At 37.1% G+C, this 144179-nt stretch overlaps 6 protein-coding genes and 2 long non-coding RNA genes across 15 annotated transcripts in view; 7 read left to right on the forward strand and 1 right to left on the reverse strand.

Annotated features, from left to right (window-relative positions):
• Positions 1–1635: 1635 nt before the first annotated feature.
• LOC113071513 (interleukin-21 receptor-like) lies at positions 1636–9099 on the forward strand. Its single transcript, XM_026244857.1, has 8 exons — positions 1636–1788; positions 2109–2232; positions 2460–2568; positions 2714–2910; positions 3453–3598; positions 3686–3936; positions 4829–4922; positions 6911–9099. Exons 2-8 carry the CDS (start codon positions 2130–2132, stop codon positions 7598–7600), a joined length of 1590 nt encoding a protein of 529 aa, XP_026100642.1. The 5' UTR covers positions 1636–1788; positions 2109–2129; the 3' UTR covers positions 7601–9099.
• Positions 9100–9880: 781 nt separating this feature from the next.
• On the forward strand, positions 9881–13784 carry LOC113071514 (interleukin-21 receptor-like). The gene is made up of 9 exons (XM_026244858.1): positions 9881–10606; positions 10868–11012; positions 11101–11215; positions 11351–11517; positions 11601–11752; positions 11973–12141; positions 12247–12334; positions 12462–12546; positions 13181–13784. The coding sequence occupies exons 2-9, from the start codon at positions 10946–10948 to the stop codon at positions 13661–13663; spliced, it is 1326 nt and encodes a 441-aa protein (XP_026100643.1). The 5' UTR covers positions 9881–10606; positions 10868–10945; the 3' UTR covers positions 13664–13784.
• Positions 13785–20529: 6745 nt separating this feature from the next.
• On the forward strand, positions 20530–43459 carry LOC113071515 (3-phosphoinositide-dependent protein kinase 1-like). 5 transcript variants are annotated; one of them, XM_026244861.1, is made up of 15 exons: positions 20530–20641; positions 36221–36445; positions 36675–36717; positions 36811–36948; positions 37068–37212; positions 37309–37406; positions 37684–37759; positions 37850–37918; positions 38329–38425; positions 38515–38688; positions 39820–39900; positions 40126–40322; positions 40631–40688; positions 40879–41031; positions 41976–43459. In XM_026244861.1, exons 1-15 carry the CDS (start codon positions 20618–20620, stop codon positions 42081–42083), a joined length of 1686 nt encoding a protein of 561 aa, XP_026100646.1. In that variant the 5' UTR covers positions 20530–20617; the 3' UTR covers positions 42084–43459. The 5 variants fall into 5 exon arrangements, with proteins under 5 accessions (XP_026100646.1, XP_026100644.1, XP_026100645.1 ...); XM_026244859.1 differs by lacking the exon at positions 20530–20641 and having other exon boundaries at positions 35775–36445; XM_026244860.1 differs by lacking the exon at positions 20530–20641 and having other exon boundaries at positions 35776–36445; positions 41991–43459.
• Positions 43460–45047: 1588 nt separating this feature from the next.
• On the forward strand, positions 45048–55190 carry kctd5a (potassium channel tetramerization domain containing 5a). Its single transcript, XM_026244865.1, has 6 exons — positions 45048–45395; positions 47103–47211; positions 47384–47475; positions 47957–48052; positions 51183–51308; positions 53024–55190. Exons 1-6 carry the CDS (start codon positions 45174–45176, stop codon positions 53051–53053), a joined length of 675 nt encoding a protein of 224 aa, XP_026100650.1. The 5' UTR covers positions 45048–45173; the 3' UTR covers positions 53054–55190.
• A 3040-nt stretch (positions 55191–58230) lies between these two features.
• LOC113071517 (ubiquitin carboxyl-terminal hydrolase 31-like) lies at positions 58231–79495 on the forward strand. Of its 2 annotated transcripts, XM_026244866.1 has the most exons (17): positions 58231–59825; positions 62161–62298; positions 63716–63810; positions 63893–63985; positions 68244–68379; positions 68635–68782; positions 69450–69624; positions 69795–69906; positions 70041–70135; positions 70503–70580; positions 71549–71678; positions 72420–72539; positions 73261–73486; positions 73595–73753; positions 74825–74977; positions 75128–75160; positions 75247–79495. In XM_026244866.1, exons 1-17 carry the CDS (start codon positions 59298–59300, stop codon positions 76746–76748), a joined length of 3921 nt encoding a protein of 1306 aa, XP_026100651.1. In that variant the 5' UTR covers positions 58231–59297; the 3' UTR covers positions 76749–79495. The 2 variants fall into 2 exon arrangements, with proteins under 2 accessions (XP_026100651.1, XP_026100652.1); XM_026244867.1 differs by lacking the exon at positions 75128–75160 and having other exon boundaries at positions 58232–59825.
• Positions 79496–81450: 1955 nt separating this feature from the next.
• Positions 81451–84154, forward strand: LOC113071518 (uncharacterized). Of its 3 annotated transcripts, XR_003280106.1 has the most exons (4): positions 81451–81584; positions 81922–81999; positions 82093–82402; positions 83406–84154. It is a non-coding gene; the product is annotated as an uncharacterized LOC113071518 (long non-coding RNA). The 3 variants fall into 3 exon arrangements; XR_003280107.1 differs by lacking the exon at positions 83406–84154 and having other exon boundaries at positions 81849–81999; positions 82093–83389; XR_003280105.1 differs by lacking the exon at positions 83406–84154 and having other exon boundaries at positions 82093–83389.
• A 3291-nt stretch (positions 84155–87445) lies between these two features.
• On the forward strand, positions 87446–88069 carry LOC113071505 (uncharacterized). Its single transcript, XR_003280104.1, has 2 exons — positions 87446–87498; positions 87961–88069. It is a non-coding gene; the product is annotated as an uncharacterized LOC113071505 (long non-coding RNA).
• Positions 88070–135851: 47782 nt separating this feature from the next.
• Positions 135852–144179, reverse strand: part of LOC113071519 (heparan sulfate glucosamine 3-O-sulfotransferase 2-like) — a 22691-nt gene continuing 14363 nt past the window's right edge. The window contains exon 2 of the mRNA XM_026244868.1: positions 135852–136957. Within this exon, the coding sequence (XP_026100653.1) occupies positions 136339–136957 (619 nt within the window). The 3' untranslated portion in view covers positions 135852–136338. The remainder of the gene's footprint in view (positions 136958–144179) is intronic.

Genomic DNA, 144179 nt, shown 5'->3' on the forward strand with positions numbered 1-144179 from the left:
AGTGAATTTTTATTGAAGTTTATTTGTATAACGCTTTTTACGATACAAATCATTGCAAAGCAACTGTACAGAAAATTAAGTTTCTACAATATTTAGTAGTAGTTTATCAATCAGTAGACTGTCAGTTTGTGTGCATATGACAGAAATTTTCTGACAAAAATAATACAAGACATAGTCAACCAAAGTAATGCAATGGCTAGTAGTGCACAGTGTAGATGATAGGGAACGATTCAGACAGTGTAAATATGCTTTCGATTGGTGCAAATGAGATCTGGTTACACATTGTTTCACACAAACTGCGGCAGCGCACATCCAGACATTGGTTCCGGTCCAGAGATGCGATTGCATGGGGCATTTCATATACGTGAGTCAGCATTTATTAAATACTTTTTCAACTACAATGCTTCATCATGATTATGACCACTATTTGTTTTTTGTTGTTGTTTTTTTACTAAGAGTTTCGTATTGAATCTAAGGGTAATCTATTATGCTGCGGCTGTCAAATGAGGCTTTACCGAGCTCTACGTTCCTGGCCCGAGCATAATCAAAATGCTATGAGCCACTTTAAAAAGGGGGCGGGGCTGCTTGGTATGTCCTGCCGTCTCTTCCTGTTTCAGTTTAAATTACATCACCACATAGAATTAAAGCTGCTTGTTTTGAGGCACTTCAGGGCACCTTAAGAGTGCGTCCCAAATTTCGTAAGTACTGGATGTCTGGATGTGCGCTGCCGCAGTTCGAGTGAAACAATGTGAAACCAGACCTCATTTGCACCAATCGAAAGCATATTTACACTGTCTGAATTGTTCCCTATCATCTACACTGTGCACTACTAGCCATTGCATTACTTTGGTTGACTACGTCTTGTATTATTTTTGTCAGAAAATTTCTGTCATATGTCATACTATTCTATGACGTTTTTTAGTATGAATAGTGCGAGTAGTGCGTTCACGCTGAAATATACAAAAATAAAAAGTTTTTATTAATGCACTTTAAAAACCCGGACAATGCACTAAAATAACAACAACAACAACAACAAAAAATTATAAAACTTAGTGTTTAATGTCGGACACTTCATGCACTCAATTGTTTTTAATTATGTAGCAAAGTGGGAGGGGCTATCATACTCCAATTATGAATGACAAAATAACCTTTGATAATTCAAACACTACATGGTTGAGTACATAGTGCATAAGCTCAGAGTGTATGGTACGTCATTTGGGACGCAGCTTTAGCTCTTAAGCGCACATGTATTCTTTTTGTAAATATGACTGAGGAGATAACAATTAAAGTCTAATGTTTCAAACATAATGTAATTGTTGACAGTGTTTTGTTTAATTCGGTATTGCACATCAGCACTGACACCACAATATAAAATGTCACACATCATCACTGCTTTTTCATTTATATTTATTCAGTGTTGTTTAATTCATGCCAAGCCATGATTTATCTGTAATCAACCGTCCAGACCCCCCTAAAATCAGAATTTTATGACACTGCACTTTTATCAGGCCCTTGAGGACAACACCTACATAACAGGAAATACCCTTAATTGGTCTCACCAGGGGCGGAGCATCTGGAAATAGGCTCTTGTTTAACCACAACCACATCCCTCATGTCATATTTTCGTCACAAGCACTCTGACTGTGCATGTTGATCGGTAGATTGGCATGGTATAAATGTCAAGAGTTATGCTATGTACGACTGGTGTTTGATTGAGAACAAAAGAATTGAATATTTTCACTCCGATTTGAGATCTTTGTAAACAGATTCAATGGGAACAATATCAAGGTAAGTTTTAATGTTCCTCTACTTCTTTTATAGGCACTTTCGAGCATCTTTTTGAACTCTACAATATCTTCTTGTTTAATACAAATATGTTGATCAAAGACTAAACCACGTATTGAGGCTTAAGAGGAAAAATATTTCGTACATTATTGTCATGTCGTACATTTTATATGTATAAAAAAATGTAAAGTGTGTGTTATTTTTTTTATATATTTTTTTACTTACATTTGCTGTTGTTTTAATGTTTTGGTTAACTTTAGAATTTAAATGACAACAAATTAAAACATAACAGAAGTACAAAAACGTATGTACTTATTTTGCAGTTTGCATGTGGACTCTTTACAATGCATTTGAGCAGGGCTGACCGCAGATTTTTTCCCTGTTCCTACATGATGGCTCTATGGCAAGCCATAGCTTTGCTTGGGATTTGTGGACTTATTAAGTGCAGTAAGTGTATATTTCTTGCAATACATACATCCCTCTTGTCTACATCAACCATCTTATAAAACAAGTGCAGACGTAGCATTTATTAAACACGACACCCTCAAAAGGATGTAGCAGTAAAAGTGATTTAGCTGGGTGTCCTTTGACCTATTCAGGTGTTGCTTTGAGGAGAAATGGTACTGTTTATGTAGCTCGATTGACCACATTTCCTCTCACATCACTGTTTGCAGATGATGGCGTGTGCAACGTGACCTGCACCACAGACTTTATCTCCATGCTCAACTGCTCCAATTCTGACTCGACAGGAGCAGCTTCTTGTCATGTTGCGGCAGATTGCAGGTACAGATCTAGCACAACGTGTTCTTACTTGAAGTCAGAATGTGACTCATTTTGCTGGAACCTAGTCTAGACTGTTCATTGTTTTTAAACCGCCAATACAATTGAGCTACATGTTATTTAATTGGCACATTTTCATGTTTTCCAGGGATGAATATTATGCTACAAATGGGAGCTGCACTATCAAAGCGCCACAGTCCTGGTGCACAATGGAGCCAGAGGATATGGAAATGATAATGTCCTATGATACTAATTGCTCTATCATAGTCACACAAATAACCAAACAAGGCAATTTGGAGACCCCCGCAAAGAGTCACTCAGAAAATATTGTTTTATACAGATTTGGTATGTCCTGATATCTACTTGGTGTAAACGTCATATCCGCCTAATTTTTTAGAGCGTGTGTGAGCTTTTGTAACTCGGAGACTTCCGCTGTCGATTGCTTCAGATAATTTTTTTTAGCAGCACAGAAATGATGTTATAATGCTGTACACAGCAAACTGTTCTTTTTTATCGAACTATTTTTGTGGTTAGTGAATCAGAATTCTTGAATGTTCACCAAAAAAAATACCTTACTTCTGCTTTGCATAATGCAGTGGATACAGGGAGATCCAAATGTTCAAGAACGCCAGTGCTCTCATAGTATTTGGTTTATCCTCTTTTGACAAAATGTTCTCCAGCATGATCTGTTCCGAAGAGCAGTCTTGAGCTTAATGAACATAACCTTTTTGGTGTCAAATGTAAAAATCCTAAAACATTCTGGTTAAAATGAGAGCTTGGTACAAGATTTTGAATGCGATTTCAGGCTTTTTGGACCCCACTGTAATTTAATAGTCTTGGTTACTTGTGTACAGTGCACTAACATTGGTTTTCTTTTTGTTTCATAGTTAAACCACAACAACCGTTCAACCTAAATATTACAAAAATTGGTGGAGATTATAACCTAACTTGGGATGTGGCTTATACAGAAAACTTTCTGTATAAAGACTTATACTACACAGTACGGTTACGAACTAAAAGTGACCCAGAGAAGGTAAAACTTGTTTATTTGTGTGTTATTATATGCATACTATAAAATCTTTAACTGACATTTTCTGAATACGGTGTGATGCTTCCTCAGACGGCACAAATTTACGTCCTGCAGCAGGAACAACAATCATTGGTTATCAGCGGTGAAAAACTCCTGCCAGGAAGGCAGTATGTAGCAGAAGTTCAGGTTGCAGTGCATCCTTCAACTTTTCCATCCATGTGGAGTGAATGGAGCAACAGTGTCGAATGGACATCTGACCCTTCACAGTCAGAACAGTTCTATTTCCTGCTGTTGGCACTTCCTGTTTTGATGGTGGTGCTGCTTGTGTACAGTGGGAAATTGTGAGTATCAATCTTGCTTTATTTTGTCTAATATTTCACTTTGTTTCAGTTCAGATATGCGTTAGGCTGAAATAAATGACCTTTCTCAGTACAAGCTGTTTACTCGAGAAAGTCCAAATTAAAATCAAGAAGTCTGGCTCCTTGTAAAGGCCATGAGGCACATTTAGGGAATTGTACAAATTGCAGAAGTGAAGCAAACTCAAACCTGTTTTGTTATGACTGTTAGTCAGTTTATGAGTCACATGAGTCACTTTTATTATCTGTAAGTCATACATCTGTGAAGCCCGTATTAACCTTTAAAACGATCTAGATCAGTTCACTCATTCCTAAAAATTTAAAAGATGATGTACTGAGATGATATCCCACAAAGTGGCGGCCTGAATAAAAGACTACAGACGAGTGTGATCTTACATTTCGATAGTGCCTCCTCTAAATGAGTTTTCCAGTAATCGATATGACGCACTTACCGTATATGAATAGTTCTTTCTCACCTCCCACGTTCACGAAAACCACAACAGCAGCAGATATGTTTTTGCAGACGGTCTATTTTCATGTAGGCCAAAAACTGGAGGAAGTCGAACGTACAAGCTCTGCAAGCGGATAAAGCTAGATGTTTCTCATGACAGCCACGGTTTCCATTTCTTTTTTAGGGCACCCAATCAGCATGTGTTTTTAGCAGAGTTTGGATTTGCCGCATTTTTGTAGTGTGCATAACTGATTCGGCTACTTTCACATTTTAATGCTGTGTGAAGCTGCTTCCAAACAGTCTCTGTTGTATAAAGCGCTATAAAAAATAATGCGGAGTTGATTTTGTGTCCTAGAAAAGCAGCCTGTTAATGCACCCACCAAACTACACTTCAGCCCTGTAACATTTGTCTTTTTGCATCTACAGAGGGGCCATCAAAAAGCTGTTCTTATGGCAACACATCCCAAGCCCTCATGAGTACTTCACACCACTCTACAATTCACATCAAGGAGACTTTAAGGTATGCTTTCTTTTGACTTTGTGTACATTTCTGGTGCACAAGCAGAAGTCTCTGTGTGCGTGTGTGAGCACGATAACATGTCTTATCAGGGGACTTTCAGAAGTGCGACATGCTTAACCTCACTTGCAAGAGGGGAATGTGACATTTGTCAAATGAGTCAGACTGTAGGGGCTTCAAAGGAACAGGAGGGCTCACTTAACATTTGGCTGAGATTGCGTTAAACATGAAAACTGAAAGTAGCAGTTTTCCCCTCTAATGGAAAGTACTATGAGTTCAAACCTAAACTCTGATAAGGTGGGTAGTTATAAATAGTTGTTTTTAACTAAAGGGGAATTTAGTGAACATTCCGCTGGGTAGGCTAGAGTAAGCTGAAAGTACTACCCTTTATCTCAGACTTGGCACAACAAAAAAATAATAAAAAGGTTTGAGAGCTACTTCTTGAGTTATTTTTGTCCCTCTGAGGACTTTAGTAACTCTGACAAGATATTAATAGAAACAGCATTTCTGAGGAGTTTGAGGATTTCTTTAAATCCTAAGCGTTATGAAATGTGGCCGTATCCTGAACCTGCAAGACTTGTGACACCAGCTTTGTTTCGGTAAAACTCTTACTGAGGAACTGTGGCAGTTGTATGATTTTATTTTATTTTTTTATAACTGCAATTGAACAAGTTTTCCGGTAGGGGTCAGTAACACGCTGCATCAACAACAGCGAGGTCTGTGTGACATCAAATCGAAGGTTTAAAACATTGTCATCTTTATTATTTTTTTAAATATATAATTCCAAAAGAATTTACTTAAATATAATTAAATTAAATGACATATAATTATAATTAAAATAATTTTACATACTGTGTCAAAACAGTAGTGTTCGTGGGATAAGTGTTTTTGATCTACTCTGTGTTTGCTCTAAATTGTTCCATGACACCGTTCCATTTTCCTACCGTTCTTATTATAAAATAGATTTCTGAGAATATGATACAAACTGACTGATTAAAATAACTGAACGTTGATTTTTTTTTTTTTTTACCTTGTGTTATTTTATTTATTTAATGTGTCGTTGTACAGTTACGTGTTTAGAAAATTTGTTTTCATTCTGAGTGGACCAAACACTCGACAAATGTTGCTTTGTGATTTATGAATTAATGTGTTAAGGAGCATTTACTAGCCATTCATACGGATGTAAAATCATTTAATGAATTAACTTTTTTATTTTTTTTTATTTTTTTATTAACACATTTTTAAAAGTCAGGAAATGATGGTTAAGTTGATTACGGAAGTCATTTGCATTATATGCAAGTAGGCGTCGTTTGTGACTAAGTGGTTTGATCTTAATCTGTGTTTTAACAAGTTAATTTGTTCCTGGGTTCATAAGTTCATTTGGTTTAGAATTTCATACAGCTTTAAGATATGTAATTTATATATGGAAAGTCTTAAATGAATGCTCATATTGAGCAAGGATGCATCAGATTGATCAAAAGCGACATTACTAACATTTATAATTTTATATATATATATATATAATTATTATTATTATTATTTATTTATTTTTTTCATCAAAAAGTCATTCACGGTTCACCACAAAAGTTTTAAGCAGCACCAATCATTCCAATAATAATAATAATAATAATAATAACAATAAATGTTTCTCATACGGCAAATCATCAGAATAAATTCTGAAGTATCACGTGACACTGAAGGCTGGAGTAACGATGCTGAAAATTCAGCTTTGAAATCATAAGAATAAATTACATTTTATAATATGTTCAAATAGAATAATATTTTGAAATATTGAAATACAAACTGTATAAATGCAGCCTTGGCGAGCATAAGAAACTTCCTGAATCCAAACTTTTGAATGATAGTGTATATATTTCACACCACTCTTCGAGATGAAAATGATTTTAAGAATTAAACTGTGTTTAGATTTTTGAGAGGGGCATACAGAAATGTATTTTTATGACAAAGGATCTTCTTGTGTTTTATTTCAGAGGTGGGTCGGACCAGTCCTGACCTTCAACAGCTTTGATGTCCTTGAGAAGAGCACCACTCTGCAGGTGCTTTGTGAGAAGCAGCAGAATGACAGCTCAGAAGAACCTGCTAACAGGACCGGCGAGCGGGACTTTGGTCCGGCGGGTCAAAACTCATCTAAACTCTACTTCCACGGCAGCAACAGTCAAGGCCTCGCACACTCCGGCGGCCACATATCGATGGACACCGTTACGGTATCAGGTCAGGAGGGCGTCATGGCTGACTGGTCCAGTGATATCCAAAGGCGGAGCCTAGAGGACTTCCTCAATGACAAAGACGCCGATCAGAGAGCGGCTGAGATGAATGACAGACAGCCTCTTGTACCGGACGGCAGGAGGAGTTTACAGGGTTCAGACTTTGATGACTGGCATCTACAGGAGCACGATCTGGAGAACATGGAGCAGGTCTCGCTGGACTCCTTCGGTTCTAATGAGCAGTCCGATGATGGCTACCCACAAATGGGTTTGGATTTGGACACCATAGACAGTGGATTTCTGGAGTCTGATTGTTCCAGCCCCTCTGCGTTCGATGGGAACGAGCAGATCGATACTTCATCGCTGGATGGCGTGGGACGCTCCCATTCAAATTATGTCAAACAGTGGGTGGCTTTTACATCAGTTCAAGTTGATGCCCAGAGCAATGGAAAGTAGCTGTTCGTGGGAGTTTCTATTGCTGCAACAAACTAAATCACAGCTGAATAATAGACGATAGAAAGTCAAAGAATCTACAAAGTGTTTGAAGACTTCACTAGTCGGACCTAACTTGCGCACAATGTGTTTTATTGCACTGAACTGTATTTGTGGCATAAATGGACTCATTCGACATCAGCTGTGTGATCATTCACAGGACATTGCTCTACATTAAGACTGCAGGACAGTATGTGTGGCTGCATCTCAATTTGCAAACTATCATTCCTTTAGGTCTATAGACTAGTCAAGCTAGTGCCATATTTAATATGACAGGATTGGAAACGAGGCTGTGAGAGAATTCAAAGAATTGTAGTGTTGTTTAACAATATAACAATTGTTCAACTGACGGAAAACCATTTTTTAGTTGACAACATTTCTAGAAAACAGTTTCAAAAGTTGTGCATTGTGAAAAAGACCTGACCTATGACCTTTTATACAGTGTATGTGACATTGGACAGTATGTAAGCCTGTCCTTCACAGCTTCGTTTCGATCTGTGTTACATTTTATATGGTGTCTAACCTGATTCAGTTCTGTAGTCAGAGGTTGTGCTACTAATAATAATTATTTGTCACTCTAATGGACTGGGTTGTACTTTTTCTGTCAGACTCTATTTTTATATCTCAGTAAAATATTGTTACACTCGATATATTAATGTGACTGTGTCACAAGAACTTCAGAATCCCATGAATTACACTCTTCAAATCCTACTTTTGAAATCCTACTACATTTTAAAACCTTTTTCCTTCTCTTGGACTACTGGAGTCCATTTTTGACTGAGAGTAAAAGGAAGAAAAAAAAAACCTGAAGTAATGGTGAGAAAGTTAAAGATAAAAAATATTTATAGGCCTAATTGCATTTTCAGATGTATTACAACCGTGAGATAAGAGGTCACAGCAAATAAAGTCACAATTACATGCAATAACATCTCTGATTTAAAACCAATGCATAAAAAGATATTTGTGACTTTATAGCTCAGATTCACAACAAATTAAATCGTAGTTGTTTTTTAAATAATTAATTTGTACTCTGAGGCAGGATTCCATGATAAGTGTCCTGGCCCGCTCACACCAAGAATGATAACTGTAAAATTCTAAAAATCATTTTACATTTAAGAGAATTCATACCACAGCTATAACAATAACATTTATAGTGGTACGGTTCCACTTTCAGAATGATATTTTCCATCTGGTGAACAATAACGGCATTGACAGCCAATCAGAATCCATCGTGCTCTAACAAGCTCAGGCATTTTAAAGTGCAGTCGACAGAACTGCAGCATGCTTCTATAATGAAAACAACTTTATTGTGCATTGGCGTGGATGCTAATATAGTTAGCATTCTGGGTGTGAATTATGTAAAGTATTTTGAATTATCATTATGCATTTACAGTTTTGCCAAATTAACCACACAACATTTAGTGTGCAAGAGTAGAATTAGTGCATGCCAAAATCATAATACATTTTATTTGTATTTTTATAATAAGTTAAAGTTCAAGATTCGTTCGCTTGGAAACCCCATACTAATCAACTAATATTCAGAGTTTTTACAGAATGTGTAAACATGTTTGGAACCTAAGATAAGTAACACATATAGCTACATGCTAACACAAATAATACACAACAGGAGTCTGTGGTGATTTTATGATGTGGTGTTATGTCAGTACTGGCATATCATCTTACTACAAACTCAGCTGCAGCTCTGTGCTTTCCCAGCAGCAGTTGAAGTAAATTCATTTGGCATGTAGCAAAAGTATGGGACGTGAGGTGCAACCAGTGTTTAGGTACTGTTTATCTAACGAGGTTCTTCTGTCATTGCACACAATGTTGCAGTTATCAGAGCTTTCTCTGAGCAAGATAAGGCATGTTTCAGACAGATCTACAAAATGACAGCCTCCTGATAATACTACGGGTATTTCTACATTTCAGATCTTTTGTACAAATCGTTAGTTCAGGAGACAGATGAAGAATTTAGAATTGTTTTGGGGATTTTTTTTTTGTCAAGTGCTTTTTAACCTTTGCATTTTTCCATTAATGCTCTGATTTTCATGAAATGATTCATGCACTTTATTTTAATGATAACATTATTTATTACTAAGGAAGCAGACACTTTGATATTTGTAGGTGATTACAAATGTTATTTGCAGCTAGAATGGAGGGTTTGAAAGCAAACTTACATTTCCTTTTCAGCCTTATTACTGTACAATTTGTTTGTTTAATAGGCTATTCAGCCAAATAAGTATTAACAAGTATTAACTTTTGCTTATATAAGAAAAATCGGCTTGTATAGCAACATTTGTGGCCTTATTTTTCTAACTGTATATGCAGGATCTCTTTTAAAACGTTTTCTGCAACAGCTGAAAGTGAAAGAAGAAAAAGACACCGTGACATACAGTAGAAAGCCACAAATGAAGGTTCACATTTGTAACATTTAATCTCTTAAATCACTGCGCTAAATGTCAGCTGCAGTCATTTATAGAATCAGTCATACATGGGGAAAGTCACATCGATATGTTTCTGACTGGAAATGTTTCAGATGCATTATTCATACAATTTAGTATAATAAAAAAATAATAAAGAATTATGTTTAGGCCTATTCAAAATGCATTCAGATCCTCCCTCTGATATAATACCTGTATGCGAACTCTTTTGAGGGCAAACTTTCTCAATGCTACAGTTACATGATGTTGTTTATATGGTTTAAAATCTCCTAAGTGAATGTGTTAACCTGCAAAAGTTCATTTATTGTGAAAGTTTAGTGTGTAATTCCATTCGTGGAGTTTGGTGAAGTGAGAACCTTGAGATACCATCTTCACTAATGAGAGATTTTTTGATAAAATTTGAGGTTAAGACCTCCTACATAAACAGGAACTTCTCTGTATATAAAGTCATGTTGATGCCCTTCACTGCCTCAGACTTCAGCTTTCATGCTTTTATGTAATGTTTCTCTAATGCTTCAGAATAAATTAGGTGAGTTAATATGAGTCTTCTTTCAAATTTGAGCGTACACATATACTTGATTTTTAAGCATCTGGGTGTTTTGACTTTTGCAGTTTATTCTCATTAGAATGAACATCTGATTATGTATCACTTAATAAATGGAATCTGAGGGGGTTTTATATCGAAGGTTTAAGATGAATCGTTCTTGTATTCCTCACCTGTAAGTCGCCTTTAATGTCTTCTAAATGAATAAATTGTTGCATTTATGCTAAACAGTTCATGTCTTGTCAGTTGCATGTGCGGAGTTGTGTGAGTTCTGGCCAAGCTGAAGTCTTGAAGAGCGCATTCTTACAGTTTTGTTAAAGAACAATGAGCCCCACTGGGATTTTCAGCATTTTCTTGGCTTTTTCAGTTCAGGCTAAAGCCGCTTCACAGGGTAAATCATGTTTCTTAAATCTGCAGTTTTAGTCACAATGGATTTCTGAAAATGCATGACCTTTTCTCTGTTTTATATCTGACAAAAGAGTACATCTGTGAGACAGATTACTGGCATACCATCATCTGCTCTTTAAAACTACCAATCACATCCACTAGAAACTCATCATACTGGCTAGAGGCTCATTCCATCAGCAGCAAACAGTAAGCATGCTCCAGTTAATCATTGTCTCTTTAGTAAATCATTTACTATTTTTCAGGTGTTTTTTTTTTTTTTTTTTTTATGCGAATGAATGTGTGCACTGCGAGAACTTCCTAAACATGGATTTTCACACACAGGAATTATAGATGCCAACTTCAGAGAGTACATGAAGATCACATCTGCAATATCACAGTAGAATCAGGCTTCAGGAGTCTTGATATATATTCTATGAAACTTAATTATTTTGAAAATGGAACTGTGAATTCATTTCTGTTGGATGCTTATTTTGAGCCAGTAACAAATAGTGAGTATTTGTATGTAATCAAAGAAAAAAGTGATCTGCACAGTTTATATTTCACATACATGATGCTTCTCTCTATTTCTCAGTTAAACCAAAAGCCCCATTTGATCTGACGTTACAATATGCAAATGGAACGTATCATTTCTTTTGGAAGAGTGGATATGAAAATCATACCTACCGAGATGCTCTACCTATCAAATATGAATTAAACTACTACAAAGACGGAGATCCCACAAGTGTAAGACTGATTATAGTGATGATTCAATTATGAATGTCTTCCATTCATAGGACATGTTCTCTGAGAACATCCTCTGTTTCACCCACATCAAAGAAACATATGTGACACCATCTTTCTGGGTATTCCTGTTGTGAAAATTGGACAAAAGTGTCAGCTAAATGACTAAGTGTAAAATAAATGTGTTCTACGAATGGGTTAACATTGACATTTTTTCTTTAAGGAAGTCAGTGTTCAACTAGACAAAGAAATGATTAAGATTGAGGAAATGAGGTTTGATCCAGACACTATGTACACTGTGATGGTGAAGAGTAAGATAGATGACAGACGGACCTACAGTGGAACGTGGAGCGACTGGAGCAGTGCTGTGAAATGGAAAACAGCATACAGAGGTGAATACTGCGCTAGCTACTGCTTTATATGTCCACTCTCATTTCTAATATATCTGTTAACGTAAAATCTCAATCGATCAATGTTTGCTCTGTTGATTGTACAAGATGAGCCCAGTCAAGACATCACGATTGTCATTGGAATGTTTGCAGTGGCTGGACTTTTAATTCTGCTTATGTCCTTTCTTGCTGCCAGGTAATTGTTTATCATATTCTGCTATTGCAGTTTTTATTGCGCAATTGTGAAAAATAAGATATAATGAGGAACTCAGGTGTCACAGAGAAGATAGATGTGAATATTGTGTGATATTTATGCATTGCAGATTTAAGATGAAAGATATTTCATGGGTGCCAACACCAGAAACGTACTTCCAGCCACTTTATCAAAAGTACCATGGCAATTTTCAGGTAATATTTCACACTTCAAATAGACCAGGGTTTCATAACCAGGGGTTTAACCCCTTTGGGGTTTCATGAAATGACTCAAAGGGGCTTGTGAGAGAGTGGGTACTTTATGTTGCAGGCTGACATGATACTTCAGAGATTATTCTAATGTTGCTCAGGTTTTATCAACTGGTGCTCAGTTATTAATGGTTGCTATTATTATCAATGTTAAAAAAAACTATTTGATATTTTTATGGAGCATTGTAAGATTTACCCCAGGATTCTTTGATCCTTTGTTGAAAAAAAAAATGTTTTTTAACATTTTAAATGTGTTTACTTCCATTTTTTATCAATTTAATTAATCCTTGCTCAAAGTATTAATTTATATAAAAAAAAACAGCTTACAAAACTCACTTACAACTATAAAGCAAAACTGTTTTCAACATTGAGAATAATCCGAAATGTTTCTTGAGCAGCAAATCGGTATATTAGACACTGAAGACTTGAGTCATAATGCTGAAAATTCTGCTTTGATATCACAATGAATAAATTACATTTTAGTCTTATAGAAAACTTAATGTAGTTTAAATTGTATTATTATATAGATATATCCATAGATTCAGATCATACTAATGTTTGTCCTGCTTTTTTTCCCAAGTGTTGGGTTTTGGCAAAAACTCCTTTAGAAGATTTTCAAGTTACGGAAGACTTTTCAAAAATCGACAAGATTTCCGAGGTCTTTACCACACTACAGGATCAGGTCGAGTCAATGGGCATGTATCCCACAGCACAATGCCACACACCCTATGTGGGCCCCACAGCTGAGGTCTGGGCCCCGTGCCAAATGCCTGATACGCGCAGTGAGACAAGCATCCCGTGTGAGGAATTTCCTTTGTTCTGCGAAGAGTTGCCTGATAAAGTGGAAAACCTGTTCCAGTCTCTGAACTTGTGTCTGAGTGGGGATGTTCTGTCTCTGAAGGACTCCACTCTTAGTCTTGAGTGTCTTAACGGCTGCGAGACTTCTGAAGCAGCGGTTATCATTAACCCGGTGCCTGCGTGTTTCAAACAAGACTACTGCACTCTTACCAACACTCCCACAGGCCCCGTTCCCACCTTCACCAGAGATGAACACCGCCAATGATTAAATGCAGGAAGATATTACACCACGGATTTCTGTAGATATGTAGACATTTTAAATTGATACACTCTTAAAAATAAAGGTGCTTAAAACTTTCTTCACAGCAATGCCATAGAAGAACCATTCAGTCAAAGGTTCTTTAAAGAACCATCTCTTTCTTCCCTTTTTATCATCTGAAGAACCTTCTTTCGCGACAAAGAACTTTTTTTTTTTAAACATAAAATTTCTTCTGATGTTAAAGGTTCTAAATTAGACCAAAAGGTTATTTTATGGCATCGTGAAGCACCTTTTTTAAGAGTGTATTAAATAAATTTAATGCTGATCGTTTATTAACTTTTGAAGTATGACTGTATATAATTTATGTTCTAGAACTAAATGCACAGGCCTTTTCAAATAACATAAACAAGACATTCTCACACTGTACCTAAATGAAAACAAGTTGTTCATTGGTGAATTAGCTGTTATACTCCCTCTACTACTTCAGTTGAGGTTTGAGTTTTTGTGTGACCTACTTATATGATTTTGTGTCTTTCATTTTCTTTCATTCCTTAAGCAATATTGGCATTGAATGTATTGTGTTTCCATTTGGGGTATTTTTACTGAGAAGAAAATAATATGTTTTTCATGTGGTTAAGACTGTTAAAGGCAATCCTGAACTGAGTGCAATTTCACCAAGAAGAATAGAAAGATTTTAGCAGTTTAAATAAATTTAAGTAAACTTTACCAGGGTAAATAACCATTTAGTTAAATAAATACTAAATGTATGAAATGAAAACTATAAATATACACCTCTTCATATAAAATTTGTTATTACTGTTACTGTTATTACCTAACCATGCAGTCTGCATTTACAGGCATTTAGAAATTGGGTCATTCCGAAAACCTCAGTGAATTTAGTTGTGGTGCTGTGATAGGATGCCACATTTGCAATAAGTCAGTTTGTGAAATGTCATTCCTGCTAGATATTCCAGTGTCAACATCTACGTACCCTTACTTCTAGTGAAGGGACAGCATGAAATTCAGGTTTTTTCTATATTTAATTGCTATAATTGTGTTACTGGTGCATCTACCAACCCAGAAAACGAAATAATAACAACCCCCCCCCCCCCCCCCCCCACCTTTTTTTAAGCCTTTCTCTCTAGGCTTGTAAAAAAAAAAAAAAACACTAACCACTCAGATTTCTCTTTTCTGTGACATAAAAAGAGGATCTTATTATAATACCACCACTATGGAGTCAATTTAACGCCGCATATATACACAAAAAAAATTTCATTTTGCAAACGAAAATTAAAGTATTGAGGAAAATTAATTTGCTTTTTGCAAACAAAAATTAAGAATTGCATAAATGAAACAGCGCGAAAGCAATGATCTTGCAATACATATTTACCATGGTCATATCTATTAATTTATTTGCAACGCTGCTTTTATTTTGCGTCTCAGTCTAGTTTGAGCTTGTGATACCATTTTCCCTTTGCGCTTCACTTTTCTGCACGTCTCTCTTTGTGGCATTGTTTTGACGTGGGGGCGGAGTCAAGGGACGGGGGCGTGTACAACATGCCTCCCTGGAAGTGACATCATCGGCCCGAGAACCAGCTCACTGATTCAGGTTCTGTCATGATGAGCGAGACTTTCGAGTGCATCTTTTCTTTTTATTCAATAGCATTAAAACATTCATGTTTTCATTTCATTTACTTTATTAACAAATGTATGTGTATTAGCAGCGTTTGCTCGCGTTAAAAAAGTTGTTAACATGAACATCTGCTGTTTATTTCTCTCGATGTGCACACTTTTATAGCATTAACATGTGTATTGTCTCATTTGGTTAACTGCAAATGTTTGTTTAAAATCTCTTAACTTGTGGGAGGACGCCAGCGCACAGAAGCATTCTTTGCTCACATAAAATTTAATTTTTTTTTGCATATATATACGGCGTTAAATTGACTCCATACACCACCCCTTAATCTGCAAGTTTCCATCCACAGCAACAACTTTGTGTTTTCACAAGTGACAACAGTGTGCCCAGTTCTAGCGACATGCCGAAAGTAAGAGTGAAGCATGCTCTGTGTTTGGCTGCACAGACGAGTACAGAACACTATTTAGAGACCCATCCTCAGAGGATACAAGAGAGCAATGGATTTATTGATTTATTTACCTTATATTTTGCTGCTGCCACACAGATCTAATTTAAACATGCAATTTTTTCCCAACTGTTACAGACATAACCAACTGTTTTTGTATGTCATGTTTGTTTTTAACATAAACTTGCAATAAGACGTGAAAGAGAACTTAGTTTAGTTCTCACATGCCATGTCACAGCTGCTTTTCACAGAAGCTTCAGATATGTGTGCACAGAAAACCCTATGTCAGAAGTTTAAACTGATTTAAAATGCATGATTTCAGTGTGATAGATATGATAATCAAAACAAAACAAATGTTTTTAGCAGATTATATGATGTATACGCTATAAAGAGTGCATTGACCCTCTGATCTGGATACAGACTTTATCTGGTGGCTACGGTGAGCCTGGAATAAGAGAGAAACAGACTTATATTAGCGTAGATGCAGTGGTGTAATGTAACCAAGTAAAAATACTTCATTACAGTACTTAAGTATTTTTGGGAGTATCTGTACTTTACTTGAGTTAATATATCTTAGCCAACTTTTACTTTTACTCCACTACATTTCCTAATTACAATTTATACTTTTACTCCGATACATTTCCCCAAAGCATATTAGTTACTTACTACAAAACAGTCAGAAGAACACGGACTGCAGGAAAGCAGGTTTGTGACGAATCAGTGGTCTGGCGTTTGCAAGGTCTACTCATAAAAACACCTCTGCTCATGTGCAAACAAGTGTGCGCACCGAGCACAACCACGGATAATTTAATTTCCAACTGAAGTCGAGTGAGGGGTGTGCGATACAGCATCGTCTGTGATAATATGGTAAGTGTTGTTGTAATGATGCATCTGATGTTATCAAGTAGGCTATCATCAAACCATACACAGAGTGAACGCACATTGATTTATTAGTCTATTAAAACTCAATATTCCAGGGATTCTAAATTGTAGACGGCAATAATTTTAATAATAATTTTTCTGTGTTTTCTATATTTATATAATTTACCGCATAGAGTACCGTTTTTCTGCACATGCATTAACACATTTAATAATAATTTTATACAAGTTCAGTAAAGCAATAAGTGACTTACATTTTAGACATAATATTGCTTGTTGTTCTCAATTTTGCTAACGAAAATACTTCCAAACAAAGATCACAGGACTGTTTTGCATCCCTGAGTGATGGACAGTGTTTTCTTATGAATCAGCTTTTTGAATGAATCGGTTGAATAAATGATTCAGTGATTCACTCATTAACATGGTCAATGATTTGTTTCTGAATGAATCAGCTGTTTGAATGAATTAATTTGTTTTCACCTACTGGCGGTTGAATAATTAAATTATTTCAGATATCCGTATTTACCGTTTGCCCATTTATGCATCTGTAACTGCAGGTTAAATTCATCCATGCCCCACTGAAATACATTAAATTGTAGGCTAAATGCTATTTCAGATGCAGATTTCAGAAATGTTATCTTATGAAAGACACTAAGTACGGATGAAGTGCTTGTAATCCTTACCCAAAAATACAAAATGGAAGAAATAGTTAAAACTGAACACAATCTTGCTACTCAAGCTATGAAAATGTATATATATATACATATATATATAGAGAGATCCCCCCCCACCCCGAAGATGGAAGACCTGTTGAAGCACCTCACTGGGGTGAGCATCCGCCAGCAGAAGATCATCTAGCACATGGCCTCCCGACAAGGGGAAACTGATCGCGAGCTTGCCGCACTGCGCATTGCCGCTGCCCCACGAACTGCGCTACCTGACCCCCGTGCCCAGGCTGCACAGCAATTCCCAAGATGACGGCGCATGATGACATCGAAACGTTCTTCCAAATGTTTGAGACGATCGCCACCCGGGAGGCATGGCCCAGGGATGAGTGGGCACGGATTGTGGCGCCGTTGATGACGGGAGAGGCACAATGGGCGTACTTTATTCTTACCCCCGAGCGGATTGGTTCAAATGAGGACCTGGAAAAGGAGATCCTAGGATGGGTTGGATTATCGCCAATTAGTGGAGCCCAACTCTTCCATGACTGGACCTACAACCCAAGGCAGCCGGCCCCTGCTCAAGTCACCGACCTCTCGCGCCTCGCCCAACACTGGCTACTGGCCAGGGGTCCCATCCCACACCAGGTAGCGGAGCGCATAGTAGTCGACCGCCTCTTTCGGGCCCTTCCCCACTCTCTCCGTCAGGCAGCCGGCATGAGGAACCCCACCAATGTCGACGAGCTGGTGGAGGCCACCCAACACTGGTAGGTTGGGGAGCGATCGGCGCCTTTTCCCCGAAGGGTGGTCAAAAGAATGTTGTGGTCAATAGTGTCGAACGCAGCAATAAGATTCAATAGCACTAATAGAGACATACAACCACGATCAGATGATAAGAGCAGGTCATTTATAACTCTAAGGAACCGTTCAGCAGCCCTGGTTACCCCCTTCTCTGTAAGAAGAATACTGTGGTTATCCTATTGCAAACTATCTCCATACCATCTCACCGAAGAATCCACGTACCTGCATCTCTCCCACTGTCTTTCAAATTACCCGTCTCAATAAACCACTGCATTCAACTAACCATCTGCACTGAGTCCATTTGTTACATTTAACAAGTTTATACAATTCTTCCTCTCCTATAGTAGAGAATGAGTGGAACTGTTCCTCAGGGGGTCTATAGTGCACTGTCTGATGTGATATTGTAGGTGACAGATGGATGGTTATCTCTAATAGCATTAATCTTGGAAGTAATGAAGTTCATAAAGTCATTAGTGCTGTGCTGTTGGGAAATGTCAACACCTGTTGATGCTTTATTTTTTGTTAATTTAGCCACTGTATTGAATAAATACCTGGGGTTATGTTTGGTTTCTTCTTAAAGAGACAAAAAAGTCATCAGATCTAGCAGTTTTTAATGCTTTTCTGTAGGGGTAGGGTACTTTCCCACCAAACAATACAAAATACCTCTAGTTTTGTTTTCCTTTAGCTGCGCTTCATTTTCAGGGCTTCTCTTTTTAGGGTGTGAGTGTGCTCATTATACCACGGTGTCAGACTGTTTTAATTAATCTTTTTTAAGCATAAAAGAGCAAACGTATCTAAAATGCTAGAAAAGAGAGAGTCCATAGTTTTTGTTATATCAAGTTGTTCTGAGTTTTTGTCTGTGCTAAAGAATTGAAATAAATCAGGAAGATTAGTTACAAAGCAGTCTTTTGTGGTGATGGTTCTATCATACTTGGAACAAGGTCTAGAATTTATAGTTTTAGCTATATGTAGTTATTATAAGAGTAATCTTGGGGGGTAGACTCATTTAAAATAATCTAATCATCAGCTTTTAGATAGGATTCTGTCAAACAGAGTGCATCTAGGTTATGATCAGTGTTCATATCATTTACAAAAGGTGCTTTCGTAGAAAGGGACCTGATATTGAATAAGCCAAGCTTTATCATTTGTTTATCCATATTACATCTGTTTATATATATATATATATATATATATATATATATATATATATATATATATATTTTTTTTTTTTAATAGAAGAGGCTTTCTTTTGGCAAGCCTTACAACATGCCATACTTGTCCCATATTTTTCAGATTGTACGGACATGAACTTTATCAGTTAACATGTTAACTGAGGCCTGTAGATTCTGCAGTGAAGTTCTTGGGCTTTCTGCCTTTTCTATAAGTATTACATGGTCTGATCTCGGGGTGAAATTGCTGGGGTGTTTACTCCTGTTAGGATTGGAGTCTGTTTGTATTCCACTTGTGAATTATCTTCATCACTCTGGAATGATCAACTTCAGTTTGTTTGCAAATTGCCATATTACTCTTCCCAGACCGGCAACAACAATTGCTTTTCTAAGATCATTGCTGATGTCTTTCCTTTCTCGGCATTGTGTTGACACAAACCTGAAGGCTCCAGATCAGCAAACCACCAAAACTTCTGCTTTTAGAGGTGCTCACTCTTGCTGATGATCAAAGATATTTGATAAGCAGTGCCTGACTGCTACTGACACTCTTAATTCCTATACTAACAGTAAGAGTTTTTGGCATTATTTTTGTTAAATAAATAAAGATGACAGGGCAATATGTCTTGTGTCTTTGTTCATCTGAAGGTTTCGTTTATAAAATGTAAGACCACCCAAGGAAGATATATCTGTTTATATATCTGTATATATATCTGTTTTCTGTATCAGGGCGTAGTACTATATATATATATATATATATATATATATATATATATATATATATATATATATATATATATATATATATATATATATATATATATATACGCCCTGATACAGAAAACCATGGAATTAAATAGAGTGTGACCGTGTCATGTGACTGCATAGGGATAGTGTAGACAAACAAACAAGCAAAAAGTAAATAAATAAATAAATAAATAAATAAGAAAGTAACTATAAATAAACGTTAAGAGGGCAAACTTCTATAAAGGTAAATGAAAGAGTGCAAATAAATACATATGTAACTATAACTTTGAGCAGGTAAACTTATATCGTGGTACATGGGAGAGCATAGCAAATGCATGCCTGCGATCACATTTGCTTCAACAGCAAAAATAAAGTTATCCACAGTATAGGCTAGCTGGAGAGATGGATGGCTCAAGGCCGTCAGAAAAGCGAAATGCGATCTCTTTTTTTATATGTCTCCCTCATTAGCCGCGCTGTGCCGCCCTCTGCTGTCTAGAGCGTGCACTGCGCTTGTCCCTCCGCCGCGCGAGCGCTTGTTGTGGTGTGACGTCAGAGCTGCAGCGGCCATCCACTAAAGCTCTGCAATGACAACATTACTGAGACATCATCCGCCTGCAGCCTTCCATGGCCAAGACCAAGAGACAAGCTGTGAGTATATGATGAAGAACACAGCACAACACTGAATGAGAGGATGTCCTGGAGCCGCATCTTCATTCACACTGTCTAAATTAGCCACTTGCTTCTTCTAGCTAAGCAGCTTAGTGTTTTGGAAGGGGTTTCACTTTTGTTAGTCTTATTCTGTAAATGTAATTCAAATAATTAAAGTAATTTGTTTGTTTAGGCGTTTTGGAAGACGAAGGGGCACGGGCTTGTATGTTTCAGCATTCCCCAATTTTTATGTTATGAAAAAATCATAGAAAAAATAAAATAAATTCCGTGCTTTAACATAGTTCATCGTTATTGCATGTAGTTATGCCATTAGTTATATACAGTGTAATTTTATTGTAGTTACTGTGCTTGTTTTTAACGTAGTTTGTCAGCTGACAGGCTAAAAACAAGCAGCAGTGCTCGTGAACATGCCAGAGGAAGTGACGCAGCAGCGCACAGTCGGTCAATGAAAAAAAAGGATTTGTTTAATTTGTTTAAGGTGTCTGTACAGTCAACTCATGAAACCGCTCTCACTAGAGACATGTTAACACTAGACAAACAACAACATGATATTTAAACGGCTGTACACCAGCTAATACAACTCAAAAGGCCACTCCGACATGATGTAAACAAATATTGCTCTTCGTTAGTCATACCTGATTATTAACACCAATTAGCCCATATGCAGATTCGAGCAGTTGTACTAGGATACAACAGTAAAACAGACTGCAGAACTGAAGAAAATTACATTGTTTTTCTTGTCAATTTAGCATTTTATGGGTGCTTTAAAATGATTGTTTTACATTTTACAGTTTACTTTTTCTAATGATATTTGTTGCACAAACTTACAAAACAAAATTTAGAAAACAACATTTTACACTTCATGGTCATGGAAAACCTGGAAGAGTCATGGAAATGGATAAAATCTTAAATAATGTAAATTTCAATAACAGATTTTCTAAAAAAATTTTTTTAGAAGCATTTAGTCTCTTTTTAGTAAATAAGTGTGTTTCTGCCACAAAAAAAAAGAAAAGAGAAAAAATAATTTATCAGTTATGCAATAAGTAAAATTAAATATTTTAAGTCATAATAAGATTCTGACAAACAGTTGAAATTATGACAAATTGACAATTATGCGGTTTTAAGTCACGGCAGTCAAATTCTGTCAAATGAAGTCATTATTTTTATCTCGTAATTTTGTCTTTTTATCTTCTCCTTATTATATCTCATAATTTCGACTTTACGTGTTATGACTTTATGTGGCAGAAATGGAATTTCATGTATTACATATTATCTGGCAGTAAATAAAAAAGATAATTTAAATATCTCATTCTAAGATTTAGATGGAAAATACACCACAGCAGTATCCACACATTGATGTTTTAAAACTTCTTATTCAGTATCACAATTTAATTCACTAAAATTTAGGAGCTAGAAGAAAAGACCCTGTAAATACTTCCACCAGATCAATAGCCTGGCGCTAATTAATACTACATTTAATTAGACTAATGCAGCTGTACTCGGAAAATTGTGTTACCACATGTGTGTTAGGTTGTTGTTTGTGTGTCCACCTATTTGATAGTGAGCCACAGCACATGCAGGAAATTCAAGCTGCATCTCTTACCTACAAATGCACTGAATAAAACAGTTACTCAGAGTCATTGTGCACAGCTGTGTGTGTGCTAAACAAGTGTTTAAACTCTCAAAGACACGATCTGACATTTGCAGCTTGTATGTCTCGAGATATTTGGCATCAACAGAGATGTTGTCACTCAGTGTCTCACAAATGTTTTAACAGCAATATGCAGACAGGCTAGACATTGTCTAAATATATGCTGTCATCTGTCTTTTTCTGTGTTTGATTAAGATTATGATTTGTTTTTTAAAAACCTAAAAGCAAGGTATTTGTCTAGACCTTCATGAATGTATATTCCTCGTCAAGGCACTTTATGACCAGGCTTACGAACTGGTTTGCTTTCACGCTTATTTTGGCAGCCTGTCAACCTTTACTATAGTGTTCGTTCATGCATACAGTGCCACTATTTGCTTTTTAAGTCACCCAATGCTGGCTGTTAAAGATGTCATGTCAGGGTATTGTATTTGTTGACTCTATCAAAACTCAACTTCCTAATGTAGTTGTAAATGTGACTTCCAGGAAAGATGTCCGTTAAGCGATCAGATTACAGCGTGATACACCATTTTGATGGCATTGATCCTGAGGGAGGTGGAGGACTTATTCCACAGCTTGTAATCATTACTGTTCTTTTAGCTATTGTGTTTATGCCACTCCCATTTATATTATTAATGTGCCATAAAGGAAGTGATGTTACCTGTTAATACTTGAAGTATCTGTTCAGTTGATCCTTATATAAACACACACTACAAGTCAAGTTTCTCATGATCTGATATACTGACAAACATAATGACTATGTGTGTATCTCTTCAGAAACCAAATATTTGAAATTTAAATAATTTAAATAATTTCACATTTATTTTTAAAATAATAATAAATAATAATAAAACTTTGGTATAACATAACTATGACAAAAAGTCATTATAAGATAAAAAGTAAAATGAAAGATTTATAAAAGTCATTAATACCGGTCAAAGTTATTAGATATGAAGTTAAAAAAATTAAAAATAAATCATAATTTATAATTTTATATCTTCTTATAATTATGGCTTAGTATTTCATAATGTTTACATTTTATGTCATAATTATGATTTACCAAAACATGAATTTATGTGGAGGAAATGTCTTTTATTTATTCGATATATAATATGACAGTACATATTTTGATCATTTAAATATAAATAGTAATAATTAAAACAAATATATGTATAGTTCTAAGAATTAAGATTATGTAGAATGGCTGTTTACCAAAAATGCATAATGCATTTTCTCATACTATTAATGACTTATTAATAGTTGATACTAAATTAATATTCTAAATAGTATTATTCTGAAATGAATGAATGAATAAAATAAATATAAATAAATAAATATTTAATAAAATAAAATAAAATAATTAGATGGTTTATAAAAATGTTTGACTGGTGCTGCACATGTCATAGATTTTCTTATTTTTTCTTTTTTTCTTAAAACAAACGATGTACAACAGGGAAAAAAAAAATCAACAGGGGTAATACAAAGAGGAAAAAAAAAAAAAATACATACATTACTAATACATACATCCTTATTATGTCAGCCATTTTCACATTTACACTGAAAATAAACTCTATGACAGCTAGAAACAAAAAAAATCTAAATAAAATAAAAATTGAAAAGCATAAAAAAAGCCTTTATTGTTCTTTGTCCCATTTTTTTGTTAATGCTAATTTTTGCCAACTATCTGATTGTGGCCTGCTTTTATCTTTTGTCATATTCTTAGTCAATAAATAATAATGTTTTAGAAACATAACAAATAATTCTAATTTAATATGTTTCTCTCTTTTGAAAATAAAATATTTACCAAGAAGCACAATGGTATTTAACCACATGTTTTCTTCTTCATACACAACCCAAATTATATATATTTGTGACATAAGTAAAGTAAGTCCTTGCTCATATAACCAAGCTGCCACCTTTTTGCGAAGAGCAAAAAACGCAAACGCCTAGATGTGTATTTGAGTCAATTAATATTGTTTTCCAAGCTGGAGAAATTGCAGATACCGTAATTTTGAACAAAAGTCTCCATATATTGAAGTAAAGGATTCATAGCTAAGAAAATCTCCTTTATCATTCAGTAAGTCATTTACAAAAAGTACATTATTATTTAAAAGAGACTGCCAGTATACAGGTTTTTTTATCTATGCAAATATTTGCGTTTAGCCACAATATCTGCTGTTTAATCTCTAATATATTATCTGGCGTAGAAAACTGAAAGCAAAACCACATAAACAAACAAGTTGATAAAAAGGATAAAGTTTGGCTATTGATGATGCACCACATTGCGCTATGAATAATTTAGATGAAAACCAGTGTTGGTTATTATATAATCGTTGGATCCAAGCACCTTTTGAAGCCATATCAAGTGTAGCAAGACTCTTCAATCCTAAACCTCCATTTTCACGTGTATTACACACATGTGTATGTTTTATTTAGTCAGTTTTACCATTCCAAATAAAATTAAAAATAACCTTTTCATATGTTTTCATGAACAATGTATCGGGTGAAGGTAAGGCTTGCAGTAAGTATGTAAATTGTGAAAGTATCAATGAGTTAATTACAGTTATTATTCCAAATATAGAAAGATATTTTAGAAAAGTAGATTTTCTTATTTAGTATTTTATTTTTAGTGCTGTTTGCAGGCATTTTAAATTCCTTCTAGCTTTTAATGTATCATAATACTATCAATATACTGTGTATATGGCATGATCTAATTTTGTGTGTGTGTGTGTGTGTGTGTGTCAAGCTCCTGCAGCATCCATATTGTCAGTTACTGGCAAAGGGACAGTCCTCTTTAGTTTCTGTGGTTAAGTGTGTTTGGCAAAGTGGTATTGGAGAAGTGCCTTATGTAGCAGGTGTCTGGAAAGTACCAGGGTTTTACACTAATAACATAACCTTTTAGAAGTTTTTTTTCTCTCTCTCTCTCTCCACACTTTTCATAGTAAACCAATGAGGACTGATCAGCTTGTTGTGGGGAAGCAGGTCTTCCTTTATTTGCATGGCTTCGGGTGTTATCTTAAAACTCAACTGCCTCATGTTGATACAGATATACCTTTATGTGTACAAAAATACATACATGCGCATGTATATATATATATATATATATATATACACACACACTGTATATAGCATAGTAGTCCAGTAAACAACATGCTCCTAATTAGATAGATGAATTATAATATTAGTCTTGTCTCTCAGGTTCCTCTTTGTGAAGATAGACACTGATAGTCTATAAATGCGACATTGCCCCATATGAACATAAAATGGCATTTACAAGTAAATAGATAAAGATATACAAGGCATTCAAAATTTCTAAATCCCTGGTAGCTCTACAGTACGTGCAGGCATTCTTCAGGTTTTAGTAGCCCAAAATTAATTTAACTAGCCCCAATAAAAAAAAGACATTGGCTAAACTTTACTTTGAACAAATCAGCATGATCAGCAAAAACTAGTAGCATATAAGTATTTAATGATTCACTAAACTTACGATGCAATGCAATTCACAATACAGATTAAACAATAGAATTTTCTTACAATTTATTTATATACAAATGTTTTTACAAAATGAGATTTAACACCAATTATAAATTAAAAGGTGTCCTTTTATTATTTCTCAGACAAAATGCTGCATATTTCTTTGTGAAATTTAAATGTTAAATAATAAAACTAACTTGAAATTTGAAAACAAATCCTAAACTAAAAGAAATCTTTTCATATAAACAAAGGCTTTGCCTGTGTTCTATTTAAAATCAGAGGCAACAACTGCATTTGAATTACTATCCAAAAATATGCTAAATACATGTTGTTTAGGTTGTATAATTTAAAAATTTGAAGTAAAAACAGAAAGGTCTGATTTTAGCTTTGCTGAATGAGACGCAAATGCCACTCTCTGACAGCAGGTGGCACTTATGGAACAGCGGGTATTTATAGACTGAATGCACATATCCAATATAATTAGTGATGGGAAGTTCCGATGATTTTAATGACTCAGATCTTTGAGTCTCATTTAGTAAAATTAATAAATCTTTTTTTCGAGACATTTCATTCATACACTACAAACAATAAAATCGCTATAAGAAACTGAAAATATTCATTGTTTACCTGGGTTTTTAGTCTATAATTAGCTCACTTTCACCTCATATCTGACTTCTTTGGATTTGAGTCGATCGTTCATCACCTGACAGCCCCATAAACTTAACCAATGCAGTCTGAGCTGGAAAGAAAATTGATAAATTAATCTCTCAAATCTTTTGAATCTTTCATTCTTTTGTCACATGATGTGACAGAGTTGGATAGAGAAAATCGTTAATTTACAAGTTTCCATACAAACGGGTGCATGGTTATTATTATTAGAAGAAGAATCAGAATCAGAATGAGCTTTATTGCCAGGTATGTTTACACATACGGGGAATTTGTTTTCGTGACAGAAGCTCCGCAGTACAACAGAATGACAGCGACAGAACATAAAACACATAATAAAAGAATAAAAAATACAAAAAAGTAGATAGTGAATGACAATATACAAATGACAATTGTAGGCAGGTATATTACAAAATGCAGTTATGTATGTACATGTGTATTATGTGCAAAATTTAAGTGTATACTAAGTATGTGTGTTAGATAAATAAAGTGTATGTGTATATAAATATAAAGTGTAGTGTGTTCACCCTTATTATCAGCTGTTCATAAGATGGATTGCCTGAGGGAAGAAACTGGTCCTGTGTCTGGTCGTTCTAGTGCTCAGTGCTCTGTAGCGTCGACCAGATGGCAACAGTTCAAAGAGGGAGTGTGCTGGATGTGAGGGGTCCAGAGTGATTTTGACTGCCCTTTTTCTCACTCTGAGAAAGTACAGTTCTTGAATAGAAGGGAGGGTTGTACCAATGATTCGCTCAGCAGTCCGGACTACCCTCTGTAGTATTCTGAGGTCAGATTTAGAAGCTGAGCTGAACCAGACAGTTACTGAAGTGCAGAGGATGGATTCAATTATGGTGGAGTAGAACTGTTTTAGCAGCTCCTGTGGCAGGTTAAACTTCCTCAGCTGGCGGAGGAAGTACAACCTTTGCTGGGCCTTTTTCACAATGGAGTCAATGTGAATGTCCCACTTCAGGTCCTGAGAGATGGTGGTTCCCAGGAACCTGAATGACTCCACTGCAGTCACAGTGCTGTTCATGATGGTGAGTGGGGGGAGTGCAGGGGGGTTTCTCCTGAAGTCCACGATCATCTCCACTGTTTTGAGGGTGTTAAGCTCCAGGTTGTTGAGAGTGCACCAGACAGCCAGCTCTTTTACCTCCTGTCTGTAAGCAGACTCGTCACCGTCCTGAATGAGGCCGATGAGTTTGGTGTCGTCTGCAAACTTCAGGAGCTTGACAGAGGGGTCCTTAGATGTGCAATCGTTGGTGTACAGGGAGAAGAGCAGTGGGGAGAGAACGCAGCCCTGGGGAGCTCCGGTGCTGATTGTACGGGTGCTGGATGTGTATTTTCCCAGCCTCACTAGCTGCTGCCTGTCTGTCAGGAAGCTGTTGATCCACTGACAGACGGTGGTGGGCACGGAGAGCTGATTTAGTTTGGGCAGGAGGAGGTTTGGGATGATCGTGTTGAAGGCCGAGCTGAAGTCCACAAACAGGATCCTCACATAAGTCCCCGGTCTGTCTAGATGTTGCAGAACATAATGCAGTCCAATGTTTACTGCATCGTCCACAGACCTGTTTGCTCTGTAGGCAAACTGAAGAGGATCCAGCAAGGGCCCAGTGATGTCCTTCAGGTGGCCCAGCACCAGTTTCTCAAATGACTTCATAACTACAGACGTTAGAGCCACAGGCCTGTAGTCATTTAGTCCTGTAATTTTGGGTTTATTAGATATGGGGATGATGGTGGAACGTTTGAAGCATGAAGGGACTTCGCACAGCTCCAGCGATCTGTTGAAGATCTGTGTGAAGATGGGGGCCAGCTGGTCAGCACAGGATTTCAGACAGGCTGGTGTAACACAATCTGGGCCCGGTGCTTTTTTCCTTTTCTGCTTCCAGAAGACCTGGCGCACCGCATCCTCGCTGATCTGAATTGCAGGTGCCCCACCTGAGAGGGGGGATGCAGGAGGTGTGAATGGTGAGAGTGCTTGATTGGAGAGGTGTTCAGGATGGGTTGCAGGAGTTGTTAATGGTGTGAACGGTTGTTTGGAGAGGGATTTGGGGCTGGTTGCAGGAGTTGTGAAGGGTGTGAATGGTTGTGTGGGGAGGCGTTCAGGGCAGGTGATGGGTGTTCTTTCAAACCTGCAGTAAAACTCGTTCAGATCGTCTGCCAGTCATTGATTCTCTACAGTGCTGGGGGGTGGTGTCTTGTAATTGGTGATGTTCTTTAGACTTTTCCACACTGATGCGGAGTCGTTGGAAGTGAACTGAGTCCTTATTTTTTCAGAATAATTCCTCTTTGCCACTTTGATCTCCTTTTCCAATGTGTATTTAGCCTGTTTATACAAGACATTGTCCCCCTTCACGTAAGCATCTTCTTTGGCCTGACGGAGCTGTCTGAGTTTTGCAGTGAACCACGGTTTGTCATTATTGTAAATTAGTTGAGTCTTTGTAGGAATACACATATCCTCACAAAAAACTGATATATGATGTTACGGTCTCTGTGAGTTCATCCAGATCAGTGGCAGCAGCTTCAAAAACACTCCAATCAGTGAGGTCAAAACAAGATTGTAAATCCTGCTCTGCTTCATTAGTCCATCTTTTTACAGTCCTTGATACAGGTTTAGCTGATTTTAGTTTCTGCCTGTAGGACGGTATAAGATGAACCAGAAGGTGATCAGAACGTCCCAAAGCTGCTCGTGGAACAGAGTGAAATGCATCCTTTATTGTGGTGTAACAGTGATCCAATATATTACTGTCTCTTGTGGGACAAGTACCATGCTGTCTGTATTTTGGCAGTTCATGGGACAAATTGGCTTTATTAAAGTCCCCGAGAATGATTAAAACAGAGTCCGGGTGATGTTGTTCTGTCTCTGTGATCTGATCAGCGAGTTTCTGTAAAGCTGAGCTCACATGCACTTGTGGAGGGATGTAAACACTGACCAGAATGAACGAGTGAAACTCCCGCGGCGAATAGAACGGCTTGCAGTTAATGAAGAGTGTTTCGAGATTTGAGCAGCACGTCTTCTTTAACACAGTTACATCTGTTCACCACCGTTCATTGATGTAAAAGCATGTCCCGCCGCCGCGCGATTTCCCAGTAGATTCTGATTCGCGATCCGCTCTAAACAGCTGAAAGTCCGGCAGATGGAGGCGTTTCCTGAGTCTGACGAGCGCTCCCGCTCGCTTCCCCCGTCTGCGCGACCTGAAGCGTTTGATCAGCGCCGCTGCTCCTCCGATAACAATGTTCAATAAAACGTCTGAATAATTGAAATCCGGAAAAACATCTTGTGGTGCGTTCTGCCGAATGTTTAGCAGTTCTTCCCTGGTGAAACTTATGGCAGGAATATAACTAAAGACAGGACAAACTAACAAAAACACAAAAACATATGCAGAGCTCGTCACGGAGGCAGCCATCCTGTATCGGCGCCAGTAGTATTATTATTATTATTATTTATTATTATTATTATTATTATTATTATTATTATTATTTACTCTTACAGCCACAACCATATCACCCTGCAGCCCAAGACTGTTCGCCCACTGAAGCTAAGTAGGGTTGAGCCTGGTCAGTACCTGGATGGCAGACCTCCTGGGAAAACTAGTGCCGCGTTTCCACCACAGGAACTTTACCCAGGAACTAGGGACTTTGGCCTGGTACTTGGTGTTTCCACTGAAGGAACCAGGAACTAAATAAAGTTATGGCTAAAATATGGCCTTCAGAAAGTCCCTGCTGGCGAGGTGGTACTTTTTCAAAGTTCCGAAACTTTTGGGGGAGCGGGACTTGGACGCTAAACATCATGATTGGTTGAGTTCATGCAGCATTGGTTGAGTTCAACCACCATTTATTCAGATCATTTTCAAAATATTACTGTTATTGTGTCATGAAATTTAATTTTTAAAAGTATTTCGGGCGAGAATGTAGTTGTTTAAAACTCAAATCTGTGGTTTATTTATAAAGACAGCGCCTATTTAAAAATGTGTTTCGCCGATCTCGGAGACGGTGAGCTCCACGCAATCAGTGAGCGCTCAGTCCTCATGTATCCGCCGAGAGCAGCCTCACCTCGGCTAGACCTTCTGATGTGTGCCGCTGTCACTGATGTCTCTTTAGTGGTAAAACATAAAATGTAATTTGTTTTGGGTAACTCTAACAGGTTATCTTTGGTCTGTATTTAATTTATCTATATGTTTAAAATGAAAATAAAAAAGGCAAATTTATATAATATTTAGTTTCATTGTAATGGCTGTATATATACACATATCCCTGAATTAAGTACATTTCTGCAACTGTTATTATGTTTAAATGAAAACGAAAGGAGGCAGAGGGGTTTGATATCCTATTTCGTTTTATTGTAAATATACAGTGAGGAAAATTGCAGTAGCCATGGTCAGCTGACTGAAGTTATCAAGTACTCTGATGTTTGCAGATGTACCGGATTTGCATCGTCGAGGACATCACACTCCCGAGTCGAATGCACAAAGTCTGAACTACCGAGGATGCACATCCAAAATCAGCATACTTTGTATTGAGAAATGCGCGCAGACATACGTCAACATTCTTTTTGCCTAATCTTCCTGGTACTTTACACCACGGTGGAACGCAGCAACAGGTCTGGGGGGAAAATAGTTCCTGGTACAAATCTTCCAGGTAATTTTGGTGGAACAATGGCATCTGTTAATGCTGGAAGAGGTGTTAGTGAGACCAGTAGGTAGAGCCCTGCATGGGCCTCAAATTTAGGCCCGAGATGCTCAGGCTCGTGTCCGGCAGCTTATCAGAATTACTGGCCCGAGCTCGCCTTTTTTCCCCCCTTCTTCCAAAACAAGCTACTGTTTCAGCTATTAAAAATAGTTTTGTATGTAATGGCAAAATTATATTTCATATTGTTTTTTTTATTAAGTTAATTTTGATACATTTTTTGTTTGTTAAATATAAGTTCCCTTTTGAATGTTCATTCTTGTTATGTATGTATGGGAAAACTAATGTTTTCCTTTCTGCTGCTGCACAAACCAATGGTGTTTCAGCCCACCAAAAGGGGCGGGGCAGACCGCTCTATAAGTCGGTCCGTAGCGCTATTCATCAGATTATTCTCTTTCAGTGAAGAGGATACTCTCTTCGCTGACTCTTCTGCAAGAAAGAAGCCATGAAGAAGCTCTTGCTCTGCTCACTGCCATGGAAGAAGCCGAAAGCAGCGACATAAGCATCACTGCAGGCATCCGGCATCCGGAGCAAAAGAGCAAATTTCCTAGAGCAAATTTCAGCATGCGTTGCTTCAAATGTCGCGCCGCAAGTGTGGTTAGTGTGGTTCGATGAAGATGTGCACAGCAAGTGCACCACCTGCCTTGGCCTCACCCACGCAGAGGCTGAGCTCGCTGATGGCTCGTGCTCTTTTCAGCTCCGCTGTTAATGGGCTCACTGAACGGTTTTCAGAGGCTCAGAAGACTTCGCAGGCGCTGCATCACTTCCTCACTAAACGCCCTGGCACCGCGGCTGTGGGCCGCCTGAAGAGCCCCGCAGCAACAGCCTCAGCCGTAGATGGAGCCAGGGATGAAACAGCAACCCAGGCTGGTGAAACGCTTTCCCTTCCCGAAGGGTCAAGGTCATCAGAGGCGTTGTTCAAACTTCTGTCCCGGACAACAAAGGTATTGGTCAAGAAATTCTCACACATATTTGCCCCGAGGATTGTTTTGACAGTGGATTTGAAAGAGGCTTACTTTCACATCCACATAGCCCCCTGTCACAGACCATTCTTGATATTGGCATTCGAGGGAGTGACCTATTAGTATGCAGTCCTTCCGTTTGGACTGTCCCTGGCCCCATGCACTTTTACGAAGTGCATAGACGCGACTCTGTCCCCTCTCAGGTAGATGAGAATCCGCTTATTGAACTACCTCGAGGATTGGCTGGTTTTAGCCAGATCAGAATGGAAACTGAATGCTCACAAAGAGCTGCTGCTCATTCACTTAGAGCGCCTTAGGTTGGTCATCAACCCATGCAAGAGCCAGTTGTTGCCTAGATGACGAAATGTCTTTCTGGGAATGGTTCTAGACTCTGCCCTAATGTAGGCGTGGATCTCGCCGGATCGGTCCCTGATAATTCCGTGATTTACGGCTTCCCTCGATCCAGGGACGACACGCCCCCTGAGGATTTTTCAGAGGCTGCTCGGCCTTATGGCCACTGTCGCCTCTGTAACTCCACTGGGCCTGCTACACATGCAGTCCCTCCAATTTTGAGTCCCACCGAGCGTCAACCTCCCACTCTCTCTCGTGAGGCTAATAAGGAAGTGACTAAAACTGCAATTCATCGACTGGCCGCTTGAGGCTGGCTGCAAAAGGGAGTCAATCCCATCGACTCCCCATGTTAAAATGCCCAACTTTACAGCAGAAAAAAAATGTTTACAGCCTGGTTAAAAAAATTATTTTAGTCTACATAGCTAATTTTGCCCTTTATGACAACTGTGAGGGGGGTGAATTTTTATATAACTCATCCGTTTAAATTATATTGAGACTTAAAGTTCTGCATAATTAAGGGCATGGCCACTTGAGTGACAGGTGGATTGCCGCTGCTGACACTGCCGTCGCACAAGGTGACCGTGGCTTCAGCTAGTAGCTCCCGAGTCTTGTGGTGACGCGCTGCCAAGATGGCGACGGCCCGCTCTGCACACTTTAGGCTTCAAAAACACACTTCAGGAGACTACGGGTGACATCACGGACACTACATCCAGGTTTTTATACAGTGTATGGTCCCACCCCACACTTTGCGGTTAAAGAGATTTCCGGTCAGGGTGGACCACCACTGTATCAGAGCTGTGGCCCCCTGGTGGACCACTCACCTGTTTCAGACAGGCGTGAGGATGGTCTCCTAAGTCTCCTGTATTCCCTCCTTTCGGCCATCAAAGGCCACCACGTCCTGGTCCGCTCAGACAGCACAACAGTGGTGTCTTATATCAATCACCAAGGTGGTCTCAGGTCTCACGCCTTATACAGATTGGTTCGTTGCCTCCTTCTCTGGGCACAGAAAAAACTCCTCACGCTAAGGACGGTTCATGTGCCGGTGAACATGAACCTGGGAGCGGACATGCTGTCCAGAGGCAAGGTAGCTGAGGCGATTGGGCGCGGCAACCTAAGACGGTACAGCGAATTTGGGAGATGAATTTGGGAGGTCTTTGGGAAGACCGAGGTCAACCTCTTCGCCTCGAAAGACAATTCTCATCGTCCAACATTTTTCTCAATACAGAGAGACATCCTAGCCCACGACTGGCTCAGAGCTCGCCTGTATGTGTTTCTTCCTATCGCCCTGATTCCCCAGATCATCAGGCGGGTCAAGGAAACCAAATGCTCCCTCCTCTTAGTAGCTCTGCTCTGGGGGAACCAAGCTTGGTTTTCAGAGGCCGGCCATTCAATAGGCAGAAACGACTTGTGCGAGGAGAATGAATCCTCCTCGCCTTCGGACTGTGCCGTGTTGGGACTTATCCATGGTCCTACGGCCCTTCTCGTTGCTTTGGCATCGGTTAAGCATGTGGGTGACTTACAAGTGCTGTCGATCAGAGCCTCGTGTCTTGAGTTTGGGCTCAATGACTGCAAGGTAATTTTGAAACTGAGAAACGGTTATGTTCCTAAAGTGCTCTCTACTCCCTTTAGAGTGCAAGTAATATCCCTATTGGACGACGAGCAGGGGCCGAGTGCTCTCTGCCCTGTTAAGGCTCTGAGAGCCTATGTGGAACATTCTTAACTGTTTAGGCAGTCTGAACAACTGTTTGTTTGCTTTGGAGGCCACCAGATGGGTCTGCTGGCTACCAAGCAAAGACTGTCTCGCTGGATTGTTGATGCAATAGCTCTGGATTATGCATCAGAATGACTGGAATGCCCTATTGGTGTGAGAGCCCACTTCACAAGGGGAATGGCCTCCTCATGGGCGTGGTCCAGTGGCATATCTATCATTGAGATCTATGCAGCCGCCGACTGGACGTCGCCATCCACTTTTGCCAGATTCTATAACTATGACTAGTTAGGTACGCAGGAACTAAACAATTTAGGGCCTTATAGGTAGTTAATGATAATTTGTAAATGATATGGAACTTAATAGGTAGCCAGTGCAGAGACTGTAAAATTGGGGTAATATGATAATATTTTCTTGACCTCGTAAGGACTCTAGCTGCTGCATTTTGGACTACCTGTAGCTTGTTTATTGAAGATGCAGGACAACCACCTAGAAGTGCATTACAATAGTCCAGTCTAGAGATCATGAATGCATGAACTAGCTTTTCTGCCTCAGAAACGGGGAACATGTTTCGTAGCTTGGCAATGTTTCTGAGATGGAAGATTGCAGTTTTTGTAAGATGGGAAATATGGTTTTCAAAAGACAAGATTTGACTGAAGTCCAGATTTTCGATTGTAGAGGAAGTAACAGTACATCCGTCTAGTTGCAAACTGTAGTCTACTAGATTCTGTGTACTGTTTTTTGGTCCAATAATTAATATCTCTATCTTATCCAAATTTAATTGTAGAAAAGTATTGGTCATCCAATCTTTTACATTTTTAACACAGTCTGTTAGCTTAGATAATTTAGAAGTTTCATCTGGTCTCGTTGAGATATATAGCGGAGTATCATCAGCATAACAGTGGAAACTAATCCAGTATTTTCTAATAATATTACCAACGGGAAACATTTAAATTGAAAATGGAGGGGGACCTACGACGGATCCTTTAACGACCCACAAGAACGACCCATCACTAAATATGATGCACAGGAGATTTCTGTTCTCCACTGTATACGTTCACTTAAAACATAACCGACTGTATTTATGAGAATACTTGAGAAAACATAGCATCTTGAGGCTACGATATAAGGATGTTGTTACCTCGACAAATTGATCTTGTGACCACGACATAATATCACGTTCCCACGAGTTATTATGTTGTGGCCAAGACAAAACTAAATGAAACGACCATGTCAGCTCAGGGCACTGCAGAAACGCGACTCTCTCAGAAACCAGCGTGTAGCTCCGAATGCACACAAATGTTTTAAAACGCATGAATGTTTAAATTGGTTTAGAAACAAGTGCAAATGATCATCTATGATCCGATTCACCCCTACAAGCGAATGAACAATGCAAATCAAGATAGGAATTTTATATCATTATTCATGATAGGGCGTTGGGCGGGGCGGCCATACATTTTGGTAGCCTGACTGGAAAACACAATAGCCCTGGGATGTCAGGCCAGCAATTTTGCGAGCCCTGATAGATTTGTTTACAAGAAATAATTCTACTGTAGTGGCTTGGATGTTTTTTAAAGTAAGCATCCAGTATTCACCCAAAAATGAAAATTTGCTGAATATGGGGTTTCCCAATTTCAGGCCATCCAAGTAGAGGAGTTTTTTTCATCATCAAAACAGATTTGGAGAAATGGATCATTACATTACTTGCTCACCAATAGATCCTTCTGAAGTGAATTGGTGCAGTCAGAATGAGAGTTTTAACAGCTGATAAAAATATCACAATAATCTGTTGCCATAGACCATAGACTCTTGTCTATCTACATTAAACTTAACCAGGGTAAATATTTAGCATTCTCTGCAGCATAAACAAAGGCAGGTGTGAGTGAATGAACGTGTGTACTCGTAATCGTGGGTGAAAACATACACAGCCCTCCCCTCTCCGGAAGCTCTACTGTACTTTATCAGCTGCTGGTTACTGCCTCCAAGGTGGTTTTGTTCCTCATTGCATATGCAGCCACATGTCTGAGTCTGTGCTATGTTTGCTCTCTGTGTGTGTTTTGCTCATTCAGTACGATGCTGCTCCCATCAAGCCTAGCGTGGTGTTGTGTTCCTATGCTTCTTCATCAATGGTAAGGACTCAGCTGAACTCCAGGTTTCCTCATTGTCTCAGTATGGAGGTCCGCGGGGGTGAGGCAAGCGCTCAGCCAAAGACATCTACCATCAAGCCTCCACAATCACGCAAGAAGGAGGATTTCAGCTTTGGGAAAATTTTAGGAGAGGGTTCCTTCTCAACAGTAGGTACAATTTTTGTTTAAGTAGCCTGCATTTCAGAAGACTTCTAAATAAAATGCAATAAAATGTTTAATACTTGTTTCATAATTAACCATTTTTAAACAGATTTATATTATTTTGGTGGGTCCAAATAGCCAGTTTAGTTAGTATTTTTGTTAGTTGAATAAAAGTAAAAGTTTACAATGGCTTCATTGATTTTTTTTGTAATAGCTGTATATATTTTAATTGCAGGTTGTGCTTGCAAAAGAACTGGCCACAGAAAAGGAATATGCAAGTAATGGGCATTATATTGTTTTAAATTTTATATATACATATATTTATATGATCGTAAATCAATGAATTAAACTGATGTACAATTGTTTTCCAGTGAAGATTTTAGAGAAAAATCACATCAGGAAAGAGAATAAAGCACACTATGTGATCAGAGAGAAGGATATATTGTCAAGCATAGATCATCCATTTTTCGTAAAGCTCTTCTTCACGTTTCAAGATTCCCATAAATTATGTATCCTTTTCAGAGTAAAACTATAGTGTTGAGCTGTGAAACTGTGAAATTAAATCAGTTGTGTGTTTGTGAAACTCATTATTACTTTGTTAAAATGTTCTTAACTTCTAATCCATCAGATTTCGCCCTCAGTTATGCAAAGAATGGAGAACTACTTAGATACATTTGCAAAATAGGCTCATTTGATGAGACTTGCACAAAATTCTACACTGCTGAGATAGTTTGTGCACTCGAGTACTTGCATGCAATGGGAATTATTCACAGGTAATTTACACTTTTGACCAACAATATGACCCTAGGAATAATTTCGTACTGCATTTTTTAAATATTCATTTGAATCTTTAAAAAAAATTTATTTAGGGACCTTAAGCCAGAGAACATTTTACTGAGCGAAGACATGCACATTCAAATCACGGATTTCGGGACAGCAAAACAGTTGTCAGCAGACAACGTTCAAAGTAACTCACCATTATTAAATATTTTGTTGAATTTTTTTTTGCTCTGATTGTTGTCTTTTCCTAACGACTGTCGTTAACTTCCTTCAACCCCCTCGTAGGTCAGGCATGAAACATTTGTTATCTGTAGATACACTCTCAAATAACATAAATATGGGACAGTCTATATTTTTTCTTTGTGCAGATTTATGAGTTGTCAGCACAGTTATGGCCCCTGAAGATATGTAATGATGTTTTGCACACCTAAATCTGCTCTTAATATCAAGACTTGTCTTTACAGCAAGAGCCAATTCTTTTGTTGGCACTGCACAGTATGTTTCTCCAGAGCTGCTGACTGAAAAATCAGCCAGCAAAAGGTTTGGGGATTTAATGTGCATTATTACTAGATTAAGATTTCAAAAAGTTGCATTGAAATTGTTTTATTTTCTGTGATATTTCTCTTTTAGTTCTGACCTCTGGGCACTGGGTTGTATAATCTACCAGCTGGTGGCTGGTTTACCTCCGTTTCGAGCCGGGTAAGTTATTGATCAGTTTAGCTTCAGTTCAATTAAACATTCAAAATAATGTGGTGATGATGCTTTGCACTTCAGCTGAAGTGCTGGTGGTTGATCACTGTTGTAATTGCAGTTTAAAAAAAACATGGTGTGAAATAACAGGAAGTGTTGGCTTTGGTGTTTATGACTTGTTTGTGTAGACAGTACAGAGGGCTTCTGAGGAAACCCCAACCACTGGGTCACATGACCCACTTGCCGTTTTGGTTACATTACAACCAATAAATTGGCTTGGACAGCCGTTAAAAACAAAACACTCAACCACGTGACTAACTTAACCCTTTCGTTTTCTCTCAGCTGATTCAGAGCTCTTGGCTGCAAACCATTCCGTTGATATTGAGTTCAGTTAGTCATTTACTTTTGTCTTTCAATAGGAATGAGTACTTGATTTTCCAAAAGATAATAAAGCTGGAATATGAATTTCCTGAAAAGTTCTTCCCTAAAGCTAAAGATCTGGTGCAGCGACTCTTGGTAAGGATCTTTGTTTCCATTACCTATCATCACTTTCAGGCCACACGAGTTATGTTGAAGCACACTCATTGTTTTCCTTCTGATTTCAGTCTTTGGACCCTAGAAAGCGGCTAGGATGTGAGGAAATGGGTGGGTTCAATCCACTGAAAGGCCACATGTTCTTTGAGACAATCTCATGGGAGAACTTGCCGGTTCAGACTCCACCCAAGCTGACCCCTTACCTACCAGCCATGGCTGAAGATGATGAAGACTACTATGGCAATGTTAGTTAGATTTATCATACCCATTATGCACAATACTACAAAATTACATATATACAGTATTTTGATTTGTTTGTTTGTTTGTTTTTGCAGTTTTTCTTTTCTTCTTTTTTGCGTTGTTTTTTTTTTCTTTTGTATACTTTTGGGTTACGTTTTGTTATGGTTTTTATTTTGTTGTTTTTGTTTGTTGGTTTATGTGTTTTGTTTGGTTGTTTTTTGTTTTGAATTTTGTTATTTGTGTTTATTTGTTTAGTTTGGTAGTTTTGTTATGATTTTTACTTAATTTTTTTGTGTCTTTTGTTTTTCATTTGGTTTTAATGCCTTTTTATTTTTTATCTTTGTTTTATGTTCATTTGGTTTTGTTTTTTATTTTGTTATTTTTGTATCTTTACTTTGTGTTTGTGTGGTTGTTTTTTATTTCCGGTAGTTGTTTTTCCTTCTTTGGTTTGTGTTTCGTTTGGTTGTTTTTTTATTTACTGGTAGTTGTTTTTGTTTCTTTGTTTTGTGTTTGTGTGGTTGTTTTTTTATTTACCGGTAGTTGTTTTTCCTTCTTTGGTTTGTGTTTCGTTTGGTTGTTTTTTTATTTACTGGTAGTTGTTTTTGTTTCTTTGTTTTGTGTTTCATTTGGTTGTTTTTAATTTACCGGTAGTTGTTTTTGTTTCTTTGTTTTGTGTTTCGTTTGGTTGTTTTTAATTTACCAGTAGTTGTTTTTGTTTTTTTGTTTTGTGTTTTGTTTGGTTGTTTTTAATTTACCGGTAGTTGTTTTTGTTTCTTTGTTTTGTGTTTCGTTTGGTTGTTTTTTTATTTACCGGTAGTTGTTTTTGTTTCTTTGTTTTGTGTTTTGTTTGGATGTTTTTTGTTGCATTGTGTTTTGGTTTTATTTAGTTTTTCGCTTAAATTGTTTTTGAAAATAACCTCATGCATTATGTTTTAAGAAATCAAAATTGATCACTTATTAAACCTATAAAAACTGGGTTACACTTCACAGCTAACATTGTTTCTCTTAAGTCTGGATGAAATCAAAATTGATCCTATTTACTTAGCACACATTAATAGTCTTGTGCAAGTTAATCCAATGAAAATGACTTTGTTTTTGTAATATCGTCAAAATCTAAAAATATGCTTCCCATCTAGAATGGTGTTTCTTCTAATGACGTCAGCTTGAAGGGTTGTGCAGAACATCCTTATACCCTCTCATCTGACCGTCAACCTGCTGTGAGCTAGAGATGGTGCTAAAGTCAAGCCCTGCCATCTATTTTGTTTTCTCATTTATTATTCTTTTTCACTCAATGTAAAATTGGCCACGAGTTCAGGTTAAATTAAAGTTACATTTTTAAGTTTCTAAAGTTGGTTAATAGTACAAATTGAGAGCTCATAAATGCAGGCTCGCTGGGTTTTTTTCACTGTGTACTGATTTGCTGTTTTATTTGAATCCCGCAGTATGAAGATCTCCTCAGTCAGTTCAGCAGCCTGCGGGTGGTCCCATCCAGCTCATCTCAGATCGTCCCACTGAGATCCTGCAGCAATATTGAGCAGTATGTCCATGACCTGGACAACAACTCCTTTGAACTGGACCTGCAGTTCTCCAGTGAAGAGAAACGACTTCTGCTGCAGAAGCAAACTAGTGGCAACCCTTGGTATGTTACAAATTCATTCAGAAATTAGTTTTCCTGCTCATAAACATTCATTCTGGTTAAATATTAAGTGACAGTGCAGTTTAAAACCACATTCATTTAGTTATTACACATAGTAATAGAGATTATAAAGGGTTGCGTGTTTATGTGCTAATAATTATCTTTTTCTATCTCTTACATTTCCTGTTAGGTTTTTATTATTGCATGTATTAAAATGAACTCTTGATCATTATAATTCTGTTTTCAACAACACCAAGTAGGCCTAAATGCCAGCATTTTATTAACATCTCCTTTTTATTTCTGTCTTAAAGGCACCAATTTGTTGAAAATAACTTGATATATAAAATGGGACCAGTTGACAAACGAAAGGTAAAACATCTTTATCCATAGTTCTTAATATTTTATGGTACCTAGAGTGAAAAACAGGTGCATGGTTTTCTTTTTTTAAAGCGTTGAATACAAAAACAAATAGCACCCTCTTTTGGCTGTAGTTGATAATGACAGTAAATGTTTTTTACCCTTTTTTTGCGTGTGTACTAATATATAATTTTTTTTACAGGGACTGTTTGCTCGACGCCGTCAGCTTTTACTGACAGAAGGGCCACATCTATATTATGTGGATCCTGTTAATAAAATACTAAAGGGGGAAATTCCATGGTCTCCAGAGTTGCGTCCCGAGGCCAAGAATTTTAAGACATTTTTTGTCCATACGGTAAAAAATCTAGTATTTTTAATATAGATACATAAGTAGTTTTATATAGATATTTCTAGAATTTATTTGTAGGCTATGATGTTACAGTTATTTGACTAATATTGCATTCACTAGAAGCTTTATGGATGGTATCAAATGAATAGTTAACTCAAAAAGGGACATTTTCTGAAAATGTACTCCCCCACCCCCAGGACATCCAAGATGGAAATGAGTTTTTTTATTCTTCGGAAACAGATTTAGAGAAATTTAGTATTACATCACTTGCTCACCAATGGATCTTCTGCAGTGAATGGGTGCCGTCAGAATGAGAGTTCAAACGGCTAATTAAGACATCACAATAATCCACAAGACTCCAGTCCATCAATTAACATCTTGTGAAGCAAAAACGTCTTGTATTTATAGGAAACAAATCCATCATTAAGAGGTTATAACTTCAAAATGTTGCTTCCCGCTAAAATATGAGTGCTTTATCCATAATATTGCTTTTTCCAGTGAAAATCTGGTCTGAATCAGGATTTGTTTCTTACAAACACATAGCTTTTCCCTTCACAAGATGTTAATTGATGAACTGGAGTTGAGTTGGAGTTTGGACTCTCGTTCTGACGGCACCCATTCACTGCATTGCATACATTGGTGAGCAAGTGATGTAATGTTAAAAGTCTGTTTGGATTTAAAAAAAAAAAAACAAAAAAAAAACAAAAAAAAAACAACAACTCATCTACATCTAGGATGGCCTGAGAGTACATTTTCATTAAATTTTATTTTTTGAGTGAAGTGTCTCTTTAAATGTATCATACTTTGATAAATGCATCATACTGAATGATTAGTAAATGTAATTTATATGACGTAGTATTAACATGGTGCTCCAAGGTTACATATCCAGAGAGAAACATGGTAATATCATGGTACTTCTTGGGACTTAATACTGCTAAATCTTTTCATAGTTTTCTCATGTGCAGCCAAACAGGACATATTATCTCATGGATCCCAGTGGTAATGCGGACAAATGGTGTAAGAAGATTCAAGAGGTGTGGGGAACAGTATATCACTAATAAGAAACTACCAGCATGCTGGGGCGTCAGAAGACCACTGGAGTCAAGGCAAGTCTTAAAGGTCTGAGTCCTTCACCATTCAACTACCAATCAGCTAGTCAACTGTGTATTTATGGGACTAGTGCATCAGTATTCCTTCTTGAAGTAAAAATATGTTTTTCTTAGTCTTTTTGGCATATTTAGTAGATGTAATATAAAATCAAAGATTAGTCAAACTCAGCAAATCCACAATCTGTACACCATATATGTGTATGTAGATATGTATACATGTGTATATATAGGAAGTATCACAAGAGCTTGGGGAAAAAACACTCAATCTGTTGACTTTTAAAAAATAATAAGGATAGCTATAGAGGACACTCAAATGATCCTACAGGTCAAGTACATATTAAATTGATACACATATCATTAATATATTTATATTTATTCTCCAAGTCATGTTGTCCACCTTTATATTATCATATTTCATGCAACTATCATCATCTGAAAAAGAATCACTTTTGAGCCGTTATATTTAGTCTGAAATGTACCCAGCAGTGGATTTATTAGTGGTTTCAGATGTGAAACTTGCACTGGGTTCCTTAAATCTGCTGTTTATATTTGATTTATTTTATACTTTGATTTGAAAGTAAGTACTTGACTAGGTACGTTACCCAGTATACACAGCAAGTGAGCAGCGACAAAAGCGGATGGCTGTCAACAGTCACGTTTGGTGGTGCCGGGTGATTCTCTTGCAGTGTAAATATGGTGTTATACCTACGGGAATTGAGCCGGGAAGAGGATTGCAACTGTAAATAAGAGCTGTGTTTGCAGAAGCAATTTCTGAACATTTTATTGTACATTTAAAAGGATGTAGGTCCAGCACAGACTAACGAAAATGCTGTAACTAAGTGAGAACCGAGCTCAGAAGTGTGTTTTCCATCTTCTGTTGTGTTTTATCCTTGCATTTTTTGAGGAATTGTTCAATCGTGTGTTTATAACACGACTAGGTTTGTCATCGAATATAACTGTGATGTACAGCTATTCAGAAAGTAACACAGTGTTACTGGATTTGCACCTTGTATAATTTTATTCTTGTATAAGAGCATTTGCTGGCAGTGGCTCAGCCTGTAGTACCTAATATATAATTTAAATTCTAATATTAAGAGATTTTAATTGACTCATGTTCAGGGGCCACATGTTGTAAATATTGAGATGTAAACCTCTTGAATGTAAATGATGGCTGTATTATTTTGTATGTGTCCTAATCAGGTCACTTAAATTATATCAGATTCAACGTTTATGCCCTTGCATATCTGTGCACCTTAATGATACTGAAGATTGTCCAGGAGAAAAATCATGCTAAGTCTCATAATAAAAGTGTATATGAAGAGTAAGATCCTTCTGCTTGTGTTTCTGACATGTGTGAGACAGCAGTGCTAAGTCAACCGCTCCCAATAGACTTTCCATGCCTTGTCCATTTGGCTCTCTCATGCATGCTGGCTGTTTAGATTTCTCAACATCTTGCATTGCTGAAATGAGATCATACCGAATGAACTCAGCTTTACAGGTTTTAGGTAAACACATACAGTAAGAGAACGCCCACAGGCTTTCCTACACAGAAAAACAACAGCTATGAGAAACACATCTCACTTTATACTGTAGCAAAAAATAAAGTGAAGTGACTTACAGCCAAGTATGGTGACCCTTACTCAGAATTGGTGCTCTGCATTTAACCCATCCAAAGTGCACACACACAGCAGTGAACACACACCTGGAGCAGTGGGCAGCCATTTATGCTGCAGTGACGGGGAGCATTCGGGAGTTTGGTGCCTTGCTCAAGGGCAACCTCAGTCGTGGTATTGCCAGCCCAAGACTCGAACCCACAACCCTAGGGTTAGGAGTCAAACTCTCTAACCACTAGGCCACAACTTCCCATAAATGCCTACTATTCACTGTACTGTGTTTTGTATTATCAGTCTTCGCGTGGCTTACTTTATTCGATGCAAACTGCAACTTAATATCCAGCGATATCATTGATTTTATTGCACAGATACTCTTTAAAATTAACTATGCTGGATGATGACATCACTGAATTCAATGCGTCTTTAACTGAAAATTTAGTGTTTACTATTGTCATTTCGCATTATTGACACACTATTTCCTATTTAATACCGTAAAGTGCTTTGACACAATCTGTGTTGTTAATTTTCAAAACCTTTAAAAGCTTTGTTCGTGTTCGGAACACAATTTAAGATATTTTGGATGTGACTGTCCCATAGAGTAAATAAAGTAAATAACACTGTCAATTTCCAGAAAAGTATGAAACACTACCTTTATCATTTTGGGAGCCTGTTCTCACAGAATAAGAAAAATTATATTGCTTTTGTAAATCATAATTATGACATAAAATTATGAATAGTCAAAATGTAGTCCGTTAAATTTTTACAGCTCTACCACATCATTTTGTCTTGTATCAATTATGACTTAGTACATCTTAATTTTGACTTGGTTTGTTTTAATTGCCTTTTTATAACAACGTTTAATCTCATAATTATATAATCTGAAAAATCGCATAGTTTTTGTTCTATTTTGACCTTCTACCTCTATTTTATAATTATGACTTTTTATCTCATAACTGACTCTTAGAATTTTGACTTTATTTCTCTTATCTTTTTTCAATTTATTTTAAGTTCACACATTTTCTTTAACCCTAAAACACAATGGCCATATTTAAGATCTACCAAAGCATTGACATCCTTGTCAGTGCACCTCTGCTTTTTTAATTACATACTTTCTTAGAACTAAAAAAGAAGAAGTCTGGGGGGTGGATGGAAGGAAAAGAGAGATAAAACAAATCCTGTAGAGTCTTAAAAAGTCTTAACAGCTTGAATTAAAAAATCATGTTTGCTTGTCAAAATTTACCGAGCTGGTGGGTGGGATTCTAGGGCATTCTTGAGTGCCGAAAGTGCGCGGTCTGGATAGTCAGCACTGTGTGTTTGGAACCTGCTGGGATGGGAGGGCACAACGGCTCTCAGACTCCACACACACTTCCTGCTCTCGCTCAGCTCCATCATCAGGGAAGGCAGTCCTCGGGAGAGCAGAGGAGGGATGGCGGAGAAGAGCCCTGACCCGAGCGGCTCGAGCGCCCGCAAGTGTCCCGCTCTTTCTCCCGGAGAGAGACTGCAGCCGTCTGCAAGCGGCTCGTCCAAATGGGTTCGTCTGAACGTCGGCGGCACGTACTTTCTCACGACGACACAAACGCTGTGCAGAGACCCGAAGTCTTTCCTGTACCGTCTGTGCCAGGCCGACCCCGACCTCGACTCCGACAAGGTGTTTACACCGCTAGCATGACAACATACATTAACCGACACCTCGCGTATCTGGGCTTTAAACAGCTCGGTAAATCTGGAAAAACTCAAAATGACGGGTCTGTAGTGTTTCATATCGTTATATCGGTGTATTTTAATATTGTAGCTAGACGGCTAGCTGGTGAAGTCACAGTGAATGGAGCTCCGCTGACTAGCTTAGCATAACGTGAACTGACAACACTTGATGTAGCTTGTCCGCCAAATAAAGTCAGAGCTAGTTAAAGCTGTATATTTTTAAATGGCATCAGGTCGTCTAAGCCTTTAATGTTGCAATATGAGAACACCTCGTCTATTATATTTTTTTATTAGTAGCGTTACACGCTTGCAAGCTACGTAAGTTAAACGTTACGTGTAAAGTGCTAACTGTATAAATTAATACTAACGTTAGTGGTGTTTTTGCTAAACCAAAAGTATCACAAACTACTAATGCTTGTCCAATTAAACTTTATATATAACTAAGATCACTAGGCTTTGTTAGTAACCGTCTGTCCGTCTAGAAACTAAGTGACTAGCTATTATCTGATTAATAAACTCTTTACATGTTGGTAACTCTTCACAAGACTCGAATTAAAAGCATTACTTAATAGGAACTAATACTGATCAATACTTTTACAGCATTTATTGTATATTTATATGTACAATTGTATATTTTCACATTTGCTAACAATTCATAATAATGTATGACAAATTACCAAGATTATTAATTGTTTATCGGTAACTTAGTAGTTCATTATATCAGACACATTGTCTTTTGCTATCTTATGTGTAGTATTACCAAAATATGAAGTATTAATACTACTGTTTATCTGAATTAACCAAGGATATATTAACTATTGTGTTAGAATTGTGTTCTAAACCAATTCAACTATTTTACTAATGTTCATCAGATTACAAAATATGAACTGTATTAATATTAATTATCCTAGTAAACCGTAACATATTTTTGCTAGACTTTACATTTCTTTTGTTTTTTTAATTGCCAGCAAAAAAAAAGGAAACTAAATAATGACATGAATAACCAAATGACATGAATAACTCTTTTAATACTTAAAACACGCTATACTTGAGAGGCAGAATAGAATTGGCAACTAAATAAACTGGTTTAATTAGTGCTAATCATTTTTAAGTGCACAGATTTTTATTATTTATCATGCCAAACAAGCATATTGTTCTTTTTAACAAATCGTCTAGTTTCTTCTTTGTGACAGAAGAAGAAATAGGTTCGCCTGGATGCTTTTAAACTTTTAAAGGTCAGTATGCATCATTTATTAAGGCAACGTCCGTTGAAAGCCGCTGCAAAGACGAAGCCAAAAATATTTCTTACAGGTTAAGAAGGTTTCATCACAAAACAGAAATTGCGTTTCATTTGCCAGTTGCTTTTGTCTGAGTGAACAAAGCGGACTTTTCCGACCTCAGTATTGATCCGTGGTAATGATGTTGTGCTGGAGATGGATCAGCGTCCCTATGGGCTCTGCAGCATGTTTGTTAAATGCCAGCCACACCTTGTCTTCACAGACACTCTTCAGTACTGATACTGATTTAAACAAAAGTTCTGGTGAGCTGCTGACTCATTTAAGCCTGATTTAATAATCCACATTTGAATAAATTATGCTTATTATGCTTAAAATATTTGGAGAAGATGTACTAACAATGCTCTTTCCTCAACCAGGATGAAACAGGTGCTTATTTGATAGACCGCGACCCCACTTATTTTGGTCCGGTGCTCAACTATCTGAGACACGGGAAGCTGGTGTTGAACCGAGGCCTAGCAGAGGAAGGTATGATGGGAATGCCATCAAGAGCTTTAAAATCTGTCTTGACTTGGTGTTAGATTTCTCATCGGCAGCTAAATTCAGTTGAAACTTGTTTGTTACATGTTCTTGACATGAAGCTGTTTTTGTGTATGATATGTGGTTTTTGATTCAATATTTAATCTGTTTCATCCGTCAGGCGTGCTGGAAGAGGCCGAATTCTACAATATCACTTCACTGATTAAACTGGTCAAAGACAAAATCAGGGAGAGGGATTGTAAGACGGCTCAGGTACGTCACATTGGGAACTTGAATGAGATATTGATTGATTTTGTTATGCTACTTTACATATCTAACAAGATTTTAAATATATTATTGTAATTATTGTTTCTTGACATGAGAGAAAGACACAGTCTTTGCTGCAATAAATTGCTATTTGCACTAAACAGGTGAATTTTGCCCCGATATTTTCAGAGATATGTTATAGAATAATAATTGAGTGAAACCCTAGTTTTAACATAAAATTTACATACAACCTATTTTTCGAATTTCATGAAACAGACGGGTTTTCCCAGATCACATCACATATATTAAAGACTTTATATATTAAACCGATTATTAACACATTTGTTCTGTTCATGTTTCATAAATGAGGCCCACTGATTTCAAACATGTTAATCAGTCAGAAAAAAAATGTAACTTTCTTTAAGCGTTCAAAAGAAGACCTTTCTTTTACATGAGTACATCTCATATGCTTTTCGTGTGTCTTCAGCTCCCTGTGAAGCACGTCTACAGAGTCCTGCAGTGTCAGGAGGAGGAACTGACACAGATGGTCTCCACCATGTCAGATGGCTGGAAGTTTGAACAGGTGATTAAAGGATTACTCTCTTGTTTCAGCTTTTTAGGAAAACCGTATAATTTTATTTGGGGATGCACAATATACCGGTACAATATTGGTTACTGGTTGATATTATTCATTTTAATTAAACATACTATAGATTAAATATACTACAGTAAGGTCCATAGTCTCAGCCTCAGACGTCATGCCCACGGACCGTTGACTAAATGTCTGATGCATACGGCACACAAAAGTGGAAACACTTCAGGAGTTTCGAAGGCGTCATCAGATTGGTAGAATTCTACAGGATTTCTGGGAGACCTGTGTCGCATTCTTTTACGTTCCGCCTGAAAATAAAGATGACGTGCCTCCAAACCCCCTCCCTAAAGAAGAAAGCCATCATGTTTACAACTGTGAAGAGTAACACAGTTGTAAAGAAGAAAGCCATCATGTTTACAACTGTGAAGTCAAGCGCTTATCAGGATCGACTAAACGTTGGATTTTCAAAAGTATGTGAAATATTTAAAGTTCCCGGCATAGGATCTTTAAAATTTATCAGTTGTTGCAGCTTAGTTGTGCATATATAAGTAATAATTTATTTTAGTAAGTTAGTGAACAATGTACAATAGCTTGCAGCTTCTAGTATGGACTGACTCCAGCTGTTGTGGTAATCAATTGTGATAATACAAAGCTACGAGAATACTTTTCGTGCGCAAAGAAAACAAAAATAATGACTTAATTCCACAATTTGTCTCCTTCACATCACCTTATAACACCACTTTGTAGAGTATCACATTTGTAAACAAGTTGTTTACACTTTGATCTGAATGTAAACAATATATCTGTGGTAATCAATTGTGTCTGTTATAGACGGGGTGTAACAACTTACATTAATATGCTGTTCTTTAAATTCAAACGGATTCAAATGTAGGGATGCTAATTTTACTATGGTTACACCAGTTTGCAAAACAATTTGTGTTCAGTGTGCTATGTGTTTTCTCTTAAAACGTGAACTAAATCAGCTCAGGTTTATATGCACTGACAGCCATCCATTGAAAATTCAAAGCAAAATCTGTAGCGAATAGAAAGTTTGCTGTCTTCCTGTGGTGTGGAGGTGGTATTAGTTTATCTATGAACCATGTGGTACAGGAGGGGTTTCCCCGGCGCAGTGAGTGAGGGGTGTGTGTGCACTCCTGACTTGCTTTTGGCTCGTTTTGATGTGTTGCCTTATGTGGGCAGCAGTAAGTGACAGAATGCCAGGCATTCCTTGTAAATGTACCTTTTAAAAACACTGTGCGTAGAAATTGCATTAGATACAGTGTTGGGTTGTTGTTTTCATCAACATTAGATGTTACCATTGATCATAAGTTGATTATTAGCCTTGATGCTGGCATGGCATTAAAAAGTGAATAAATAATAAGCTAAATGTTTGCTTTGACCTTAATGTGTTCTTAATTCACAATTTAAAGGGAAATGAAAATTCATTAATTACTCATGTCGTTCCAAACCTGAAAGACCTGAAAGACCATCTTAAGATCACAAATTAAAATATTTTTGATGCATCTGACCCTCTCATAGACAGCAAGGATCCTGTCACGATCAAGGCTCAAAAATGTAACATCAGTATAATACAAAGCTACGAGAATACTTTTTGTGCGCAAAGAAAACAAAAAATAATGACTTAATTCCACAATTTGTCTCCTTCACATCACCTTATAGCACCACTTTGTAGAGTATCACATTCGTAGACAAGTTGATTACACTTCGATCTGAACGTAAACAATATATCTGCAAACATTGCATATGTTGTTTACGTATGTGATCCTCTACGTAATGGCGCGATAGTGTGTGAAATCCGGTGTGAAAAAAAGTGTATATTATGTTTGTATAGTGAGAAATTATATTTGCTTTGATAAATGTGATGTTGTCATGAGAATGCAGTCTGAAATGTTTCGTTTTGAGATCAATATCATTTAAGGGAATCTAGGAGCAGTGGAAGATTTTCTTATTGGAAGTTTGCTTTTATTTGACTAGCATGCTAAATAGTGTTTGCTTTTATTTTTGCATATACATGCTCGTGTGGTGGAAGGTTAAGGCACAGAAACCATGTGAAGCTTTTACGCTTGAGGCGTTTGAGGGACGAGCTATAATTTGTGGTGCGGTGGGGTTAGGTGCTCAAATGAGTTCATCTGTAGTGAAGCATCTAGGGGAGCGTCTGGTGGCTCAATCTAAACGCTCACTAGAAAATGAAGAGTTAGGTCCTGTTCCAAAAGGCACCCCTAAACCCTTGCAGTCTTCCTCGGAGTCCGCACTTTCATGACATAATGGTGCTTTGACTGTTGGGTAAAAGTCGCATAAAGGCAGCAAAAGGGAGTGCTTGCGAGTAGTTCGAAAATCGATTGCACAATCGATCGGACCAACCAAAAAAAGTTTAGAAAATGAAAATAGGGAATCGATTTTAACCAAATATGTACACTATTCAATTTAAAATAATTAAACAATTAAAAAATATAGATGTAACAAAACTCATAAACAAGCAGAAAAATAAAATAAAGAAATCCAAAAGTGCAGTATGCGTTGCGAAAGCTAGATATAAAATACCAGCAATTTTACACGCCTATAAGACCCAGTGACGTCGAAAGCGACCTTTCTGCATTCACACCAAACATGAATAGAGCGTCTGGCGCGAATGGTTTCAATGTTAAGTCAGTGTAAAGACGCGTTTACGTGCGTATTGAGGTCTCGCGGCGCGGTAGACGCAAATTCGCCTCATTGCCGTTTGTTATTCTTCGCGAAACTTCATGTCATAAGAAATATTGCTGACTTGTGCGTTTCCAGCACTCTCTTTACCTTCATCCGTTATTTGACGTTGAAAAAGGAAACTTTTTTTTTTTTTTTTAGGCATGGAAAATCATTTTTTCACAAAAGTGACAACCCTAGTGAGTAAACAAAAGATTGATTGTGAATCATTTGAATTTTCTTTACATGCACATATATATATATGCATCATAGGATGCTTTACATGTGCTCTTTTACACACTATCACCACCAACAACAATATATCACTAGGAAGTGTATTTTGTATTTACATCTTATGTAGTCAAATGGGTTCACTATGGAAATGCTGTTGTCATGGGTTTTTCTTCCTTTCTCCCGCCAGTTGGTCAGTATCGGCTCTTCATACAACTACGGAAATGAGGATCAAGCAGAGTTCCTTTGCGTGGTCTCCAAGGAGCTGCACAATCAGTCATACGGCACAAACAGCGAGCCCAGTGAAAAGGCCAAGGTGAGGCTGACAGAACCCTTTCATAGTCTCTGGTGCGCTCTTCCCTCGTGCCTGGACAGAAATAGTCACTTATGCACATATCGTAAGAAAATATCCCCCAGCTCTGCTCTTCGGTTGGTCACATGCTATAACAGTACTGAAAGAGCTGATTAACCAGATCAAATGTGTTCATGCCTGAGTGTTTTGTTTCCATGCATGCCGTGCACACTGAGGATGTGGATATAGATTTTTATTTGATTTCTTGGTGAGGCATCATTTACATTTCACTTAAGCTGATAATTAGGTCTCTGCTGAATGCTGAAGGCAGTGGCGCTCTCTGAATCTCTGTTACTAATGCTCAGTTTGACGCATGCTGTCTGCCTGTACTCGTGCCTATTAGAAAGCCCTACAATTATATCCTCAGCTCACCTAGTCTGCTTTCTGATCCCAGATAATGATGGAAAACCTGCTCAATATTTAATGCTTTCCCTTCAGATGCTGCAGCATCAAGGTCCGCTTCTGAAAATCATCTATGGCTTCAATTGGCTCTGTTTCAGTAGTTTTGTGATAGTGTAATGCTGTATCAGGTCAACAGTGGTTATGCAAAGTAATAAACATTTTGGGAGGTTTCACCAAGCCATTGTCGTACACTTCCTGTGAGGGCTACACAGTCGCTCGTAAAAATAAGCAAATGCCTCACGTTTAGGGCTTGGTGATTATGGGGAACATTTTCAGGTTTTTAAAGAGGTTTAGTCTACTTTTTGATATTTATTTGCTCTGCAATGCCTTAATGTTAAATTAACTTTTTCGATCAAACTGCCATTAGCCAAAAATGTTTACAGCAATAAGCAAAACACCGTAGTAAAAAAACAATCAAGGCTTCTTTTCCACACCGTTTCTTACAATATAGAGATTTAATTTAATTCAATATATTCTAAGACGTGTTTTTTTTCTTTTTATTATTAAATCTTTACAACAATGTACTTTTTGTAATGATGCAAATAAACCTAAAACAAAGATATTTGATCCTTCATTACCATTCACACACACACACACACACACACACACACACACACACACACACACACACACACACACACACACACATATATATATATATATATATATATATATATATATATATATATATATATATATATATATATATATATATATATATATTTTTTTTTTTTTTTTTTTTTTTTTAATCAAACATTTTAATTAACTATAATATTCAGTTTGTATTGAATATTTTTAATTTAGTTTTGTTTAACTTGATCTACTATAATAACTATTAAAAAAAATGAATAAAAGTTATATAGATATAAAAAAAATCATGTACATTTCTAAAACTTGAATTTAAATTAAAACAGAATATAAAAATGAATTTGAAAATCAATATAAATTATAATGGTATCATGGCACTTGAGAGATTTTGTATTTATATACATTTTATTATATTTTATTTAAGTGTTTGTTTACTTTACTATTTAAATGAATGTTTTTTTAAGATTTATATTTTTAAACCTATATAAACTATATAAACCTATATATATACACATACATTATGGAGGTGTTTCCATCAACATTTAAGTGAAATCACTGTTGAACTGATTCACATTTCTGTGAAGAATTCTAAATCATATACTGAATAGTTAATGCCTTTCCCTGTTTTACTTAGACATGCTCACTTTCATCATCCAACCCATCTATTAACAGTGGTTCCTCTCCTGCAGATTCTTCAAGAACAAGGCTCTCGAATGTGAAACGGCTGTTTTAACGCTCTGGTCCTGCAGTTGCCAGGCAGAACGACACGCACCATATCACACAGAGAGAGAATTGTCAAGCGGAATGACAACCTATTTGGAATGGATGTTCTGTTTTTTTTAGATTCATCGACACTTGTTTGTGCCTGCACAGTTAAACCAGACTGTTGTTTCTTGACATCGACAGATCTTTCCGAATTGTTTGGTTTGAAAGGTAGGAATATGCATGTCATTAGTAAGCTGAGCAAAAAGGGCCTCGATCACGCCTGGTCCAATCATGTTTACTCAGGGTCTCTTACTGTTTATCATGTCATTTGAGAAAAAGAAAAAAAAATCTTAAAACTGTATATTATGCCAGAAAGTTAAACCTCGTTGTTTAAAATTATCATTAAGAGAGTGGAGTTTTTTAAAAAAAAAAAGTAAAAAAGTATTTTTTTGATTGAGATTACATTATTAAGGTGGATTGTGTGTAACACTGACAGGTGAGGGACAGTGGATTTTTACAGCAAGGGTTTTGTTTCAGCGTGTTTGTAAGAACAGATGGGATTATGAATTTTTTTTGACTCGTATAGTGTTAGTTTTTATACCAGAAGGGTGAAAGCCCATCCGTAACAGTTTGCCTCAAAGTTACCTCACGTTTTGGGAGGTTTTACTGCTGCTGCCTTGAGTTGGTTAAAAACAGAACAGAACAGAAAAAGTTTGTCTTCCTCCCAACATTCATTCTACTTGGACTTCGGATAAACTGGAACTATTTTTTAACGTTTTTGAGGGTGAAAAACGCCTAACGCTGTTGACTTTGTGACAGAGCTAGATTTGGTTTAATTGGAGAATTACGGCGAAGCCACGAAGGCATTCGGTCTGATTCGTTTTGGCAATACCGTTTCGAACAAGGCTTTACTTCCATGACGGCGACTGTTAATTAGTGGTGTTGTAGGGCTTATTTTGTTGACACTTTGGTAAGAGATGGAGACAGAACGGGCACTTCTAGAAGAGAGAGAAAAATTCACATCTACACAGTTTTAACACTGCAGTTCTTCATTTGCTTCAGCTTTTTGAAACTAGATTCCAAATATACATAATCCCGTAGTTTATTTAAAAACATTTTGACAATGTTGCCTTTAATAAACTTACACAAGATCAGAATTTACTGAATTTTAGTCAGGGAAGTAATGCATCACTTTGCTAGGCTTCAAGCATATCTATTTGACATCCTGTATATAGACTAAAGAGCATCATATTCAGTGCATGTTATTTTTCCTAATCCTCGCACACACACACACACACACACACAAAGGGCTTTTACTAGTGGAATACAAGCTATAATTTTTTGCAGAGATTCATCCGATCTCTTAATATTGCCTGATCGAGGCGAAGTTTACAATGCTAGTGTTTTCTAAACAATAATACCACACGTTTACTTACCTTGACTATGTGACATCACATTCTAGTTTGGTTTCAAGACCTGTATGTTTACATATCCTCTCTGTTAGCTAGTTGATAAGGTCAACCTTGTGTCTTAGCAGCTAGAGAGGAGGTTTGGATTCGTATGGGTGGAGTGTTAAGTTGCTTGCTCAGTGAGTGAAACGGCTCCATCGTCCAGGCCGTGACACTGGAGAGTGATGGTCATCACTGTGTAGGGCACTGCAGCCCTTAAACTTGTTTTTTTCATGTCCTGCCTCCAAGTTCCTGGTGGATAAAGTAGGATGTGCACACTGATGCACCGATCTCACTTCTCCTTTATGTCTTCTGGACTTTCTCAGCCACGGTCTGCATTTCACTTGCCTGTTTACTTAAACTTGTTTCTGATGGGCCCTGGTGAGTTCGTTTTTATTTTCTGAGGGTGGCATCTCACCTCAGATTTGTTTTTCTCTCTCCATTTAAAGCGTGCAATCTGCAAAATGTATTTTGAAAACGGGCAAAAGTAGACTGAATTGGCTTTTGCTCCACTTTGTCACTGCTGTTCCTATACTTATTATTACCCTATAACATGTTTTTGTATTTGTATTTTTTTATGCTTACAATTTGTGTATTCACATAGTATATTATATATGTAATTGCAAGTTACGACTGGGGAAAATGTATATGATGGTAATGCTAGAACCTGGTCAAACTAAATAAACACTTTTGAATTCTGAAACATTTCTTCTGTGTGTTTTTATCTATTTATTAATATACTGATATTCATCCTTTCTGCATTTTTCTTTATCCAGGCTTGAATGCAAAGAAATGTTCAAGTGTCTTTAGCTGTAGTGACACAACTAGCACAGCAGAGGGCATTTGTGGGTATTGGAACAATAAGCAGCCAAGCATTTTAATCTGTAAAGAATAAAAATAAAAGTATTTTACCGCTTAAAACTTTGGCATAATAAAGATGTTTTTGAAAAAAAGTATCTTATTCTCACCAAGGCAGAATTTATTTGATCAAAAACACAGTAAAACAAAGTATATTTAAAAAAGTTTAATTATTTTCTAATTGTTTTTCAAAATGTTTAGTAAATTGTCCTTAAATTTATTGAGCAAAATAAACTTTCTGAGATTAAATATTTAGATTAGCCTCTTTTTCAGAGGTGTCTTGGCCTTATTATTCTAATATGCTGATTATTATTCAACCCTATTGAATTTTCTTTTTTTTTTTTTTTTATCCGAAACCTTTGAATTTGTATCGTGGTTTCAACAACAACAAAAGTCTCCATAGATGATTATAATAAATATGTCTTAATCAGCATATTAGAATGATTTCTGATCCATCATGTGACACTGAAGACTGGAGTAATGATGCTGAAAATTCAGCTTTGCATCACAGGAAGAATTATACAATATATTAAAATAGAAATCTAATTTTATTGCAATAATATTTCACAATTATACTGTTTTTACTGTATACATCAAATATATTTCATATACGTGTGTGTGAGAGAGAGAGAGAGAGAGAGAGAGAGAGAGAGAGATAATGTTGGGAATCTGAATATTTACATTATACATATTTTTGCTAGTTCTTGAATGTATGCACATGGCAAAGAAAATGTTATTAAACTTATTAAATTGTAGTTTGTAGTGTCTTTTTCTATGTTTTTGACTGCACAAATCATTCTGCTCATGCACATCCAGGGAGCTTGTAGCAGGTGCACTTGTGCAATTTCCCATGGTATTTCAACAAGCTGCGACACGCTTGTCTGCCTTTGTGTATGTGTCTCTGCTTAACTGGGTGCGTGCTCTATTCAGCAGTGTGGGAATGCCCTGTCCTTCTGATGAGTTACTGCACTTTGACTCTTAGCAACAAGCCAGCCAATCCCTCCATACAACCTGCACCAAGCTCAGATTTCTATTGGCCAAAATGTTAGAGAAGGAATAGATTTGTTGGGGAGCTAAGCATTAGAGAAGTTGCCCAAACAGGACAGCCCGGTTGCATCTTAGGCTGATTCAAAGCCAGGTATGTAAGGAAAACCAAGCTTTTGTTGGTAAAGAAAGCTCTCCCTCGTGAGATCGCATTCTGAATGCGCTTACATATGTCATATATCTTTTTTTATGTTTAGTCATTTATCTCATGTTGTTCACATGATAAACGACTTGCCTTTGAAATAAAGGAGTCATTTTCTGCTTCTGATCTGGGATGGCGTACATTACACGGTGCTTTGAGAATCCACAGAATTATCACAATCCACAGGGAAAAAAGCAATGACGATATAAATGAACAGTCATTAAAGGTCATGCATTTTTAATATGTGGCCTATATTGAGCATCCCAGCTATTCTTTATGGGCATGCAGAAGAGGAGCGTTTTGTGTGGAGATGGAGTGTAATGGAGGATGGATGGGCTGCAGGGGAAGAGCAGAGAGCTTTCTGCCAGATTGAGATGCTGCTCTCATGTTACACCAGACCTCAGTCAAACGACCTTGAATGTGTAACAACTGGATCAGCTGTGGAGGCAGGCCAGGAGCAATGCCTGATGGGTCACACTTGGTACTCTATGTTGGTACTACATGTATTTGTACTAGAGATTCAAGAATTAAATAATTTTGAAAAAAAAAGTATATAAATATTTAAATAAATCGTATCGACATTAATCATATTACAGATAGATAGATAGACAAACAATAGTGTTAAAGTCTTGAGACGCTGTGTTTTTCAAAGGCTTGCTTCCAAACATTCAGTTTGCCATTAATTTTAATAATCCAGTGAGATTTTTGTCTGACAACAGCCATTGCTGCACACTGAGATCTGATCTGAGATCTGATCTCTTCACTATCAGTCTGTCAGGAATGACGTGAACAGACCAAACTGAGAAAGATTCAATCCAGAAGAGCTGTGACAACGTCTCCCAAGACACTTCAAGAAACCTGCCTGCAAAGCTCCCTGAAAAACTCTACGCACGTGCACTGAGGACAAAAACTGCTTTAAACACAAAGGATGCTCAAACTAAATGTTGATATAATTTAGTTAATTGATACAAATTTTTGAAAGAATCCTCACTTTACAGCATTTTTACATAAGTAGAACTTTTCACTTTGCAGCTACAGTATACTGTATTTTTTGGCATTATTTTTTTTTGGCATTTATTTATAATTAAATAAAGAAAAAATAAAGATGAAATTATCTCTGTAAATACTCTATGTGGTAAATATACTATGCAAATCCACTAAGTACAGTAGGACACTTCCCAAAGCATAAAAGTCAGTTGGGTTAAAATCCTGTTTGACAAGGTTTTTAAATGAATCTAGAACAGGTTTGTGTCTAATGTAACCGCCTCAGTGTCTTCAGATTTCAGATCCTCTCACAAGGATAACACATACAGTCTTCACATTTAGAGTCCCAGTCCGTTCAATGTCTTTGCTGCAAAGCAAAAATAATATTTGAAGGAAAATTTGTTAAATGTAAAATCTTTCTCACAAATTTTCTTAATGATTGCCCTTCTCAGAATGGATAAAAGTTTTCCTTTAAATTAACATTTAAATTGAATCGCCTTTTATTATGTCATGATTTACTTAGCTAATAATAATAATAATAATAATAGCTAATTTAATTAAGGATAATACAAATTAATAACATTAATGAAAGGAACTTATTTCATGTTTAAGGGCTACTTGAGCTTACTGGGGGACTGTGGAGATAAAAAAACAGCTTAAGTAAACTGATTTAAAACACTTTTATGTCGTGCACTGCACAGTATTGAATCTAAGCTCTACGGCTCTCTAAAGGTTGAGGAGGACACCCCAAACCATGAACACCCGGACAGTAGTTACTGCGGGGTTGTGACGTCACGGGCGCACCGCCGCCCCTGCAGTGTGTCAGTGATTTTAGTAACTAAAGCGCTCGAGGACGCGACGGCCCATCGACACACCACTTTCACGATCGGAACCCACCGGACACCAGAAGAAAACTGGGAACACGCGAAAACGTTTTGGGAGTTGTGATGCACGCCGATCTCTCGCTGGCTCGCGCGCATCTGCTGCTGTAGCGTCGGTCTCGCGCTGGATAGCGATCGCTGCGACTGTTGGATGTAAAACAGACAAACAAGCCCAAGCATCTCGGCCGAGCACGAATGCATCATATTTAGCGGTCGGAGCGTCATTGCCTGGGTGGAGTTGCAGTGCATCGCTCAATTATGCATGAAGAAGCGGCATCGGCTAGCGCCCTAGCAGCGCGAGCTAACCACTGTCCCGTGTTATGACAGTGATCTGCATGCCTACAGCGTTTGATCAGCACGCGTGGCGCTCCGGCGCGTTTGACTTTGATGCTGGTGCTAGACGCGATGGTCTCCGGTAGAAATTCACTTTTGCCCGTCATTTCATTGACACGGCAAACGGTTAGCCAGGACAGGCCTAGCTAGCCACCGTGTTCATTAGTAAGAAAAAAAAAAATCAGTTCACTGGATTAGAAACAGCATGCAAACCCTCAGTTTTTTTTACAGGGTGCATCCAGTGAGCGATTAATATACAGTGTGTTATAGATGCACAGCGAGTTAATAGCCGGGTTACTGCCAACTTGACAGGTTTTTATAATATCTGGAAAAAAAAAGTGGCAGGCGCGCGCGTCTCACAATGCATTTTCTCAAGGCAACTTCGGATTGTGTCACTGGAGCAAACGCTTGTATAACAGAGGCACTGCCTCCGGTTAGCTAGCTCTCCGTGACTTTGTGATGTGACAACATGCCAGATCTTGAGTGGATCTCTAAATAAGCAGCCAGCTTTAGCGATTGTAGCTAGATTCCCGCTGGGAAGAGAGGGGATGCCCTAAACGCTCCAAACATGTCCAGCAAAGCTTCGGGCAAAGAGAAGAAGTCCGGCTTCAGCAAGAAGCTGTTCCGCCGGGGCTCGGTGCGCTCCGTGGGGAGCTTCATGAGCAGAGTCCTGAAGACCCTCTCCACGCTCTCTCATTTCGGATCGGAGCTGCACGCGCCCGAGGGCGACAAGGACGATGGGGGGTTCACGGCCTTCAAGAAAGAGGGCAAGGGATCCGTTGCGTCGGATGACAGCGACTGCGGGGGGTTTCTCGCCGGGGACAAAATCCCCGGGGTGGCCGGTTTGAAGAACCACGGCAATACGTGCTTCATGAACGCTATTCTGCAGTGCCTGAGCAACACGGAGCTGTTCGCCGAGTATCTGGCGCTGGAGCAGTACCGAGGCGACCAGACGGACGACGAGAAGCCCAAGACCAACGGGGTCGTGCAGAGGAAGGGCGCTCCGGACAGAGGAGAGGTGACCGAGCAGCTGTCGGGGCTGGTCCGAGCCCTGTGGACCTTTGAGTACACGCCGCAGCACAGCCGAGACTTCAAAGTGAGTTCACGCGGACGAGTGTGGTGACGTCGTGGGGATATTTTAACTGTCTGCTGTAAAGCATGAAAGAGTTTTAACGTTAACCGATATGAGTCCTGAGGAAATGAATGACTCCTCTAGGGATGTTTTGATGATTCTCTTGAGTCGGATCTTTTCAGTGAATCACTTTAGCCGCTTCACAAAAGTCGTTCACGAGTTGGTTTAAATCGGCTTCGCTGATTCATTGAACTAATAATCGGAAATGCCAGTTTAATAATTCTCCGAGACATATAACTACTATAAAATTACTAGGTTTGATCAACTTATTAGAAACATACGTTAAAGTAAGTTGTCACGGATTGTGGATTGTGGTTACGTCACATAAGAATAGCTGACCCTGGAGCATAAAAGCAGTCATAAGTAGCAGGGTATATTTGAAGCAATAGCCAACAATGCATTGTATGGGTCTAAATTATTGATTTTAAGTAAAGATCATGTTCCATGAAGATATTTTTAAATTTCTAACTGTAAATATTTTAAAACTTAAATTTTGATTAGTAATTTGCATTGCTAAGAACTTAATTTCACAACTTTAAAGACGATTTTCTCAATACTTTGAAATTATTATTATTATTTAAAAAAAAAAAAATTTGCACCCTCAGATTACAGATTTTCAAATAGTAGAATCTCGGCCAAATATTGTACTTTCTGAACAAACCATACATCAATGGGAATTGGGAAGTTATTTTTTTTTTAAAGCTTTTTCTTTTGACTGCTTTCGTGGTCCAGGGTCACATTTTACCTATCTATTATTAACCAGAAATAAAAATAAAATAAATACATGAGATGTTTTAAAAAAATAAAATGGGGCTTTTAAATGAAATGTAACAAATCCAAGAGAGAAGTCAATTTAAGGGCTTTCTTGTTATTAACCAGTTTGAAAGATTTATATAAGAGTTTCACCTAGTTACACCTTTTGATACAGTTGGGTTTATATTTAAGCCATCTGCACTTACCAAAATGCAAGAGGAAATTAATAACACATTCAAAAGTGTTGTTTTCAGGAAAACTATCGAACCAGACTACCTTCACATTGAATGGTGGGAATTCAACATCCCCACTTCACAAAGTTGTTCACGACTTGGAATGAACCGGTTTGAGCAGGTCAATGACTTGCTGATTCATTGAACTGAGAATCAGATTTATAACGGGGAATTAGTAGTTTTATTAATCTGTAATAAACTATTGGAAACACTTTTCGCAAGAAGTGATTCATGGAAATGTGTCGAACTTCTTCCAAACAGTGATTATGTTTGCAATGACGTTTTGTTGGTTGCTAGTCTGCTTTAAGGTTTAAATGCAAATAGTTTCTCCTATCCCACTTTACAACCATAAGCAAGCCATTGGAACCGTTTTCATGGAAAAGTGCTTTACAAGAATTTGGGCAGCCTGTTTGTTTCCCTTTGGTTAACCCTGGCATTAAGTGGTGCCTAGGCATTATTTCAGTCCACTGCTGGTGGAGCAGAATATATGAGTTTTATTCAGTGTCATATTAACCCTGTAAAGCCTGACATGTAAAAAAAAAAAAAAAAAAAGTCAGTTGTGTGTTTATTTTTATTTTAATAGAATGGTTTACTGTAATTTTACAAAGCGTGTAACAAAAAGTTTGCATATGATTTTTATGTTATAAAACATATAGTATGATATCGTGAGAATATGACATTTACATTTATGAATTTAGCAGACACCTTTATCTAAAGTGACTTACAGTGCATTCAGTTTTTTACCAGTATGAAGCTCATGTTCAAGGAAAGAAAAAATACAAAACTACGATTCTGATTGAGAAATTTACAAATAAGCATTACTCAAAAAGCCTGATGTTTCTTATTTGATACTCACAATTGAATGATTTCTCTTAAAAATGACAAGTAAACCTACGTTTCTGCAGTCCAATAAATGTCCATCTTAAATGTTCATTAACTTCCTAAAAATCATTAGAGATTTCACAGCGAAAAGACACAACCTGAAGGCAGAAATATTGACAATTATACAGAAAGACCTTTTTCTTGCTAAATAAAATTATGAAATTATTATCAGTCATCAAGGTTTGAACACGTTGATAATTTAGAGCCCTTACTGAATCTTGTATAAAATATGATTCGGTATGCTTTAAATGGTAAAAAAAAAAAAATAGTGAATCCCTAAGAAGCACAGCTGTCAACACTAAATATACGTTTTCCATATGTGATCTTGCTTCTGTAGATTAGAAACATTCATGTCTCATTGTTCAAAACTCGACTAATACTCTCTCTCTCTGTGTGTGTGTGTGTGTGTGTGTGTGTGTGTGTTGTGGTAGAATGCTGTGGCCAGGAGTGCCCTTCAGTACCGAGGAAATGCCCAACACGATGCCCAGGAGTTCCTTCTCTGGCTCCTGGACCGTGTCCATGAAGACCTCAACCATCTTGTGCACCCTAACATCAGAGCCTCTATAAAGGTATGGCTGATATCTCCGTGAACGGACACAGTTGGGGTTTAATGACCGAATGTTTGGCTGTCTGGTCTAAAGCTGTCCCCCAGTACGTTCACCTCTTAAGGTCGGCTGAATAAGGAGACCCGTTAACCACTCCAGCTGTTTACAGAGGTTGCACAGAATGCCATTTATATCAGCAGCTCCATTAAAGCTACGGATTTCAATCGTTTAAATAGCAGAACAGGCATGTGAGGTTAAGTCACATCCTATGGCCTGTTCGGTTTCTGTTACAGCCTGAGGTGTCCTGGACAGGGTCAGCCACTTGCATACTCGCATGAGGTCTTTCAGCTTGTCCGACTGATTTAGATGTATGTTGTGGTTGCCTGGGGTTAGTGCAGAGAAGCACAAGGCTGACAGTTTCCTGGCTGACTGACTGCACTGCTCTGAAGAGCCAGATGCTTAGCTGGAATCTTAAACTTATAGATGAACGCCAATCTCTTAAATTATTAATCACTTACACTGTCGGCAGTGTATCAGGGTTTTATTTATTGACTCAAGCTCTGTTACGGTGCAGCATAATCATATGCACCTTTAATCTGACTTCTGTCAACAGTTCTTCTGTACACTTGGATTGTGTAGCTAGTGTGTTTAAATCACAGCATTCTAGACGGTTTAATTGCAAATATACTAGTACTATTGTGTTATGGGATTTTTTTTCTTAACTACACTGAATGTGTTTGATCAGTAAAAACAGAAATGTAATTTATTATTAATTTATTAAGCTGAATTTTCAGCATCATTGCTCCAGTGTCACATGATCCTTCAGAAATTATTCTAATATGCTGATTTGATGCTCAAGAAACATTTATCATTATTATTAACATTATCAATGTTGAAAACAGTTGTGCTGATTAATGTTTTTTTTGTGGAAACAGTGATACACTTTTTTTCTGGATTAGTATAAAGTAGAAAAAAATGGAAATGTTTTCATCTTCATTATAAATGTCTTTACTTTCAGTTTTTGAGCAACTGAATGCTTCCTTGCTGAATAAATAATAATAATAATAATAATCTTACTGACCCCAAACTTCTGAATTTTAGTGTATATGATGCAGTTTGTAGCTCATAACTCTCAAGTAAAAAATCAACAAAATAAAGTGTAATATTTGGAGAATTTACTTTGCCACACACCTCGTGGCAATCATATCATGTTTTCAAAAGTTTTAGGAATGGTTCTGTAGTTATGGCCCTGCTTTATGTACTTGACTTGTAATTTAGCCTATAAATGACACATTTTAGTATTTCTTTATTATTATTGTTTGATACATGACATGTAAGTCTATCATGCATATTTAATAATTGACCTTCTGTTGGCTTGTTACGAGTTACTGGTGTTAGTATATTTAAAAAGCGCCTAACATTCTCATGTTTGTCACCGTAGCCTCCAACTGAGGAAGACGGTGGAGTGTTAGAGGGACCTTCACCTCCTCTTTCAGCTGGCTCCTTTGTTCAAGAGCTGTTTCAAGCTCAGTACAGGTAATAAACACCGTCAGTCAGCTGTAAATCTTAAATGTTAGTCTTCGTTGAAATCTCTCACTGTGTCCTCTGTTGATTCCAGATCCTCACTTACCTGTCCGCACTGTCAGAAACAGAGCAACACTTTTGATCCTTTTCTTTGCATCTCACTCCCAATACCATTACCTCATACACGGTGAGTACTGATGTCAGAGAGAGTGCCCTTTAATTCCTTTCTGTGTGACAGCATCATGCTTCATCTGTAGGTTTAGACGTGAAGGCAGATTGAACGGCCGTCATGTCTTTATTAATGGCGTGAGTGATCAACAGGGGTAGGATGAATATTAAGAAATATGCTCAGACACCTGAGCTTAGATGAAGTGTTCGATTTCACGACTGTTGGAATGATGTTGTCAATTTAGTCTGCTATGGACTTTCACTTTCCATGTCATAGAAAACTAATGGCTTCATTTGATTCTTAACTAAATTTTGGGCTGGATCTGTAACACTGCTCAACCACATATTATCAACAATTATGAAACATGTTGTCACTCTGTAGTAACCATATAGATACACTACCGATCGAAATTTCGGGTTGCAATGTAATTGAATGTAGTGCTCATTATGCTCATTTTGTATATATTATTTATTAATATTCATATACAGGGTATCCGCAGGGTCTTGAAAAGTATTAAAAGGTGATTAATCAATTTTGGGAAAATTAAGACCCTTAAAAAGTATTAAGTCTTATCACGGCTTTATAAAGTCTTAAACTGTTGGACCGCTAATTCAGAAATAATACTTTCAAAATTTGAGTCCCAAAAACATTGTAAAAGTGTGTGAATTTAGTCATTTTTATGAAAAAAATGAACAGGTACTAGGGCCGGGACAACGTGTCGAGGTCATCGATGACATCGACGCAAAAAATACGTAGATGCAAAATATGCGCATCGATTCGTCGACCAGTTTTTATTTCTCTAAAAAACGCTTGCAAAACGTTTACCTTATGTGCGCTGAATATACGCTCTCTCTCTCTCTCTCTCTCTCTCTCTCTCTCTCTCTCTCTCTCTCTCCCCCTCCAAAATCATTAGAAACGATAGAAAAAGGGCGGAACGCCAACGTTTCACGTGGAGCATTCAGAGATTTTCTTCTCTCCATGACAGGCTGCTGGCTCCCACTGTTCATTTTTTTCTTTAGTTTTTTTGGAAAAGCACTCTGTATTAGCTTAAAGCCCTCAAGTTTACATTGGTTACTGTATTCTTTAAATTGCTCTAAACAAGTATTTTGGGTGACCTTTTTTATTGAATGCTAGACATCAAGTTGTTGTTATTTTCATCTGAAAGAATAATTTTTTTTCAGTAAGCTAGGCCCTATGTGTTCAGTAAGCTTGTTTCAGTAAGCTACGTGTTTTCAAGGCTTGAAGGTTTTATTGAATGCTATCTCTATACAAGTGCCAAGTAATGCATTCTTAGTCAGGCTTTTATTTTGTAATTTTAAGAGCAATAAACATATATTATAATGTTAAGGAATTCATGTTTTTTCATTCAGATATGTAAATCAACATGTATAAATTGTTAGTAGTCAATTAATGGGGAGATAATCGAAATCGAATCGGTCTGAAAAAATTAATTAGATTAATCGATGCATCGAAAAAAATAATCGCAAGATTAATCATTTAAAAAATAATGGTTTATCCCAGCCCTTACAGGTACATAAACTAGCCTATTGCGGGTGTGTTTGTAAATTGCCTCTGAGATCACCAGAGCAGGCTGGCGGGCGGAAGTTCAAAACCACAAAGTACGCTCTGGCGTTCCCAGTGCGTATTACAACGCACGGAGCTGCTGGGAACAAAATCAGAAGAACTGAGGCACATGTCAGCATGATTGTTGTTGTGGGTGGAGCAAAGTTTTTTAACTTTGCTTTGATTTACTATCCCAGCCTATTTGATTTTTTTTGTATCAGAGTGGTCTATAGTCTTTATCACAAACTAAAACTGTTACGTTAAAAGTATCACTGATGTAAATGGTTACAGCTTGAAGTGGCGGTGAGGTATTAAAAAATAATGAGATGGTCTTGGAAAAAGTCTTGAAAAGGTATTAAAATTAATTTCAAGATTTCTGCATATACCCTGATATATATATATATTTTTTTTTAAATACAGTGAAAACAATATTACATGTTAGCACAGCTTTACATTGTGTGATTTCAAAGCTGATTTTTCAGCATCATTCCTCCAGTATTCAGTGTCAGATGATCCTTCAGAAATCATGTTAATATGATTTGCTGCTCAAAACAGTCAGTATTAAAACAGTTGTGCTGCTTAATATTTTTTTGGAAACTGTAATTTATTCCCCTGTAATCTGTGATGCAAAGAAAGTTCATAATTACAGTATTTATATACAATATAAATGTTTAGTAACATTATAAATGTTTTCACGGTTACTTTTGATCAATCTAATGCATTTTTGCTGGTTAAAAGTATTAATTTCTTAAAAAAAAAGTAAATAATAAATAAATACTTTACTGACGTTTAAACCGAAGGGTATTTATTCTTTGATTATGATTTTTTTTTTGTTTGTTGAGAATTCAGAATTAAATACAGCTATATTGAGAGCATCAATATCATTGTTTACACTAGAAAATAATTTCTGAACAAAGATGTAAAAAAAAAAAAAAAAAAAAAAAAAAATATATATATATATATATATATACAAAAATACGCTTACAGTAGACGTCTATGGGGCAAGTAAAATGGATGGTTTTAAAATAAAAAGTGTAAATCTCATATTTGACAGGAACCATTAATTTGAGGCAGGACTACTTTTCTAGGGGGTTATTATTCCTTTGGATATTTCGGTCATGTTTATTTCATGTAAAATATTATTTTATAAATACCTAAGTTGTACAATATCATCCTAAAGCTACATATTCTACCAAGTTAATGTGGATATGATGATATGATATATGAAAGATTACATCTAAATTTACATTGGCAAGGTTAAGAAGTGAAACACCTCTCATTGTCTAAAACTGCTTATAGTATTTATTAATATTTTGAATAAACTTTGTATTTTTTGTTTTCATTTAAAAAAAAATTTGTGCTTATTTCTTGTATATTTAGATTTTTTTTTTTTCAAATTCAGTATTAGTCATTTTAGTGCTTCACCTTGAACTTGAGTTGTATTTAGTTTGCATCAAAGATTTTTTACATTGATTTCAGCATGTCATGGATACCTATATACTTTCACTCACAATATTTCTTCATAAACAGAAAAAATATTCCAAAGTTGCTACTTTCTCCTTGTTTTAGGTGCTAAATATATACTTTTCCCTTCAAATAATCCTCCTCTTCTGCTTCTCTCCGGAGGTGCTCTGATGCTATTTTTAGGAGGCCAGTGTAGTGGTTGATCAAGGAGTGCACTTGGTTTAATCCAAAGGCATTTTTAAGCTGCTGAATTCATTAGTACACATTAATGATTAAAGAAGCCGTAGTGTTAGAAGACAGAAAGTGATTTACAGCACACCTGCCCCTCATAGTACTGCAGAGATGATGAACCAGTGAATAATAGTCCCTGGGAGAGTAGAATAGCTGGACAGGTTTCACTTCCACATCATTATTGAGTAAAACCCTGCCGGTGCCTTCATATCATCCCTAATCCAAGAGGTTCTACATCATCATAAAGAAGAATCGGGGGTTATTTTGACCCCTTCTGCACTGTCGGCATCTCCCTGCTCTAAAAAACATTATTGCAGAGAAAGACTAGATTTGGAGCTTATGCTCTCCCAGCATGAAGAATGACCGATCCGAGGAAGAGGAAATTTCGTCTGGTAGTTCAGCGATGTGCGACTTAAGCGATAGTTGCCCTGGCCGTCACAGTCTGTGGGAGTAGATTTCATTTGCCCTCTCCTTAATTCTGTTTATCCATGCTAAGCAAGTTCTGTTATCTCTGCGTATTATTTCATAGGCCATTTATTCCCCACGCTTCCCTGATATGCCTCTTCACATGGGCACATATTGATGAAGAGTTGTTGATTTAGTCTGCTTCGCCTTCTGGGGCCACTGCACACAGCTTCTGCTCTTTAGAGATGGGTTTGCTTCCTAATGCGTTTAGAGAGGTGATCAAGCATCGTTAGAGCATTTGCAAATGCTTTCAGTCCTTACGGGCTGCTGAAGGCTGTAAAAGGATCTTAAGTAGCGTGTTACGTTGTATCAGCTTGTATTTTAAATTAATTTTATCCACACCCGAATTATAGATGAATGTAGTTGCATTAGCATTAGTCTTTAAAAAAAAACAGTTCAACCAAAATTGAAAATTGCCGTATTGTCCAAATCAAACCCATATGACTTTCATATATCTGTGGAGCCTATAGGTTTGCATTGGGTGATGCATGACCTTTCATTGTTGTGCCATTGGTTGCTTCATTAATTTGTTGTATCATTTGGCATCCCTCAGGCCTCTGTATGTGACTGTGGTTTATCAAGGCAAGTACTCTCACTGCATGAGGATCGGTGTGGCCGTACCACTCAACAGCACTGTGTCCAGACTGAGAGAGGCCGTGTCACGTGAGACCAAGATCCCACCAGACCAGGTGCAGTTTTTACCGAGATGTTATTTTGCATCGAATTCGAATGGTGTTAAGATCTCTACTGTTTCCCTGAATTCAATATTGATTCTCCATTAAAACTGAGGTGTGGACACTGATGGAGGCTCGATTGCCGTTTGTATGTTCGTCTTCCCAACATAACGTCATCAACCAAAGCCGTTTCCTGTTTGTTGGCCTTGTTTTACCGAGATGTTGAGTGTGTACCACTTCTGACCATCCGTCTCTCTTATGTCTGTGCAGTTTGTCCTGACTGAAATGTATTACGACGGTTTCCACCGCTCCTTTTGTGACGATGACGACGATCTTGATATCATTCAAGAAAGTGACTCAGTCTTTGCTTTTGAAACCCCTGAGACTTTTAGATTAGAAAACATTCGCTCTAAAAGAGGTACTCTTTCATGCATTGCACTTTGGTTATAGCTCAAAGTATACATCAGTTTTGACGCGAACGCTTAGCGTACGGCAAAACACACTTGCTTTCATAGCACTCTCTATTTGATAGCATACGCAAACACACGTGTGCTAGAAAGTTTTAATTTTGTCCAGTGTTGGTCTGCGCCATTTCTCTCCAGAATTTGACCAATGAAAATGTCTTTGTACTTGTTTAAACTAGAGTTGCTCATCTAGGTGGGTGTCTAATTCTTGTCACCATCTCCAGTAATCAGTTGTTTTTTTTTCAACTGTGAAACAATTCGGCCGGGCCAGTGTTGTCCCCTTTTGGACCAACTAATTAATGCAAAAAATAAAAAAAATAAAACTCAAGGCACATGTTGCAAGCTGAGCATACAGAGTATATGTGGTTAGAAAACTCTTAACAGTATTTAACCAATCTGTACGCAAACCCTAGCATGCATTTAAAAACCGAAGTATACTTTGGGCTTAAGAAAAACTGAATGTGTATCAAATAATCCTAATTATAAGCAATCACCATTTATTGAAACTTGAAAATGTAATGTGGGAAATTGAGCTAAAGGTAGTGCTTTGTCTTTGAGAACATAAAAGCAATTTTTGTTGTTGTTTTTAGTGATGCAAGTAACATTTTTAACCATTTCCAGGGAGCCTTCTTGCTAATCTGAATCAGAACAATTTGAAATCTGGAGTGGAGAGCAGCCGAACGCCGTCTTTCATGCAGGGTGCGCTGAATCCAGCATCTCCCAACAAAAACACTGGCTGTGAGAAAATGATTCTGCTGATCTGTAACCGAGCCTGCACTGGCCATCAAGGACGGAGGTATAATCAGTGTCTTTCCGACATGCTCACATGTTGAGTTGAAGTTCCATTATTTTTGACACAATATCTCACAGTACATGGAGAAAATGTAGTAATCTCATTATATACAATATAAGACTGCAATGTGGGATGAACTGGAAAATCAATACAGTGCTTTCTGCTTGTTGCAGGTTCGGTCTTCCGTTTGTACTGTATCTAGAGCGCACTGTGACGTGGGATGTGTTACAGAAAGAAATTCTGGAGAAAATGCGTCACCTCCTAAGGCCAGGGGTTTACATTCAGGTCACTGAAACCTCTACTTGTTGATAAATACAGGTCTTGAGAAATGCTACTTTTTTTAAGAAGTCGGTACAATTAAATGACTTTTTTGCTTGCATAAAACTTACACTTCTGACAAAGTGGATTGATGATTTTAGGTTGGACCCTTTAGTCTGCGTGTGGTCGGAGTAGTTGGAATCACATATTTGTTGCCACAGGAGGAACAGCCACTATGTCACCCCACTGTGGAAAGGTTTGTAATGCATAACCATGTGTTCAGAGTATATTTTGTGAGCTTAAACTTTAGATGCCCTGCTGACTGATTTAGAAATGTATATTGTTCTACTATTAGTGCACATACTGTAGATCATTCTTCCACAGGCAACCAGATAGTCAATACATTTATTACAACAGCATTTTTAACTACACAAACCAAAGACATTTTATTTTATGTTAGATGAATTAATGAGTGTAGCTGAAAAGTTTATCGTAACTGCTTTATTGTAATCATTGAATTTAACACGTGTAATAAAACAAAATACTACAAAGCTTGATTCTTCAATTTGTTATTTTCTCGGCAAACATCCTGCCTTTCCTTCAATCTTTTTTTTTTTTTTTAGAGCATATAAATCCTGTGGGCCCGGTGGACCTCCTCATGTTAAGATTGTAGTGGAGTGGGACAAAGAGACCAAGGAATAGTAAGTAAAATGGAGCCATAATTTATAACCTATCTATAGTATTTTTTTATTTTTATTATTTGTATTTTTTTTTATTGCAGTGGCCCCAAAATAATATTTAGACAGTTTAACCACGCTTAAAAATTGCTGAACATCATTGCATTAGATCAGGGTTTCCCAAACTGGGATTAGAAAACCCCTGGAAGTTTGCGAGTGTTCATGAGTTGATGAAAAGTTGAAAATAATTTAATCATTAAATGAAAATTAAAACGGATACATTTTCAATAATAATAAAATATATATATATATATATATATATATATATATATATATATATATATATATATATATATATATATATATATATATATATATATATATATATATATATATATATATATATATATATTTTCTTTTTATATAAATAAAAATACTTATTTAAAAAGATTAAAAAAATATATGTTTTATTTGTCTCCCTTTATTTCCCATTAACCATGAACATGCAAGTGTATTGTTAAATAATTTAAATATTATATAGAGAGTAATTCAAATAAATATTTTAGGTCAAATGTGTTTAGTTGAAGGTAAAGTTTGGCAAACGCTGCATAAAAAAATAATAAAAACATGAAGGAGCCCTTTAGATGCCACTTGGTTTAATTATTTGTTTGTTTGTCTAATGCACGGAAACTTTATACTGCTGCACACTTCCTGTATATAGTTTGTGGTAAGATCAGTTCCACAGCGGAATGTGTTGCTAAAAACTTCCGAGCAAGACATTTCAGCGAAGCCAGAAAGGAAGGGTCATTTCAAACATTTTTTGAAGTTCGACACTGTAAGTGTCAAAGGAGTTTCTTGACCACATGTGTGCATGTTTTAAACATTTTCTGGCAGACTGCTAGAGAAAATGTCCTGAAGAGATCAAATAAATATGTCTGTTGAAGTGACAGAGAGGATCGCAGACATGCTTGACTGGTTTCTGATTCCCGCAGTTTGTTTGGACACACTGAGGAAGAGTACATCCCTGATGCTGAGAGTGTGTATCTGCACAGAGAGCAGCACCATCAGCCGCAGGCCTGCACCCTCGCTCAGTGCTTCCAGCTCTACACCAAAGAGGAGCAGGTAAAGGGCTGGCATTATACACGTGCAAGTTTAACCTCCACAAAGGATCCATTTACCCAAAAATCAAAACTCTGTCATGCAGTCACTATCATGTCTTTCCAAACCTGTTTGACTTAAAAAAGGGAGAAGTTTCAAAACTAAGCCGTGCAATAAAAAATGAAAAAAGTCCAAGGTTGTCGAACAAGATTTATAATGAATAATGACTTAAATGTTTTTCCCTTCCTCACACAAGAGGTGATTTATGATGTCTAAATGTCATATTTGGAGCTTGACAGCCCTCATCCACTTTCTTTGTATGGAAAAGAGCAGCTCAGAAATTCTCTTCTGTGTTCATGGAAGAAAGTCATACAGGTTTTGAATGACATGAGAGTGAGGAATGAAGACAGACTTTTGATTTGTTGTGTGAACTATTCCTTTAAAAGAGCCCTCACGCCCCTTTAAGTTCTTGCATTTCCACTTCTCCAGAGCTGCCTTTGTGGGTGCATATGTCAGTCTTACTCCATTTCTGCTGTCAGTGCTGTTTTAAAATTGCTAGTTTTTTTGCGAACACATCTTTAACCCTGGAACCGGTCCACATATCGTATAAATATACACTGTGATTAGCCAGAGCTGGCCTTGCGCAGCTAAGGAAGGGTTTTGGAACTGGCTGTGCTTTAAGGAAAATGAAGGAACAGCCAGATTTGTAAATGTAAAACCTCTCTGACTGATTTTGTTTATGTCTGCTTCCTGTATGCTTTCCAGTTGGCCCCAGATGATGCTTGGCGCTGCCCCCATTGCAGGCAACTGCAACAGGGGCAGATCAAACTCAGCCTGTGGACCCTGCCGGATGTTCTCATACTGCACCTCAAGAGGTTTAGACAGGTGCTGTATTGATCAAATCACCTTCCCTGCACAACTGGTGCTCTCTGCATGCGTATGTGTGATGGGGCCTGTTTAAACCTATTCACTTTGTGCATTTTTTCTGATTGGATGGCTATCAAATCGTGAAAAGACCAGGTGTAAATGCCGTCCGCAATGCTTTCAAGACAGATTTAAATCCCATCGCTCAAACCACTTCAGGAGGTGGTCTAGGACACATTCCAGATTATGAAATTAAGTCACAGACACTCAACACACAATCATCCTCATTAAAAGTAGTTAGACAAACTTATCTTTCCAGGGATGATGCCACTCCCTCTTCTTTTGCGATCTTTCGTCTAGAAATTAGCTGATAATGAATAAACTGCCATGCAAATCTGTTGCTTTAATTGACGTGAACTCTGTTAAACAGTGTAGGAATTAAAGTGTAAATGGAACCGTTTTAACAAAACAGATAGATATCCGATCAGAGAAAATGCATGAAGTGTCCAGGTGTAAACAGGCCTGTAGAGTGGCCTGTGGTGAACGTTTGGATAGTATCTTAAAATCTGAATCCCACCATGGGGCGATCCTTTAAATATCATGAAGGTCTTCCTGGAGAGTTGTGTGTTAGCATTCCGGTTCACTGTCTTTGGAAAGAAAATGCGTAATGTGTGTAAATTGCTTACTAATGCGTAATGTGTGTAAATGGTTTACTAATGTGTGGACCTTGTGTTTTTTTAAGGAAGGGGACAGGAGGGTAAAAATGCAAAACATGGTCCGATTTCCTTTGATTGGCATGGATATGGCGCCTCATGTGGTGAAGAGAAGCCAGAGCAGCTGGAGCTTACCCTCTCACTGGTCCCCATGGAGGCGACCTTACGGACTTGGCCGTAACCCAGATGATTACCTTTATGACCTCTATGCTGTGTGTAACCATCATGGCAACATGCATGGAGGGCATTACACAGGTAATGCATTAAGAACTTAAGAGCTTGGATTTAGATCAAAATTTCATTGTATTACCTTCTTGACTAGTGGATTTGATATTTCAGTCCCTGTCCTTTAAATTTTAACAGCATACTGTAAGAACTCCGTTGATGGGCAATGGTATTGCTTCGATGACAGTGAGGTTCAGCCTGTAGCTGACGAGGATGTCTGTCAGCAAACCGCATACATTCTGTTCTATCAAAGGAGGACAACTATTCCCTCGTGGTCGGCAAACAGCTCTGTCGCAGGTGACTCTTGTTCCTTATTGAGTTTTGGGTTGACACAGTTTGCTGACTCATTCGTCTTGTTCATTTAGGAAGCTTGTGAAGGTGCTGGCATGTGAACCAAGTGACCCTCTTTTTCCAGCCCAATGATACTGCTTCATATTAGTACGGCACTCTTTGATGAGAGTTTTAGTAGAGCCTGATTTCATTTCAGAGAAAAATAAAATAAAAAGTACAGATAATTAAAATAGTCTGATGTACTGTCTAGACGTATCCTCCGGCTCATTTACGGAGACTAAAGTTAGAAAATGATTTGTCATTTAAAACCATGATAGAATTTACATCAGTCTCATGAGCACTTTACAGGAACAGTTCACCAAACAATGAACATCTCTCACTTTATTTCTACACTGAGGAACCCAAAAAAATATTATTGTAAATTACTCTAAGGGTGCTTTTATTATTGTTTTTATTATTTTTACTACTGTATTTTCCGGACTATAAGTCGCACTTTTTTTTCATAGTTTGGCTGGTCCTGCGACTTATAGTCAGGTGCAACTTATTTATCAAAATTAATTTGACATGAACCGAGAGAAATGAACCAAAAGAAAACATTACCATCTACAGCCGCGAGAGGGCGCTCTATGCTGCTTATTGCTCCTTTAGCATACCCCTAATAAACATAGAGTGCCCTCTCGCGGCTGGAGACGGTAATGTTTTCTCTTGGTGCTTGGTTCTAAATAAATGCGACTTATAGTCCAGTGCGACTTATGTTTTTTTCCTCATGACGTATTTTTGGACTGATGCGACTTATACGCAGGTGCGACTTATAGTCCGAAAAATACGGTAACCTAAATCTAAACCTTAGTATTTATTTTATAGCACATATGGTTTGTTGTGATCACATCTGTCCATGATTTACTGAACTCTTAACTGAATTCATAAAGTCTAAACTTAACTTCACAGGGTATTGTGTGATGTAGTTGAATGAAATGAACTCAAAGCTGATTCAGTGAAATCAGCTGTTGGGTATAGTTTGTAGGGGTGTAAATTGGATGTTTAAACTAAAACTTGGGATTTGTGTAACCCTTTTAGGCTCCACCAGCTCATCTTTATGTGAACACTGGGTTAACCGGCTTCAGGGCAGCAGGCCGCCGAGCCTGGCCTCCGGAGCCTCCTCGAGACGCACATCTCTGATCTCTTTGGCAGAGTCAGTGGAGTTTCCCGTTGATCGCAGTGAAGATGATGGTGAGGAGCTTCCTTATGCCTCTTCCTTATGCCTCATGTAAAGCTGAGTAGTACCGTATTTTGTCCTCATCTTCCTTGTGTCCTCTTATTCTGTGTATTGTGTCAGTGTTTTACTCTTTCTTTATCATGTCTTCTCTCTTGTACCTTTAGCGCTTACTAACACAGGATCTCCCGCCTTGCTCAGTTAAGACAAAACTGCATGCCAATGCTCTTTTCATTCAGTCTGGTATCAGCACATTAGTTTAAATCTCCCTGTTCTTTTTGTTTAGGAGGATTTTCAACACGGCCCTTCGTGAGGAGCATCCAGCGGCAGAGCTTGTCCTCTAGATCGTCGGTTACCAGCCCTCTGGCTTTCAGTGAAAACGGGTCGAAACCTTCCTGGTCCCTGTCACAGAAACTACAAATGAGATCCAACTCACCCTCGCGATTCTCTTTGGACTCGCGCTCCTCCCCTCCTCTCGAGAGGATAGGTGAAACTTGTGACGACAAAGTGTCCACGTCTTGCTTCGGCGGTTACAGCAGACATGAGCGTCAGCCCAGCAGTAAGGCCCCACTGGCCATGATGGAGGGAAATGGCAGTGATGAAGGCAGTGGGAAACGGATCCTAGACGAGGCCTATTGCAGAGCTCCGACACAGTCCGACAGGAAGAGCTCTAAAGGTGAGCCCATTGACAACAACAACCAGATTAATGCTGTGGACCAGAATGCTCTTGGAACGCTCACCAAAGAGCAGAAACATAAGAGCTCCGGGTCAGTGAAGAAAGCAGATGAGAAGAGCTCCAGCAAGAAGAGCTCCACCAAAGCCAAGGGGGACCAAGAGAAGCCCTCCAAGAAGCGCCAGAGCACCTCTTCTGTCACCAAGTCTCCATCCTCCCAAGTGTCTTCCAGCCCTCAAGTGAAGGGCACCAAAGCGACCAATCTAAAAGAGAAGAGCGATTCTCCCAAGAGTACCAAGGGTACACCTTCAGGAACGCCCTCCAGAAGGAAAGAGTCTTTGCAGGCACAGGAGTCTCCAGGGTCTGGAGTCACAAAGGGGAAGCCGTCCCTTACTTCAACACCCCAATCGTCTGCCTCTCCCTCGCCCACATCCAAAAAGAGTTCCTCGGTGGCTGAGAGGAACTCAGTGTCTGGCAAGAAGAAGCTGGTGGAGAGAGGCTCCAGCAAGGATTTGGCGCACACCAGTCCTCTGGCAGAGAAGTCTAGAGTCAGTGCCACCCTGCGAACATCCCAACCTAAAATTGCAGAGGTGGGCCGGCCCGAAAGGAGGCCGGTGAGAAGCTCTAGCAGTAGCTCCTCAGTCACCAGCCTGCGCTCCCCAAGCGTCTCCTCGAGAGACCTCCGCCGCAGCAGCAAATCCGAAGACAAGGGACTCTCATTCTTTAAGAGCGCACTTCGGCAGAAAGAGAATCGGCGGTCAGCTGAATTGGGTAAGACCACTATTCTCGCCAAGAAGGCTGTCGAGAGGACTGCCAAGTCCAGCAGCCAGTGCAGACTCGATGCTGAAGAGGGCGAAGGCTCCGGGAACTCTTCCCAGCAGGTCTCTCCAGAGCCGCGCTCCTGCAAGGCTGCCGCCAATGAGAAAGAGTCCTCGAAGACCTCCACCCCCAACAAACGCTCTCTCTTACAAGTGGGCAAGTCCAAGTCTTCCAATTCTGAGACTAGTCTTCAGTCTCCCATCAATGGGAAGAGGCATCTTGAAAAGATCTCATCCTCTAAAAAGCTTTCTTCCAGCATGCAATCCTCTGCACGTCCAACACAGACGCCTCAATGAAATTTTAAAAGCAGTTCCATTATTTTCTGTAATGCAGCTATTTTTTGATGTGCCTAAGAAGAATATAAAGTATATAGTATATACCTGCATTTTACTTTTCTCAAAGAAAATATGTTTTAAAAAAATATCAGAAAGCGCCTTTCTATCCTGTCATGGAACCAAATCGGTGCCTCTGGCAAGGTATGGTATATGAATCTACTACTGTTCATGACTCTGAATAGGAATGTTTTAACTTAGCACTTTGTATATATTTTTTCTCCCTTGAATAATGCTTAGATGTAATGGATACTATGTACAATACTTTTTAACTTGGTACCGTTCCTTTCTATTTGGACAAGTCACTTAGGATGAAATTAGATTCTTGCTGTATTCCTTGGAGTACTGTACCTATTCACTCCACATCTACACTTGGTGCTATTTACAGTCCAGTGTTCCCCTGGCACTGATACAGCATGAGATTGAGAAGAGTTACATCACGAAACCTGGCCGAATTTGCGACCGAAGACTTAATGGGGATCTGCAGTCAGAACAATCTCTTTGGTACCTCTCAAAGCCTGCTCTCCTACCCCAACTTTTTTTCTTTTGTACTCGAGAGCGTTTACAAGTGTTCCAGTAGCATTACTGCCCTTAATTAATGAATTAATAATTATGCGCAACAATGCCAACTACAGGCCGATAGCTGAATTGCTGCTGTATGATTGAGATCTTTTGAATGGTAAATTAGTAGAGGACAATCTTTAAATGAACAATATTTTGTTTATTCCAGCAAAACGCTGTGTGATATACTTATCTGGATATTAATGGAGGCAGTGTAAGCCCTGCATGAATTTGTTTTGTATATCTTTGTTTTTACAATGAAAGTTTAAAAGCCACATAATCATACTTGAACCATTTCATGCCCACCAAATCCAATGGCAACATATATGAGCGGTTTTCGTTTGGCTTGCTCTGAGCTGGGGTTAAACCCTTGCGCAGTGGTTTTTATCTCCCATATTTATCTGTGGACAACCAGTGCAATAGTTTAACACTTTGTAGGAGAACAGATATATGATCTTCTGTATTTGGTTAATGTTGTTGTTTTAGACACAAATTATTATAAATATCAATACTGAATACAAAATGTATTTTCTGGACTGTAATGGCTCACCACAATAGCGGGTTTAATTTTTGTTTTTTTTGTGCCAAAAAAAGAAAAGGCCTTTATTTTGCGTACTTGTTAACACTATCAACTTCACCTAAATATATTTTCTTCTTGATTTAGCTCAGATACGTTTATTTGGACTAAATCAAAATGTTATGTATGACAGCAGAAATGTAAGGTTAAGCAAGTCATTATTGTTACATTTGCATAATGGTGTCATTACGTCGGCCGCTGTTCAGCTTGCTGCCCTGTAATTAAAACATTAATCCAAGCGCTGCTGACTCCATTGTTGAACAGTTCTCATTTTCATGCTGCTTTTCGGTCTCAGAAACCCATCTCTTTCAGTACACTTTACCTTAAAATAGATAATTCAGTAATCAACCTAATGTGTAGCACGCTTCATTTTTTTTTTTTTTTTTTTTTTGCGACAGGCCCATATTGTGTGTGCACTGAAAAAGTATTTGTAAAAAGCAGTATTGCATGATTACATTTATGCATGCACTTAACTATGCAAGTAACTGTTGCTAAACAAGACGAGTCTAGATATTAATGTCGGATTTTTTTTTTAAACCGAGCATGAATTGTTTCCATTTTCTTGCTGTTTTGCACACTTGTCCAACTTTAAATTTGTTAAATATTGCGATATGAGAACATATGATTAAAGCTAATAATTTATGTATTCCAGAATTAGCAATTGGCATTGTATTTTCCCATCTTTTTTATTATTAAAACTATTATTTTAATTCATTAGCTGTTTTTTAGCGCAATACCTCCCTATTTCCATGTGATAAATTTAGTTTTTATATTTTTGTCACAGCATATTTTGGTTTTTCACATTTCGCTGGCGTGATGTGGTCTGCTCATGCTTTCACATGTAGTATGTAGGGAATGTTGTATCTTATATCAGCTATGTAACTTTATCATCAGCATTCAATCAGTGCACACAAGTCCTGCATCGCTTGCAATGCTGATACACTAAACACTTAATTCACTTTGTTTTTCATGTCATTCCATGTTTTAAGTTGTGAAGCTCTTGGACCATGAATTCATAGAAGAGCTATTACCCTCTCAATAGTCTCACTGCATATGGGATGTTTTCAATGGCTCAAGTGCTAATTTGACATGGTCTTATCAACTGTTTGGATAGGACAGATGATTTTATCATAACAAAGCTGTATCAGTCTTATGGAATAATATGCGTGCTCTTGGTTTACACACTGGACTTGAATGATTTCTCTTGACCCAGAGCAGTTTTCATGTATTGTTCATGAACTGGAACATGCTTTGGTTGGCTAATAACTGGGCTGTTATTTTACTATATGAACAACAGTCTAGGTCAACCAAAAGAGGAAAATAATATTTGGTTCAAAAAAGAAAAACCATGTAAACGTTTGGTTGCATGAGACTGCATCAAATGCTTTTTGTTAATTTATTTGTATGTTTAATGTGTATGCACTTTTTTGTTTTGTTTTATATGATTATTTTTTTATTATTATTTTTAATGTATTTCTTTGAAGAATTATTTGTCTTCATAACATTGTCTCCCAAATGTATGTTGGCGGTTGAATTATGATTAAAAAATAGACCTGCATTAGAGGTCCAACCTCAAAATTGTCCTCAAAATAATTACTTTGATTCATTTTATTTGCTTAGCTTGGGTTTGAAATTTTCTTTGCAGCTAGCACGCCATGTAATATTCAATTTTGACCACAAGATGGGGCTTTCCACCATGCTTTTAGAAATATGCAGCAATACAGAAGATTTCCTGTTAGGGAGAAACAAGTAATCCTAGACCCCTTTTAGAGGACTTCTAGCCCTTGGCAATTAACTAATTTTCTATTATAAATTTAGGTACTCGTAATGAAAATGAGTACCAATGGAATCATTGTAGTTTGAGAAAGAGTTTCATGTAAACCCAGTCATGTCTTCAAAAGTTAATCCACTCAAAAATGAATAGTATGTCATAAATTTCTCACCCCCATGTCATTCCAAACCCGTGTGAAACCTTGCATTTATCTGTAGAACACAAAAGATGATATTTTGACGAATGTTGGTAACCAAACAGTTTCGGTATCTGTTGACTTCCATTGTATTTTTGTCAGTATAGAACCAAAATGCTTTAGTTTCAGAAAAAGTAAAAGTTTATACAGGTTTGGAGTAAATAATAAAAGAATTTACATTTGTGGGTGAACTATCCCTTTAAGTTAACGCAAAGTCGCAAACAATGTTTTTAATTATTCACATGGCAGGTGCATGTTCACATTTGTAATCTCTCTGTCTAAGAAAAGCTCATGTTGTTCTGTGTGATTGCTAGAACAGCGGCCAAAATGTTTTTTTTTTTTTTTTCTCACTGCAGAGAAAGCAAAGCTATTATTTCATGTGAGGCCTCGATATAGGCTACACTTCAACCCGAGCGCACATTTTTTGAGGGCTTATCCCTCCCAGAGCATCCCAAGCCTCCAGGGACAACTACAATATTTATTGTTTGCTTTTAGCTTAACTTGACTCAGTTTCCACGTATCTCAGCAGAGGTGAAAGCTGTCTCTAAGCAAACTTCGTCGACAAGGCGTTCAGAAGCAGCAGCAGACTTAATTTATTACCATGTGCTGCATTTCAAACGCCTTTCTCTCTTTTCCCGTCTTTTTTTGTTTGCTTTTTTTAATACAGCATCATCAGCATCTCGCTCCTTTTCCCCCCTCTTCATTACAGATTCTGACAGCCATTTGTGTTAGTGAACAGCCCTGTTCTTCGGAGTGTTGTTATCATTAGCAGCTATTTTTGAGGACTGACAAGTGCCCTGGGTGTTGAGTGCAAATGCATTGCTGAATATTTCACATCTGCGAAATTCATTTACACAGTCTAGAAAGAGGATCACCCTAAGTGCTCTTTGCACCGTTTAATTCATAGATGATTTACAGATTGGAGGAGCCTCATTAATACTTTTTTGTGTCATTTTATGTTTTGCCATTAAGTATAGTTTTTCTGATAATTGTTAGTTTGAGATTTGGAATAAGCCTATAGCTTTAAAAATCTGTGACTCTGTAAACCTAGCGAGCTGTTCAACAGCACAGCATTTCTAGACAATTCTGGTACAATCAAACATCCAATATAGACAAGCAGAAGACTGGGCCCACCGAAGTAACCAAACAAAACTGCCATAACCCGGTATAAAAAACAAAAATCATGTTTGCAACAGGAACTTAGCTGTACTTAAATACGTGATCTGTATTTATGCTTTTATAAGAACAAGATGTGGCTTGAACCACAGTGCAAAACTGTTTTACTGGCAGTGTAGAAAACATTATTTAAACAAAAACGACAAAAAAAAAAAAAAAAAAGAAAATTATATTATATATAATAATATATATTACCGAATACATTCATAAAGATATATATTATTTGATATACATTTGTTAATGAACATTTATTAATATATTTAAAGCAATTGTATATAGTTTTGCCTATTTATGTTTTTTTATCTATTATAAATAAATATATAATACTGTCGTGATTACAGTGGACCTCTGCACGCTTGTTTGTTGCTGCCGTAAAGCAGTTCGTCTTTTGGCGGCTTTTCGTACCCGTTCACCAAACTACTCCCAGAACAGACGTTTGGGGTGGAGTGTGGGAAAGAAACAGATGCCATTTGCCTCGTTAGAAATCAGTGTTAACATCAGAAGAACTGATACCTCAAGGTAAGAAAAAACGAGAGCGAAAGAAACAACAACTTACAGTTGCTTTACAAAATCTCCCATACTAAAATTAACCATGGTTTACTACAAATAAAACCATGGTAATCATAAATAAATGACTCTGCTACACTAACCATAGTATGTATAGTGAAACTGGTTAAACAAATGGTAGTCGATTAATTAGTAAAAAAAAAATGTAAAAAAATAAAATAAAACCTTTGTTACTACACTTTGACTACAGTAAAACCATTGTTATGTTTCACAAAGGTATTTAATCAGAATACAGATGCTTTTTTTCTACCGTCATTGGAAAAAGTCACTTTTTACCCATATGGTGTAGTTACAACATCTACCAGCAGGAGCTAATGTGGAGCTTCCAACAAAGTTTTCCCAGCTAAGCCTTCACCACTCATAGCAGGTAGGCATCTCACAACATTTGACTCCACTGCATCACTACAAATCCCACCCAGCTGTTTATGTTCACAGTCTAATACTGTCTCCTCACTCACAGCCCCAGGCATCTACCCCTCCCCTGCTCGACCTGCACTCCAAAGTCTGTACAGGCCAGATGAAGACTGTGTTCATCGCCCTTCAGCCCGATCGTGTTGGCTAATTATGACAGTTAGTAGTGGGGATTGTGAGAGTCATTCACAGGCCATTAGAGCTCAGCCCGCGAGGTGATATCGTCTGTCACTTCCTCTATTCCCCTGCAGCGCTGCTTTGTCTGTGGCATCACTCCACATCCCACAAGACCTGAAAGAGGAAGCCTTAAATCTGCCTCGGAAGTCTTGCGCATTAGTTCCTTTCCTTTTTTTTGTGAGGTGAGTATGCGCTTTCCTGACTGTTGGGTTAATTGCACATTTAACATGATCAGGATATCTGTTGCCGGATGTGAGATGTAGGGAGCAAACCTAAATGTTCCTAACTGTTTCACATCTAACTTCAATGAAAGCAGTGAAAATAAATAAGACCATCATATTATGCTTATTTACCTTTGAAATGCAAATTTTCCATTTTACGCCACACCAAGTCAAGGGCAGAGGGACGATGAAATGATGAAAAATGTGTTGAATACCGATCAACAGAGGCCCCTTTGTGCAAGCGTTGACCTCTAACTGCAACTGCGCTAAGAAAGATAATGCATTGGTCTCATTAGAGGAACAGGAAAACTGAGAATTGTTTCAATATGACCAACAATAGTAGCTGTTAAATTATCTAGAGAACCATGGATAAAGGGTCGTTCATGAAAAGACATAAAAATTCTGTCATCATTTACTCAATCATGTCATTCCAGACCTGGATGCATTTCTTTTTACTGTTCTTTTTCTGCTATGAAAAACAGCAGTTTGCTATTGAGCTTCAAAAATGTCTGTTATTGTATTATAAAAATGGACTGAACAATTTATGTAGTATTTTTCAAGCCATTCTTCCAAGAACAGTCCTTTTGAGGCTACAAGGCTAGAGTCCTGCTCAGCATTAAACACTAGAACAAGACAGTCTAGCAGGGTTGCCAAGTCTCACCCCAAACACCACCCCCTCATAGCAGAAACTCGCTTTTGACAGAGCAGACCCCTGACAGAGGGGTAACAACATGAAAATACTACTAAATTATAATTTGGTTAATAGTTTAAATAAAAAATACAAATCTTTATATTAACTGATTTTTTTAATGCAGTACATGCAATGAGAACTGTCTATGGTCTCTCAGTGGTTTACATTATGCACCGTTTAGCATTATGCAATTAATTTACAACAAAATTACAGAAAACATATCTTAATCTACAAAATCTTTTTTTTTTTTTTTTTTGCATTACATGCAACAAGTGGACAAGTTCGGGAAGCTTTCATGAATTTGAATGTGTGCAAAGAATTGTGGGTGATTGAAGGACTTGAGAGATACACCTTATGTACCCTGCAAAACAGGGTGAATGAAGGACATGAAATGAAGAATGCCTACTAAGGATCCTTCAAACTGAGACGTCCTTCTATAGCGCTTGGTGATGTGGCAGCTTAGACTGCAGCCTTACTAAGATGGAGCCTTCTGATTGAGAAGCACCCGGTGTCTTAAGAATCACTAGAAACCTTCAGGCAAATATGTTTGAAGCAGGTTCGATTGAAGATTTGGTTAACCTGAACAGTGCCAAATTCCATCAATTGAAACTAAAGGTACGCCACAAACATTCATTGCCAAAGAAGCTGGCTTTTCACAGAGTGCTGTATTTAAGCATGTTAATAGAAAGTTGATTGGAAGGAAAAAGTGTGGAAGAAAAAGATGCACAACCAACCGAGAGAACCGCACCCTTATGAGGACTGTCAAGCAAAATCAATTCAAGAATTTGACAAGGAATGGACTGAGGCTGGGGTCAAGGCTTACAAAGGTGTCAAGAAATTTGGCTACAGTTGTTGTGTTCCTCTTGTTAAGCCACTCGTGAACCACAGACAGCGTCGAGGCATCTTACCTGGGCTAAGGAGAAGAAGAACTGGACTGTTGCCCAGTGATCTAAAGTCCTCTTTTCAGGTTCAGTACAAGAAGTTTTGTATTTCATTTGGAAACCAAGGTCCTAGAGTCTGGAAGAAGGGTGGGGAAGCTCATAGCCCAAGTTGCTTGAAGTCCAGTGTTAAGTTTATACAGTCTGTTTTATACAGTCTGTTTCTGTTTTTATACAGTCCATTGTGTCTTTTGAAAACCAAAATCAATGCATCTGTTTAATCAAGAAATCATCACAATTGAAAGAACCAAAGACTTAAACTTCAGCCTGTGTGCACTGAATTTATTTAATACACGAGTTTCACAATTTGAGTTGAATTACTGAAATAAATGAACTTTTCCACAACATTCTAATTAATTGAGATGCACCTGTATGTGATAGCATTAGGATGCACAAAGTTTTTGAATATGCACAAGATACGAGAGATACAGGGTCATGATTAACTTTCATTATACGTTAAAGGGTAGCGTGAAAATTCTGCTGAACTTCTGTTTTGTGTACTACAGAAATTCATACAAGTTTGGAACGACATAAATGTCAGAAACTAGACCGTGTTGTTGCGAGTTGAGAAATACAGCTCTTTTTAGCTTGCACACTGCTGCTGTTCCCTTTGGTTTCTCAATAGTACAAGTCAGACATCGTCTGGATCTCTTCCCATGGTGGCTCAATAAAGAAAGATAGACAACAGCCGCATATGGTTTAGCTCCACTCCAGTACGAAGAGAGGTTTTAAGTGGTGCATATGGCGTCATTTACGTACATTCACCTGTGCTCTTCTTGTTTGCACTCAATAATTTCTTTCTCCCACAGTAAAGCAGGTTACTTTAGTAATTCACCAGTGGTTTTCATCCCCTTTGTCCCCTTTCTCTGACTCGGCCCTGGAGAGTGAACAGAACTTTGTAAGAAAATCAATAGTAATTGATTCCTCCAAGGCTAGACATAGAGGGCCACTATTCAGAGCCAAGCATAGGAGCATCAGAGTGAGAGGAAGAGGACCTTGGGTTTAACATGCACACAACAAACACTGCTAAAGGTCACCAGTGTGATGCTGTTTACAGCTGCAGATTATCAAAAAGATCCAGAGCAACGGTGTATTTACAGCTTTGTGGAGATGAGCCCCAATTACCGGGAGGCTGGCTGTTTTCTAAAAGGTATTTGAAGGTGTGCTTCTGAGATCTTGGATTAGACTCTATTGTGTGTGCATGTGAAAAGTTTACTTGCCATGCTTTGTGCAACACATTCGCGTTTCCCTTTTTGCTTTATTTAATATTTTTCAACTGTCATGGAAGTCAACATGAAACTTAGAACAGATTTTCAACAAGAGAAAAATTATCAGGACTTGATTTAAACTATTGGGTAATGATTGTAAATGTGTATGTTGCATATAAAAGTGAAGTCAGACATCAATGCGAGTTGCAGTTGATTGCAGAGGGAATTTTTGGACTTCTTTATTAGTTCCTGCTGAGAAATGAGATGGTTACTTTGTCATGGAGGCTGAAGGTCAAGAGCAACTGAACTAATTTCCAATGGTAATGCTTTTTTTTATAATTATTATTTTTTTTTTGTTATTGCTAAAATCTTTGTTATAAAGTTAGTCATCGTTAATTATTTTGGGAATTAATTTCTCTGGCAGCAAAGAAATACACAGAAACTAATTGGCCATACGTTGTCTGGAACATATAGCAAGTTAACTTCTTGATCACATAGTAGAACAAAATCACAGCATTTTTTCTCTTTAAAGCTGCAGTAGGTAACTTTTGTAAAAATGTATTTGTTACATATTTGTTAAACCTGTCATTATGTCCTGACAGTAGAATATGAGACAGATAATCTGTGAAAAAAAAAATCAAGCTCCTCTGGATCCTCCCAGTGGTCCTATTGCCATTTGCAGAAATACATCGCTCCCGGTGAGAAACAACCAATCAGAGCTGTGGTCCGTAACTTTTTTCAAAATTTCAAAAATTTACAAAATGTATATAATAAGAGAGTACACCATGAATCCATTTTCCAAACCGTGTTTTTAGCTTGTCCTGAATCACTAGGGTGCACCTATAATAAGTGTTTGTATTTAGACTATTTTAGATTGCTTCGGGGGCACCGCGGCGGAGTAACCCAGTACCTTTGTGATTCTTCATTGACATAAACAGAGAGAAGTAGTTCCGGCTACGATGTTCTTCCGAAAGACACAAGCAGTTCGGTTTATTAACCGCTAGAGCGTCAAAAGTTACCGACTGCAGCTTTAATGCTTAAATGAATAGCATTTACTCATCTTCATGTCACTCTAAGGCCAGGCATACACTGTGCGATTTTGAGCCGAATTCTGACTTCTGCGACTCTTTTTTTGGGTCAGGCCGGTTTTCAGCATTTTCATGCGTCGTTTGTCGTGTAGTGTTCGTGCAGTGTACAAGGGGAAACGAGAGGCGATTAACTTCTCCTGACCAGCAATCAGTTGGTCGGATGGATTTCTGACATGTCAGAAATTTTGGTCGCCTCTCGTGAGGTATCGCACTATTGAAGCAGGGCTACGAACCGATTTTCCGCATTTCCCTCACTGCACGTGCGCGAAACCATAAACGAAACCATGGTGACACGGCGTGTAGCGTGGACTGAAGTGATGGAGGGAAAACTTGTGGAGTTATGGCAAAGAAAAATAAAAAAAAGACAACGCCTGCTTACCTCCAGTTCACGTTGCAAAATGGATAAACCATATTGGCCACGGCCTCCGAGCCACCTGCGCATCTAGATATGCCTACCCCTTTTTTTTCTTTGACATTTCAGCACACAGAATTGCGCATATCACCAAAGCAGTGTGTTTATCCTGGGAAACCATGTTTATTCAGAAACCGTCACAAACATCCCGGTTCTGAGGGATCCTACGTGTTGATTCGGTTGATTCCTCACGTATAGTGTGAGCAGTCAAATCGCAACTCGACGATCGGACCGTACAGTGAGCTCATGAAAATCGTGAGCTTTGGCTTTACATCGCAAGCGATCTACTAGTACAGTGTGAGTTGTTACCTTGCCGAAATCACACAGTGTATGCCCGCCTTAAAGCAGTGGTCTAAAACTCAATTCCTGGCGGGCCACAGCTCTGCAGAGTTTAGCTCCAACCAGCTCCACATCACACCTGTTTGGAAGTTTCTAGTAAACTTGAAGACCTTGATTAGCTGTATCAGGTGTGTTTGATTAAACTGTGCAGAGCTGTGGCCCTCCAGGAATTAAGTTTGAGACCAATGCTCTAAAGCAGGGGTGTCAAACTCAATTCCTGGAGGACCTGAGCCCTGCAGAGTTTCGATTCAACCCTAATTAAACACACCTGATCCAATTAATCAAGTCCTTCAGGCTTATTTGAAAACTACATGGTATGAATGTTGGAACAAAACTCTGCAGTGCTTCGTCCCTCTGAGTTTGACACACCTGCTCAAATGGGTGAGTAAATGATTGCTAAATTGTTATTTTGCATGAACTGTCCCTTTACATCAGTGGTTCTCAACCAGAGGGCCGGGCCCAGGGTCTCAGCACACTTCCAAGGGCCACAAGATACCTTAAAACAATTAAAAATAATACTAAGTAATACAGTAGCATTAATATAAGAAAACAACACAAAATCAAGATGCAAGCTAAAATCATATTTCTTTTTGTAGTCAGTTCAGTTTTCTTTCTTTCTTTTTTTTTAATAATAAACCAGGGTTCTCATGGTCCTATGAAGCGATCAGAACGAGTGAATCTTACATTGATGTCAAGTAGTTACATCAAGCTCATAAATAAATAAATAAATAAATAATATATTGACACTAAAAAGTTTCACTTGTGCACAATAACACCAGGCATATGTATTAAGAAAGTTAGTAGTGTGGATTTTGATATCATGTTGACTTCATGTCCACCCAGGCCTGGATACATTCCCCGACTATCAATTTCCTGTCTGCCACTTTCTCTTTCCTCAAGTGACTGTCATTCCCTTAGTAGAGTGATGTGAAGAGTAAGAGATACAACAAGAGAGCATGGCCACAGATAAAGAGGTCTGGGATCTGTCTCTCCTGTGGTGCGATGAGGTCAACTGGGCCGACAGCTTTTAGATTGATGCAGGACATCCTCTCAGACCACCGCAGCCCACTGGGCGAGAAAGTGTTGAACAAAAACACGCGGTAAACTGAGACCCCTGCAGGGATTTCTGGACACTAGACTCCCTGTGGTCTTGATGAGCCTCTCGCCTGCTTCACACCCTCATCCTCAAGGATTGTTTCAGGACATTCATCCTCTAAACCCTCAGAAAACACAATGTGAGCGTGCAGGAGGGAAATATTTTGGGGGCCATTGTTCTTGTTTTTGAGATGACTTGCTATAATTTCCTTTTCTTTCGTGTCTGATGATATCTGCAGAAACAAAAACAGTGTTTATCTGGCATGGAAACAAAAGCACAGTGTTTGACTGAGATCCCCATCGCAGCAATCCAAACCCAAGCTTGATTTTAATATAGATCTTTGGGGTTCATGTACTCAACCATTAAGCAGAGCTCAAATGCCATATGATTTTATCACTCCTCATACTGGATGAGTTGCTCCAAGATATTGATACTCAATCTGTTTCACTTCATCTAGCATCCGGAGGTTTTTCATTTAAAATGATTTGCTGTAATTCTTAAAGCCTGTCTTAGTCATTGTCAAGATAGTTTTGTGTGGGCAAAAAATTATTTTAAGAATTAATGCTGCCCACGTCTCACTGGATGTTAAACCACAAGAAGACTTGGTTAAAATACATATGTTTGTGTGTGACACTAACAGTTTAAACATAATGAAAAAAAAAGATTTCTCTTTCAAATAAATGATGTTCTTTTGAACTTTCTTTCCATCAAAAAAATCCTAAAAATGACACAGTAAAAAATATTTTCAAAATTGTAAATAAAAAATAGATTATTGGAGTATGTTTTACAAGAAAATGCTATTTCTTCAAGAAAATCTTTCCACTTTAAAATGTCACATTTACTTGCCATTTCTTTTTCCAGCTTAATATTAAATAGCTCAACTGTTTTAAACTGTGATAAAAATAAGAACATATTTTTTCACTGCAAATCAGCTATCAGAATGATTTCTGAAGGATCATGTGAAACTGAAGACTGGAGTAATGGTGCTTAGACATAAAAGAAATAAATAACATTTTTAAAATAAGAATAAAGTATATCCAATATTCATATTTAACAATTTGTTACTGATTTTTATCAAATAAATTCAGCCTTGGTATGTATAGGGAATTTTTTAAAAACATGATCTTACCGAAACCAAACTTGAGAATGGTGTGCATGCAACTACACTTGGTTACAGGAATTTCTTTTGAATTTCTTTTCATTTTTTATTATACTAGTTTACTCAAAAATGTAAATTCTTTCATGATTTAATCTCATGTTGTTCCAAACATTTGTGTAGATAATGTTTAAAGGATATTCTTCACTGAAAATCCACCTTCTCCTTCCTGCATTCAGAATAGTAGAAACATCAATTTTGTAAATGAATGATTATTTTAATGTCTCTTTTTACAAATCAGTTGATCCAGTTCACAAAACAGGGTTAAGTGATTTGTTTATGCATCAGATCGACCCGGTTCTGCAGAATCAACTTGGTTTCTAATAGTTTCAGCACAAGCTGCTTAAATTCCAATATGATCATCACACAAAGCTACCGTATGGGCTCAGAAGAGTTGATATGGACTGTTTTTATGCTGCTTTTATGTCCTTGTTGAAGCTTGAATGCTTCATCTCTCATTCATTATAATTGCATGGACCAGCAGAGTCTTCAGGATGTCTTTTATGTTCCACAGAAAAGAGAAATTCATATGGTTGAGAACAACATCAGGGTGAGTACGTGATGACAGGATTTTACTATATCTTTTGATTTCTAATTCAAACTACAAGATGACATTTTGTTTACTGACTGAATTTGAAATCAAGAATTGAATTGAACTTTTTACAGACATTCTCAATTGGGTCCTGAGTGGTGCACAAGTTCAATGTTTTATATATACATTATGTGCGTTTTCTGCTTCTGTACACAAACAAGGGAACGATCAATAATCAAACAGCGTTTCTACTAGCCTTCATTTATATGCTGGAAAGCCTAATGCATGTAGAACAGCCTAACACAGTTACTTAGGATCAAATCTCATCTTCAGAGACTCATGCAACAATCATGACAGCGTGTATGTTTGTGCGAGAGAGGGATGGACTTGCTTTTGATCGGCCATGCATAATTACAGCATTTCACAAGTCCTACTGATATATATCACTGCAGAGAACTGATGCACATTCATTCATCATGACAGCAGATGCCGTCTGCTTTGATTGCTGCTTCTGAAGCTTTCACTCAGATTTAATGAAGCTTCTGCACCTGTCAATTAGGTCAGATTACAGCTCTCGTACTTTCACAACTTGATTAATATAATTCCAAACAAAGGCTGATAGATGGAGTAAACATGTTTTTTCTCTTTATGCATTCCACCACCTCCTTTAAACGCAGTTGCTGTTTTTTACAGTATACAGTAGCCTAATATCCTTGGCATCTAATATAGAAATCTTTGCACTGCTCATAACAGGGTAACGTCTCCATGGTCATGCAATGGTGCACCTGGAACACTGCAAAGATTTAACATCATAAGAAAAGAAGAGGCTGAAGTGGATTCCAAAATGAACACTTGCCACGATCCAAATGTGAGAGGACATGTGCTTGAATGAGCAAATAAATTGAGTTTATTTTTATTAATTAAAAAATGCCAATGGTGACTTTAAATAAATAGTTAAAAAAATAAAGGTTTTAATTATATTTAGAGGGGTAAATAATTTTTTTTATGATTATTTTGTTATTTATTTTTGCTAAGTGATCAGTTTGAACTGTTTGCAAATATTTTTATTAAAATTTGCACACATTTTGTCTTATTTGGAATATATGTGCTTATTAAAAAATACAATATTATTGCAATAATATTAAATATATTATTGGCACTAATGTTGGAAATAGTTACATGTATAATGTAACAACAGAGTTACATTTATTATTGATATATACAATAATATACAGAATAAGCAATGAAAAGGTCAATTGCTTTGCAATGATTTGTATCATTAAAAGGCTCTACAAAGAAACGAGAATTGAATTGAACGCACACACACATATGAACATTTATTACAAATTCTCTCAATTCACCCACCATTGGCAGGTGTAGCAAAAAGTTAATCTTGGACCGTGCAGTCGAGCCAGCTGTCCTTTTTATTGAGTTTTATTTGTTCAATCACACAATTACTTTACAGATAAAATGTATTGCAACAGGCAACGAACATTATTACACATCTAAGACCACAGCTAAGCCATCCCCCATCCTCTCAATGCCTTCCTAAATGGACAGTTTCATTTTCATGCAGTCATAATGGAGGCAGAATAGAGCTTTATCAGGATCCATAGCCCCTTGAGTGCTAATATTGGGCTGGGGAGCCAGATGCCCTCACAAGCAGCCCTCAACATTATTTATTTATGGACGAATATGTTCAGGCTCTTCTAATATTTCTCAGAGCTTAGCCGGTACAGATAATGGGTATGAGAGTCTTTGTTCTCTGTTTTTTAATTAACCCTATTAACTGTCATGGGGATTAAGGTGATGTTGAATTGGGTATTTTTCTCTCTGTATTGTTCACTGACTCATTTCATTTTCTGAAATATAATAAATGCACAGAATTTCAGGTCTTATGGTACATAGCTGTAATGTGTATTTCATTCACCCACTTGCTGTTTAATGACCAAATTAATGCATCACTATGTGAAAACTGTGTAAATGTATATATAGATAGCTAATAATCTTTAAAAAAAAAAATCTGTTAAGTGATAATATGCAAATGAGCGTCCTTGATACAGCTGCCGTTTAACAGCCTGTCTAAGTGAGAAAACTGCCTTTAAACTCATTGTCACTCATGAAGCAAACCTACGTTATGGTAGGTTGTCATTAAAGGGCTTCTTGCCACCAAGCCTGTGGGGGAATATAAAGGAGATAAAAGCTCAGGGTGTCTAAAAATCATCTTTAAACTGAGACACTCAAAATGCAAATGCAGATACATTTACTGTTAATGACTTGGTCGTCAGCTCTGTCTCCCCCTCGCACATTTGCATCATAAATATCACCTACAGCAGCTCTGGAAAGTAAATTGGTGCTTTAATAGATTTGTCAGCAAGAGGGATTTCTCATTACTTCTATTAGGATGCAGCTGCTGAATTCTTCAGGACCAGAACAGGAGCTCAAAGAGGCAATAAATCAGGCCATATTAGCACTGTCTCTTCAAAAACAATTAAATATTTTTATTAATGTCTCAACCTTACAAGTGCATTGCTTTTAAATGACATGGATATGCTTTCATGTCGTAAAATCTATCCTTGCTAATGTCCATATCTAATATATCTACATTCAACATAACCTTGACACTTTGACAAATTGTTCTTTCGTGCCAAATTAACTGAAGCAAACCTTCTAACAAGTCTGAATAAATATAAATTAATCCAAGCAGACTGAAAAAAGCATTTTAAGTAATATTACATATCAAATTCATATATATATATATATATATATATATATATATATATATATATATATATATAAATATATATATATATATATATATATATATATAAATATATATGAGGTAAGCCTATATAGGTAAGCCTATAGTGTTTATATTATGGATCTCCGGCTATTCAGGGGCATGTATGGTGTTGATAGTTTACATTTAATCATTTTGTAGTTGCCAAAAAGAGCAAGAACTAAGTACTGACAATGCTTTGGTTATAAAACAAAGAAACTCCTGACAGGAAAGAGCCTTCAAGCAAAGAGTGAAAGTTACGTAAATCCGTAAAAAAACCTGAATCAACAATGGCCTGGCTTTTTAGAGGTGGCATAAGATACCACTGAAAAGAGTAAAACTAAACAGGTAAGATATTTTATTGTACCAATAGATAACCATGAAGCTCTGTAACAATAGAGTGCATTATTTGTGTAGCATTAGCTATTGTTAAGGGGAATTTCATTATGGAATGTTGTGCTTTGCTAGATTTTATTTTTATGGATGGACTGTTAATTACAATTCTAATGGGTCTAAGCACTGATCACCATAATGGTAACATAATAGTAATTTTTTTTTTCCTTCAGTGATTCTGTTTGATAACATCAGGTGTCTTCAATAACTATTTTTTTGGGGCTTGAGAAAACAAACAAACAAACAAACAAAAAAAAAAAAAACCACCAGTATGATCTCCTTGTAATAAACAAAAACATATATTTGTGAAAAAGTTGATGTGATATAACGTTTTTGCATGCCTGTTTTTTTTTTCTTTGTTTTTTTTTTTTTTTTTTTGTCCAATGAAACCGATATTTTTTACAAATTTTGAATGGTTAATCATTAACATTTCATTTAATTATTTCTAATTAATTCTTATGTGTTTAATTGATAATATTACTTGTAATAATTTGAAATCAAATATTTTTTTTACAGTGCACAGTGCTTTCTTCAAGAAATGTTCAAGGACCATCTGAGGCTTAGACTAGAAGATAGTTTGTATTCAAGCAAATCGGTACAAACAATATCTGTAATTACTCTCGATTTTAATCTGATTGGTTAATTTCTCAAATTAAACAGCTAGTTGATTTGATTATGATGGATGGTTTAAGACATTACACATTTAACAACACTGCAAGAACTAAAAACAGAATTGTTGTCAAATTACAATGGCCACACACATTTCTATACGGTTCTATCTGAATTATTAGGCTTAATTCAGGTAACACTTGTATGGTATAATTTTAACTAAACGCTTTACTCAAACTGTCTTTCTCAAGAAACTTCAATGCCAGGTCCCATAACAACAGATGCCACTGGCATCTTTGCTACACCTGAAACATGTTTTGACTCAGTTGTTATGCTGTTTTTCTCCTTTTTGAACAGGGCATTTGTATCTCATTTCTTTACTTGTCATGTAACAGATGCTTTCATCCAAAGTAAATTGCAGTTTGCTAATTGCAGGAACAGTCCCTCTGGAGCAATCTGGGGTTGAGTGCTGAACACAATGAAGGTGAAATTCCCTCAGTAACTTTGGAGTTCACACTGATCCATACCTGGAACTGAACCTGCGATTCTAACAACACCAGCCCAAAGTTTTAACAACATGACTAACATCATGCCAGTCATAGTGCTAATTATTAATTTGCACTTTAGCTGAGACTTTGATTTACAGTACAGTTATTACAGAGACAGTTACTACACTCTGAAAAATGATGGGTTAAAAACGACCCAGCTTGGGTCAATCGGCAACCCAGCGCTGGGTTAAATAACTGGGTTATTTTGACCCAGCTGGTTGGGTTAAACGTTTTTACCCACCATGCGGGGTTGTTTTAATTATTTAATTAATTTATTAATTACTCTGTCTTAAAATGGGACAGAAATGAAAATTACACAACTTGATTAAATTAAACTCACTAACTAGTATTATAATTAATAAAATCAATTTATGTTATGGAAGGCAATGTCGTTCTTATGTTGTGTTGGGTTGAAATAATATAATTTACACCACAATAAATACTTTATAAATAAATAAAAAAAATGTATACAAACCTTTATTTCCCGGAAAGAGTGCACCAAATTGGCAGCAACGACACTAAGTCTCTCCTGTTGGCAGGGCCGTTAGGAATTCTGGGCCTTGTGTACTGAATTTATATATATATATATGTATATATGTATATATATGTGTGTGTATGTGTGTGTGTATATGTTTTGTGATTTTAACTAAACTATCGCTGACAGAGTCGTCAATTGTTGTTTATGTTTGGAAAATTTTCTTTGCAGAGTGCAGACTTGAAGTGTTGCCATGTTCACTTATTATTTGCAATACCTATTAAGTGTCTTTGGGCTTGTTGTTTGGGCTCGGCTCACCTTATGGAGTTAATTCATTAGGAAGGATTCATTTTATAGAGTTAATAAAGTAGACATGTGCAGGTCACAATATTTTGGTATGTGTCTTATTTAAAGAAATTTTGGATTTAAAGTTACTTTATGTAATATTGAAAGCTAGCAGTTGAAATGGGTATGGCAGTCCGATTACAAAATATTGGTGAGCTATATTTCTCCTCCCTCTTCTGCAGACTAAACTCTCACATGGGTTGCTAGATTGAGGACACACAACAGAAACAAGAGCAACTGACATTGGAAGGTGATGAACCTTACTCTGTAAGTTAATGAGTTGATTAATCCAAGTTTTATTCTTCCTCTGGTCATGCAGTTTTTTAGATGGACGCTGAGGCTTTGTAGGCCAGGTAGAATCTGCAAACACTGACCCTGCTGGTTTCCATTGCTGCAATATGCTGTTTTCTGCCAAATGGCAACCTGCGTGTCAAAATACTGTTGGGTAAATTGGCATTGGGTGGAATCATGCAGACATGCACATTTCAAAATAAATTATTAGTGGGCTGTATAGCTTTTTTTTTTTAACAAGTATGTGAACTTAGCGTGATTGCATCATATATGAATTTGCCCTATGCACCCTTTATAGACAACTGCATTTACATCACAGTGAGGTTATTTGATTTTCAGAACAGCATTCGTTTTGTTGAATTCACTTGTTGGTGATCTCCTCTTTTGAAGATTGGCGTCTCCATATGCGATTGTCAGTCTGGATGCGCCTCGAGCTGTTTTGCACAGTGAAAAATCTTAAGTTTGTGCATTTAAAATATTCATCAAAAGTGCAACTTCAACAGGCTTTTCAGAGTAATTGACGTTTTAAATACATACATTTTTCATAACTGCTTATGGCAGCAGCCTTCCCGTGTACTGTCCAGCTTCTCAAGCGAAGAGTCATGGGAATGATAATGAATGCAGCACGATAAATTATAGATCATGTTATACTAGAGAAGTGTGAAGTCTTTATTGTGTGGGAACTGTTTTAGGGCATTCACCTCAGATTTCTTTCACACTCCCAGAATCCCTTTCTCTCATGACCCAGGTAGGGCAAGAGCACACTAACGTCTCTAGCAAACACACACATTTCTTCTAAAGGTGAACTTTCTCTTCTTGCTTCTCTGCTTTTGCAGTATTACCAGCAAACAGAGTGATGCATTTTGTCATAGAATTATTAAAGTGCATAATATAGCGCACACAAATCAAACACTTTCTCAATCTCAAGGCAATCGACAATTTCTTAATATTGTAGCTGTTTGTCTCCACATATAAATCAGCATTTTTCACAATTAGATGTACAGTCATCCATATACAGTAATATGATTCTGAATACTAATTGCAAACCGAGCATGCAGATTTAATTTGCACATTGACTTCAGTAATAATACTGACATCTGCATCTGAATGATCATCTTGGTTATTTAGCATTAAAATTCCACCTTTGTAATTAAACGAAAGCCTCTAATGAATAAAATATCAGCCTATACTTCCAATACATAAACTTTAAACTCCTTTAGCTTCTTGTGAGGATTTCTAAAGTTCTTCTTTTCATGTATTTTTAATTGGATCTTTAAAAAAGTGTGAAAGTGAACTCCATACGAAGCCTTGACGTGGAATGCGGAGGCAATTTATGGCAATTTAGCGCGGCTGGAATCGAGCAGACTCCTCAGGCACCTCTTTTATTTTCATACAGGATCTAGTGACAGTAATGAATCATAGTTAAGAGCATACTGCAGCGTAAGCTCCCAGTTTATTAAACAGTCAGCAGCTCATTGCTTTTGATCCTCCGGAGTGTCATAGTAACTGAATATGCCCAGACGTGCTGATGGTTCCCTTTACTCGTCCCCGTCACTTCTCCTCTCTTCTACCTTTCACTCGTCCCTTCACGAAGATCGAGGGGGAAGTCAACTTCGACAAACACACAAACAAACAAACGCAAACAGACAAACATGCTGCTAGGCTTTTAAAAAAAGTAATATTTCAAACTAATGTTGATTGCCACAAATAAATAAATCAGTATAACTTACTAATTAATTAAATACATAAATAAATGTATTTATCTCTCCTTGTCTCAAAGAGTGGCACTGGCAATTTTAGGAGGATTTAAAAGCAGATATATTATAGATATATGTAATGTTATTTATGTATGAATATATATATATATATATTATTATTATTTTTTTTAAGGGTGTTTTAGGGTTAATGCCATTATGTTGTAATGATTACAATGTTGTCAAGATGACTATAATGAACATACTAAAATCCAGGGTTATTGTTAAATAAAATTTGTACTTAATTGAATCTAAAAGTAGACCTGAGGTTTGTTTAACTTGAGGCACTATAACTTTAAATGAAAATGATTTTATATATTTAGTATATACACACTGTTTATTTTGTACTCATTTTGTCACACTTTTTCAATAATGTTTATTTTATTTCAAGTAAGTTTTTTTAAACGTTCTAATTATAGTTTCAATTCTTGTTTGCATTTTCAACTTAAACTAAAATTACACTGCAAATGGAAGATATAAAAATAAAAACTGATTTGAAATATGATTAAATTCGCCTCTGAATTCATGTTAACGTGGATATAGTTTACTTGTGACTAATATATTAAAACAGAGAGTATTTTAACATTTATGAAATGGCCCATATTCACTTTGATTGCAGGTGTAACCAATTTAAAACCTTTAGACAACTGCATTTTCATCACAGTTGTTAAATTATTATATCTCTTTTTCTTTGGGATGTTTCCATTTACCCTTCCCTGGCACATCTCTTCTCCTCTACTTTTTTCTAGTTCACTCATGAAAATAGAGGGAGGGAGATGACTTGGACAAACAAACAAACAAACAAACAAACATGTCGCCGGTCTGCGCTGTGGAGACTGTCGTGACCTTGCTGTATATTCCCTCTTGTATTTCCAGTCTGTGTGGCTGAAGGGGGAAATTTAATCATCTTGTCCTTTGGTTTCTTACAAAGGTACACGTTGACTTTGGGAAGGACGATGAAGTTGCCTGAGAGAACGCTTTTGTTCACTGGGGCCTTCGTGGCCTTGCGCTCAAGCTTACTGTTCTCACCTCAAGTACCGAACCCAAATCAGATGTATTGAATAGCTAGGTACTGCTGATAAGCACAGTGCTTTTTAGCACAGATGTCCTCAAACTTTAGTTTAAAAATAAGCCTGCCAATATACATAAGCAGAAGGTGAGGAGATTTGCCAAGCCGTATGCTGTTGAGCAGCCTGTGCAGACACTAAACGGTGCATGTCTCTAACGTGGCGGCATTCGCGTTATGTAACACGTCAGCTGCTGCTTCCTCTCCTGTTCTTTTCAGGCGTCTCCTTGTGAGCGTATACCCTGTGGCTATATCAGTCAATGTGAGATAAAGACCCTTAACGGCAGCAAAACGATTAGGTGTTTCCTCTGTGTTATGGTACACAGACGGCTAAGCTGTGTCACCTGTAGTTAAAAATAAGCATTTTCCATCTGAACGGCGCTAAGTTTCACATCTGTTTCCATCAGGCACATATCCAGAGTGCTGTCTGTCACATTCCAGTAAAGCTCAGCCCTATATTCTCTCTGTCACAACATGATCTGATCTGAATGTATGAATTTATTCATTTTTGGCTTTGCTTCAGACAAGCCTTTGACAAGTCTTTTTACTTCTACAGAAAGGATGCTTTTGTGTCTCTCATGAACATATGTGCAAGTAAAAATGCCCCGAACAATTAATAGTTTGTCCCAAAATGTCAAACTCAACTTTGTTATTCTACAATAAATATATGAAGTGTCAAACAGGGAACACTTATATAAAGTCTGAATACATAAATGTAAATTGTGAATATATAGGAGTATATCACACACACACACACACACACACACACACACACACACACACACACACACACACACACACACACACACACACACATATATATATATATATATATATATATACATACATATATATATATACACATACATATATATATATACACATACATATATATACACATACATATATATAAAGAGAAAGAGAGATGTATACGTCATCTGAAAGCCGAGAATAAGCTTTGATATGGTTTGTTAGTATAGGGCAATATTTGGCCGAGATGCAACTATTAGAAAATCTGGAATCTGAGGGTGCACACATATTAAAAATCACAATACTGAGAAAATTGCTTTTAAGGTTGTTCAAATTAAGTTCTTGGCAATGCTTTAGCAAAATTTTGATATCAAAACAAAAATCTAAATTATTGACCCTCACAGTGCATTGTTGGCTTCCACTACAAATATAATGGTGCTACGTATGACTGGATTTGTGGTCCAGGGTTACAAATATAAAAATCTTAATGAATAGAAGTAAATCCGAATGCATACAGTCATGGACAAGAGTTTTGGCAATGACATAAATGTTGTGTATTTCAAAGTTTCTGCTTAAGTTTTTATGTGATGTTCATTCGCATTGTTTCTAGATTATTGTGTAGAGTGAACAGATGCATTTGAAATAATTGCTAAAATCTTCATTGGCCAAACTTTTCATTAAAAAAAATAATAAAATCCCTGTTTTTTGATCCTGACACAAAATGACCAGCTAACATTAACTGACTAATCATATCAGCAGCACATGTGAAAGTGTTAATGAGTACAGTACTAGTCAGGTAAAATCACTATCATGAGATTAGCAGACTGATTGCTATAAAAAGTGTGAAGAAGGGCTTCCAGTGACACCTTAACAGTGTCTAATTTATAATCCTTAACAGTGGTAACTCAGAGTTAAGCAGAGTTACCACTGTTAGGATTATGTAATGCATTTGTATATATAAAAGCCTGAACAGTAGTTGTTCATCTTCAGCGTTGTTAATAGTGGGCTTTCTTTTCTAATGCTCACTCATCAATTAATTAATTGCTTAATTATCACATTAACTTTAACTCTGCTTTAGTGTTACTTTAACACTCTGTAGATTAAATAAAAAATGGTATCCAAACGTCCTGCAATAACGACTTCTTCCAACGATCCATAAGCAATTTAGCGCCGATCCATGTATTTTCCAGCATGATTGAGCACCATGTCGAAAAGTGTGATGAAGAAGTGGCTCGAAGATCATTACATTTAAATTTTGGATCCATGGCCAGGCAACTCCCTGGATCTCTTTCCCACAGAGTACCTGTGGTCAGTCCTCAAAAGGTGAGTGGACAAGGAGAACCCCACAAATTGTGATAAAGTCCGAGAGACAAGGCAAAAATGGATTGAATTGGCCCAGAAGCTAATATCCAGCATACCATAGCGAAGTGCGAGCTTATGAAGAACAAGAGTCAACATTGTAAATATTGACTCATTGTATATATTTTTTCTCTCATGGTGGATGATCTGTGTCTGCCCAGGGAGCTCATTGAACACATCCTTGAACTGACTGAGCAGGGTGGTTAGTTCTACCTTCTGCACCGGAGAGAGCTGTTCCCCTACCGGTACCACTGCCAACTCATCCTGGGCGAAGGCTACCAGTTGTTCTCGGGGAGCTGTCCACTTCTTGAGTAAGTTAATGTGGTAGATCTGCTCCTCCCTCTGATGTCCCACATGGCAAACACGGTAAGTGACCGGCCCCACTCTCTCCACAAGAGTATGGACCCTGCCAGGATCCCAGTAATTTGAAGGTGGCAGTTGGACCGAGCACCAGCACCTGATCTCCTGGCACGAACTCCCGTGGTTGGGCTGGCCAGTCATACAGCCATTTTTGGCTTTGGCTGTGGCCTTCCTGAGGGGCATGGCTTCGGGGTACAGGGTAGCATAATCCAGTATAACCAAGATGTACTCATGACCCCGGGCAGATTTTGGTAGCAGGCCGAGTGGGAAGAAAGAGAACGGTGTCTGTCACTCTGGAGTCGAAGCTCATCTCCTTCTTCTCTTCTGCCGCTCAAATGCTGTGCTGCTGATGAGGTTCAGGTGTTGGTGATTGGCACTCACTCCATGGTAATTGCTGTGTGAGCGTTGTTTCCTAGGCGACGCTGATACCACATATTGGCTGGCTCACCATAATCTATCTATCTATATATATATATATATATATATATATATATATATATATATATATATATATATATATATATATATATATATAAATGTAAATTGTGAATGTTTAGTTAAATTTCTGCAATAACCTATGAATGAAATATCAAAAAAAAATATTTGTACATTTTTTGTAATGACGAAAAAATACAATTTTTTTTTTCCCTAAAATGTTTTGGCATGTCTTAAGAGGTTAAATCGTAAAACGTATTTATTCAGTCAGTTTCATGATCATGCCACTCGCATCAAAGGTCCAGCACAGTATGCAATCTGTGCCTCTGGGATTTAGAAATTCCGGGCTCGAGGCAATAGAGCTCATTAGTTGTTTAGCATGTGTGAAATTAATTATGATTCATTGTAAGGAGGTTGCAGTCAATCCGGTTGAGCCCATGAAGAGAGTGGGGAGATATGTTTGGTGTCATGCTAAATAAGTGCTGGTGTCTCTGGTTCAGGAGGTGGGTGAGTTTGATCCCAGACAGCCATTATTCATCAGAGATAGTGTAAATGTTCGTAATTTAACACTCTGTCATACCTAGTGTGCAAACGAAGCAGAGGGAAGGATGCACACTCAGATGGACTGAGAGGTAAGCTTGCACTCCGCACTAATGCAGCTGCTATCTCATGTTACTTAGTGCTGTGTACCCTTTTAGCATATAACGTTTGATGGAGGAGAGCTTAGTCAGAGTTTGGCGGGCTGATTTCCTCTCAGATCGACACCTGCCCACTGCCTATATCATTCAGACTGAAAAGACTATCCACTGTCTGCAATCGAAGAATTGTGGTACGAATATTACAAATCATTTAAACATGAGTGACAGTGATATTTCACCCCCAAAAATGCAATTTACTCACCTCATGTAGTTACAAACCTGTGTGACTTCATATATCTTCTTTAGAACAAAAAACAAGATATTTTGAAGAATGTTAAACTATTTTTTATACATACAATGAAAACCAAAGGAGTCCAATATAAAACTGGACCCTATTAACGTCAATTGTTAAAACAAACTAATAAATGTAATCAATTTAAGGATAACAGACCTTTGGAGCATAAGGTATATTTTTTTGTTTAGCTTGGTACTGTATAATGCAGTCAATTAATACTTAATTGGACATCCTTTGTCTGATAAAATTAAGTTGAAAATAATAATTCTAAATTATTTGCAAAAATTACAAAACGATTTTGAAAGTAAACTATGCAAAACAAACAAAACACAGAACAAAACAAAATACAAAACGATGAGTAAATAATGACAGAATCTTGATTTTTGGGGGAACTAGCCATTTAAATAATTAGTGGTATTAATTAAGTATAACAATGCTAGTCATTTACTTCAGATATATGTTTTAGACTAAACACAAGAATTCTTGAGCATGTTTCCTTAAATAAACCTTTAACAACAGCAGGATGTAAGCAAGCATTAGTCAATGTCAGGGAAGAGTTCTGTATGTGGGACATTATCATTTGGCCGTTAGACAAAGCTTATCAAATATGTACCTCTGTGGCCTGAGAGCATGTTTAGTTATTTACTACTGACTGGCAAATTCTCTCTCTTTCACAAAATGCATGAACGTATTAGAGTTTACGTCGAGTCCAATCAAAGAGCAGTGTGTTTAAGGTTTTGACAGATGCAGTAGCTTTACAGACAGAGGGTAATGGAGGTTAATTAGAGGCACATGCTTCAGCAGGTTTGACAGTTTCTATTGGCAACAGCTATTGACAGAAACAAAACCTAGAAATGATATCGAAGGCATGAAAAAAGTTGGACCATTTCTCAAATCTAATCTTATCTGACAAGTCGACCAGCTTGGGATGGGCTGGATGCGAGTTTTGTTTGTTAGCGAAAGCAGATGTTTGTGTCATTTTGTATGTATGAGATTTTCAGCTTTTATGGCATATCATAACTCATGCAAATAGTGATCTGATTTTAAGTGTATCTATAAAAATGGAAAACGGATTACCAGCCAACGATCTCTCTGGGATGAAATATGCATTGAAGAACAGCGGCCAGGCCCACAGGAGTCAATGCGCTCATGTTGTCAGCAATGGGATGGAAACGTCATTTGATGTGAGGGAAAGCAGTGCGTTTTCTGTAGACAATGAAACTAAATGAGTGAATGTTGTATAAAATATAGCCCCGAGGGGAAGGAGTGAATCGAACGGAATCGGATCTCACGCGTAATTGCAGCCATTTATTGATTTAAATAAGCCCTACAGAATCCATATGAGAAAGATTAAAAGTCAAACCCGGAACATTAGGACATGAACGGAATTTTAATTGCCTTTGAAAAGTAAACAATAACAAGGCTTATAGGTCGATTACACAGGACACATGTATTTTTTGCATTCTTGTTCATATCAGAGGAAGATGTATATGATTTTAAACCTGACATCTTTGTTGGCCACTCATTCTGTTGTTAAAAATAAGTTTGATATTTTCTTCCATCTTTCGCGGCCAAGCATTTTGTGATTCACACTCCAGTCAGGTAGGTGGCAGAGACTGGCTTCGGGTTGGCTTGCTGCCATTGAACACAGTAGAAGGAGAAGTAAAAAAATAAGAGGAAATTGATTGGTTGTGAACAGAGAATGAAATTTGTGCTTCAGTGTGTAGTCATGAGCTGGAGTTCAATAGAAAATTTACCTTATCTGTTTTCCAAATGTATGTTATTGATTGTTTTGTGAACAATTCATCCATGTATGTTTAAAAAAAAAAAAAAAAAAAAAAAAAAAATCAAATCCCTGATCGTCCGATGAAATGACATATAATGGATTTCAACATTTTACAGACTGTGATGATGCATTTCCACAAGTATTAATGTTTTTTTTTTTATATATATTTGAATAAATAAGTAATGTACATTTTTAACACTATGCATTACCGTATTTTCCAGACTATAAGTCACACTTTTTTTCATAGTTTGGCTGGTCCTGCGACTTATAGTCAGGTGCGACTTATTTATCAAAATTAATTTGACATGAACCAAGAAAAATGAACCAAGAGAAAACATTACCGTCTCCAGCCACGAGAGGGCGCTCTATGCTGCTCTGTGCTCCTGTAGTCTACACTAAGCAGCATAGAGCGCCCTCTTGCGGCTGGAGAAGATAATGTTTTCTCTCGGTTCTTGGGTCTAAATAAATGCGACTTATAGTCCAGTGCGACTTATATATGTTTTTTTTTCCTCATCATGAAGTATTTTTGGACTGATGTGACATATACTCAGGTGCGACTTATAGTCCAAAAATACGGTATGTTATGTTTGTTATATTACTTTAGCATTATATTTCAGAAAACTAGTTAACACTGCTGTAAGTGTGTTTTTAATACAGTTTCAGGTGGAGTGGCAGGTATATATTGTTTTATAAAATATTTTTTGTTGCCCAACACTAGTCAAAATCGCATAATCTGACACATAAAGTGACAATCGTAACCGACAAATAATGGTGTAGAACGAACCACCCATCACTCACATGTATGTCGCAACACAGAGGAAAAGACTTGTCGCTTATTTCCGTTGCATCGTGACTTTAATAGGTCTATGTTACTCGGTCAAAGCTGCTTATAGTGATCAAAGATGCACAGACAGACACAAGACCTGCAAAAGCAGGCAGAACAACAGTAGGCCTCCCCTGATTCAATATACAATCAGACAGTTGATCTGATGTCTGCGGTGAAGCTCATTCAACAGGCCTCGTCCGTCAGACAGTGTTGACATATGCCAGAACGCAGTGAAGTGTTGCGGTTTCCCTCAGAATGACACTCAGCCAACAAGCACCTGTTTTTGCTTCTGAATTCCATTATTCTGTCAGCTTCATCTTACTCGCTTGCAATTCATCAGCCCTGCTGACGCCCCGAGCAGAATCTGAACTCTACCCTTCCTCAAAGCAAGTACAAAGAAATAAGAGCTGAAAGCCATAAACACTTTTATTTTGAGACCGCCTACCCGGGAGCCAGATGCGTTTCTCTCTGAGTTGCTGATTGATATTGATGCTATAATTACAACATGAGACGTAGGTATACGAGAGAGACGAAAACACGACGCGTCTGGATCTTTCCGAGTTTGGCTCGTTTCCCCTCGAACTGTTCAAGGTCTATTTCCCAGCTGCTCTTTCCTTGCCTCCATCTTTTGTTTTCTTCTTTATTTCCTAATGGCTTCATGTCTCTCGTTGCCCTTTTGAAGCGGCTTTAGACTTGCGAGACTGTAGTATGTGACAAACAGCCAGAGATAGCGTCAGATTCCTCTCCACAGAGGGCTGCCGCTCACAGAGAACTTTACAAGAAAAACTGTCACAAAGCAACCTTCTCGGGATGCGCGGTGGATTCAGATGAACCACTACAATACTCCTCGATACTTGATCAAATAATGAACGCTGTGTTCTCGCTACGGTAAGCCCAATTTGTACTGGAAAATATTTGTCTTCTGTGACAGGGTGGAGGAAAGTTGTCAAAGCTTTTTTAAAGACAGAGTGTGTGTGGCTTGTTTTCCTGCAGGTAACGAGGGTGTAATTAGGACAAAGCTGGCACAAGGCTATCATTTGGCTGGACTTTGTTGATGTACAGACTGCTCGGGTGACTTCTCGTAATCAGTTCAAGAAAAGGCCAATTTGGTTTCTCACAATAAGGTGAGCTATAATAAGTGGTAAGGTTTTGTGTGTGTGTTGTGGTATTTTATCATGCGGGTCCATCCCACAGAGCACTGCAGCATCGAGACTCTTCTGCCACCTCTACTCAAAGACAACGGCGGATTGCACCGGTGTTTATTTAAGATTTGTTGAAACAGTTATGCTGAGAAATGTCGTCTCACCGTGCTTTCCTCTCTTTCTCCGCCTTCTTTTTAAGATCAAATGCCATTCTCTGTGTTTTGACACCAAAGGTTTTGCCAGATGAAATACGGAGACCAGCGGATCCTTGCTTCTGTTTTAACTTCCCACTTGATGAAAGATGACGTTTGGGATGCTGGTGGTATACTGTACGTGTGTATCTTTAGCTGCTTTGTGAAAACTGCAGATGGTTGGAAGGATGTTGAAAATAGTGGATTCAAGAAACATTTCAGTGTACACCTTTCTGGATATGATATGGACCTTACTGGTCTGTTCTCGTATTGGTTCATATGACATTAAAACTAATATTTTTTAAAAGTGTTATTCTTAAAAAACAGTGAATTTGGTCAAGATTCATTAATTTATGGATTTGTTTTTTAATTACTGACTTTTTGAGAAAATAAATGTTGTTTTTGTCCAATTAACGTAAGTTTGCAATTCATAAGAGAATCATTTTAGTGAGTAAACTTGGTTATTTCTCACCTTTGCCATCGCATATTTTTATTACACAGAAAAATAAGACTAACCCATGACATTTCTCTTTCAGTATGTTTTCTGCTAACACTGTTACATTTAAAATGTTTCAGGGATTGCGCTACATGGGGTTGAAGGTCAAAACAGAAATGTCAATAACCAGCCTTAACTAGCAAATATCACACAACTCTACATTATTCAGTCGATTTTTTCTTTGTTCCAAGAAAAACTAATTATGTGCAAACACTCCCCCCCCCCATCCTGCTTATAACACATTTAAAAGTTTGAGTTTGAGCTTGACATGCATGTTATAAATAGATTCTCAAAGACTGCAAGAGCTTCTGCTTGAATATTTAATTACACTGTAAACTAAGTTAAAACTGAGATAATCTGATTAAATATCCTGTCAATAATTTCAGTACTCAGCCATTTGACACAAATTGTAGCATTTTCTATTAATATAGTAAAAGAAAAATGTAATTTATTATTATTATTATTATTATTATTATATAAATGGTACGACCATTATAAAAATAATATTAATATATTAGTATTTGGGTCATTTTGCACCCAGGTATGTATGAAGCACCTCTCTCTCTCTCTCTCTCTCTCTCTCTCTCTCTCTCTCTCTCTCTCTCTCTCTCTCTATATATATATATATATATATATATATATATACAGTACAAAAGTTTGGACACACCTTCTCATTCAAAGAGATTTCTTTATTTACACTGAAGGCATCGAGGGGTATTTGACCAAGAAGGAGAGTGACGGGGTGTTGCCTCCACAGTCACCGGACCTGAACCCAATCCAGATGGTTTAGGGGTGAGCTGGACCGCAGACGGAAGGCAAAAGGGCCAACAAGTGCTAAGCATCTCTTGGGGAACTCCTTCAAGACTGTTGGAAGACCATTTCAGATGACTACCTCTTGAAGCTCATCAAGAGAATGCCAAGAGTGTGCAAAACAGTAATCAAAGCAAAAGGTGGCTACTTTGAAGAACCTACAATATGACATATTTTCAGTTGTTTCACACTTTTTTGTTATGCATATAATTCCTTATATAATTCCAAGTGTTTATTCATAGTTTTGATGCCTTCAGTGTGAATCTACAATTTTCATAGTCATGAAAATAAAGAAAACTCTTTGAATGAGAAGGTGTGTCCAAAATTGTGGTCTGTACCAAATATATATAGCCTTTTCCCATATCTCACATACTTTTGGGACTGAAAATTGTTGATTAAACAGGAATATGTATGCCCATTTACAACCCATTACAGCGTGAAAAATTAAGCAGTTTTTCATCTGAAAAAAGTATATGCAAGTAAAGTAAATTTATTTTGATTGAAATATATAATATTTATGCTGTATTGATGTTTTGTTTGAAATAAATATTTAGGTTTCATAAAGTCAAAGCATCATTTTTTTTTTTTTTTTTTTTTGGTTTGGTTCATGTGTAATTTTACATTTCAAATAATTTCTACATTTTTGTTATTAATTTAAAAAGGAGTAAAGTAGTAATAACACGGTAATAACATTGTAACATTATTTTTGTCCCTATATTCACTCATTATTGAGGAGTTGCTGATCATATACAGAACTGTTTTAGTTGAAAAATATGAATTTATGAATTTTAATTTATGATTTGACCAAATGGACCCATAATGCAAAAAATTTTATACAGATTTTGAATGCTTTATGAGAGTTGAACCTTTGAGGTCAGTAAATCTCAACTTTATCCACTGTTTATCCACAAACTTGACAAAGAAAATTGCGTGAAAATTGCATATGCTAGACAGTGAAAATACAATTTCCATCTGCGTATGTGCTCTTTGTTTACAAGTCATGAACTCTTTTCTGTTTGCACTCTGGTCCATCATCAGTGCAGCAGCGTGAGAAGAAAGATCTGCTTTGATGCCTATGATGAGTGTGATTAAACTTTTACCATGGTTTGCCTTTGTTATTTATTGAAATGACTAAGACATTCATCCTCTATAATAAATGCGGCATGGAGTTGGGATGGATGGGACTTTGGAATAGGAAGGTGCTTTCAGTCTTTTCATCTGTCGGAGAGACCTGAGCCATGCTTCACTGTCCAGCTCTTGTAATGAGGACAATACTTTATTCTTGAATAAAAAACAATACCTGCAGGAGATGAAGACAGATTTTAGACAAGCTGGCATTCATTATGAAAGACCCTAGCTGGATTTTTGCTGGATAATTAATAGAAAACTATGAGCTAAGCACAGTATGATGAAATAATTATTTTCTTTAATTAATTTAGTTTTAAGCAGCACATGCATGACATAAGTATTTTTTTATTTATTTTTTTTTGCTCTTCAGCATATGGTCAGGGAAAAAAGGTGCTTATAAATAGGACATAATTATTGTTGACCTCAGAATATAAAAATACATATTAAATGAGTTGTTTAATAACCAAAATTAAGCTTCCTTTATAATAACTGTTTTTGGACTGATATTTTTAGGTTTATGTGTTTATTTATTTATTTATTTTTTGCCATATTAATGTCATTGTTTATATAGTAGTTATTTTCTCAAACACACAGGATTTGTGCCTCAAAAGTAATTAGTAAAATAATGGGACAGCAAAGTCTATTACATTCATGGAAGTGCCACATGCCTTGGAGTCCGGCTGCAGGATATATGCTAATGCATGACATTATGACAGAAATGATGCCTGCCCTCTTGGAATCTCACTTCACTGAGCAGAGTCCAGCCGAGGCTGATGGGATAGCGGGCATGCCGATATTTTGGCTGAGGACAAGCCAATGCAAACAACATTTCCATCCCATTTGTCCTGATGAGAACACCTCACACCCCAGACTCATAAAAGTGATAGAATATGGTTGTTGAAAGGAAAGGAAAGGAAAGATCAGTCTACCGGTCACTCCAGCATTTTCAGAATCATTGGCTCATAACGGGCCATTTGCTGCCATTTTAAATTAAAATTAAACATGTTACAGAAAAACATCTCGCATGCGGTTCTGTGTCGCAGCACAACACTGCGCCTCTGAGAAGTAGTCAGCGTGGTTTGCTTTGATAAGTTGCTCTTTAAAACATCAGTTTAAAAAAATAAAAATGAACTCATAAATTTCATTGCACGTCTCCATTGCGCTGTTTTCCATTCGTCTCACAGCTTGCTATTAATAAATAAACAAATAGACTTATAGATCACAAGGAAAAATAAATGGACAAGAGGGACTGGAACAGCGTTCTCCCTCAAATCTAGTGCTGGATGAGTTTTAGTATTCTCTTTTTCCAGCTTGCCGAGAGTTGTATTTATTTTTATGTGCACCTCAATAAACCTCTGTTTTGTGATTTTGATTGCTGTCACAATCAGTTGCAACACATTTCTGTATTTTTTTTAACCACCAGAAATCACGTGTTTACCAGTTTACAGAAGAAACTCAGGAATGTTACATACACTTACAGAATGTGATATACAGTAACAGATCTCAAGTACCAAGTTGGCATGATGACAAGAAACTATGAATCTTGACAGTTGTCAGTCATTCATTTTCCACTCACAAGTTACTGTATACAGTGTATATATATATATATATATATATATATATATATATATATATATATATATATATATAGGTCAGTCTAAGCCAACATGTAGGCAGTAAAATCACCAGATTCCTCCTTGTGCACTTTCTGTCCCCCTTGGCTATAAACCTTAGTAGAAATCTTTAATGATGTTCAGCTTAGCATTAGACATGGTATCTCATGCTCTAATGATTCTCATACTCTTTAAATAAGGTTTATTTGACATACTGAAGCATGGGAGGCTTTTTTTTTTTTTTTGCAATGCTGAAATTGACCTGTGTGGTGGGGTTTAATTTCCTTGACTTGTTTCTGTCTCAACCTTTAATTTGAATGGTTGAGGAATCATTGTTCGTGGAGTCGCACAGTGCCGCCGGCAAAATATCTGTAATTGGGTTTGACCTTTTACTGGGAATACCAAAGAAAGAAATGAGAGTTTTTCTAATGGCACTGGTGAGGATGCTGTGGTTTACTGAGGGCCTGTATTTCAAACCGTTACAATGGGCAACGTGTATTAAGCTGCGCATATCACATACTTCATGTGGACAAACATTATGCAGTTGCCTCCAGTTTACAAAGGCCACAATCCATTTTAGTTTCATGGTGTGTTGTGAAGATGTGTTTTCATTAGTCATAGGTTATATAAACAGGCTGGTTTATAAGATAAGCTCTCCAGATCCCACTCCTGAATGCTGATTTACTCACTGAGAATATAAAAGCTGCTAAAATGCTGACAAGTTTGATATTTCGGCATGTCAGAAACCAATTCTCAACAGAAAATCATTTCTTACATTTCTGTATTCTTTATTTAAGGATTAACTCTTGAGTTGAGTTGAATTATGCATTAACATGAACATAATTACATGGTGGAAGTCGAGGCTTCTGAGTTGGGAGAGAACAAAGCTACTATTTTAAGACATTTGGAATGTTTTAAGATTGCTACTTTTTTGGCACGGTCCCATCTTTGCTCATGGACATTGACATAAATGATATTTTAAGGGGAAAAAAGGCAACACAGATTCATTGATGGCACAACAAGAACAGTGCCAAAATCTTGACAAGTGACAGTCCTATCCTGGCAAATACAAATCCAAACTTATTCTTAAATTGGACACATTCAGAAGTATTTTAAAACATAACTACAATATGATATCTGGGAATCATATCTTTGCTTGTTACTAGGCTATACACTATTGCTCAAAAACTTTGGGGTTGCTACTTTTGAAAAAAAAAAAAAATTAGTCTCATGCTTACAAAACCTGCATTTATTTGATAAAAAATACATAAATATTTACAATATTAACATTGTGAATATTATAATAATTTATAACATGATCCTTCTGAAATCATTCTAATATGCTGATTTGCTTCTCAAGAAACCATAAATTAGTATCAGTTTTAAAACACCGTAACACTTTAGAATACTGTTCCATTGTTTATACATAACTGCCCGGGAACAAATGACTAATGAACTATTAACATTGTAGTAACTACTATTACCTAACAAGAGACAGATTAACAATTTAGTAAGTAAATGCGCTCAATTGAAACTGGTAGTTCACTATTAGCAAATCAATAACCACTGGAGAAATACTAAGAACTACTGTATGCAGGTTCATAATTAATGTGATTTATGCATAATGTATTATTATTAATTCTAAAGTGAATACCATGATAACCCACTAGTATTGCCTCAAGTATTACCATTGGCTGACGTCACTGTAAGCTTGAGATATATTTCAAGGTTTTGGATAGAAATGACTCAAGTGTTGCTGCATCCTTCTGAAGAAAGTACTAATTATTTGCATCAGTTTTCTAAAGTGAAGTTTACGGTTACCCAATAGTAATGCATTAAATGTTACCAAAACTAGCAAAATGAATTACTAACCAGGACCTTACAAAAATCTGAAAAGTTTACTTACTACCAAGTTATCTCGATCTTCACTTTAAAATAGTGATCCAAAAAATTAGTAATTCATTACTTCAAATTAGTAATAGTCATTACTAGTTGACTACTGTGACCTTCACTTTAGAATTAAATACACAGTGCATTATTTATATCAATTATGAATCTGTGTACAGTAGTTCTTAGTAGTTCTTTGGAAGGCATGAACAAATAGTTGTTACTGATTAGCTAATAATGAACTACCACATTCGACTAAGCACTATTACTTACTAGTAATTCTTTAATCAGAGTTTCTTTTTAGATACTAGAAGTGACTAGAGTGCTAATATTGCACTACCCATGTGTTCTGGTGTAGTTATTGATTAATGATGGAACAGTATGCTGGGTTTAAATGTTACCGAAAACAGTCACCCTGCATTATATTTTTGTGGAAACAGTGTGATACTTTTCTTTTTCAGGACTGATAGACATGTCAAAACTCCTCCAGGGCCCCAAAACCCCCTCAGACCCCAGAGGGTTAATGAATACAGTTCAAAAGAGCAGCATTGATTTGAAAAATAAATCTTTTGTAACATTATACATCTTTTTAATACACCCTTGCTGAATAAAAGCACTAATTTCATTAAAATAAACTTTACTGACCCTAAACTTTTGAAAGGTACCGTTTTTCTTAATTATATCGAATCCTTTCAGAAGCCTTTTTTTAATAACAGCAAAGAGTCGACTGGCCTTGTAATCAAGTGATTGGTGTGAAAGTCTATGGAGAAACTGACAGGCTATTTTGATTGATTCTCCAATAGTACTGAATGAAGGGTGAGAAGTTAACAAGATATTTATAGTCCCCCTGCGTTTACGATGCAGGCAGTAATGGTTATGAATGCTGCCGTGTGAATGGGGTTCCTGCTCTATTGAGTTCAGTCAGTCACTCACGACATACATTTCACTAGAAAGTAAGCATTTCCCTCTAGCCCGAACCTGTGAGTGCTGTGGAATTGCTATAATCAATTTTAAGTAGGCGAAACCTGCGCTGGATAATATTTTCACCAAACCTTTCCCTTTGATAATCATAAAAGAAGAACTCTCCGTAGCTAAAATATTCCAATAAAAAGCCATTTAACTCTCAAGTTTTGAATATAACTATTTATAGCCATATCTCCACTGTAAATCCTTCTTTTTATTTGACTCTTTCCAGTCACCCCTATAATTGCACCACATTTAATTGGCCCTAAAACATATTTTATGATTCAGCCTGTGGTTTAGACAGAATGTTCAAAATGGGTTCATTTCTGCATAGGAATGCAATTAAAGCATCTGTGCTGTAATGTCAGTGCCAGCTCTTTCTGTTTTGCTCTGTGTTTTGTGTTTCCTCTTTCCCTGGAGCTAGTGTATTGGAGTCTGTGCGCTGGAGCTGTCCTTGGTGCTGATTGCCGACCAATACGAGGATCCAAGGTTCTTTTGGAGGCACATGCCCATAAATGCAGCCCATCGTGTTGCGAAAAAGCAAAGGACAATTATTTGTGTGCTATCTCTTTTTTTTTTACTCCTTGATTAAACACACATGCCTCAACATGGTCTTTGTCTTTCTCTGCACTTGAGTCTCACGAGATCCTCAGGCTGCTGGATACAAAGTTCCTCTGTAATGATCATTAAGTCATAGTCACACTATATTTAATTGCTGCTAGCTGGAAATGAGATTGTCTGCACAGTTGTGTAATTATGGTTTTAATTATAAAGCCCTGAGTTGAGTGAGCACCGTGTTATCGGGTAAGATAAGACCAAGGAAATGATCAGCGTCTGCAACACACACACATTCACACATACATGCGTCATATGGTAGCTGGGGCTACTTTCTGTTTACGAATGTGACGTAACCAAGCAATATAACATCAAACTGACAAATGACGTCAATTTTGTACATCGGACATGACACCACGAATTATAAATCATTATTATAAGCTAACCATTTCGAATGGGAGACACTGATATCTTATGTACTTCTCAATTTTTTTGAGTAACCGTAAAAGGTACATACTGCAGCTTTAATTAAGTACGAATCAAAGTTCACCTCAAAATATTACACATTTTAGATGTAACCCCTCAGCACACAAGATTTTCTCAGAAGTGGATTGGTTGAGACTAATGTGGCATTCTCCTTCAAATGAATTCTACCCCTATACATTCAAATGCATCTTGTTTTCCCCTCAATTCAGATTCAGGACTGGAATGCAAATTAGAACGCAAATGGCATTCTTATTCAATTCTAAACCCACACTCTGAAACATTGTCAGCGAGAGAGATTAAGAGTGATCTCTCGGCTAATCCTCCTCGTGATTGTGTCCATGCTTCTATCAAAGCACTACATGGGCAGGAGTCTCTTATACACACACTCACGTATTTCCAGATTCACATTCATTGCGTGCCGCTGACCAGTTTGCGCTCTGTCAGCGAAGTGTGGCATCACATCTGAAAATCTACATTGCGGGTTCGAGCTGCTAGCTGCTTTCCGTGCCTGTCACACAAGCGCGCCAGATGTTGAACTCAAGCGTGAAATAATTCCACCCCAACACTGACCCTGCCAGCCATGGGCCTCATCAACTTGTTAAGTGTCATTCCTCCCTGATAGAATAGTATGCAAAGCAATATGAGGCGGATGAAACTCTGTTCGGCGTCCCTAATACAACACAAACGCGACCTGAATGCGGTATCAGCGAACACCGTGCTGCTTCCCTCAACAGGCACCCCTCAGTGTAAATGATTGATAATCTCGGCAAAGAAAAACATACTGGTAATTGGACTAGCTGAGATGAAGGAAAAGCTCTAGTTGCGCTGGATCCTTATGAATTTGTGACGGGGAGGTTGGCACAAATATTACGGTTCATGCCACATGTGCAATCAAGGAAATGGAGGGAGAACTAATGGCGGGATTGCTTGTGCACTTAGTGATTTACCCTCCCAAAGGCCCCGTGTGAGGCCCTGAGTGATTTCTCAAGTGATACGTCTGGTTTTCTGTGAGATATGCATTTTCGTCTAGAGGGAAAGTGTGGTTATTGGGTCTTGATTCGGTCACAGAATGCCCAGAGCCGTTAATTATCAGGCTCTTAGCTTGGATGATGTATCTGAATGTTGGTCCTTGCATCTGTGTAGCTGGAAAGGCTGTTTTTGCCGTTCCAAAATTGCAGGAGATTGTTTGGTATAATCTATCAATCCGTCCGTCCGTCTGTCCGTCTGTCCATCCATCCATGCATCTAACTACCTATCTGTCTGTCTGTCTATTTATACACACACACACAATGAAAAACAAAACAAAAATCCTTATAAAGAAATGACTGTTTGCAGTGTGCTTCCTTTCAGTGCCTGTTATTGCAAATGGCAAGGTGGATGGAAGAAACGTATTGATCCTTAAGAGGGGAATTCAGGTGCTGAACATCAAAAGTGCACAAATACCTTCCCACACACAGAAAGCGTAAAACAAAACACAGTCTAAAGGCAATTACAGTAGAAAGTGCAAACCATAACAGAGCGCAAAAGAAAAACTGTCCATGAGCAAAGTTGTTATGCCAGGCCAACAGGCCATGTAATTTGCTCCATTTCGAATGTGACACATAGATCCTTTTTCTAATAAAAGCTTCTGGAAGATGGCTGAACAACAAGAAGAGATAAAAGATCATGTCAAAAGTTTGGCAGAGACCGTCTTAATTCCCTCCGCAGGAATGCACTCTCCCAGAATATTGTGATCGATGTGCTCTGATGTTAGCAATTATATTGTGATTGAATTATTTCAGTCATTTCGAAGCAGCTAGATCGGGAGGAGGTGATGGAGTTATATTTGTCAACAGGCAGCTGGGTGCGATATATTGATATCTGAATCGGTTCGGGCACGCGTCCAATTAAGTGACACGCTAATATGTCATTTGTGTTTTTTGACGCATTCGAAAAAGACGTAAGAAATCCCTTCTGAAGCTGTCCCGAGGACCCGCTGATCCTGTGTATTAGATTTGTACTGTATTTGAGAAGGAAACATAATCAAAGTTTCATCAGGGCATTTGTTTATCTAATCATCAGAGAAATTAACCGCTAATGGAATCGCACTAGATCACTGGAAACAATAGTAATGGCCTCTATTAAAAAGCTATCACATGGATTTTGTGTAAGTAAATAGATTTATTCCTCAGACTTGCCAAATCGCTTATCACATTTATGTGAGCATCGCTGGAGGGAGTTCAGAGTTTAAATGTATAAATAGCAGAATGCTAATAACTCTAGCAGTAGCTAATTTATACAGGAAGGAGGGCACGCTGCATCGATGCATATTTCAGTGTCGCAGTGCCCCAGCCTCTCCTAATGCCACTTATATCAGCATTTTTGCCATTTTAAATTATTAATACAACCATTAGGTCAGAGTATACAGACTAAATAGTGAGGGATGCACTCATGAATGCATGCTATTACTTTTTCAATACTAAAACCGAATGCAGACAAAGTGTGCATGAGTCACATTTGTAATTATCACTAAACTCTCCATTTTTATCTGTAAACTGCTTTGGTTTTACTGCCTTTTTCTAAGTATACTTTCATCAAATGAAGGACAGATATAAATTGGGTAAATAATCACTAGCAGGTGAAATGAATGAATTAACAAATTCAAATGTCTCAGAATAAAAGTTGCAACATCAGCATCACATGATACAGCTAAAAAAATAAAATATAAAACCTAATGCACATGCTCATGACACATAAAGAGAAGTTGTTCAGATCTGGTCTCTGCTTTTGTGTCTGTTCTTTACTCAAAGATAAAATAAAACACCATACTCAAACTGAGAAATATCATGAGGAATTAAATCGTCCTTGATCATTTGAGATAAAAGAGTTCATTGTACTATAAAAACATGCTGTAACTTTCAAAACTAAAAACGTTTCCCCACAGCTAAAAACCTTTATTGATATGAAGCTGCCAAAACACAAACAGATACAAAAAAATGACTTGCGCTCAGAACAACTGAAACGTAATGAGGTCAGTATTGTCCAGAAACAGAATACATCTGAAAACAGTACAACCTACATTTACACATCTACACCGACTATGTGGTATCCAGAATTTTTTTTTTTTTGCAATAAAAGACAGGGAAAAACAAAACAAACAAAGCATAAACAGTGTTCAATACATTCCCCTTAAGCTTACAGATTTGCAAATATACCATCACCATCTTGCACTGATAAATACAACAGAAATCTAATTACAGTGTGTTAAAATTACGTCAAAAAATTATGTCAAATTACGGTGTGTTAAAACATAGGATAGGATCTGCTTGATTTTCATTCTTTGCTTCATATTGTATGTCTTGTGAATGTTCGAACAGGTAGAATTTCATACGGGACAAGGCAGCCTCAGTAAAATCAACAAACATCTACCAATGTGACGGAGACTCACTATGGGGCAGAGGGGGTGCTAATGTTTGATGTTTGTGCTAATTATCCACTACGCAGTGACATTGATAACACAATCACATGCTCCGAGAGACAAGCATGCCAGAGAATGTTTCTAAGGAGCGCCTGGAGAAAAAAGGGAAGTGTAAATATTCTCAGAAGCCTTAAGATCACTTGTCTTCTGTGATCAAACAAACTACAGTACAAGAACGATTCACTTTGAAGCTGACAGGCCTTCTGTTCGAGCCTTGTGACTCGAGATCAGCACGTCCAGCACGTTTCTGTTAAGCAGATGATAACAGATCCCCTGCTACGGATTGGTGTTTGGAGGTAAGGGTCTCTTGGATCAGATTTTTGCTTATTGTACTTTATAAATACATTTTAGGCCAAAATGTAAGATTAAATTTAATTGCATATAAAAGTTAAGCATATAAAAGTCGCACCCAATAAAATTACATAGTTTTAAGTTTGTGTGTTTGATTTGATTTAAATAATTTAAAATTATTTATCATTTAAATAAAAAGTAAAAGAAAACTTCAAAATGCATTTAGTCAAATTGCCATAATAATAATAATAATAATAATAATAATAATAATAATAATAATAATAATAATAATAATAATAATAATCATTATCATTATCATTATCATTATTCTTATTATTAATTATTATTGTAAAGCATTAATCTGTTAACTGTGAAAACAATTCACTTTATTCATTTAAAAAGTATAAACAAATATGAGATTGAAATGGTTTATTGATGATAAATAGAAATAAAAATATCTGTAGAAACACTTTTCACTCAGAAATTGCTTGTAAGCAACAGCACGCAATATATTGAGATAAACATGAAATTGTGAAATGGAAAACTTACTGCAATAATCTTTGTTTAATTGCAAACTTTATTGAATATTTTTAACATTTGTGGTTATTGTGTATTTAAAATACTTTCAGGTTATTATCAGCATCTTTCCTGTTTTATTAATGTATGACAAATATGCATCAAATTAGGTTTATTAGTTTATGTTAAAACTATGGAACCCAAATGGATGGAAATTTTATTACATGCAATTCAAATACATAAAGCCTAAATTTAGGCCAACATATTTTTTGATCGTAGAGTGCTGGCCAGGATATGCAATTTGTAATATAATGGATTTTTTCAGTGCTTTTTTTTCATTGGATCTGTTGCCATATAGATGGACACGTTTGTTGCAAGGTGACAATTTAGAATTGGTTTGTGGCATAATGGTTGCAGTCTAATGATAACCTTTTTAGTATTCTGAAAGCCTGCAAACTGCAAAATGGCAGAGTCAGCACTATAACATAAGACACAATGCCAAGCAAAATCACTCTCGGCTCTTATCAGGCCTCTGTTTGGCAGGATGAAACAAGCATCCTCAAAAAGAGTATAATATGTTATGGCTTCCCAGAGAGCTTGGGCCTGTTCTTATGAAATATTCGCAGACTAAAACCCTTGCATGCTACTGCATATCTAGGATGATATAGAGGAAATTTCAGCCATGATTTCAGATTAACTAAATTTCCATTTGCGGAGATGGCGGCAGTGCTGCATTGCAAGTAGTGGTCCATATCTCTCCATAGACTGTCAGTGGACTCTTGTCAGCGGCTCCTTACAGTAATGCCTGTGACCTTTATATGATGAAGCACTGAGAGTCTCAGCCATGGCATGTCTCTTTGTCTTAGGGATGGTCGACAGGAAGTTGTTCTGACCCTCCCCAGCGCAAGGATGCGTGACAGAGACCGCAGGGCAGCGCAAAGGCCACTATTTATCTTTGTTACACCTTTTCAGATTTAGAAAAGGTCCCAATTCCACATAGAGAGCATGACTTTTTTTGTCTCTTAAGTCAAGCGCGCACTGTAAGACCGAAGCTGCGGTGCAACAAGAAGTGGCAGATGGTAAGCGACTCCCTGTTGCCGTCCGTTCTAGTATGAGCGCTTGTGAGATGCGCCACAGCTAGTCACAGATGCTACGAGACATTTCAAATGGGTGTTAAATGCAGTCAGTCTTCAGGTGACTATTGAGAGTAGAGAGAAAACAGCTGTGAGCAACAGCCAATTAAATGACAAGAGGACAAAATAGCACATGAGGGCAACACAGTGAGAAATGGAAAACAAAAAACAAAAAATTTAATTGCTCATATATGTTTTTTTTTTTAGTTTATTTTTCTGTTTTGCAGGTTTTTGCATCAAAATCACAAATTCTGCACATTCTCCAAAATGTTTAAACTAGTCATGCAAATTTGTAACTATAACCAACAGAGAGCTGCTTCATGCATCTGCAGTATTGACTATTGACAATGGACCTTTTTTGCCCAAAGATTTTTAGTAGCATGATCATGCAGTACAGCAGTTTCAGGACTTGCTAGTTACTAGTAGCAGTTAATGGCAAAACAAATTAGTGTGTTTGTGATTGCAATAATAAATTAGAATAATGTAATAAGAAACATTTTCCAACATCTTGCAACATCAAGCAGCTTAAATGAACTGTTTTTGTACAGCTAAAAACCGAAAGTCTCACACATTCAGGTCAAAATGGACCACATTTGGACTACTTTTATAATAAAAATAAGGTGGAAAGATAATCAATTCTGTTAGTCTAGTTTAATATGTGACTGTATCTTTACTATTGCTCAGCTTATTTTTGCAGACTAAATCCAGTAATTTCAATAGATAATATGGAATTTCGAGTAAGGGCGAATGATTTTCCCACATATTGACCAAAAGAATGCTGCTTAGTGCAAAAACTGACTTCTGTGGCCATGTTTATTATCTGTAAAAGCTGGAATATTGCATAAACCATTTGCGAATAAAGCACCGATTCTATCCTGTGAGTCCAAGAGAATAAAATGGTCACTTTCTTGAAAACTGATGACAAATCAGTAAGAAAAAGTCAATTGCTGCAATAGGAGCCACAGTAGTTTTTTTTTATACAAAATAAATGACTTGCACCTCAGAATGTGCATACAAAATGCAATAAACACTGTCATATTATCTTGCGTTTGGAAGTGGATTCCTGATTTTTGGGAATGCAGTTGTGTGAGACCGTTCTGGGAGGCAATCATACCAAAACATTTTGACGACAGACTTTGGCTCAGGCACTTCATAATGACTAAAGCAACATTTTAGATACTGTGCAACGAGACCATCCACTGGTTAGTCCAGTTATGCTGTATGTCATGATCTGTTGATGCAAAGTCACATGACTTTTTTTTTTATGCAATTAAAATAACACATTTTTTTAAGTGTGTTTCCATGATAGTTTATGTGCATGTCTGCATTGAATAAATAATTATCTGCCTCAGTTGAGTGCATACATTGTTTACGTGTATTTTAAGCACATTTCCATCCAGTACTTTTTGTGCAATATCCCAACATTTGCTCAAACATAAGTCGATAAAACATAGCTAGAGCGGTGATTCATACGTCACTACACTATTAATGACACATGATGGACATTTTGCTAATGTGACGCTACATTGAGTGTTGAAGTGGGCACCTGGCCTTGGCAGATGCAGAAAATAGAGATTGGTGTCCCTCATTTATTTACTACTGAATTAAGTTGAGGTATTTGATTGTGCAGTGGAAAATGTGGAATGAATAACATATCAACCCAAAGCTCACATTCCAAAGCCTAAGCTCTTTCTGAAACATGAAAGCCCTTGCAGAGAGTTGAGGCTACAATGACGTTTTTGATGTAGTCCTTTCCATCTGAAGTGTCATTGAAGTAAAAGAAGGAGAGAAGAAAATAGGATCGAGATGTTTTCACTATATGGGTATTCTGCATTTCTCTCAGACCAGACGTTATATCAGTTGTGGAGTCACTGGACCAGTTTAACTCCTTCACAAGCTCCCATTATTTCCTCAGATAAAATCTCAGTGAACAACGCAGCAATATTCTTCAACTGAGAGTCCTGTTTATTTATATATTTCTGGGTATAACTTATTCATTCTGCTTTTCATATTTCAGTGGTTGTTGAAAAAACAACAACAAATGATGTCTGTGTTTGCTTTCAAGACCCTTGAAATGCTTGGATGTCTTCTTAAGGCTTCTTCAGGAACAGGGCTGCTGAAGTCATTCTGTGAGGACTTTTTTGTTTGTTTTTTTGCTAGTGTTATTATTGGCTTATCTGGTTCGAATTAGTGCCTAAGGTCTGATATGCTAGGATGGTTTCAGCACCCTGACCCAGCATGAGACAAGCGCTTTAGAGAATGGATAAATGGATAAATGATTCACATTAATTTAGCTGTACGGTAGTGTGAAATTTACATGATGAAACACATGAAATATATAAATTTGGTCCAAAATAAACACACATGGGGCTTGAACTGACTCAAGCAAAAACATATTTGTGTAACTTTTGGTTTGCTAGCAAAAACTACAATACAAAAAACTAAACTGTTCTACTTGTATTACACTGATGTTCTAAGTGTATCTTTGAGGTTTGAAGTTTATTAACCTGTATATTTTCAATATCAGCTCCTGAGTGTTACATACATTAAAGTCTGATGTCATTATTAAAGTCGGTCTTTGATAACATACTATTGTTTAAAAGTCTGGGTTGTTAATTTTTATTTTTTTTATGCTTTTGAAAGTCTAATGCTCACCAAGGCTGCTTTTATTTACAGTAAAAGCAGTGTTGACTGCTTTCAATTTGGCATATTTTAAAATGTAATTTATTGTGAATTTTCAGCATTATTAAGTCTAGTCTTCAGTGTCACATGATACTTCAGAAATATTTCCAATATGCTGATTTCCTGAAGCATTTATTTTTATTATCAATGTTGAAGGCAATATTAAATAACATTTATTGGAGAGATGTAAGGCATTCTGTCAAATGTTTGTGGTAAAAATGAGTAAACTTATCCCCAACTATGTCTCTTTATATTGAGTTTTAGATACTAATGTAAACTTGAGATATATGGTAAAACCAAATCAGATTTTTTGACACAGTCTTTGCTCTTCCATTCATTTACTTGTTTTATTTTTATGTCAACAGTAATTAAAAATTCCCCCCTTTTAGGATGGCTCATTTATTTTGTACCGTGTCAGCAGAATGTGACAACACCTCCTTCGAGTGTTTACAAAACCTTTGGATAATGAAGAAGTGAGATTCATGCTTTCAATTAAAGGGTAAAATAATCTCCTATGTAAGTTGATATAAAACGTGCAGGTGATGCAGGTTTACAGGAAGCGTGACATCGCTCTCTAAATACAGAGCCTGAGCTGACCTTGTGTGAAGTCTACGGCGCTGAAGGGCCGAGACCAGCTCTGCGGACCAGTCTGTGTGTCTCTAGCTGTATCGACTTCTCCTCAGGCCTTTTGTGTGGATCACCTGAAACACAGCCAGCACTCCTGTGTCCCAGCAGGGGTTGTTTTTCAAAGACTTCTCAAGACCGATATGGACTTCCTTCCCCAGCATGCCACTAGCAGTCCATCTCCAATGTCGCCTTCAGTATCAACAAAGCAATTACTCTGAATGATTCCTCTTTGTGTTATTCGATACTGTTCCTGCACGACACTTTCAAATGTAGGATGTCAACTCATGAGGGAAAATGGGAAAAGCTGATCTCTGTCAATCAAAGAAAACAAGCCTTTCTGCAAAATTTAATCTTGCTTTTAAAGTCAGACACTGCGTTCGTAAGCTTTTTACTTCTGTAATCTGGAAGGTTTGTGAGAGAAAGAAGATATCCGATACAGGACCGTCCCTTTACTGTAGATTGTGGAACCCCCGTGGTAGGGTTGCCAGGTTTTTGCAACAAATCCTGCTCTATTGCTACTCAGAACTAGCCCAAAACTAGCCTAATGTACACTAGCTATATATCATTATAATGTCTATTTTGTTGATAATTTTGAGATGGCTAGGTCTACACATCCATGAATTCCTAGCTAGATCAAAGAGTTAAAGGGGGGGGGGGGGGGTGAAATGCTCATTTTCACTCAATCTCCTGTTAATCTTGAGTACCTATAGAGTAGTACTGCATCCTTCATATCTCCAAAAAGTCTTTAGTTTTATTATATTTATAAGAGAAAAATAGTCTGTGCCGTTTTTTTTCGGAAAAACACGAGCGTCTGGAGGCGTGACGTGTGGGCGGAGCTAAAGAATTAAAGAACATTACCGTGAGAAAAAAAAAAACATCATCCAAAACAAACCATGGCTAACAGTCAGATTCAGCCGTATATTTATGATCCAGAATCAGATCCCAAGGCTGAAACTGAACAAGAGCAGCAGCAGCAACGACTACAACAGCTTCTCTATGTGGTATGTATTGAAACTGTATATATTTGCTTATGTAACCCCTCTCTCCCGGGTCCTTTCTGACGCTCCTCGCACTCGCTCCGAGCGGGGCTCGAACCCGGGTCTCCTTTAACAAGGAGGCTAAATGGCTACAGCCACTAACGTCTGTTGCTAGTGTGTCTCTTGAGATCGGGTAGGTTTACATGCACAGCACTACTCGCTGGCCTCCGTTACACTTAGCAGTTTTGGAAAATGACTAAGTTCCACTTTATGTCGTCTTTTTTTATTCTTTAAAGGTGTACAAGGTTTACTTGATGTGTTTACGCGCCGATAGCTAAGTTAACAACACAGAGATATTTGAAGCAGTTTTACTCACCGCATGCGGTTCCAACACACGATCGTGACCCTTTTTCGTTGGGATTGCATCATCCTTAAGAAATAAACGATACGCAAATCCGGCATCAAACTGGGCCTTGTTTGTAAAACAAGCATCTTAGAAATGCAGGGAACAAACAAAAACACTTGCACAACTCCTTCGATGCTCTTTAAAAATAAACTCCGTCCACTGGTCCCTTGATGTTTTTTTTTTTTTTTTGGTAATCTGTGCAGGGTTGTCTTGCCCTCGCAACCAAAAACACACTTCTTTTGTGACAATTCGCTCTCACTCTGAGCAGGGAATGTCTCTGCTGTGCTCTGCCCCACGGGAGCGCGTGCTCTTCCGGGAGAAGTGCCCTTAGGACCCATATAAGGAAATTCCGCTCCATCTAACGTCACACAGAGCCATACTCGAAAAAAACTTTCCGAAACAAAAACAAAAATACTCCTTCAAACGTACAACTTAATTTTTGAAACTTTGTCCATGTTTTGCATGGGAATCCAACTCTCTAACAGTGTAAAAAACTCAGTATGCATGAAATAGCATTTCACCACCCCCCCCCCCCCCTTTAAGGAATCAAGCATATTTTGAGCTTCCTGCATGAAATGAAAGCTTCAGAAAACATTTGTCCTAAATGTTAAATAAGACTCTCAGGAACATAATTGAACACACAAATGATCACAATGGTGGTGACAAACAAAATAACTGTGAAATGTAGTTAAACATGACTTCACAATAATCATTAAATTACAAAAATTTAGATTAAAAGATACAACAAATACTACAGAAAATAAAACAAACAACAAATTAATACAAAGTAAGATAATCTGCACTGTAATTGGCTTGCTGTGATAGCATAGGCTAGCTGTCCACTGATTTCAAAAGGAGCAGTTTGCTGTAAATGACAAAAAAAAAAAAAAAAAAAAAAAAAAATACTGCTTTGTATTTATTTAAGATGGTATGTTTAATGCACTTTAAAATGTTTATGACGCCATGTCAAGTTTCAAATAAAAGCGTCTCTTTAGCCGATTGCCACGTTTTCTCATGACAAATCTGAGCAACGGTGTGTACATATGGGAAATCAGTCTGCATGTTAACCAGGCTAACCTATCTACAAAGCCCTCACGGGGTATGTCTGTTTGCTTTGGTGTTTCCCCATTGCTGTACCTACTTTCACTGTTTTGTATTAACTTTTGTACATATTGTACTTGTCACAATTTTGTATGCACCAAAAGCATGCATATTAATAAAACATGTATTGTAATTCTATACATGATCTAACACTAATTTGTCATTTAAGATTTAATTTTTTTTAAGTTTAAGACCTGGATCTCAGTGATCCTGATTAGTTGAGGGAGAAGAGTCTTTCTCTCTCTCTCTCTCTCTCTCTCTATATATATATATATATTACACAAAGCTAATTTATGGCTTACAAAAGTAAAAATATAGCATATTAATCATGAGTGAATAAGTGAAAATAATGGACAGGTTATTTTTCCCTAGTGTTCTACAACAGAAAGAAATTAATTTGTTATAGACTAGTTTCTCACTAAATAAGTATACAAATTTTACAATTCCAGAGACCTTTTTTTTTTCTTTTTCGTATGTGTCACTATTCTGTCAGAGTTACTGATGCTTGTTTAAACATGAACATGACATAAGCAAATTAACTGTTACAGAAAATGTTGTCACAAAAAATGTGCTAACCACAGGCTCTGGCGGCCGCAAATTGGGTTATCCAGGCCTACAATTATTTTAATGCTCTCAACACATAATTCACATCGATTTCTTTTGGGTTCAGCTCAGTTGGAACAAATCGCTCCTGACTTTTTATAGCAAAACTTTTGCAATATTTCCAAATTGAGGATGCTGTTGTGCTATTATACACTAATGCTTAATGATATAACCATGCAACCAGCTTCCTCGTTTTCTTATATACTCTAAAACAACAAGCAGTTCCTTGTTTTTTAACACCCATTTATATTATAAAGCAGTGTAAAGGTGCATGAGAAATGGTAATTTCAGTAGTTAGCTCATTTGATGTGTCTTTAGCATTTCACTCATTGCGAGTGTGGAGGTGGACAGAAAGTGTACAAGGCGTTTTGGGGGTGTGAATGTGAGAAAATGAATCTCTCTCACTGCAGGAATGTTTATAATGCAGGCCCAGTCGCTGGTGCTCATTTACATCTGAGAATATCATCTGCACGGCCTCTCGCCAGAGTAGTGGACGCAGAATTTAGCTAATGTGCTGGCATTATGACCATTGTTGTGTAATGGGTTGATGCATCATTCCAGGCAGAGCTGTCTGTGATCTCACCCGCAGTAATAGCTCTGTGAGAATGTATTTAATGCTGAACCGCCAGCTCTGGTAAATGGTGTGGAATTTCTCCAATTCGGTAAAGCGCAATGGCTTATGAAAGTGACAGAATCAAAGTATGTGCATCCTTGTCAAGTACCTAAGTGAAGTGAACACGAGAAGAAATCAAATCAGGAAGTGTTATGCACTTTCTGACAGTGATGCAACACTTAAAAATGTGTGACAAAATCATAAAATGAACTAATTATGTTGGATTGCTAATTTTTATGGAAAGTTAAGGAAGCAAGTTTTACCTTTTGCTTTTCTTTCAGGAGCTGACTAGCTTTCTCTAAAGTGGAAGTTCTTTGCTTGGCTATCGGGTCACACTTCAGACTGTTTATAGTGAAGTTTGAGTTGTTAACATAAGTTAATTCATTAGGCATTATATATTAAACATTAATGCAATACTTTTACAACATTTATTAATCTAGTTCAAAGGAATAGTTCATTTAAAAATGAAAATGTATTCAACCTCAGGCTATCCAAGAGGAGTTTTTTTTTTCATTGGAATAGATTTGGAGAAATTTAGTGTTACATCTCAGTATACAGTAGCAGCTGATAAAAGCATCACAATCTACAAGTAATCCATGCAATTCCATCAATTAACATCATAAATGAAAAGCTGCTTTTTTGTAGAATACAAATTCATTACTTAGGAATTTTTAACTATGGTTTCTGTCCACAATAGTAGTTCATAACCCATAATAACACTTCCTCCAGTGAAAAAGTCTCCATCCCCTGTTGTCCTCTCGCATCAAAATACACCAACTTATTAGTTTAGAACAGTTTTGGTCTGTTTTGCTTCTAAATGTAAACAAAGCTTGATCGCTGCATATTTCTCTCCTGATGCAGATGAGATAACTTTTTCACTTAGAAAGTTAAAAATGCCTTAGTCTTAGGCTTCTCTGTGCACAATATTTGAATTGATGTTGTGAAGTCATGTGGATTACATTGGAAATCATTTTATCAGCTGTTTGGACTCATTCTGATGGCACCCATTCACTGCAGCAATCACATTCACTGAGCAAGTGATGTAATGATACATTTCCCCAAATCAGTTCAGATGATGAAACAAACTCCTCTACATTTTGAATGGCCTGAGGATAAGTACATTTATATTTTTTTGTGTGAACTGTTTCTTTAAATATTTCTTTGCTAATTTAATTACAACTTGTCATGCTCTGTGTTTGAATCAAAAAATGCACACTGCTTGCGCACCTTACATATGCATCCTATTTCTAAGAAAGGAGAGTTTTCAGTTGTACTTCGTAGTAAATATATTAAATAGAAAATAGTCCATGGTACATATTTGAAAAAGCAATATGGAAGTTATGTTGTAAATGTAATAACATCTTTCTTGTAACGTTTCACCTCCAACTCTGCTCTTTGAGGTGAATATGGCCAGACCTTTATTTGAGTGTCTAGTTTAGTGAGTGTCGCCAAGGCAGAGCCAGTGACAGAAAACATTCCAAACCTCATTCATCAAGCAGTTTTTTCACTCAGAGCATCTCAAATTCCTCTCTCCTTTCCTGTCATAGAAATTTTCTAGCTTACCACGGATGTTCCTGAGGGATTTTATCATGCATTGACTACAAGAGAATGCAAATGGCATACACAGGCATGAATCTGGGACAAGATGGCCATGACCTGCAGAGGTCTCCTCTCTGAGCCGGGCGTCTGGGGATTCAGAATTCTCCACTGCTGAAGCTTAATTAGCCCAGCTCTGTTGCCTGGAGAAGTGTTCAGTGCTTGACCTTTCCTAAAGGTAAGCGGCCGGTGCGTGTACAACAGGCCACAGGAAAATGAGCAGCACCAAGGAGGTTTCTGACAAGCCCAACTAGGAGGGGAGGAGGAGGAGATGGTGAAGGCATTTGAGCTGGTGCCCAGACAGTGTCTCATCTAAAGATACCCCGAGAAACATGCGTTGCCAAAGGGAAGTTTATCAGTATTCCTGCTGCTGATCATTAAAAAAAGACTGAGCCAATGCACAGCAGGTTTTGTGTTCATCAGAAGTGGGTTTAAAAACCTGCAAAATGAGAACATACAAGTATTAGCAGATAGTAGAAGATCTACGTTTAAATGAAGCCTAATAATCCATTAATAATATGACCGAATGCAAATCCTTTGTGTAAGGATTTACTACAATCTGACAAAAAAAAGAGGGATTCAAAATAAAAATGACTTCCAAAATCTGGAAGAAAAAAAAATATATATATAGGTCTACCGATAAATCGCGAGTGCCAATATATCAGCCGATATTTGGCATTTTTCTAATATAGGCATCAGCCGATAAGTTTTCCTGCTTGGCCAATGTGTTCGAGAGGGGACTTTTATTGTGACAGCACTGAGAACGGCAGCACCTGAGCACACACAGTGCTCACACTCTCTCTTGTTCATCGTCCTCATTTACAGTTCTGTGTAATACGGATAGAAGTCTGTCTAATAATCAGAACGGTTAAACAAAGAAATTAATGTATACAGAAAGTAATATAATGATTTATTTTATATTAGGCCTATTAGTAATAGAAATTGAAAAGCTTTAAACTTTAAACTTTAGTGCCCTGTTGGTGTTTACTTATTTTTTATTTTTATTTTTTACATTTATATATTATAAATGTATTCAATATGAAACACACTAATCTAAAAAACACTAATCACTGTAATCTAAAGCATAAGTATGTTTCCTTTACACACTTATTTTTTAATTCATTGTCAAATGATTTTTTTTTTTTTAATATTATTAATAATGAATAAATAAATACAATTATATCTGCTTTATATTGGCTATCAACTCCCCACCACCACTTTCCAAGATTTCGGCATTGGCATCGGCTGTCAAAAAACACTTATCGGTCGACCACTAGTATAGCCTATATATATATATATATATATATATATATATATATATATAACTTTTATTTTCTTTTATTTTAAATATATAATTTAAAACTTTTGAGGATTTACGATGCTGATGACCATTAAAAGCATCATCATCACGGTCTTGTGAAAAGGGTGCATTGTGCATAAATGGCTTCAAGTACAGTTTCTATTTCAATGTTCTAGTCACGTTTCTTGAGAAAAGCTAAATGTTTACACTGTATTTTAGGTAGAAAGAAAAGGGCTTGTGCGTATGGTTTTCATTGTCGTTCCCCTGCATGGACATGTCGAGACCTTGACTTTCATCAAAGTTGCTAACTGTGTGCGCTTCTGCTCTAATAGCTCGCTCTTCATTAGTGTGGCACAGGAGCTGTCAGGTTGAGTATGTCAAGCATAAAGAATCAGAGAAGCTGCTTCCAGGTCTCTACCTCATCAGCCACCATTACTGCTGCTTTTTAAACCAAGCCACTCCTTTTTATGTTTCTCTGTCATATAATCCATATTTTGGGGAAAAGGTACTGTGGCGCTGATGACTGTTGTGAGCTGCTGTGTCCTGGAGCAGGAAGAGGTTTGCTCACGTGAGCGTCCTGTACATAATAAGAAATCCTTTGAAGGTGGGACATGCCTGTCATCCTATAAATCATCCATAGACAAGTATTCCTCTCTGGCAGTGCGGCCAGGCGCCGTTCTCATTATCCGGTGTGGGCTTGCCTGTCGGGGAAGAGCGGTGAGGTGAGACACTTTGATAAAAAATACTTCACAAAGTCGGCGTCACCATTAACGGCTCTCGTGTGAATGCGATGAGGAGAGGGATGAGAAAAACACACTGTGATTTTAGCACCGATAAAATTGATTTAAAGTCGTATCAAAACACGACAAGCTTTTTACAAGTGTCATGTACTTTTACGGAGAGGGGCCCATTTTCCAGCTCTGTGCTTTGCTCATCAGTTTGGCAGTGCAGCAGCAGAGCAGAGGTGATTACTTTAGAGAATTAGATTTAATCACGTAAAATGCTGAGGGATCTGTTCTTGGGTTATAATACTGCTTGGAGAGTTTGGTTTGTTTATTCCCGATTGGATTTTATTTAATGAGTTTTAATGTTATGGATTACTTTTTTTTGCAACTGTTTATTAGAAAAGCAGTATTAAATATTCGTTTTTTTTTCACTTGTAAATAAAGCAGTTTTTTTTAAGTGCTATCAAGAAAATGGAGGAAGAAGTGATTTATTTTATTTTATTAATTTAGCTCTGCACTTTATAACATAAACTGTATTCTGAATGAATATGAAGAGAGGCATCTTAAATGGCACTTTCCATGAATGCAGTACACTTTTGGTGTCTAGTGAACTTTTTTTTTAGATGCATAAATCCCATGTTTCTTATGTATTGTGAGCTATTAGATTGGTTAAATGAGCTAATAGGCTGTCTAACATAAAGTTAACCTAGAAATGAGCTAGTTTTAAATGTATCAAATCACTCCCTGCCCTTAAAATTGTGATTTTTAGTCTCCGAACCTTAGATGATTAGAATTTTTTTCCCCTCTGTATCCAACAATAAAAATCATATATACATTTTTATAGTTTGAGCAAATCAGTCAGAAACACTAAAAATACTAAAAGCAATTTTGCTAACTGCTTAATTAGTCTGTTTGGTTTGCACATTTACTTAGTATGTGTTACTATTAATCAGAATAAAATCACATATATTAAAGTATTAAAAACAAAATTAACAAGATTCACGTGGCAAAATGAAGCACTTTATTTAGGTCCTTAAAAAGCTGTCTAAATGGCACTTTTCCATTAATAAAATAATGAATGAAAATATATGTTTTCTTTTTCCAATAATGCTAAAAAGGTCAAGAGGTGAAACTAGAAGAAAAAACAAAACAGGAAACAAACAGTAAAAACTAAAATATTTTGAAATATTAAAATATTGTAATCTAAAATGAAAATATATATATTAAATGTAATTCATTCTTGTGATGTCGAAACTCAATTTCCAGAAGCCTATATTCCAGTGTTCAGTGTCACATAATAATTCAGAAATCATTCTATGATGATTTGCTGTTTAAGAAATATTGCTTGTTATCAATGTTGAAAACACGATTGTTATTTTTGTCAGGATTCTTTGATGAATAGAAAACCACAGCATTTATTTGAAATGGAACATTATAAACTTTTTTTTTTTTTTTTTTTTTTACTGTGTCCTTGCTGACTAGAAATATTAATGTATTTAAAAAAAAATCTCACTGACCTTAATCTTTTGAATGTTTGTGTATTTCTTGTTTGACCTCTTGAGGTTGTTACCTGTTGGCCATTATTAAAGAAGAGAAATAAAAATCTAAATTTATTCATTCATATTTTATTCATGGAAAGTGCCTAGATTATTAAAGGACCAAATAAAGTGCTTGATTTGAATCAGGTGGCAGAAATCCACAGTCTTGTGGCCTAAATAAAATGTGACCACGGTCAGTGCAAAAGCAGCTCTTTTTTTCCCCTCTAACAAGGATGGACTAATACTGCATGAAGACAGACATTTCTGGCATGCTGTTCATTAGGTGAGACAGTGTTGTGACACTCATAGCCCTCTGATGGTCTCGCTCATTCTACATGCCAGTCTGAGCTCTAAATGCTGAAACCGCAGCAGGACACAAAACTGTCTCTGACTTGACAGCCATGACAAGGGCTTGGCCTTATCAAATCAAGATGGAATGCTAATTGAGAGGCTTTTTGCAGGAATCTTGTGGTGCTTTTGTGCAGGCATTTGTAACAAACTTTGCTTTAGAGGAGATCACATATTTTGTGTGTCATGCACAAAATCAGCTACAACAATCCTCGCTTCCCCTCGATACTCCCTCTTTTGAACAGTTCTCAGCAGGTATTTCCGTCCATTGACATCTGTGGGATTTTGGGTATACTTCAGACTTTTTTTTCACCCTCACAGCAAGACAAAATGCTTTCTCCATTATAAGTTGTATGTCCAACACTAGCAAGTTCAGTTGTAAAATTAATGCAGGTTTGTTGAGAGAGCTGATGAAATGAGGAATGTTTTGCTGAATTGTAATGAATTTCAGCAGATGGATGATGACGCTTCAGCACTTCAAATTGTGTCTCGAGAGTGGAGCAAAATCCTTTTTTTTTTTTTGTGCTCATTAGCACGTCTATTTTTGATGTTTGTAACGGTGCAACATACTGTTTCAATCCACCTTTTACCCTTATGAGTATGCTAATCCATAGCATCAAAAGATCTTTAACATCTGCTGTGTTATCAAAGTTATTTAGAGGTTAAATTGATCAATTACAACTGCTTGATGTTTAAAGGTTGGTATCTTGAAGCTTTAAATAAACTGGTTTGCATTAAAGCACAGAGTTTTATGCTATTGCAGCCGTTATAGATCCAAATATGCAATTATGATTGTCGAAAAAATTTTGTATTTAAGGGTTAAAACACGCTAAGAACATCTGCATAAACCAGGATAATTGTTCTAACATGATCACCAAACATTCAGTAGCATAGTAACAAAATGTTACTTTTTTTTTTGATGGAACTTAAGTGTTGGAATAAGATTTTTTTAATTTACATATTCCTACAACAAAATATTCTTTGGGGGCAAGCAAGATTTGTGTATATGATCAAAATTGCTGGCAGTAAAAGAGTTAAAATCTCATTAAAATCCTTCTTAACTATCCTTGTTATTGGCAAAATTGTTTTTTTTTTCTTTCTTTTTTTTTGAGTAGTGTAAGAACTTAAAGCATCATCCACTTTATCTCTAGTTATTACCTTCTGCATCAGCCACTGAAAACTTCATACTGGTTGACCATAATGTAGGATGCTTTCATAGGCCATTAAAAGCTCTAGAATAACATCCTAATGCACCATCACACTCTCCAACCATCTCTGACAGGCAGACGAGGCATACCTGACTTTGTTGACATTACTTATTAAGGCCGAGGTACAAGATGCTTCTGAAAAGCTCAAAGTTCATGACATTTTCAGCACTGTCTGTTTATTTCTCGGTATTTACTTTGAAGGTTAAACTGGCCTCTACCAGTAATTGCGCTGTTTCCTTCCTCGTGATCATAGCAAATCAATGGTAGACCTTTTCAGAGCACACTGATGTGTTTTAAAGGAATAATGCTTGATTCGTCGCTCTGACAGATGCTGCAAATACTGCATTCATAATAAAGGACATCACTGCACATAAAAGATGAAAGATAAATGACCATTAGTTGAGAATTTATAGATTGAAACCAAGGGACTGTATAGCTAAAACCAGTTTTGTTTTGCTTTTGAAAGGAAGAGATATGTAGGAGCATATGAGGACACTGTTACACCATTTTCTGTCCTCTGATGTCCACTTTTGTGTCTTTGACAAAAACAACAAAACAACAACAAATTTTGTAATTTGAGCTTTGTTATAATAAGGATATGTAAGTATATTAATGACTAATGTTTCTTGAAACAAAGCACATGCACTACATTAAATAAATACATAAATACTTGCATTTTCTTTGTAATTATATATAAAATCTGCTAGAAAATGTTTCAATAACCATTAGAAAATTAACAAAATTCTTCACATTTCAGTTCTTAAAAGTAAACACTTTTTAATGGTGTGAGGAACATTTTAATAATCTGAAGAACCTTTTTTTCTTCATCATAAAAAAACAAACATTTTGTTCAATGAAAAGTTTCCATTAATTTTAAAGGATCTTCATGGAAGCAGCAATGCTAATAAAGAACCTTTCCTTTTAAGAATATAATTGAAAAAATATGTACGAAAGAAGGCGTACCTTTTATTCTAGTTTTAGTATTTTTGTTGCCGCCGCCACCATCTCATATAGATGCTGTGTGTTTCACTGTGAAAGCGAAACTACTTTGTTTGGCCTTCCAAAAGAGGACGATATCCGCTTCGTCATGCATGGAGGTGATCCGTGCTGGTCGCTGAGGAAATACAGCAACTTTGCACTTTGGATCGCAGGATCTGCTTTCACCATGGCCGAAGCGGCGTCCAGCCCGAGGTTGGCACTTGTAGTTGCTGCAAGACCAAGGTACGCTCCTTCATAGAATCTGCCGGCCGCACCGTTCTCAAGCCGCCCGCCTCTGCTCACTCAAGCCAGCCACGGCTCACTCTAGACCTTCAGCCTCTGCTCATTCAAGGCCGCGGTGTGCGACATCATTTTTGTTGAGAAATTGAAACTACTTTGTTTTTGCCTTCCAAAAGAAAACACAACTAGAAATCATGTTTATATCACGTTTATAATGGGTTATGGGGCAAGGCATCACAATATGTTAAGAGGCGTAACATTTCCTTCACACGCTTGAGGCATTCAGCCAATCACAACGTGCTGGTTAGCTGACCAATCACAGCACACCTCGCTTTTCAGAGAGATGAGCTTTGTGAAAATCAACGTGTTTCAGAAGGTGAGGCATAGAGGAAAATCAATAATGTACAGCATGTGGAAAATAATGTTTTTTTTTTTTTTTTTTTTTTTTACCACCTTAAACTGGGTAAACATTTCATTACAGCAAATACACAAAATAATGCTCCTTTTAGCAGCATTATATGACCCCTTTTAATGTTTTCATGGCTCTGGCATCATTTATGTGATGTATATTATGTGATGATTTATGAATAACTGGGGGGAAAGAGAGCTGTGTGTTCAATGTTTTATGATGTTTATATACTGTAGAGCAAGAAAATCTTATCTTCAGTTTTTACCATAGACCCTTATGCATTGATGTTTTCCTACTGTCAGAATTGTGCATCAGAATATCCAATGAAAAGATGCTTAATCTGTTAAAGTTTTAACGGTTTTCCACTGGCCTTGAGAGTTATCCAGAGGTTGAACTGAACAAAACCTGAATGAACTTCTCGTACTGCATTGAGGGTGAAAGTAAATGTGTGTGCGTGTGTGTGTTTTATTTATTTTTTAGATTAATTTAATTTGTTTTGCTGTGCTACATTATGTGAGATAAATGTAATGACACACCTCAGCAGTCACTGTATGCTTTACGGGTTTCTATTTCATATCAAGACAGTTAACTTGGAGTGTTTTAAACAGTAACAGGAGCGCAATGAAGAAACAAACGCTGTGCACACCAAACACTGAGCTTCTCACTTCTTCTGTTTATTGACCTTGCTTGGGTTCTAAATGTGTTAAAGCATTTCATGTCAAAGGCAAAGTCTCTCGAGCTACAGTACTTACAACTTTGTATTTTGCCCATATTTAATCTTTTTATTTATTTATTAAGAGCACTGAGTCTTAATTAGTCTGAGGTGTTCTGTTACCTTTTGTCCTGTAAACTGATTCAAAGGAATAGTTAACCCCAAAAATGATTCATATCATCATTTACTCACCCTCCAAACCAAAACCAGTCATACAATTAAATTGAGATTTATACATCATCTGTAAGTAAAAAAAAAAAAAAAAAAAAAAAAAACCTTTCTATTAACATATTGTTTAGGACAATATTTGGCTGAGAGACAACTATTTGAAAATCTGAAATCAAAATATTGAGGATATCGCCTTTAAAGTTGTCCAAATGAAATTCTTAGGAATACATATTACTAGTCAAAAATTAAGTTTTGAAATATTTATGGTAGGACATTTACAAAATATATTGAAACATAATCTTTACTTAATATCCTAATGATTTTTGGCATTAAAAAAAAAAAAAAAACATAATTTTGACCCATATGTTTTGTTGGCTATTGCTAAAATTATATCTGTGCTATTTATGACTGGTTTTGAACTCCGGGGTCATATATGATGATTTGCTCCTCAAGAAACTTTTCATGTAATCAGTGTTGAAAACAGTAGTGTTGATTAATATTTTTGGGGGAATTATGATATTTTGTCCAGTTCGTATTTATTACTGACCCCAAACTGTTGAAGGATAGTGTATATAGAATTGACTGAAGACTGCTAAAACACCATAAATGTATTATAAGAGTAGTCCATATGATTTACTGGGAATTGATCAGACTGCACATTCTTCTTAATATTTTCTTTTATGTTCCACAGAAGAAAAACGGGCATACAGATTTGCAACAATTTTAGGGTGAGTAAATCATGATAGAATTTACATTTTTAGGCGAACTATCCCTTGAAGATGTGTTCATCATCAGGAAAGCAAGGCTGGTTTCATCAAGGTCCTCCTCCTCAGTCCCATCTGAAGTCATGACCCACCATTTCATAAAATTTCACATTGAATGGCCTATAAAATTCTCTAAGCTGCTCAATGACTTCCTGGTCAATCTGAACGTGAGTTCTGCCCTTGGACTTGCCCAGGCAGCGGGGCTGGCTGCTGCTTTCCGGCTTCTTCAGGCACGGGAAGCCTTTTGTTCGGTTGAAGTAGAAGTGCTTGTCCGTAATGATGCGTTTGAGCCCCAGGAAATCCTGCACGCGGCCCAGCTCTCCGGCTGGATCCGTGATGAGCCGCTCCCCGCTGACAAAATGGATCTGCGATAGACGGAAGTACTGCAGCCAGTTCTCCAGGTGGAGGATGTACATGCCTATGCGGATGGCATTCCAGGAGGTGTCCACCATGCCTTGACTCCTGTTCTTGAAAGCAAGTTCCTCAAAAGAAGGGATGTCTGGCTTCTTGGACAGGGTCTGTGTGTAGTCGGAGATCGCCCTCGTGACTGGGTTCCGCACTACTACGATCAGCTTTGTTTCGCGAGACATGTTTGAGATGCGCCGCGGTGCCTCCCGGGTCACAAAGTAACTTGGTGTTTTCTCCATGGTGATCTGACTGTCTAGAGTCCGTGGCATAAGGCCCCTATGAAAACACAAACAGAAATATTCATCAAAATGAATTTATAATATAGGTTCACAAGTGTTTTTTTTTTTACATTGGCACTCTTGGTAAATATAAGAGCAAAACCAGGCTGTTTAATATATGTATATATATATATATATATATATATATATATGTATATGTGTGCGTGTAAGAATGCATTTCTTGAAGGCAACTTAAATTTTCTTTTTTTAATTCTTTTTGTAACACATTTTAAAAGATAACTTTTTACAATAAAACTTATGATCTGCTCAGAGTCATAAGATAATTATATAAAAAATGAGAGAAAGTATTAATAAATTAAATTAATAAATATTAATTCTTACCCTGAAGGTAATATTTAGAAATATTTATTTTAACATTTGACAGATGCTTTTGTCCAAAGCTACCTGCTTTGTGTTCAAGCTCTAAATTTGGTTAATGTATTCCCTGGATATCAAACCCTTGAAACAAACATTTTTTTTTAAATTGACATACTTTTATTATTATTACATCTTTTATTATGAAAAAACCTTTAATTATGTTCTACTATAAAAACATACTTAGGTAGAGGAATGTAATAATTTGCATCATAAAATATGGATTGCGCTTTACTTTAATGTGTCTTTGTTAGCCATGCATTTATTGAAGTTGTTATGGCTATTATGCTCAAACTTAGCAAAAGTACAAAGCAAGAACCCAAGTATTAAAAATTCAGCTTGCAACTCCCCATTCTTGTCCCTACAGACATGAATGATGCATCAAATTGTTGGGGTGTGCTATTGCTTTTCCGAGCAGTCTGACATTTGGCAAATACAACCAGGACAATATTCTATAGGAAGTAGGAGCCACACTTTTGCCTTGAGTAAGCAACCGTCTTGCAATAACCTAGCAATCGCTTAGCAGCATGTTAAAAACCACTCACCCATAGTACCTTAGCAGTCCTGGTAGCAAACCATTGTGAGTTTTCCACAGGAAAACACCACTCGCATTTCCTCAGAGAGTGTAAAAAATGCATTATATTTATTTGAGGAAACTATATAAGCAACCCTGGCATTTTCTTTTCACAGCCTTGAGAGGAAAAAGCAAGATAGCTTGTGGAACGTGGTCACCCCTCACATTAGTGTAGACTCCAGCATGACAAATAGGAATTCAGTTACAGCAAGTGACAAAATAATCAGAGCGCACACATGAGGTTTTAATACTCGCCGGCAATATTTCTAGTCTCTTATCTCCCGGGTGAGTGTGATGCTGAAGGGTATGGGGAAATTATCAAATCTCAGGCACATCCTTTACTCCTGCTCATAAATCACCATCACCTGCATTACGGATGCACAATAGAGAGAAAGGCTTGGGCAAATCTGGGACATGCGAAATAGGTCATTATTTTCACAAGTTTCCTTATGGAACCATCGAGTCCAACTTTAAGAGTTGTTCTGACTTGAACTGATGGACTACACCAGGTGATATCCACATTGGTCACAGTTCTAGTAGATAGCTGCTCCCCAGTCAACCTCTTTAAAGGAGCGAGCATATTTTTTATGGAACGGCACGCAGAAAACTTTCCCCTTACCTGACAGATATCACTGAAACAGGTGTCTTGAGAAATCACACTCCTTTCTGCGACAGCCCTAGGCAGGAAAACTGCTATCTGAATGCAGGATGTTACCATTTAGCCAGTCAGAAGTCATTTTGAGTGTTTTGCTTCGTTGACATGTGTTGCCCTAACATGTCTACGCAGAGTGGGGTTCAGTATAGCCACCTTCTTTCAATGGAAATTTAGCTAAACCAGTTGAAAAGTTGCTAGATTATGGCATACGCTAATTAGCATATTCAGAATGTCATTGCATCATATTGCCTATTATCGATAAATCTGTTTTCATTTATACATTTTACTGTTTCTGTTGTCAGACAACTGGATGAATATGAAATGGTGACTGAAACATGGTCCATTAAGACTACATAACCAGCTCTCTCTTCCAAGATGTTAATCCGCACACAGAAATCCTGATTTATAATTGAGTCGTCGTCTGATGAAATCAATACACATAAGATAAAGACAATGGCTATGCTGTATTTGCATGTAAAATCAGAGGAGCAACAGAATATCTATTTTAACTGAAAGCATTGCTCTCTGTCGCTCGTTGATCAGACGTAGCGAGAAAGATGTGTGCTCGCTGGGAAAGCAAGCACTACCAACGAGTCTCAGAAACTAAGTAATGATCGTCCGAGAAGTCACTGGATTTGTTGCTAGGTGCTTTTTTGGAAAAAAGCCACTAAGGGGGTCTGATAAAGTCACTAAATTGGCAAGTATAATTTAGTGGCGCAATTTAGGAAAATGGCTAACAATGCTAACAGAACTTATTCACCCAACCTGATCTCACGGCAATTCGTACATTTTTCAGAAGGTGGCTTATTCGTACGAATTCGTACGACCACACTCGTACAAATTCATATGATTTTACGAGTTGCACAATGCGTATGAATTTGTACGAATGACCTACACCTAACCCCGCTCCTAAACCTAACCGTCACTGGGGTTTAGACAAATCGTATAAAAGCGTACGAGTGAGGTCGTACAAATTTGTACGAATAAGCCAACTCGTAAAATACGTACGAATTGGCCGAGAGATAGCGTTGATTCACCCCATTTTCTATATGCCTGTTATTGTTATTCATGCATACATTTAATTTTTACTTTAGTTTTTGTTTTTGTTTTTCCAAACTTGTAGTTTCCCAAATATCATAACTGGATCTTCTGTAGTGATGGAAAGTTCGTTTCATTTTAATGACTTGGATCTTTGAATCTCGTTCGTCACAATGAGTTAATTGTTTGTCGAGTCATTTTGATAATTTCAATATACTACTGCTACATGTTAAGAGAATGAATTCTCAGACACATCTACTTACGTGACGTTGATCACATTTAGAATAAGAAAAATAAACTATAATGCAACCAAGGCCAAATTAGGAGAAACTGAAACAATAAATTCAGTGAGGCAATACAATCTGTTAGTTCGATTTCCCTGCCAATATGAGTCATTCATATGTCTTGTCACATCCCTGTAAGCTGAAGCTATGCAGTCTGTAGCAGGAACAGAATTAATTAGTTCACCTCTCGTGGCTTTGGGTTCAAGTTGTTCATTCTTTTGTCACGTGCCCACTTGTTAACAAACACAAACATTACTTATTTACTTCATGCTGTTATTCTATATAGGCATTTTCGTTTTATCACAGTGATTTCCCCCATCATACGGATAAAGTTTAAAGCATTAATGAACATGACAAAAATTCACAAAAGTATAAATCACGTGACTGTGCATGTGTTTGTAAGGAAGATTGGAATCATTAATTTCTGTATCCAATGCAGCTGACAAAAGAACAAACAAATCAGACCTGAAGACTTGAGAGGTTAACTAATCATTTCTGTTTCCTGTATGAATCCCTCGCTTACATGACTCAATGTTCCCAAGTCATATTAAAGTAATATTCAAAATGAACGAATCCTTCATGAACGAAAAACGGTAGACTTTCTTTAGTATGCTGGACTCCAAGTATGAAGTATGGTGGGCTCCAATCATATCATCAGCATAAACCCTATCCATCTCAACGGCAAGTCTTAAGTCAAACTGGCCTCGAACAAAGTTTCTTCCCAACAATTCTATTTCGATAATTCACTTGGATGAAGGTCACAATATAAGAAAACTTCTGTCACTACTTCTATTAAATCATGAATTTTTTTGTTCTGTTCTGGTTTAGAGATTTTAAAATGAAATTTGACCAGTTAGCTTTGAGCATAATGACACATGACTGACACAGTCACTCCCACATTTTTTCTTGCTTCAAATTAAAGGGCACTACATAATACAAAATATAAGTAAATAAATAAATAAAAGAAAGAAAGATAGATAAAATTGGCTGTCTTTGGCAGTGAATCACATTGATTTTCTCTCAAGAAGCCTGAGTTGACAAAGAAAGTTAACGATCAGTGTCATGCAAAGCCAGATTGGATTGGTTTGGTTATGTCAACTCTAAACTAATCCTGTAAATTTGTTCAGCCACCATCATAGTACAAACCCCTGGATTTTCCTGTTCTGTTTCCTGCCTGTTCAATAAATTCAATAAATGGCAAAAAAAATCACATGAGTCATACCGTATGTTAAATGTCTACTACAAATGCTCCTCGCTAATGTACAATGCTATATGATTGATCAAGTAAACTTGTAAGGTATCAGCGTTAGTTAATGAAAGAGATATGTGCTACATTTACAAATCCCTCATATTTTTTTTTCTGCGACGTTATTAAACCAAGCTATAAATGAACTTTTTATGTGATTACATCAGCGTTCATCCATTAAATTGAGAATTACAGCTATAAGACAGGATTAGTGAGGGCTTCCGAATTTAAATCATAGGGAAAGACTGTAATAAAGATGGAAATTATATTGACCGACTTTATTGTATGGAATACAGGGGTCAGAGAATAACCTCGCGTTTCCACCAGTTGTGACTCATCCCCGATTCATAATGGGCTTTCCTAAAGCAGGAGTTGCGATACTTTACCTCCACAGTCCTGAAAATATTGATCCATTTAGCTTGATTTATAAATGGTGCGTAGCTGGCCAGGGTGTCTCTGTTAGCCTTAGCAGTTCAGGGCCAGAGGCAGCCATTAATCTTGCATACGGTGCAATGGAGCTTCACCCACTAAACAACTTTACTGTGTGTTTGAATGCAGAGCACCAAACACAGCCTCAAACTGATGCAATGCATACTTCGGTTACATAATCAAACTTGTATTTCTTTTCAGACATCCACCAAAAATGCACTCCTAAAAAAAAATCGCTCTTATTGAAGTTGTAACACCAAACTTCGTTTTCCTTGCAAACTCTAATATTTCATGCATCGCTAAGGGAGATTTTATACTTTATTCAACTCAAATGAAGTGCATTATAATTTTCCTCAGTGAATACTGATTTTTATTATGTGAATATTTGTGTGAAATTATTAAATTACACAGAAAAGACATTTCCTTAGAATTGCGTGTCCTCTTATACAGAACATTTATTAAAAGAAATGCTTCAGCCCAAGCTCCAATTTATTTTGTGTTTGCGCCATCGCCTACCCCTGTACTCGCAGTTCTTTAATTCACTGCATTTTCAAGAATAAAAAGATGGCATGGATTTGCCAGTGTGACTGTTATCACATCACTGATGTTCCTCTCATCTGCTGTCTTGAGATGGGGCTGGCAGGTGCTCTGTTGCTTACATAAGAGTCTGGTCTTTTAGAAGAAAATTCATTTAGTGAGAAGAGTGAAGGATAAGTTAGCTGAAAGCTGGAATAGAGAGGTGTTAATTGCAAAGTGGTGCACAGAAGCGTACTGCTGGGTCCACAGTGAAGACTAGCCAGTGAAGTAGCCATGTGAAAAAAGTTCCTGGAATTTTGTAAAATTTTTTTGAAAGCTTTGATTTTATGGCTAATGCAGAAATGAAACTAGATGGTAACCAGAAAAGATTGTGAAATGCAGTGGAAGTAGAAGATTGTTAGAGCTTCGCTTAATTTTCACTTTTAATTAAAATATTAATATTTCATTTAATGAGCTCTAAATAACACCAGAGGAAAGCTGACTTTTTTAGTATTGTCATTTATCACAATGGTAGTTAGTCAGCTGGCACAGGTCTACCCAGATGTAGATGATCTGAAATATTCAAAATTCTGTTTTTGAACCAATCACATGAGCCAAAATGTGACGTGATTAATTACTTATAATGCTGATTGGATGATGGAGTCATAAGTCTTAAACTAAGCTGAGCTGTGACAATAAAGTGACACTTTTAAGTGTACTATAATAAATCTGCTATACTATAATTTATTATCACTTATAAATGTTACTTGCAGAAATTTGATCTGAACAGGTTGCTTCAGAATCAGATGTTGTCATTTAAACTATGGGTGTGTTTTCCAAAATCATTGCTTACAACACGTCGTTACCAAAATGATTAAACAATTTAGTGTTTGCTGAAGCTATAGTTGGGTGACCGTACAGTATGTTCTCTTTTTCCCAGATGTGTCTGCACTTGTTAAAAGGGCACCTATTATGCCCCTTTTTACAAGATGTAATATTGATCTTGGGTGTCCCCAGAATGTGTCTGTGAAGTTTCAGCCCAAAATACCCAACAGATCAGCTGGAGAAAAAAAAAAGAAAAAAAAAAGAGATGCATTTTCCGCCCCATCTCCGGAAGGGAGAGTTGTGTATTTGTCTTTCTGCATTGCATATCTACAGCAATAAACAGCAGGTAGACACAACATAACTTAGGGCAAGAGAACCGGTGTTTAGCCGTTCAAATGAGAGGCCAAATACACTGAGAGTGGGCCGAAACCACGCAATGTTACTGACATCAATGGACCGAGCAGTGTGGCCGAATGAATCTCACACTATGAATGGCACAAACTAATCTCACAGGCATGGCCCTGATCAGTTAAAAAATACTTGATGTACACATACAAATACGGTTAAAGCGCTAAGCACTATAACGTCATGACTTTCACAAAGGAGTCTGAAGTGAAACGTGCATTTAGGTAGATTTTGAGGCACATTACCTAGAAAAATGAAAGTGAATCTACAGCGTCCTCAGCAGCTCAGATGTTGGGAGAAAAATTAAGACTCTTGTATTCAGTCTTAAATCCAAAACAGAGCACCGGGATTTCGAGGAAACTTTAGCAAAGCAGAGCTGTCAAACAACCCCCGTGGCTTCACCCTATGCAGTTTGACTAGATTCAAAATACACACATTTATGTCCAAACACCATATAAAAGTTTATTTTGCATAATAGGTGAGCTTTAAGGTAATGGCTACAAAGTAGTTTGAGTTATAGCGTGCAGACATTGTGCATAATTGACCAATTGTGGCATGTGAAAAGGTGTAATCTAGAGAGAACGTTCAATGCAAACATGCATGCAATGCATGAAGACAAGTAGACAGCATGTCAATAGGAAAACAAACCCAAACCCAGACATTTTTAGCAACATAGTTCCAGTATTCGCAAACAGCATTGCAAACTTGTGTGGTTAGTTTCTAGTTAGTATGACATGGATTTTAAATAAGCATGCTATCGTGGTTGCTTAAATGCATGACAACACAAATTTCATTTTACACCTTTTAGATTTCAAGAGAATTGAACTCTTATGCCATGTTTGTTATTTATAAGAATTTGATTTTATTTAATTT

This window comes from Carassius auratus, unplaced genomic scaffold, assembly GCF_003368295.1.
Source record: "Carassius auratus strain Wakin unplaced genomic scaffold, ASM336829v1 scaf_tig00007487, whole genome shotgun sequence".
Classification (NCBI taxonomy): Eukaryota; Metazoa; Chordata; class Actinopteri; order Cypriniformes; family Cyprinidae; genus Carassius; species Carassius auratus.

Excerpts from the sequence above, each read along its gene's own strand:
- LOC113071513 (XM_026244857.1), top strand. The coding sequence starts at position 2,130 with ATGCATTTGAGCAGGGCTGACCGCAGATTTTTTCCCTGTTCCTACATG. Across the intron at positions 2,233-2,459 it reads TTGTGGACTTATTAAGTGCA|ATGATGGCGTGTGCAACGTG; the intron begins GTAAGTGTATAT and ends CACTGTTTGCAG. Across the intron at positions 2,569-2,713 it reads CATGTTGCGGCAGATTGCAG|GGATGAATATTATGCTACAA; the intron begins GTACAGATCTAG and ends CATGTTTTCCAG.
- LOC113071514 (XM_026244858.1), top strand. The coding sequence starts at position 10,946 with ATGAGCCCCACTGGGATTTTCAGCATTTTCTTGGCTTTTTCAGTTCAG. Across the intron at positions 11,753-11,972 it reads AAGACGGAGATCCCACAAGT|GAAGTCAGTGTTCAACTAGA; the intron begins GTAAGACTGATT and ends TTTTTCTTTAAG. Across the intron at positions 12,335-12,461 it reads ATGTCCTTTCTTGCTGCCAG|ATTTAAGATGAAAGATATTT; the intron begins GTAATTGTTTAT and ends TATGCATTGCAG.
- LOC113071517 (XM_026244866.1), top strand. The coding sequence starts at position 59,298 with ATGTCCAGCAAAGCTTCGGGCAAAGAGAAGAAGTCCGGCTTCAGCAAG. Across the intron at positions 69,907-70,040 it reads GGCCAGGGGTTTACATTCAG|GTTGGACCCTTTAGTCTGCG; the intron begins GTCACTGAAACC and ends TGATGATTTTAG. Across the intron at positions 72,540-73,260 it reads ACCTCAAGAGGTTTAGACAG|GAAGGGGACAGGAGGGTAAA; the intron begins GTGCTGTATTGA and ends TGTTTTTTTAAG.
- LOC113071515 (XM_026244859.1), top strand. The coding sequence starts at position 36,170 with ATGTCTGAGTCTGTGCTATGTTTGCTCTCTGTGTGTGTTTTGCTCATT. Across the intron at positions 36,718-36,810 it reads CACAGAAAAGGAATATGCAA|TGAAGATTTTAGAGAAAAAT; the intron begins GTAATGGGCATT and ends ATTGTTTTCCAG. Across the intron at positions 38,426-38,514 it reads ATCTGGTGCAGCGACTCTTG|TCTTTGGACCCTAGAAAGCG; the intron begins GTAAGGATCTTT and ends TTCTGATTTCAG.
- kctd5a (XM_026244865.1), top strand. The coding sequence starts at position 45,174 with ATGGCGGAGAAGAGCCCTGACCCGAGCGGCTCGAGCGCCCGCAAGTGT. Across the intron at positions 47,212-47,383 it reads CCGAGGCCTAGCAGAGGAAG|GCGTGCTGGAAGAGGCCGAA; the intron begins GTATGATGGGAA and ends TTCATCCGTCAG. Across the intron at positions 47,476-47,956 it reads GGGATTGTAAGACGGCTCAG|CTCCCTGTGAAGCACGTCTA; the intron begins GTACGTCACATT and ends GTGTGTCTTCAG.